Here is a 144,179-nt window from a genome sequence, read left to right on the forward strand (position 1 = left end):
TATCCTACGTACACGAACCAACTGACTCCACGGCAGCGAATCCATCATCCTCCTTGGGTGGTAACTGTCATAATATAGAAGACTATTCTTGTCAGTAACTTTCGTAAATAAATCAGTACACAAAATGTCGCCTTGTTTGTACACCATCGTATCCAAGAACTGTAAACGATCCACCGAATGTGTCATGGTGAATCTCAGTTCTGGATGTACACCATTGAGTTCCACCAAGAACATCGAGAGCTCATCTTGAGACCCCTCCCACACACAAAAGATGTCGTCGATGTAGCGCCACCAAGCCCGGACATGACCCCAGAAGCTGGAACTGTACACGAATTGGTCCTCGAGCACCGCCATGTAGATGTTAGCATAGGTGGGGGCCACGTTGGACCCCATGGCGGTGCCCCGTAGCTGCTGGTAGTAGTCATCCCCAAAAAGGAAAAAATTCCTCGTGAGGATGAACTCCAGCAGCGTAAGGACCAACCGTGCACAATCAGGGGCCACCTCCGAGCCCGATAGCGCCACACCGACAGCATCCAAACCCCTTTCGTGTTCAATGGATGTATATAAAGATACAACGTCAAAGGACACTAGGATAGTAGAGGCACCGACTCGAACGTTGTTGATTTTTTCTAAGAAGTCACCTGTATCCCTGATATATGAGCGAGCGGAGGTAGCGAAACATCGGAGAACCTTATCCAAGAAGATCGCCACCTTATTGCACATAGACCCTCTCCCCGATACAATCGGACGTCCGGGGGGACAAAACAAATCTTTGTGAATCTTAGGGAGGGTATACAGAACTGGGGTAATAGGGGCATCTACAAACAAAAATTCCGAAAGTTTCTGATCGATAAGTCCACTGGTCAAGGAATCCTCGATCAGAAGCTTAAGTTCCCTTTGGAAACGAGTAGTGGGGTCACAATGTAGCTTCAAATATACCGCAGTATCGGCCAACTGTCCCATGATTTCTGCTCTATATTTGACTGTATCCATAACTACAACCGCACCGCCTTTATCGGCCGGCTTGATTGTAATTTCGGTCTTGTTTGATAAACTGGCAAGAGCACGTCTTTCCATATTGGATAGGTTATTATATCCAGAATTCCGGAAGCTAGATTTCAAACGTTTAACATCCCTCTCCACTAATTCAACATATGATTCAACAAAATGATTTTTAATCGGGGGTAGAAAGGAGCTCCGATTAAACAAACCCGCCCCTTTAAGGGTAAAGCCACCCACATCAACCCCTGTCGTCCCATCAGAATCATATTCAGACCCCGAAAAATAAGTGGTCAAACGTAATCTCCTGAAAAAAGCAAATAAATCATATTCAATCTGAAACCAGTCCGGTAGATTCTTAGGACAAAACGAGAGCCCCTTAGATAACACATCATACTCAGTCTCCGAAAGTTGTACAGATGATATATTTACCACCAGTTCTCTATGATTCAGTGTATTTTCCGCCGCTCGTCCATATTCCGTGTTCTCATCGGGGATCTGTGAAACTTCCTCCGTTCTTGCTCTGTAGCGTTGCCTCCTGTGCTTCCTCCCGCCTCTGTGATTCCTCCTTTTGCTGGTAATTTGTCCGTTTTCTTGGCACCTAAAAAAACGGAAGAAGAAGAAGAGGCTCCAACAATGGAGTCATCGGTAGAATCAGATTCTGCTGTAGTAAAACCAAATTTGTGTGGGTCTTTCGCTCGTGGTCTCCTCCTATTTCTTTGTTGGAAGACTCTAGGTCTCCTGTTATTCAACACAGCTTGTGTACCAGATTGCCATGAAAAAACACGGCCCGACTTATAGTCTTCCACATCCCGAAACCATTTAACTCTCTTAGTCTTTTCATTTTCCTCACGAAACTTAACCAGGTTCGCCTCCAGTTGAGATTTGTACGCCTCCAAGTCTTGTGCAGTCATAAGATCAGTCAGTTGTAACTCTAACTCCGCCACAATAGATTTTACAAGCTCCATTTCTTTCTGGAGGAATTCAATATTAAGGAGCATTATGTCAAAGGCAAACTTATTTGTGATAGACTCAAATTTGTTACAAAACTGCACATTCTCGGCAAGCAAGGTCGGGCGCAGATGTGGACGTAGGCCCCGTGGTATTCTACGGGCTTTATAATACTCAATCAGAGTTGTCATATGCAGTTCAAGAGAAATCAGTCTCCTTTTTTCACTCTCATGTTTCTTGCGGAGCATATCCGCAGTAGGTCTACTCAAAAAGGCATTATCAACAGAGGTACCGGATAAGATCCGTAGAGCGTCCTCCTCTGTATACGAAAAAGTTGCGGCAGTCTCCAGTTCACCCACCTCTGGAACAATAGAAGGCTCCATAGCCTATCTCCGATGCACGCTGGTTCAGATTCAGTCAGCATACAAAAAATGGATATGGCTGGTCCTTTCTTTCCCCGTTACACGGGTCCAGCGCGGCCGGGTGATTGGTGGGGGGTGTGGCTGGATGCGCTCTGCTCCAGCGCCTCCCTGCCTCACACGTGCCTGCGCTAGTGATCATGTGTTTCGGGTGGGAGTGCCCGGCCGTCTGCTTCCGTGCGCTTGCGCGGAGGTTCACTCACATTGCGGTCATATGACCAGTGACGTGGGGGGTCCCTGTGCGCGTGCGCCGGCGTCCTGCAGCTCTTGGACTCCGGGAATGGACTTTGTGAGGTTAGTTTGGCGCGCTTACTAGCGATAATTATGATTGGAGAGCCTCTATGTATACTAAAGGGTGATTACCATGACAACTATATAGCGAGGAGGTGATTGGCTGATACCCTTTTGTGGGATGTCTTTCTATGGTTGTATTTTTATGTCTTTCATGTGGTTTGCTGTGTTTTTATATGATACATTGATTTATGGTATGCTGAACTGCCGTAATGACATGGATTTTTATTGTATGTACATATTATGTGTTATTTTGATATATGTATTAAAGGCTGCCCTTGATGGTGATTGGCCCAAATGTGGGTTCCACACTATTTAAGATGGCCACTGATGGTCTAATGCAGAGGTCCCCAACCTTTTTTGCACCAGGGACCGGCTTTAAGCAAGACCAGTTTTCCATGGCCCGGTGGGGGTGGGGCAGGGGCGGGGCTTTGGTCATATGGGGGTGGGGTTATGGAGGGATGGAGCTTAGTGCATACTTATCATATAATTATGACATTTATAATGAGAATGTGATTCAACTTACCATAGGTTCAGAATGAGTGGGAGCACCATGCTTGTTTCCCTGGTGCTCTGCACCATTATTGCCCCATAGCTGTGCCATATAGTGCTCTGCACCATTATTGCCCCATAGCTGTGCCATACAGTGCTCTGCACTGTTTATTATTGCCCCATAGCTGTGCCATACAGTGCTCTGCACCGTTTATTATTGCCCCATAGCTGTGCCATACAGTGCTCTGCACTGTTCATAATTGCCCCATAGATGTGCCATATAGTGCTCTGCACCGTTTATTATTGCCCCATAGCTGTGCCATACAGTGCTCTGCACTGTTCATAATTGCCCCATAGCTGTGCCATATAGTGCTCTGCACCATTATTGCCCCATAGCTGTGCCATATAGTGCTCTGCACCGTTCATTATTGCCCCATAGCTGTGCCATATAGTGCTCTGCACCATTATTGCCCCATAGCTGTACCATATAGTGCTCTGCACCGTTTATTATTGCCCCATAGCTGTGCCATATAGTGCTCTGCACTGTTCATAATTGCCCCATAGCTGTGCCATATAGTGCTCTGCACCATTATTGCCCCATAGCTGTGCCATATAGTGCTCTGCACCATTATTGCCCCATAGCTGTGCCATATAGTGCTCTGCACCGTTCATTATTGCCCCATAGCTGTGCCATATAGTGCTCTGCACCATTATTGCCCCATAGCTGTACCATATAGTGCTCTGCACCATTATTGCCCCATAGCTGTGCCATACAGTGCTCTGCACCATTATTGCCCCATAGCTGTGCCATATAGTGCTCTGCACCATTATTGCCCCATAGCTGTGCCATACAGTGCTCTGCACCATTATTGCCCCATAGCTGTGCCATATAGTGCTCTGCACCATTGCCCCATAGCTGTGCCATACAGTGCTCTGCACCATTATTGCCCCATAGCTGTGCCATACAGTGCTCTGCACCGTCCATTATTGCCCCATAGCTGTGCCATATAGTGCTCTGCACCGTCCATTATTGCCCCATAGCTGTGCCATACAGTGCTCTGCACCGTCCATTATTGCCCCATAGCTGTGCTGCTGCTGCTGCAATAAAAATAATAAAACACATACTCACCTCTCTTGCAGCTCCTCGGCGCCATCTTCCCGGCGTCTCTCCGCACTGACTGATCAGGCAGAGGGCGGCGCGCACACTATATGCGTCATCGCGCCCTCTGACCTGCACAGTCAGTGAGGAGAGAGAGACGCCGGGAAGATGGAGACAGCGCTCGGCGTGTGGGAACGAGGATAGGTGAATATATCATACTTACCTGCTCCCGGCGTCCCGCTCCTTCCCCCTGCCTGGTCTTCGGTGCCGCAGCCTCTTTCTCTATCAGCGGTCACCGGCACCGCTTCATTAGAGAAATGAATAGGCGGCTCCGCCCCTATGGGAGGTGGAGCAGCCTATTCATTTCTCTAATGAGCGGTCCCACGTGACCGCTGAACAGGGGCGCCGCGGACCGGCTGAAAAACCCCAACGGCCCGGTCCCGGTCCGCGGACCGGCGGTTGGGGACCTCTGGTCTAATGTATGCTTGATAAAGGCTGGTCACCAGCCGAAACGTTGCATGTTTGTAATGGCAGAATAAAGATTCTTGAAATTTTCACCTGGACATGGATGCTGCTCCTTTCTTCAATGGTTCTGTGAGTATTGGTCCAGTTGGATTCATGGACTGTGGAGCGTGCACCGTGGATATCTGAGTGCTGTTGGTTAAACTATTTTTTGTATGCTGACTGAATCTGAACCAGCGTGCATCGGAGATAGGCTATGGAGCCTTCTATTGTTCCAGAGGTGGGTGAACTGGAGACTGCCGCAACTTTTTCGTATACAGAGGAGGACGCTCTACGGATCTTATCCGGTACCTCTGTTGATAATGCCTTTTTGAGTAGACCTACTGCGGATATGCTCCGCAAGAAACATGAGAGTGAAAAAAGGAGACTGATTTCTCTTGAACTGCATATGACAACTCTGATTGAGTATTATAAAGCCCGTAGAATACCACGGGGCCTACGTCCACATCTGCGCCCGACCTTGCTTGCCGAGAATGTGCAGTTTTGTAACAAATTTGAGTCTATCACAAATAAGTTTGCCTTTGACATAATGCTCCTTAATATTGAATTCCTCCAGAAAGAAATGGAGCTTGTAAAATCTATTGTGACGGAGTTAGAGTTACAACTGACTGATCTTATGACTGCACAAGACTTGGAGGCGTACAAATCTCGACTGGAGGCGAACTTGGTTAAGTTTCGTGAGGAAAATGAAAAGACTAAGAGAGTTAAATGGTTTCGGGATGTGGAAGACTATAAGTCGGGCCGTGTTTTTTCATGGCAATCTGGTACACAAGCTGTGTTGAATAACAGGAGACCTAGAGTCTTCCAACAAAGAAATAGGAGGAGACCACGAGCGAAAGACCCACACAAATTTGGTTTTACTACAGCAGAATCTGATTCTACCGATGACTCCATTGTTGGAGCCTCTTCTTCTTCTTCCGTTTTTTTAGGTGCCAAGAAAACGGACAAATTACCAGCAAAAGGAGGAATCACAGAGGCGGGAGGAAGCACAGGAGGCAACGCTACAGAGCAAGAACGGAGGAAGTTTCACAGATCCCCGATGAGAACACGGAATATGGACGAGCGGCGGAAAATACACTGAATCATAGAGAACTGGTGGTAAATATATCATCTGTACAACTTTCGGAGACTGAGTATGATGTGTTATCTAAGGGGCTCTCGTTTTGTCCTAAGAATCTACCGGACTGGTTTCAGATTGAATGTGATTTATTTGCTTTTTTCAGGAGATTACGTTTGACCACTTATTTTTCGGGGTCTGAATATGATTCTGATGGGACGACAGGGGTTGATGTGGGTGGCTTTACCCTTAAAGGGGCGGGTTTGTTTAATCGGAGCTCCTTTCTACCCCCGATTAAAAATCATTTTGTTGAATCATATGTTGAATTAGTGGAGAGGGATGTTAAACGTTTGAAATCTAGCTTCCGGAATTCTGGATATAATAACCTATCCAATATGGAAAGACGTGCTCTTGCCAGTTTATCAAACAAGACCGAAATTACAATCAAGCCAGCCGATAAAGGCGGTGCGGTTGTAGTTATGGATACAGTCAAATATAGAGCAGAAATCATGGGACAGTTGGCCGATACTGCGGTATATTTGAAGCTACATTGTGACCCCACTACTCGTTTCCAAAGGGAACTTAAGCTTCTGATCGAGGATTCCTTGACCAGTGGACTTATCGATCAGAAACTTTCGGAATTTTTGTTTGTAGATGCCCCTATTACCCCAGTTCTGTATACCCTCCCTAAGATTCACAAAGATTTGTTTTGTCCCCCCGGACGTCCGATTGTATCGGGGAGAGGGTCTATGTGCAATAAGGTGGCGATCTTCTTGGATAAGGTTCTCCGATGTTTCGCTACCTCCGCTCGCTCATATATCAGGGATACAGGTGACTTCTTAGAAAAAATCAACAACGTTCGAGTCGGTGCCTCTACTATCCTAGTGTCCTTTGACGTTGTATCTTTATATACATCCATTGAACACGAAAGGGGTTTGGATGCTGTCGGTGTGGCGCTATCGGGCTCGGAGGTGGCCCCTGATTGTGCACGGTTGGTCCTTACGCTGCTGGAGTTCATCCTCACGAGGAATTTTTTCCTTTTTGGGGATGACTACTACCAGCAGCTACGGGGTGTCGAGGACCAATTCGTGTACAGTTCCAGCTTCTGGGGTCATGTCCGGGCTTGGTGGCGCTACATCGACGACATCTTTTGTGTGTGGGAGGGGTCTCAAGATGAGCTCTCGATGTTCTTGGTGGAACTCAATGGTGTACATCCAGAACTGAGATTCACCATGACACATTCGGTGGATCGTTTACAGTTCTTGGATACGATGGTGTACAAACAAGGCGACATTTTGTGTACTGATTTATTTACGAAAGTTACTGACAAGAATAGTCTTCTATATTATGACAGTTACCACCCAAGGAGGATGATGGATTCGCTGCCGTGGAGTCAGTTGGTTCGTGTACGTAGGATAGTCTCTGATAGTGACACACGGGATTTGAGGTTGGAGGAGATGTGTGAAAAATTTATCCGTAGGGGCTATCCTAATAGGAAGGTGATTCACCAAAAAGAGAAGATAAGTGAGTTATCGGATGGTGATTTGACAGTACATAGAGCCAAGGTGAAACAAAAACGTATACCATTCGTCTCCACGTATTGTCCAGCTAGCAATGGGATTGCCAATATCCTTAACAAACACTGGGGAATACTGAATAAAGGTCTGCCTCTTGTGCAGGACTTCAGTTTGCGTCCCATTCTTTCATATAGAAGGGGCCGCAATCTAAAGGACCGATTGGTTAATTCTGATGTCGGGACAGGCAAGGTTGCCCTCCAAAGGACGTTATGTCCACCACGGATGGGCAACTTTCCCTGTTTAAATTGTTCATGTTGCAGTAATATGTTGAAAGGGGATAGCTTTAGTCATCCCCAGACTGGAAAGAGGTTTTTGATTAAAGAACGGTACACGTTCTCTTCTAAATTTGTGATTTATTTAATAACATGCCCATGTGGTCTCATGTATGTCGGTGAGACCACAATGGAAATAAGATCACGTGTGAGCAAACATAAGAGCACCATCAGGACGCAAATGCTCGATTTGCCAATTCCCAAACATTTTCACGATTGTAGGCACTCTATCAATCAATTAAGGTTCAGGGTTATCGATGGGGTCCTTGTGTTGAGGAGGGGGGGAGATAGGGTGAAAAAATTGAAACAGAAAGAACTAAGGTGGATCTCCACATTGGAGACTTTGCAACCTAAGGGGTTGAATATAGAATATAATCTTCAAGTGTGTTTGCCCTGAACCCCCTTCCCTCTTCCAGACTTGGAGTTCCTCTTCTGTTTTGTACAACTTATGAATTTTATTAAATATATTCTTTATTGATGTTTTCTTTTTGTTTCTTTGGTTTTAGCCTACTACGGGATTTGACATCCAGGGACATCAGGAGGATACAAGGAATCTGCATATTTGGATTATGTCCATTGTCTGACCATGATGTCTGTTATGCCGTATTCCTTTCTTCTCCTTATCTGCCAGATTTCCTCATGTCTGGTGTTATGCCTTTATGTATACATCACTGTCCATTCTGTGGTGCGATAGCCATGGATATGGCTGGTCCTTTCTTTCCCCGTTACACGGGTCCAGCGCGGCCGGGTGATTGGCGGGGGGTGTGGCTGGATGCGCTCTGCTCCAGCGCCTCCCTGCCTCACACGTGCCTGCGCTAGTGATCATGTGTTTCGGGTGGGAGTGCCCGGCTGTCTGCTGCCGTGCGCTTGCGCGGAGGTTCACTCACGTTGCGGTCATATGACCAGTGACGTGGGGGGTCCCTGTGCGCGTGCGCCGGCGTCCTGCAGCTCTTGGACTCCGGGAATGGACTTTGTGAGGTTAGTTTGGCGCGCTTACTAGCGATAATTATGATTGGAGAACTTCTATGTATACTAAAGGGTGATTACCATGACAACTATATAGCGAGGAGGTGATTGGCTGATACCCTTTTGTGGGATGTCTTTCTATGGTTGTATTTTTATGTCTTTCATGTGGTTTGCTGTGTTTTTATATGATACATTGATTTATGGTATGCTGAACTGCCGTAATGACATGGATTTTTATTGTATGTACATATTATGTGTTATTTTGATATATGTATTAAAGGCCGCCCTTGATGGTGATTGGCCCAAATGTGGGTTCCACACTATTTAAGATGGCCACTGATGGTCTAATGTATGCTTGATAAAGGCTGGTCACCAGCCGAAACGTTGCATGTTTGTAATGGCAGAATAAAGATTCTTGAAATTTTCACCTGGACATGGATGCTGCTCCTTTCTTCAATGGTTCTGATTTTTTCACTGTCTTCCATTTCCGTCGATGCCTATGTGGATTCAGGCGCTGCCCTGAGTCTTATGGATTGGTCATTTGCTAAACGCTGCGGTTTTAGTCTAGAGCCTCTGGAAGTTCCTGTTCCTCTGAAGGGAATTGATTCTACACCATTGGCTATGAATAAACCGCAGTATTGGACACAAGTGACCATACGCATGACTCCCGTTCATCAGGAGGTGATTCGCTTCCTTGTACTGTATAATTTACATGATGTACTAGTGCTTGGTCTGCCATGGTTACAAACTCATAATCCTGTCCTGGACTGGAAAACAATGTCTGTGCTAAGCTGGGGATGTCAGGGGGTTCATGATGATGCACCTCCGATTTCTATCGCTTCATCGACTCCTTCGGAGATCCCTGCGTTTTTGTCAGATTATAAGGATGTTTTTGAGGAGCCTAAGCTCAATTCGCTCCCTCCTCATAGAGAGTGTGACTGTGCTATAGAATTGATTCCTGGCAGTAAGTTCCCTAAGGGTCGTTTATTTAATCTGTCACTGCCAGAGCATACTGCTATGCGGAATTATATTAAGGAGTCCTTGGAAAAGGGACATATTCGTCCATCTTCGTCCCCTCTGGGAGCAGGTTTTTTTTTCGTGGCAAAAAAAGATGGTTCCCTGAGGCCTTGTATAGATTATCGCCTTCTGAATAAGATTACAGTCAAATACCAGTATCCATTGCCATTATTTACTGATTTGTTTGCTCGCATTAAGGGGGCTAGGTGGTTCACTAAAATAGATCTTCGTGGTGCGTATAATCTGGTGCGGATAAAACAGGGTGATGAGTGGAAAACCGCATTTAATACGCCTGAGGGCCATTTTGAGTATTTGGTAATGCCTTTTGGACTCTCCAATGCTCCGTCAGTCTTTCAGTCCTTTATGCACAATATTTTCCGTGAATATCTGGATAAGTTTATGATTGTGTATTTGGATGATATTTTGGTGTTTTCTGATGACTGGGAGTCTCATGTTCTACAGGTCAGGAAGGTGTTTCAGGTTTTGCGGGCCAATTCTCTGTTTGTGAAGGGCTCAAAGTGTCTCTTCGGAGTCCAGAAGATTTCTTTTTTGGGGTACATTTTTTCTCCTTCTACTATTGAGATGGATCCCGTTAAGGTTCAGGCTATTTGTGACTGGACACAACCTACATCTGTTAAGAGCCTTCAGAAGTTCTTGGGGTTTGCTAATTTTTATCGTCGGTTCATTGCTAATTTTTCCAGTATTGTTAAACCTTTGACTGATTTGACTAAAAAGGGTGCTGATGTTGCCGATTGGTCTCCTGCGGCCGTGGAGGCCTTTCGGGAACTTAAGCGCCGGTTTTCTTCTGCTCCTGTGTTGTGTCAACCAGATGTTTCACTTCCTTTTCAGGTGGAGGTTGATGCTTCCGAGATTGGAGCGGGGGCGGTTTTGTCACAGAGAAGTTCTAATGGCTCGGTGACGAAGCCATGTGCTTTCTTCTCTAGAAAATTCTCGCCCGCCGAGCGCAATTATGATGTGGGTAATCGGGAGCTTTTGGCCATGAAGTGGGCATTTGAGGAGTGGCGTCATTGGCTTGAGGGTGCTAAACATCGCGTGGTGGTCTTGACTGATCACAAGAATCTCATTTACCTTGAGTCTGCCAGGCGTTTGAATCCTAGACAGGCTCGTTGGTCATTATTTTTTTCTCGTTTCAATTTCGTGGTTTCATACCTGCCAGGTTCAAAGAATGTGAAGGCAGATGCTCTTTCCAGGAGTTTTGTGCCTGATTCTCCTGGAGACACTGGGCCTGCTGGTATCCTTAGGGATGGGGTAATATTGTCCGCCGTATCCCCAGACTTGCGACGCGCATTGCAGGAGTTTCAGGTGGATAAACCGGATCGATGTCCACCAGAAAGACTGTTTGTTCCGGATGATTGGACCAGTAGAGTCATCTCCGAGGTCCATTCTTCTGTGTTGGCTGGTCATCCTGGAATATTTGGTACAAGAGATTTGGTGGCCAGGTCTTTTTGGTGGCCTTCCTTGTCTAGGGATGTGCGTACCTTTGTGCAGTCTTGTGAAGTGTGTGCTCGAGCTAAGCCTTGCTGTTCACGGGCTAGTGGGTTGTTGTTATCTTTGCCCATCCCGAAGAGGCCTTGGACGCACATTTCCATGGATTTTATTTCTGATCTCCCGGTTTCACAGAAAATGTCCGTTATCTGGGTTGTGTGTGACCGCTTTTCTAAGATGGTTCATTTGGTGCCCTTGCCTAAGTTACCCTCCTCCTCTGAGTTGGTTCCTTTGTTTTTTCAGAACATGGTTCGTTTGCATGGGATTCCGGAGAATATTGTTTCTGACAGGGGATCCCAGTTTGTGTCTAGATTTTGGCGGACGTTTTGTGCCAAGATGGGCATTGATTTGTCTTTCTCGTCTGCATTCCATCCTCAGACGAATGGCCAGACGGAGCGAACTAATCAGACCTTGGAAACTTATTTGAGGTGTTTTGTTTCTGCTGATCAGGATGACTGGGTTGCTTTTTTGCCACTGGCCGAATTTGCTCTTAATAATCGGGCTAGTTCTGCCACGTTGGTCTCTCCTTTTTTTTGTAATTCGGGGTTTCATCCTCGTTTTTCCTCTGGTCAGGGGGAATCTTCGGATTGTCCTGGAGTGGACGTGGTGGTGGACAGGCTACATCAGATTTGGAATCAGGTGGTGGACAATTTGAAGTTATCTCAGGAGAAGACTCAGCAGTTTGCTAATCGCCGTCGCCGCGTGGGTCCCCGACTTCTTGTTGGGGACTTGGTGTGGTTGTCTTCTCGTTTTGTCCCTATGAAGGTCTCTTCTCCTAAGTTCAAGCCTCGGTTCATCGGTCCTTATAGGATCTCGGAGATTCTTAACCCTGTATCTTTTCGTTTGGATCTCCCAGCATCGTTTGCTATTCATAATGTGTTCCATCGGTCGTTGTTGCGGAGGTATGAGGTGCCCGTTGTTCCTTCGGTCGAGCCTCCTGCTCCGGTGCTGGTGGAGGGAGAATTGGAGTATGTTGTTGAAAAGATCTTGGATTCTCATGTTTCCAGACGCAAACTCCAGTATTTGGTTAAGTGGAAGGGTTATGGTCAGGAGGATAATTCCTGGGTGGTCGCCTCCGATGTTCACGCGACTGATTTGGTCCGCGCCTTCCATAGAGCTCACCCTGATCGCCCTGGGGGTTCTCGTGAGGGTTCGGTGACCCCTCCTCAAGGGGGGGGTACTGTTGTGGATTCTGTTGGTGGGCTCCCTCTGGTGGTTACTGCTGGTACTGGGTGACTTTGGTGGGTTGCGGCCTTTGGTTTCCACCTGTCCATCAGAGGCTGGGTGTTTCCTATTTTACCTGGCCTTTCTGTCATTTCCCTTGCCGGCTATCAATGTGTTCAGATGTGCTCTGTTTGGTTCCTGCCTACCTGCTCCCAGATCTTTCAGGATAAGCTAAGTGCTGATTTTCAGTTGTTTGGTTTTTGGTCCAGCTTGCTTAGAATGTCTCTATGCTAGCTGGTTGCTCTAGTGGACTGAGGTTCTCCCCATGTGCCATGAGTTGGCACATGGGTTCTTGTAATCTCAGGATGGTTTTTTTGATTAGGGTTTTTTGCTGACCGCTCAGTCCCCTTTTGTATCATTCTGCTTTCTAGTTTTCAGCGGGCCTCTATTTGCTAAAGCTATATACATCATCTCTATGTGTGTGCCTTCCTCTCATTTCACCGTCAATACATGTGGGGGGCAACTATACCTTTGGGGTTAATTCCTCTGGAGGCAAGTGAGGTCTTGTTTTCTCTGCAGTACTAGTTAGCTCTTAGGCTGGTGCGTGGCGTCTAGAACCAACATAGGAACGCTCCCTGGCTATCTCTAGTTGCGTTTGTCAGGCGTAGGGCAGCGGTCAGCCCAGGTTCCATCACCCTAGAGCTCGTCCGATATTTGTATACTTTGCTTGTCCTGTGCTATCTCTAGCCATTGGGGATTCATGACAGGTAGGCACTTCTATCTTCCCTAGTCCATTCCTTTTTCTTTTCGCCGATATCATATGTCCTAGACCAAGGATCCCTACAGGATCCCTACTATTGGTATCTATTCTTTATAAATATGGTTGTTTTGTTTTAATTAACTATATTAAAGCATATTTTTTAGGTCTGTTAGTTTATTTTGGTTTTTTTGACAACGGACAGATCCTCTATATACTACACCACACAGGAGAGCTGACAGATCCTCTATAAACTACACCACACAGGGGAGCTGACAGATCCTCTATATACTACACCACACAGGAGAGCAGACAGATCCTCTATATACTACACCACACAGGAGAGCTGACAGATCCTCTATATACTACACCACACAGGAGAGCTGACAGCTCCTCTATATACTACACCACACAGAAGAGCTGACAGATCCTCTATATACCACACCACACAGTAGAGCTGACAGATCCTCTATATACCACACCGCACTGGAGACCTGACAGATCCTCTATATACTACACCACACAGGAGAACTGACAGATCCTCTATATACTACACCACACAGGAGAGCTGATAGATCCTCTATATACTACACCACACAGGAGAGCTGACAGATCCTCTATATACTACACCACACAGGAGAGCTGACAGATCTTCTACATACTACACCACAAAGAAAAGCTGACAGATCCTCTATTTACTACACCACACAGGAGAGCTGACAGCTCCTTTATATGCTACACCACACAGGAGAGCTGACAGATCCTCTATATACCACACCACACAGGAGAGCTGACAGATCCTCTATATACTACATCACACAGGAGAGCTGAAAGATCCTCTATATACTACACCACACAGGAGAGCTGACAGATCCTCTATATACTACACCACACAGGAGAGCTGACAGATCGTCTATATACTACACCACACAGGAGAGCTGACAGATCCTCTATTTACTACACCTCACAGGAGAGCTGACAGATCCTCTATATACTACACCACACAGGAAAGCTGACAGATCCTCTATTTACTACACCACACAGGAGAGCTGACAGATCCTCTATATAAAACAACACACAGGAGAGCTGACAGATCCTCTATATACTACACCAGACAGGAGAGCTGACAGATCCTCTATATACTACACCACACAGGAGAGCTGACAGATCCTCTATACACTACACCACACAGTAGAGCTGACAGATCCTCTATATACTACACCACACAGGAGAGCTGACAGATCCTCTATATACTACACCACACAGGAGAGCTGACAGATCCTCTATATACTACATCACACAGGAGAGCTGACAGATCCTCAGCTCTCCTGTGTGGTGTAGTTTATAGAGGATCTGTCAGCTCTCATGTGTAGTATATAGGGTCAGTCAGCTGATAGATCCTATCGATACTACACAGGACAGTTGACAGATCCTCTATATACTACACCACACAGGAGAGCTGACAGATCCTCTCTAAACTACACCACACAGGAGATTTGAAAGATCCTCTATACAGGACAGATACTTTATATACTACACCACACGGGAGAGATGACAGATCCTCTATATACTACACCACACAGCAGAGTTGACAGGTCCTCTATATACTATACCACACAGGAGAGCTGAGATATCCTCTATATACAGTGTCTTGCGAAAGTATTCGGTTCCCTGGAACATTTCAACCTTTTCCCACATATCATGCTTCAAACATAAAGATACCACATGTAAATTTTTGGTGAATGATTAATACAAGTGGAACACATTTGTTAAGTTGAACAAAATTCATTGTCTGCAGCAGCACAGGAGACGTTCAGCCTGGTGACCAATGGTGGAGAATGAAGAGACATTGCTTAAGGCCTCATTGAAAAGTAGGCTCAATTTAAATGAGCTGGTCTCCTAGACTTGTAATGCCCATATGCTAAGTGTATGGGCTGACAATCATTTCCCCATGGGGGATACATTTTTTTAAAAAGATACTACTACTATGGGCATCATAGACACCCTTGCTCCCAAAAATTGTGACTTAGGCATCATGGAATCCGTTCACCCTGGTGCTCTACTGGTTGTGGATGATGAGGATAAGGAGGAGGATAACAGCAAACAGACCAAATCTGGAAGCGTATACCCACGTGTGGTTGTCGCGGTCACGTGAGCGGTCACGTGAGCGGTTACGTGACCAATCACAAGACCGCGACGTCATCGCAGGTCCTTCACTCGCTCATTCTTAGGAACGGAGGCTGCTGGTTGCAGCGGTTACAACCAGGGCGCGTCCGAGGGTGAGTATATCCCTATTTTTTATTTTTATTCTTTATTTTACACATGAATATGCATCCCAATCCCGATATCGCAAAAATATCGGAATGCATCAGCTTTAGTCCATGGATCACTTGATAGTTGTTGCAAATGACTGTCTTACTAAACTTAAATAGAATACTGCACTATTTCAAAAGCTTAACAAAATGTATTTATTTGGAGCTAAATTATATCAGATCAGAATGTCTGCAAAGCTACGATTTTTCAAACACAAACACCAAGCTTCAGCCTGCCATAACAGACTGTATTAACTTTTTTTATGGTTTTGTAGAATTAAAAAAAAAAAAAAGAACAAGGCTAACAGACAGACCTATGAAACTTAGGCCTGTCAAGCTACGATTTTTCCAACACAGATACAACAAGCCTCAGTCTGACATAACAGACTGTATGAAATGTTTTTAGGGTTTTGTAGAATTTTGAAAAAAAAAAAAAAAGAGTGGAACAAGGCTAGCAGACAGACCTATGAAACTTATGCCTGTCAAGCTATGATTTTTCTAACACAGATACAACAGGACTCAGCATGACATAACAGACAATATTAATGGTTTTTTTAGGGTTTTGTAGAATTTTTAAAATAAAAAAAATGAGTGGAACAAGGCTAGCAGACAGACCTATGAAACTTATGCCTGTCAAGCGACGATTTTTCCAACACAGATACAACAGACCTCAGCCTGACATAACAGACTGTATTAATTTTTATTTTAGGGTTTTGTAGAATTTTGAAAATAAAAAAAGAGTGGAACTAGGCTAGCAGAAAGAACTATGCTATGTATGCCTGCGGAAATACGATTTTTCAAAAACAGAAACACCAGCTCTCAGCCTTACATAACAGACTGTATTAAAAAAATTTTTTGCTTTTGGCTGAATTAAAAAAAAAAAAGAGTAGAAGAAGGTTAGCACACACAAGTATGCTGTATATGCCTGCAAAACTATGATTTTTAAACAGATACACCAGGCTGACATAACATACTGTATATATTTGGGGTTTGGGTGGATGCTGAGCCCTGCCTACCTAGCTCTGCAATCTCAGGACCCACGAATTAGCCCTAAAAAGGTCTTTTGGTTTCTCAGGAGTTGTGGATGTGAGAGTTGCAGACCTACACTAACTCTAAAACCACGATTCTGACACTATCTCGGCAGCAGCTCTATATGCTCTTGTTGAAACAGGAGCAGAATGCGGAGAGCAGGGCAGCGCCAGGTGTCTTATACTCGGGATGATGCTGTGCAGCCCAGCCAATCACTGCACGACCGCAACAAAGATGGCTGTGGCATTTCATGGCCTGGCAGACAATCCCTGCACCGTGATTGGGTCTCTAAAGTCTGCCAAAAACTCTGGGTGAAGATTTCACTTCCCGCCGAGTAATCCCGGAAATGCTCGATGCTCGCCAGGTACACCGAGCATAGTGATACTCGGGCGAGTAACGAATAGTGGCGAGCACGTTCGCTCATCACTAGTTATGACGTATAATAAATCGGAATAGACTATTTATGAGGAGAAACCATGCCTGAATGCTTTAATCCCATGCCAAGCGAGTGTCCCCCAACACACTCAGGTAGCGCTATCACCACACCCTTTACATCTCCACACTTAGAAAGACGGCTGTTCAGTATTGGCTGATTAAATCTTGCCTACTGTTCAAATCGTTTGGTACATGGCTTTCCAGTGTGAAGATGACATACTATGTCATCTCCTGAGGAAGAAGTCTTTGGACTTCGAAACGCGTTGAGAATCTGAATAAATCATCAAGTTTTATCTTCTACCTGCCTGGCTGTTTAATTCCACAGTAGCGCGGAGAATATCCACAAAATTTTCCTCGATTTAAAATTAATTAAACTATTAATATAATATTCATTACCGTTTTTTACTGAAACTATTTTATCCGGGTTTTTTTGGTAAACCTTCAACATTTACGTTTCTTAGCTCCACATTTATAAAAACCTTTCAGCTCTAACCAAGTGTGAGATTTTTGTTGTTCAGCAGCGTTGTACACACTAGGTGACAAAATTGATTGACTAGATCGCGCTTTTTAGCAACAAATCTAATTTTGTTTTCTTTTAGAATTTTTTCAAGATCCTTATCTTGATTTAGGAAAGGTACTTTTTTATGATTTTAATTATATCTGTGTATTGTGGTGTATATTCGGCACTAAACTTAATATTTTGGTTATTATTACCATTAGACAATTTAGTTTTGTCTCTTTTATTTTGCAATAATTCTTTTCTATCTACAATATTAATGGCTGCTCTATCTAGATTCCATTTTCGATAATGTCTAGCCTGTAGTCTTTGACATATTTTGTTTTTTTTTTGTTCTCATAGGTTTGTTTTTTCAAGCGGTTTCTGCGGATTCTAATTAGCTCTCCCACAGCTATGCTTTTGATAGTGTGGGCTGGATGGCATGAATCAGCATCCAATATTGTATTGGATGCAGTCAGCTTCCTAAACGGAGCAGTGTCCACCTTCCTGGTCTCAGAATTTCCTGAAAGAATGATATCCAAAAAAATCTGTCTTATAGCTATCATGGGCAGAAGTAAATTTCAAATTGAAGTCATTGATGTTAATATATTTTTGGAAGTCTTCTATTGATTCTTTTTGACCTTCCCAAACAAATAAAAGGTCATCGACAGAGCATCCCATCCAGATGATGCGATTTTTATATTCTATTACAACATTGAAGACATCAGTACACAATATAACGAATTAGTAATTTTATTGGTTTGATAAAAATCTATTGGAATTTTTTAGAATGAGTTATTTACACATTGTAGATGCAATAATAGTAGTGAAGAGACAAATATGATATAAGTGCATTAGGGGAATTTGTTTCAACTTTTGTTTAACAAATATCTATTTTTATCGAACATCATAGGCAAATGATAGTCAAATTTTCTGTCTTTCTGTTTTTGAATAATAAGATGAATATCAGACCTAATAGATTTTGATATATATGATGTTATATGTGAAAAACAAAGGGCACTATGCAGCAATATGCGTCTCAAACTTTAAGACATTCCGCATATAACAAAGTTTTAACCCTGTCATATAAAGTTACACACCTTATTTTAATTACGTAAATTACCAGATTCCTAATTGGACTGAGTTTCTAGGAGCAGGGTATATTACTTCCTTGGGCACTGCTCACACTTGAGACCTAGAAGAAGACCTAAGAAGGTCGAAACGCGTAGTCTGCACGCATAAAGCAGCAGTGTGCCCTTTTTTATCCCCATGTGTATATTAAGGACTTCTGCAATGTGGATTATTTTAAAGATGAAAGAATAAAATGTTTTTTAAATTGCCAAGTAGGAAAGATTCGCTGGAATTTTCTGTTGTAAACGGTAGAAAAAAATGTAGATAAATGTTAAAATGAGCCTTTTAGGTCTTTTATGATCTTATCAGGAACATATTGCCCCAAATAATTCAGAAATAAAGCAGGAAAAGAAAAGAAATAAAACATTGAAAATCATCGCTTGTCCCAATCTCTGTTTGCAGCCCACATTCTTAAAAATAACATACCTGATGTGCAAAAATAATTGTGATAAAAAAGGAAAGTTACTTAAAATGTGTTTAACTAGTGCTCATTTCTAAAAAAAATTCAGAAAAACATACACATATTCGCTTGTATTTCTTGACTTTTTCCTCGTATATCAGAACATAAAAAAATTACACTACCTAAAGCGTAGTCCACCCATGTAAAAAAGGAGACACGTATGTGAATATCTTAACAAGAAAAAAATGTTGAGCTCTTATGAAAGAAACCCAAAAATATTATTGATAGAAGAAAAAAACAATAAATTGGTCTTGAACTTGTTAGTTATGTGCCCAATAGTAAAAAAAAAAAAAACATACAAGACCCAAACCCTTCGGTGTTGTATTGATTTATTCTTCTTTACAGTTTGTTAACTTTTGTTAAGGAAATCTTGGATTATAACTTATTAGATCAGTTCAAGCTAAATTTGTAAAAGGGGGAGAAGATTTAACTTAGAAAAGTTTGGAAATTTCGAATTCAAAGAGTAAAGAAATATAGACAAGAGACAAAGAGTAAAAGAACAGAGGCAAAAAAGTGACATACTTTGATTTTTGTATATTTTCCAGCCAAGCTACGTTCCAGAATATTAAATATTATTATATACTACTAATATTATATTATATATTATATACTACTCTCTAAATTGCTTTGGCCTCATTCTTCCAAGAATCCCTAAAAAAAAAAACAATTAGAAAAACAATTTCAGAAGTAGAAAACACACAACGGCCGGATTCAGGATGAGTTTGTGAACACTTTTGCTGCCACTGTGCAGACGGTTTCAACGTTCAATAATCCACTGTCCAAGGTTACATACTGGATGACGAGATCACAGATGGGTTTTGTTGCACATCCCCGAATGGCTGTTGAAGACGAGGTGCTTCCTACACAAACCAATGCGATAAAAGGTTTTACACACATAGCATCGTGAATGGCTATTTTTAATATTTGCCTGATTTACAATTTTTCAAATTTAGTTTATGTAATGTATATTTTGCAATTTATATTTTTTATATTTTATCCGACACTCCGACTTAAATTTTACAGTCTCAAAGTAGAATATAATTTTTTCCAGTGGTCTCACTACTGAGAGAACTCAACGTCAATAAGCAGAATGAAAATGACACGTCAATGCCTCTTACAGGTATTGCAATAGTTAAGGGAGAAAGAAGAGCATACCCTAGTAAAGAGGTGGTCCACTAAATTAACATTGATGACCTAGCCTTAGGATAGGTCATCAATGTCTGATCGGCGGAAGTGCGACACCGGGCTTCATGCCCATCAGCTGTTCTCGGTGCAAGTGTTGGCTGGAAGTGATCAGTTACGGAACAGCTCCATCTACTGATAGTGACCACGGCTGGGTACTGCACATCCAATCCCCTTTGAATTTGAAGACAGGGCTCCTGGTCACTTTCAGTAGATGGTGCAGTTCCATAACTGACCACTTCCGGCCGCACCTAGAACAACTGATCAATGGGGGAACTTGGTGTCGCACCCCCACCGATCAGACATTGATGACCTATCCTAAGGATAGGCCATCAATGTAGAAGGAGTGGACAACCTCGTTACCTCTGTATATGAAAGGGCGCATAACACAGATTGTATATACAGTATCATCACAACAAAAACAAATTAAAAATAAATGCTACAAATGTAATTATTGAGTTTTTTCTAAATGGGGACAGAAAATCACTTTCCTGGTCTATAGTGGGCAAATTGGAGAATTATTTTGCCCTCACTAGTTTAGTGATGATAAAATATGATAGGACCCCCCACTCCTTTTCTTTGGTTTCCTATAAAGTGAATTTAAAAAAAATAAGTTTTAGTACCTGATATCGTTGTTGATTGGATAAGACACATATTCTCATCTCCGGTGCATTGTACTGTGTAACACCAGGTGGAGTCAGCGGATGTGCAGAATCGGCAAACCAGTCCATTGGGGTTGGTGCTTTTTGTTGGCACTAAAGAGATAAAAGGGAAAAGTTAAATAGAAGACTTATTTTTCCATTAAATCTATACCATCATGTTTTTCATGTATATACTCATGAAGAATTTTTGACCTCCTTCCAAAAGTTGTCCTTTTACTATACATAGCTATATCCTTTCTTGTCTTTACTTCTGGCTCAACATGTGTGGCACAAGATGACCAGCTTAATAAAAAGCATGATTTTGTGATACTCTGCCATGAGATGTCCATGCTATGTGTGTCTATATACGGCCAATCAATGGACGCTACGTGGATTGCAGCATGTCAAGAGTTTTGCTAACATGTTGCAGAATTGCATTGATTTTGTTTTGTTTTTTAAAGAAATAGAATCCTTAACTTAACTGAAGAAAAGGTAAGAGTGAACACATCTGTGGGAACATTACAAGTCGGGCATGCCCAATGAACGTCGAGCTTCCATGAAATGCACAGATTGGTCAGATGTCATAGTGACATCTACTCATTACAACAGAGCGATGCCTTGGTATGACCTATTCATATCTTATCAGAGAACGTAAAATTGTATTGTTCAAGGTAAGATCCCATTTGCAACCAAACTATATTTAGAACAATAAGATCATGGGGAAAAGATCAGTTTTTTGGGAGGCAGTCTGAATCATGTATTGTGCGTGTGCACCTTTCACATCTACCTCTCTGGCCCAGATGTCACCTCTCTGCTGTCCAGAATCCCGGAGTGTCTATCAGCCATATCCTCCTTCTTCAACTTTCGCTTCCTAAAACTCAATGTAGACAAAACCAAACTCATCATCTTTCCCCATCTCGCGTATCCCCACTACCTGATCTATCTATTATGGTAAACGGCACACACTCTCTCCCACACCTGAAATCCGCTGCCTCGGGGTAACTCTCTACTCTGCCCTGTCCTTCAAACCGCACGTCCAAACTCTTGCCACCTCCTGTCGCCTCCAACTCAAAAATATTGCCAGAATCCATCCCTTCCTCAGCCCACAATCTACTAAAACTCTTGTGCATGCCCTCATCATCTCCTGCCTCGATTACTGCAGCACCCTCCTCTGTGGCCTCCCCGCTAATTCCCTTGCACCACTCCAGTCTGTCCTCAACTCTGCTGCTCGGCTAATCCACCTCTCTCCTCGCTACTCCCCTGCTTCTCCCCTCTGCAAATCCCTCCACTGGCTCCCAATTCCCCAATGAATCCTGTTCAAACTACTAACACTGATCTACAAAGCCATCCACAACCTGTCCCCTCCCTATATCTCTAGACTAATCTCCCGCTATCTTCCCTCACGTAATCTTTGATCCTCCTACTCTCCTCCACACTTATTCATTCCTCACACAACCGCCTCTAAGATTTCTCCTGAATATCCCCCATCCTCTGGAATTCCACGCCTCAACACGTCCGATTATCCACCACTCTTGGATCCTTCAGACGGAACCTGAAAACCCATCTCTTCAGGAAAGCCTACCGCCTGCAATAACCATTCTGCCGCCTCACCACCACCCAAGCTGCCGCCTTATCAACCACCCGAGCTGCCGCTGCGTCACCAACCACCCGAGCTGCCGCGTCACCAACCACCCTAGCTGCCGCCTCACCACCGCCAGAGCTGCCGCACCCCCGAACTTCTGTCACTTCCCAATTATCCCATAGAATGTAAGGCCGCAAAGACAGGGTCCACTCCCCTCTGTACCAGTCTGTCATTGTACATTTGTTTACTGTAAACGATATCTATAACCCTGTATGTAACCCCTTTTCACATGTACAGCACCATGGAATTAATGGTGCTATATAAATAAATAACAAAGTCAAATACTCAAGGGCATAAATCGACCAGTATAAATCATAAACCTACCCTATAAAGCCAATTTTTATTATTTATTAATAAAACCAATAGATAGGTCACAAAAAGAACCAAAGAAACACCGTGAAAAAAATCAAACAAAGCTCTGGGAAAATAGGGAGACCCCTAGTCCTGAATCTCTGCTGTCACCTTCCTAACAGCGGGGGTTGGCACCCTATGGGAGACGGATTGGCGCCCCCGCTCAACGGTGGCTGTCCCTCCTGGCCCTGAAGTCTGTCATGAGCCAAAACCCTCCCCAGATAGGGAATAAAGGGCACCTCTAGGTCTATACAATGATCACTCCTACACCGCTAAGGATAACCCTAATCCCCAAAAGTGCGTGCAATTAAAACCAAATGATGAACACAATCGGCGAATGGTGGAGACATTCTGCATATAAATTCTGCTTGATTAATATAACAGAGGTAACCGTATAAACTCAATAATCAATAGATCTGGTTAACCCTTAAAAATGACGAGTACCAAAACGTTATGTCTATTTCAGGTAGCAAAAGTTTGTTATGGTCCAAGTCAAGTCCTATTTAACCTTTAGGAACCTGAGCACAGATTAGGACATGACAAAAGATAAATATATAAATTGGTACTCATCAATGCATATCCACCCGCCACTTCCGCCTCAACGCGTTTCGCCCCTCTGGCTCATCAGGAGGCCCGATGTACTGAAAGTGCTCCGATTCAATTATGATGCTTTATAATTTATGAGGGTGGGGTGACGAGTGTCCCTGCGGTATCTACCAGCTGTATCAGGTGATGTGGATGCGGTGTCTCATAGAAATGTGATTCTGTGGCACTTTGATTTTTGTTAATTGGTACCGCAGAGCTCTCCTGTTTGTATTATCATGTTAGGGTCACTCTGTTTCTTGGGCTCAGCATGATGTCGGTGACATTTATTGTCATCTTTTTGGCCCTCCTATGCATTGATGTTCCGGTATTTTTAAAATTGTTTGTATCAATAAAGTTTGTTTTATATTTGGACGTATGACTGCTTGAGGTCCTTTTTTCCTGTTCTTATGGTTTTATTAATAAATAATAAAAATTGGCTTTTATAGGGTAGGTTTATGATTTATACTGCTATATAAATAAATAATAACAATATCCTTTCTCATCCACTGGTTAAACATGATGGACATTTGTCTACTTTTCAACCGTATTAACTATGCAACTATTTTTTTGCTTCTATCCCTTCTTCTCTCTACATTGGGTCTTCTAGAGAATGCCAGCACCAACCTAACCCCACAATGATGTGCATCGCACTCCGTTTGACTCTGTGTTGCTTAGTCGGGGGTTTTGCCTGAGAAAAACCCAGAGGTAAAAGAAGAAGAAGAGCTTTTCGAAGATCCTGGCCGGAAACAGCCATAGTGAGACAGGTGTGGCCCAAAACGAGACATATTCTATTTGGACCATATGTATCGAATCGAATGAATTTTACAAATCTGCCCAAACTGAAATTCGAGAGATCCACTCAACTCTACATTTTTTTCATTATAGCAAAAATAAAAAAAATAAAAAAATTAAAATTGTTTTCTTTCTCTAGTATAAATACATTTCTAGATCAACGACGATCAATCTCAATGATCTAGTAAATATAACTTAACAAGTGTTATAGCACATATTGATGACAACTATTGGGTCTTCCATCCATTTCAAAAGCTCTGACGAGACGATGTCAGTGGAGAGATGGGCAGAATGATCATATCCTCTGGATACGCCATAAATATATGAGATAGGAATACTCCATTAAAGGGTTATTCCCATAAAATCAAGTCCTCTCCTTTCTATAGGATAGGGCAGGGGTGGGGACCTCAGGCCCCAGGGTCATTTATGGCCCTTGATGACCTTTTATCAGGCCCTCGGGCAGATTCTCAGGGACCGCATTCTTAGGCAGGAAGATGTATTTTGATTTCCACCAGCTCATTAATTTCTTCTTGCTCTGTTAGCACACACACACAGTGTTCACTACTGAACACTGAAGGGCATGCAATCAAAGATTACGTCCTGAAACCAGTGCCAGAGTCAGGATGAACTTTATGGGTGGAGTTTGTACGGCCCCCAAATGATGGTATAAATATCCAAATGGCCCTTGGCAGAAAAACGATTCCTCACCCCTGGGATAGGGGATAATTTCCTGATCGCTGGAGGTCCAACCATTGGGATCTCTACCAATCCTCAGATTAGTACACTGCATGCTGTCAGGATTCTCTCGTTCCTTGTTAATTGACCTCAATAATGCGATTTGCATACTTCTAGCCACATTCCAACAAGACTTGACTGACCTCAAGCAATACAAGAAAGTGTAATGTATGAGGTCACTCATGTCTAGTCGGTACATTATCGTATGTATGCAAGTCGCATACTTGTGATCACTTGACTGTGCAGTGCATGCCTCGGGATTCTGATCCACCAATCCTGTGCTCTGTTGTCGGCATCTCTGTCCTCTGAGCCACAACAGGTTCTGTCGCTCTTCAGGTGCTGATTACCTTTTGCCTTTGTCCATTCCTTTTGCACAGTAGGTGTTTTTTATTTGTTATGTAGTCTATCCTATCTCATTGCAGGTGCTACAATTTAAATCTTCCCCTTGCTGGTCTTCTCTGCTGGTGATAGTCTTTAGGGGAGTACTAGAGTCAGTGGATGATTTCCTTTTGGGCAGGGATGATTTCCTTTTGGGCAGCACGGTGGCGCAGTGGATAGCACAGCAGCCTTGCAGCGCTGGAGTCCTGGGTTCAAGCCCCACTAAGGACAACATCTGCAAAGAGTTTGTATGTTCTCTCCGTGTTTGCGTGGGTTTCCTCCGGGTACTCCGGTTTCCTCCCACATTCCAAAGACATACTGATAGGGAATTTAGATTGTGAGCCCCAACGGGGACAGTGACGATAATGTGTGTGCAACCTGTAAAGCGCTGCGGAATATGTTAGCGCTATATAAACATAAAGATTATTTTGCAAATTAGGGCTTCAAATAGAAAAAATCAGAACTTGCTGACTTACATGCTGGAAGATAAGGAGTACAGTTATCAGTGCCGCAACATGAAACGGCCATCCTTAATTGTTGCTGTGATGTGCTTATACTGCCCCCAATGCCACATTGAGTATCTGGTGAGCAAAATCTTAGCAACATTTCGGTTCTCACTCCACCTATAGGAAAACATAGCAAAGATTATTGTTTTTTAAAATTTTAAAAAATAATATAAACCATACAGGTGAATTGATCTATTGTTCAGAATGGTGTCTTTGAATAGTAATTGTATATTTTCAGAATAAGCTGTCCAGTGCATGTACACACAATTTTCATCCATTATAGGACTTGTTTCCGGTGTTTTCACCTGTTTCCCCATCCATGCTCCATCTCTTAATTTGCAATTGACTCTGAGACTGGCTACTATGGTGTCTCCCATACACAGTACAGTGGTACACAGTACACAAACCTACTCTTCATTATATAGTTAGTACACAGGCTGAAGCATCAGCATGGAAGACTTTATACAGCAGTACTAAGCAGTGCAGCTGTACATCCAGCACTAGAGTGAATTAAAAGACTTATTAGAAAGCTCAGGACAATCTTTCTGCTACTCCTTCTCATCACCATAGAGTATAATACACAGAGGTTTACAAAGAAATGATAAAGACCCATTGTTCTAACTTGCCTCTCCCCACCTCCATTCCCACACCTCAAGAAAAACAAACAAAAAAATGGTGGAATAAGAGGAGTTACAGCACATATGTGTGGTGACAGAAAGTTTAAATGGTATACCTGCCAACTTTTAAAGTCAGGGAGAAGGACATGTTTTGCAGAACATTCACAGAACGATACCCCTTAAATTTTTAACATAGAATAGGATGCCCCCAAAATTACCCCTATAAACGGTATGAAATCCTCACAGTGAATTCCCATGCATAGTTTTTTTCTATAGTATCCCCCAACTTCACAGTGTCCCCCCAACACAATATTACTCCCCAGCAGTAACACTCCCACACAGTATGGTGTCCCAAATCACCCTCTACAGTAGGATTCCACCACAGTTGCCCCTACCACTATGATGTCCCCAGTCATTCACAACAGTATGATGTACCCACATCACCCACAAATCTTCCCCACAATATGAAGCTACAACCTTTCCCCCACACTGCAAAAATAGCCCCATAGTGTGATGCCCCTACACAATATCATGCCACAACAGTATGAACCCTCAATATCACACAGAGAATGATTCCACTACAGCTCCTCCAACAATACCCCCGCACAGTATTATGCACACACAGTTCCCCTACACAGTATGATGCCCCAACAACTCCCACACAGTGCTATGAACCCACAACCCCCCAATAATATGATGCTCTCCACACCTGACTTTCCAGGTCAGTTCAAAAATGCTAATTCCAATCTGATATGTTTTTAGTTATTATTCTTTTGGCTGCTTAACATAGAACGCAACTCTATTTTTTTAACATAAGGGGAGCAAAGCCGAGCTGACAGCGCTGTGAGAGGAGAGCTGCAATGGGTCTTTATAATGGCACATGCTTTGCTCTGCTAATCTGCACTGTACTCACCAGAAGCTAGAACTGTTTGACCTGGTTAGACATGGGTCTTATCATATGACACAGGGAAAGTTGAATCTGACCATCCCTAGGAGTGTTTATTTTTTTCCTGCAGGACACTTCCTGCAGGGGTACTGAAAAAAGGTCCAGATTCCAGATCCAATTAGAGATAAAATTGTTAATTCATTGTTAATCCATTAAAAAGATATACACGTTTGAAAAATAAAAAAATAAGGTGGAAACCTTTGTGAAACCTACGCTTCTTAAACGCCAAACATTACTAATCCTGGTATGTTCATATGACATTTTGATTGTCATTTATTACATGTTTTGGATGAGTTGTGTTGACCAAAATTGCAATTCTGGTGTTTCAAACTATTTTTGTTATAGTGTTTGCTATATGTTTTATATTTTTTTTAATCATTTTTTGAAAGTTTGGATTTTTACTTTTACAGTTGATTTGAATGATTATTTTTCATTCTTTTGAAACTTTTGTTTTTTAGCTTTATTCTTTATATTCCAATCCCCTTAGGGAATAGGCTCTGACCTCTGCTGTTAGAGATGCATGTATAACTCAGCTGGAATCTGCCCAGTTTTGACCCTCACATAGTGGAGGAATTTTTTTTTTTACCTTATACTTTTTTTTTTTGTTCCCTTTATTTATTATTTTTAGTGATGAGAGGACTTAAGATTCTGATTTGTGGCATGCTTGCCAATACGGTGTTTGTTAACCACTTCTCGCCATTGCACAACCCGTTCACGTCTTTATAGACGTTTGACTGGAGATGATGATCCTCAGGTGAAACCTGCTTAGCAACATCCCCGCTAATGGAGCTGTAGCAGGGGGATTTGAGTGCTTGCAAAGCTTATTTAACTCTTTACTTGCCATAAACGAAGTGATCACAGCAAGTCTAGATTTAGACAGAAGGAGATCTTTTATAGCAAAAAAGATGTATCAAGTCTAGACACTTCCAAACAATCTCTAGTAATCAATAAGTATAAATAGCCAAGAGAGTCCTTTACAAAATGAATTAAAACATAACTTTTACTACTACTATGATAAAAACATATTATGGACAATATACACGGTAAAGTGCAAAACAGTGCAAACAGTGCATGACAGTGCTAAATAAAAAAATGGTTTTGTCTCACCAAATAGTTGTTGGTTACTGGCAGGAGTCCATCAATACTTGAGGGGGAGGGGAAGAGAGAGTAATCGCTGTACTACCCCAGTCGTGCCCCTGTATTGCTCCTGCCCTGACAAGGGCGGTACCCAAGTCAGGCTAAATAGTTGTACCCACCACACAAAGGAATTAAACTTCCCTACGCGTTTCTTCTCACTTCAGTGAGATTCATCAGGGGAACATATATAATTGTGGGATATTCTATTCAAAAGAAATGTCCCTCCATCCGGAGGTGACTATTATGTGTCCGATGCATACGGTTCTCGGCATGGACTAATGGTAGGGTGAGAAACCGGACGGACAAGTACCCCCTTAAATAGTTTCCTCCTATAAAGATAGTTATATAACATCCTACCTCCATTTCAATAGAGCCAGCGTGGCATTCAATGGCGTGGTGTCGCCATTACTATGTATGTGTGTTTCCGGTCCCCGAGGTGTTATGTCAATCATACCTACGTTCTCCGGCGCAGTGTGTGCACTCAGAAAATCAATCCGCTGTCACTTCCGGTTTGCGTTCCCCCGGACCTCTGCTTAATGCGCACGCGCCATTCAAAATAAAGAAAGGAGTTATATCCATCATACCTACGTTCTGCGGCGCAGTATGTGCACTCGGGAAATCAATCCGCTATCACTTCCGGTTTACCCGGACCTTTACTCAATGCGCACGCGCCGTTCAAATAAAGAAAGGAGAAAGATTTCCCGTATGATGGAGTCCCGGTCACCTTGGTAACACGTATATACTAGCGGTTAGGGCTATTACGCCCGCATTTATTAGTAAACTGATTATCAATCATGTCTAGAAGCATATCGTATGGACCTCTAAGCGTGTCCCTATTATTAGAGGTCGTTCTTTTCTTTTTGGTATGAGATATCTACGTGCCTTATCCGTCTATAAAGAGGAGGGAATAAGCTTCTGATGTTATTGAACTGCACACATAGGTTACATGGAAAAAATACCTAGTATAAATATGAGGACCCATATATTGTTATATCAGTATTTATTATTACCATATCCAGATAGCATGTTCTTATTATTTATGATAAAATGATATAATCGATAGTACTAAAGCTCCACTATTCCTAACAAAAAATTGTATACCAGAATTCATATAAAAGCCATTTAGGCTAAAAATGAAATGTTGCAGATAATCAGGATTAAAGGCATGATATTACTCTACTATATGGGATCAGAATTTGTAAAAAATCTCTATTAAAGGGATGTAGAATAGACGGATAAGGCACGCAGATATCTCATACCAAAAAGAAAAGAACGACCTCTAATAATAGGGACACGCTTAGAGGTCCATACGATATGCTTCTAGACATGATTGATAATCAGTTTACTAATAAATGCGGGCGTAATAGCCCTAACCGCTAGTATATACGTGTTACCAAGGTGACCGGGACTCCATCATACGGGAAATCTTTCTCCTTTCTTTATTTGAACGGCGCGTGCGCATTGAGTAAAGGTCCGGGTAAACCGGAAGTGATAGCGGATTGATTTCCCGAGTGCACATACTGCGCTGCAGAACGTAGGTATGATGGATATAACTCCTTTCTTTATTTTGAATGGCGCGTGCGCATTAAGCAGAGGTCCGGGGGAACGCAAACCGGAAGTGACAGCGGATTGATTTTCTGAGTGCACACACTGCGCCGGAGAACGTAGGTATGATTGACATAACACCTCGGGGACCGGAAACACACATACATAGTAATGGCGACACCACGCCATTGAATGCCACGCTGGCTCTATTGAAATGGAGGTAGGATGTTATATAACTATCTTTATAGGAGGAAACTATTTAAGGGGGTACTTGTCCGTCCGGTTTCTCACCCTACCATTAGTCCATGCCGAGAACCGTATGCATCGGACACATAATAGTCACCTCCGGATGGAGGGACATTTCTTTTGAATAGAATATCCCACAATTATATATGTTCCCCTGATGAATCTCACTGAAGTGAGAAGAAACGTGTAGGGAAGTTTAATTCCTTTGTGTGGTGGGTACAACTATTTAGCCTGACTTGGGTACCGCCCTTGTCAGGGCAGGAGCAATACAGGGGCACGACTGGGGTAGTACAGCGATTACTCTCTCTTCCCCTCCCCCTCAAGTATTAATGGACTCCTGCCAGTAACCAACAACTATTTGGTGAGACAAAACCATTTTTTTATTTAGCACTGTCATGCACTGTTTGCACTGTTTTGCACTTTACCGTGTATATTGTCCATAATATGTTTTTATCATAGTAGTAGTAAAAGTTATGTTTTAATTCATTTTGTAAAGGACTCTCTTGGCTATTTATACTTATTGATTACTAGAGATTGTTTGGAAGTGTCTAGACTTGATACATCTTTTTTGCTATAATTGTTTACATTCCTCTGTTATGGCCGGGTTCTTATCGGCAGGACCTGACACTAACCTTTGGCTTACTGAGGCCAAAGAGATTTTCTCTGAAAAAGCCTTTTCTCAGAAGAAATATACTCCCACATATGCAGCAGCTTTTAAAGATTTTAATAAACTATATAAGGAACACACGAGCTCGTGGTGGGAAATCCAGAGCTTAGATACATATATCAAAAACAACATAGTACCCAGGGGACTACGCATTACCCTATTGCCAGCACCTCGGTGTCGAAACCCAAAGCTATTGAGCCGTTGGGAGAAAGAGGCGACTAATAGCTCTTTGAGGTTTATGAATCTCTTAGTTACGGAAGAGAAAAATAACTTTGAAAAATTAAATATTAGACTGAAGGAACAGATTGAGATAGTAACTAAATTTAAAGGAGAAAGTGACTTCAGTATTAAGGAAACTCAATTACAAAATTCAATTGAAAAATTTCAATACAAATTGAAAGAAAGGAAACACAAACAGTATTTGAGGGATCTCCAGGACTTTAAGGAAAATAAAATCTATCAGGTCCTGGGAGATCGTTTGGAAAGGGTGGAAAGAGAAACAGACCTTTCCTCTACAGACACCGATTTTTCAGATACAGAAACAAGGCAGAGGCAAATACGTGGTCGCCAAAGGGGTTGAAATAGAGGCTACTCCAGGGGAGGGACTTTCCATTCCTACACTAGGCCTGGTTTTTTAGACAACACATACTCCCTGAGGAGCAGAAATCCGTTCAACAAGGATTAGAACTACAAGTAGTTAATCTCTCTGATAAAATAATTAGTGAGCCAGAGATGACTGTATTGAGTAAGGGGCTATCGTTCATCCCCACCACCGACTTTTCCTCCTTTGACTGCATCAAGGATATCAATTTATTCGTCAGGAAATTAAGATGGCACAAGCACTTTAAACAACAGAATAGGAAGACTGTTATGGTTCCCAATGGCAGGGGAACATCAGAAACATAGAAAAACGGACAAGCTCTCGGGTGATGGAAACTAGAGCTGACCGCGATGCTAAACCTATACACACAACTAATAGTAGCCAGGGAACGTGCCTACGTTTTCGCTAGACGTCTCGCACCAGCCGGAGGACTAACTACCCCTAATAGATGAAACACAGTCCTGGCTTGCCTCCAGAGGAAAATTCCCCACAGGAGATAGTAGCCCCTCACATATAATAACGGTGAGTTAAGGTGAAAAGACAAACGTAGTATGAAAACAGATTTAGCACAGCGAGGCCCACTAACTAGATAGCAGAAGGATACAATAGTGGACTTCGCAGTCAGCTACAAAACCCTATCAAAAACCATCCTGAAATTACCTTAAACTCATGTGCCAACTCATGGCACCGGAGTGGCAATTTCAGCCCACAAGAGCTTCCAGCTGCAGAGAATCACATAACTGCAAACTGGACAAAACATACAAAAATAGACTAAGGACAGAAATGTCCAACTTAGCTGGTCAGCAGACTGGGAGCAGGTACATGCAACAGAAAGACTCTGGTTACATTGATGGCCGGCATTGGAATGACTGAGGAACAAGGCTAAATAGGAAACTCCCACATCCTGATAGAAACAGATGAAAAGCTCACAAGACACCAGTACCACAAGCGACCACTGGGGGAGCCAAATAACCGAATCACAACAGAAGACATGTGCGGGCCTTGATATTCCAGTTGATATGTTCCATGAAGTACAGCTTTTGGCCGATTTGGATCAATCTCCATCGTCTGTAACTGGTCAGGGTCCGTTTACATCACTGAAAAGAACCAGTACTAAGATGCCACCACCGAGTGGTGATATCTCCGCGATAGATGTGTTCCTTAATCTGACTACTAACGAGATTAAACAAAAAGAGGAGGTGCATACCAGATATAACCTGACAAAGGAACAAATGGAAGCACTCCATACTTTAGAAAGGGACACATCTATAGTGGTGAAGCCCTCCGATAAGGGGGGGTAACATTGTTATAATGAATACTGACAAGTACAAGGATATGTGCTTATCACTGTTAAGTGATTTAACAACATATGCCAGAGTTCCAAATAATCCAATTGAGAGAACTAGGAACGAGTTGAAAAATATCCTTGATGAGGCCAGGTTTAACCAACTGATTAGCCAGGCAGAATTTGATTTCCTTTTTCCCAAACATCCTGTGGCGGCCACTTTTTATGCACTCCCAAAGTTGCATAAAGGGGTTTCCCCCCTTAAAGGTAGACCTATTGTGTCCGGTATAGGGAGTATAAGCCATAATGTAGGCACATACCTTGACGAGATACTTAGACCTTTTGTGAGTTCTCTACCATCATACGTGAGAGATACGGCTGACCTATTGTGTAAACTTGATAACATTAATGTGGAACCGGGCGTATTCCTGGCCAGTATTGACATTGAGGCACTGTATTCCTCGATTCCACACAGTTTTGGTATAAAGGGTGTTGAATATTTTCTGGCCACAAGAGGTCTTCAGTGCGTCCCTCACAATAGACTGGTCACTTCCCTTCTTGATTTTGTTTTGCATCAGAATTACTTTTGCTTTGATGGTAAAGTCCTCCACCAGCTCAGGGGAACCGCCATGGGTAATCCATGTGCGCCAAGTTATGCTAATCTGTTCCTGGGCTGGTGGGAGGACACCATCGTTTTCTCCGAGAAGTCTATGAACCTGACTAGTAAAGTGGATCTTTGGGTCAGGTTCATAGATGATGTCTTCATCTTATGGCGGGGTACCGTGATTGAATTTGAAGAACTTATTGACCTTTTGAACCATAATGAGATGGGCCTGAGGTTTACGTACGAAATTGACTCAAAAAGACTGGCCTTTCTAGATGTCCTGATCATGAAATCAGAAAGTGGGGATACCCTAGAGACCACTATCTTTCGTAAACCGACCTCCACAAACTCTTTATTAAAGTGGGACAGTCACCACCCTCATTCTTTGAAAAAAGGTATACCCAAGGGCCAGTACCTTAGGCTGAAAAGAAATTGCTCAAATGAAAAAATTTTTAAAATCAAGGCGGATGATTTACGCCAAAGGTTTCGTATCAAAGGTTACCCCGACCACGTACTCAGAGAAGCGTTTAGGCATGCCAATAATCAAGATAGGAGAGGACTCCTGGTCCCCAGAAAAAGAACTGAGAACCCGTTAGGGAAGGCTCGACTCATCTGTACCTTTGATAACGGTGCTCATATGGTCAGAGAGGTAATCCAGAAATACTGGGGTATCCTCCAGATGGATGAGGACATAAAAGATGTCGTAGGCGAAAGACCAGAGATCACCTATAAAAAGAGCCGGACGATAGGAAATCGATTGGTACATAGCCATTTCGTCACACCTATAGCTAGAGGAACTTGGTTGCCAGTGAGAACCAAGGGATGTTATCGTTGTGGGGAATGCATTGCCTGTGAACATATTTTGGTAGGTAAGAACTTTGAAAACGCCGGTGAGTCTTTTGAGATCAGAGACTTCATCAATTGTAAAACTAAGTGCGTAATTTATCGCATTATTTGCAGATGTGGCAAGACCTATGTGGGTAAGACCATAAGAGAGTTCAGGAGGAGGATAGGTGAACATCTGGGCGACATCCGCAATAAAAGGGAAACAACTGTGGCAAGACACGTCAATGGTTCACATACTGGGGATGTAAAGGCCATACAGTTTATGGGCATTGAGAAAGTGACGCCACCAAGAAGGGGTGGAGATTATGATAGGATGTTGCTCCAAAGAGAATCAAGGTGGATTTTTCGTCTCAATACGTGTCATCCATATGGTTTAAATGAGCAACTGAGTTTTAGCTGCTTTCTTTGAACTTAACAGCATACCTGATGAGCTCTGATGAAATTTTGGCTGTACTGCTGCATATCTATAGGTTGGTGTTTAGGAACTAGTGCTTTAGGAATATTGAGCTTATGAAACGGATTTTATATCGTCTACTAGGACGGAATCAGTAGGATATTAGCCATTGCTATATTTTACATATCCATGTCTCTGACCCTAACATATGTGGCATAAACTGAGACTTGTGTGTTGTTTATGGACATTCGTTTTCAGGACTGTTTCCCTTCTTTCCATCCATATAGTTTTCCTCTAGTATATTGAATATCTATTCTGCATCCCTTTAATAGAGATTTTTTACAAATTCTGATCCCATATAGTAGAGTAATATCATGCCTTTAATCCTGATTATCTGCAACATTTCATTTTTAGCCTAAATGGCTTTTATATGAATTCTGGTATACAATTTTTTGTTAGGAATAGTGGAGCTTTAGTACTATCGATTATATCATTTTATCATAAATAATAAGAACATGCTATCTGGATATGGTAATAATAAATACTGATATAACAATATATGGGTCCTCATATTTATACTAGGTATTTTTTCCATGTAACCTATGTGTGCAGTTCAATAACATCAGAAGCTTATTCCCTCCTCTTTATAGACGGATAAGGCACGCAGATATCTCATACCAAAAAGAAAAGAACGACCTCTAAGGGACACGCTTTGAGGTCCATACGATATGCTTCTAGACATGATTGATAATCAGTTTACTTATAAATGCGGGCGTAATAGCCCTAACCGCAAGTATATACGTGTTACCAAGGTGACCGGGACTCCATCATACGGGAAATCTTTCTCCTTTCTTTATTTGAACGGCGCGTGCGCATTGAATAAAGGTCCGGGTAAACCGGAAGTGATAGCGGATTGATTTCCCGAGTGCACATACTGCGCCGCAGAACGTAGGTATGATGGATATAACTCCTTTCTTTATTTTGAATGGCGCGTGCGCATTAAGCAGAGGTCCGGGGGAACGCAAACCGGAAGTGACAGCGGATTGATTTTCTGAGTGCACACACTGCGCCGGAGAACGTAGGTATGATTGACATAACACCTCGGGGACCGGAAACACACATACATAGTAATGGCGACACCACGCCATTGAATGCCACGCTGGCTCTATTGAAATGGAGGTAGGATGTTATATAACTATCTTTATAGGAGGAAACTATTTAAGGGGGTACTTGTCCGTCCGGTTTCTCACCCTACCATTAGTCCATGCCGAGAACCGTATGCATCGGACACATAATAGTCACCTCCGGATGGAGGGACATTTCTTTTGAATAGAATATCCCACAATTATATATGTTCCCCTGATGAATCTCACTGAAGTGAGAAGAAACGCGTAGGGAAGTTTAATTCCTTTGTGTGGTGGGTACAACTATTTAGCCTGACTTGGGTACCGCCCTTGTCAGGGCAGGAGCAATACAGGGGCACGACTGGGGTAGTACAGCGATTACTCTCTCTTCCCCTCCCCCTCAAGTATTAATGAGACAAAACCATTTTTTTATTTAGCACTGTCATGCACTGTTTGCACTGTTTTGCACTTTACCGTGTATATTGTCCATAATATGTTTTTTATCATAGTAGTAGTAAAAGTTATGTTTTAATTCATTTTGTAAAGGACTCTCTTGGCTATTTATACTTAGAAGGAGATCTTTCCCTCTTAAGGTACCTTCACACTAAACGATATCGCTAGCGATCCGTGACGTTGCAGCGTCCTGGATAGTGATATCGTTTAGTTTGACACGCAGCAGCGATCAGGATCCTGCTGTGATATCGCTGGTCGTTGAATAAAGTTCAGAACTTTATTTGGTCGTCAGACCGGCGTTTATCGTCAGGTTTGACACCAAAAGCAACGATACCAGCGATGTTTTACGCTGGTAACCAGGGTAAATATCGGGTTACTAAGCGCAGGGCCGCGCTTAGTAACCCGATGTTTACCCTGGTTACCAGCGTAAAAGTAAAAAAAACAAACAGTACATACTCACCTGCGCGTCCCCTGCCGTCCGCTTCCTGCTCTGACTGAGCGCCGGCCCTAAAGTGAAAGTAAAAGAACAGCGGTGACGTCACCGCTCTGCTGTTAGGGCCGGCGCTCACACAGTGCAGGGAAGCGGATGCCGGGGGACGCACAGGTGAGTATGTACTGTTTGTTTTTTTTACTTTTACGATGGTAACCAGGGTAAACATCGGGTTACTAAGCGCGGCCCTGCGCTTAGCAACCCGATGTTTACCCTGGTTACCCGGGGACCTCGGCATCGTTGGTCGCTGGAGAGCGGTCTGTGTGACAGCTCTCCAGCGACTAAACAGCGACGCTGCAGCGATCGGCATCGTTGTCGCTATCGCTGCAGCGTCGCTTAATGTGAAGGTACCTTTAGAACACCATCAGCTCCCCGCAGGGGTCCGATGATAGCTAGAGCTACTGGAGAACTGGAAAACCTTCGAGTCTGCAGTAGCTCAAAATCTAATGGACCTTGGCTAGTGCGTATGTTCTCCATCTGAGAAAATCATTCCAAATAGGCTAATCACACTCTGATCAGAATTTGATCAGAGTGTAATCTGAGATTTTCTATGATGTGGAGAACAAAAAAAAAAATATATCCCTCTTCTCCATTCAGTGTTTCAATGAAAATCGAACAGCATTTGGACGTTAGTCGACTACAGTTCAATTTTTTCCACGGACCCATCGATATGAATGGGTGAGTGCCATCCAATTATCGAAGGCAATTCATGCATGGCTTGATTTTTTGTCTTCGGACTGACTCTGTTCGAAGAAGAAATATTGGACGCGTGCGCTGCCTCATAGAATCATGTGAGTGCAATCCGTCAAAACGATGGCTAGCACTTATCCGATTTTTATGGTTGTGTGCACTAACCCTTATGCTGATAGGTTGGAAAATTCTCTATATTGCATATTTAGCACAGAGAATTAAAGAGGATGAACAGGTATCCAGCTCAGCGAACTGTGAACAATCTTTATTTCGAGCAACCGCACACCTTTTGTCATGATTAAGGATACGAGGTCACTCGAAACGAGTTGATGCCGCCTGTCATGTGAAGAAGCCTGGCTTTCTCCTCCAGCTTCTATCCATCTGAATAAAGATTGCTCACAGTTTGTTGGATCCCTGTTCTTTCTCATTGATTACTTCCAAGCTTTGACACAGCGTTCTCCAGCCTCTGAACAAGAGGGATATGTCGTATGGTGAGCTGGATTCATTTTATTTAGGACAGAATATTACCAAAGCAACTAATGCAATTAGGAGATCTTGAGTTCAAGTTCTTAAGGTACCGTCACACTCAGCGACGCTGCAGCGATATAGACAACGAGCCGATCACTGCAGCGTCGCTGTTTAGGTCGCTGTAGAGATGTCAAACACAGCAGCTCCAGAACGACGCAGGAGAGATCCTGTGACGTAACGGTGACGCACTTATCGTTCTCACAGGTCGTTAGCTCCATGTTTAACATTGCTGGCATCGTTGCTTTTGCTGTCAAACACGACGATACACGCCGATCTGACGACCAAATAAAGTTCTGGACTTCTAGCTCTGACCAGCGATATCACAGCGGGATCCAGATCGCTGCTGCGTGTCAAACACAACGAGATCGCTATCCAGGACGCTGCAACGTCACGGATCGTTGTCGTTCTCGTTGCAAAGTTGTTCAATGTGAAGGTACCTTAAGTGTTGAAAAAAAAAAGTTAAAAAAATTGAAAAATACACTTTTTCAGAAAAAGAAGTTATTTATTTTAACTAAAAAACACCTAAAAAAATTTTAAATCTTGTATCACTGTATCAGTAACGATCAGTGCAATAAAAAAAATTCTTATTTTACCTTGCAAAGAGAAAATTAAAAAAAATGAAAAATTTAAACATTTTCAATTTCACTGAAAATGAAATAAAAAATTATCGTAAAGTCATATGAACCACAAAATGGTACTAATAATAACTACAGGTTATTATGCAAAAAAACGAACGAAATCTGCTCTTGGAAAAATGAAAAAAAAATATTGCAGTCCTGTGTACAAGAATGTGCGCATTCACTTATTAAAAATGGTGAGAACTTGAGTAAGGGAAATTGACTTTATACATTATCATGTTCGAAACGCCAATAAGGATGGAGCCTCGTGTGGTAATGTGTGGGGATGGAGCCTCGTGTGGTAATGTGGGGGGACGGAGCATTGTGTGGTAATGTGTGAAGATGGAGCCTCATGTGGTAATGTATGGGGATGAAGCCTCGTGTGGTAATGTGTGGGGACGGAGCCTCGTGTGGTAATGTGTGGGGACAGAGCCTCGTGTGGTAATTTGGGGGGACGGAGCATCGTGTGGTAATGTGTGGGGAAAGAGCCTCATGTTGTAATGTGTGGGGATGCAGCCTCGTGTGGTAATGTGTGAGGACGGAGCCTCGTGTGGTAATGCAGGGGGACGGAACATCATGTGGTAATGCGTGAGGATGGAGCCTCATGTGGTAATGAGTGGGGACGAAGGCTTGTGTGGTAATGTGGAGGGACAGAGCCTCATGTGGTAATGTGTGAGGATGGAGCCTCATGTGGTAATGTGTGGGGATGGAGCCTCGTATGGTAATGTGTGAAGATAGAGCCTCGTGTGGTAATGTTTGGGGACGAAGCCTCGTGTAGTAATGTGGAGGGACGGAGCCTCGTGTGGTAATGTGTGAGGACGGACCCTTGTGTGGTAATGTGTGAGGACAGAGCCTCGTGTGGTAATGTGTGAGGACAGAGTATCATGTGGTGATGTGTGGGGACGCAGCCTCGTGTGGTAATGTGTGGGGACGGAGCCTCGTGTGATAATGTGGAGGGACGGAGCCTCATGTGGTAATGTGTGGGGACGGAGCCTCGTGTGGTAATGTGTGGGGACGGAGCCTCGTGTGGAAATGTGTGGGGACGGAGCCTCGTGTGGTAATGTGTGGAGACGGAGCTTTGTGTGGTAATGTGGGGGGACGGAGCCTCGTGTGGTAATGTGTGGGGATGGAGTCTTGTGTGGTAAAGTGGGGGAACGGAGCCTCGTGTGGTAATGCATGAGGATGGAGCCTCATGTGGTAATGTGTGTGGACGGAGCCTCGTGTGGTAATGTGGAGGGACGGAGCCTCGTGTGGTAATGTGTGGGGATGGAGCTTCATGTGGTAATGTGTAAGGACGGAGCCTCGTGTGGTAATGTGGGGGGCGGCATTATGTGTGGTAATGTGGTGGGGGGCGGGATTATGTGTGGTAATGTGGTGGGGAGGCGGGATTATCTGTGGTAATGTGGTGGGGGGCAGGATTATGTGTGGAGATGTGGTGGGGGGTGGTATTATGTGTGGTAATGTGGTGGGGTGGCAGGATTATCTGTGGTAATGTGGTGGGGGCGGGATTATGTGTGGTAATGTCATGGGCAGGTGGGATTATGTGTGGTGATGCGGTGGGGGGCAGGATTATGTGTGGTAATGTGGTGGGGGGCGGTATTATCTGTGGTAATGTGGTGGGGGCGGGATTATGTGTGGTGGGGGCAGGATTATGTGGTAATGTGGTGGGGGCAGGATTATGTGGTAATGTGGTGGGGGGCGGGATTATGTGTGGTGATGTGGTGGGGGCGGGATTATGTGTGGTGATGTGGTGGGAGGGCGGGATTATGTGTGGTGATGTGGTGGGGGGGCGGGATTATGTGTGGTGATGTGGTGGGGGGTGGGATTATGTGTGGTGATGTAGTGGGGGGCGGGATTATCTGTGGTAATGTCGTGGGGGTGGGATTATGTGTGGTGGGGGGCAGGACTATGTGTGGTGATGTGGTGGGAGGGCAGGATTATGTGTGGTGATGTGGTGGGGGGCGGGATTATGTGCGGTAATGTGGTGGGGGGCGGGATTATCTGTGGTAATGTGGTGTGGGGCGGGATTATGTGGTAATGTGGTGGGGGGCGGGATTATGTGTGGTAATGTGGTGGGGGGTGGGATTATCTGTGCTAATGTGCTGGGGGGCGGGATTATGTGTGGTGATGTGGTGGGGGCGGGATTATGTGTGGTGATGTGGTGGGGGGGCGGGATTATGTGTCGTGATGTGGTGGGGGGGCGGGATTATGTGCGGTAATGTGGTGGGGGGCGGGATTATCTGTGGTAATGTGGTGTGGGGCGGGATTATGTGGTAATGTGGTGGGGGGCGGGATTATGTGTGGTAATGTGGTGGGGGGCGGGATTATCTGTGGTAATGTGCTGGGGGCGGGATTATGTGTGGTGATGTGGTGGGGGCGGGATTATGTGTGGTGATGTGGTGGGGGATGGGATTATGTGTGGTGATGTGGTGGGGGGTAGGATTATGTGTGGTAATGTGGTGGGGGGCGGGATTATCTGTGGTAATGTGGTGGGGCCAAGATTATGTGTGGTAATGTTGTGGGGGGGCGGGATTATCTGTGGTGATGTGGTGGGGGGCAGGATTATGTGTGGTGATGTGGTGGGGGGCGGGATTATGTATGGTGATGTGGGGGGGATTATGTGTGGTAATGGGGTGGGGGCAGGATTATGTGTGGCAATGGGGTGGGGGGCGGTATTATGTGTGGTGATGTGGTGGGGGGTGGGATTATGTGTGGTAATGTGGTGGGGGGCGGGATTATCTGTGGTGATGTGGTGGGGCCAAGATTATGTGTGGTAATGTGGTGGGGGGCGGGATTATCTGTGGTGATGTGGTGGGGGGGCAGGATTATGTGTGGTGATGTGGTGGGGGGCAGGATTATGTTTGGTGATGTGGGGGGCGGGATTATGTATGGTGATGTGGGGGGATTATGTGTGGTAATGGGGTGGGGGGCAGGATTATGTGTGGTAATGGGGTGGGGGGCGGTATTATGTGTGGTGATGTGGTGGGGGGGTGGTATTATGTGTGGTAATGTGGTGGGGGGTGGGATTATCTGTGGTAATGTGGTGGGGGCAAGATTATGTGTGGTAATGTGGTGGGGGGTGGGATTATCTGTGGTGATGTGGTGGGGGGCAGGATTATGTGTAGTGATGTGGTGGGGGGGCAGGATTATGTGTGGTGATGTGGTGGGGGGTAGTATTATGTGTGGTAATGTGGTGGGGTGGCAGGATTATCTGTGGTAATGTGGTGGGGGCGGGATTATGTGTGGTAATGTCGTGGGCAGGTGGGATTATGTGTGGTGATGTGGTGGGGGGCAGGATTATGTGTGGTAATGTGGTGGGGGCAGGATTATGTGGTAATGTGGTGGGGGCAGGATTATGTGGTAATGTGGTGGGGGGCGGGATTATGTGTGGTGATGTGGTGGGGGACGGGATTATGTGTGGTGATGTGGTGGGGGCAGGATTATGTGGTAATGTGGTGGGGGCAGGATTATGTGGTAATGTTGTGGGGGGCGGGATTATGTGTGGTGATGTGGTGGGGGACGGGATTATGTGTGGTGATGTGGTGGGAGGGCGGGATTATGTGTGGTGATGTGTTGGGGGGGCGGGATTATGTGTGGTGATGTGGTGGGGGGTGGGATTATGTGTGGTGATGTAGTGGGGGGCGGGATTATCTGTGGTAATGTCGTGGGGGCGGGATTATGTGTGGTGGGGGGCAGGACTATGTGTGGTGATGTGGTGGGAGGGCAGGATTATGTGTGGTGATGTGGTGGGCAGGCGGGATTATGTGTGGTGATGTGGTGGGGGGGCAGGATTATGTGTGGTGATGTGGTGGGGGGCGGGATTATGTGCGGTAATGTGGTGGGGGGCGGGAGTATCTGTGGTAATGTGGTGTGGGGGGCGGGATTATGTGGTAATGTGGTGGGAGGCGGGATTATGTGTGGTAATGTGGTGGGGGGCGGGATTATCTGTGGTAATGTCGTGGGGCGGGATTATGTGTGGTGATGTGATGGGGGCGGGATTATGTGTGGTAATGTGGTGGGGGAGTTGGATTATCTGTGGTAATGTGGGGGCGGGATTATGTGTGGTAATGTGCTGGGGGGCGGGATTATGTGTGGTGATGTGGTGGGGGGCGGGATTATGTGTGGTGATGTGGTGGGGGCGGGATTATGTGTGGTGATGTGGTGGGGGATGGGATTATGTGTGGTAATGTGGTGGGGGGTGGGATTATCTGTGGTAATGTGGTGGGGGCAAGATTATGTGTGGTAATGTGGTGGGGGGTGGGATTATCTGTGGTGATGTGGTGGGGGGAAGGATTATGTGTGGTGATGTGGTGGGGGGCAGGATTATGTGTGGTGATGTGGTGGGGGGCGGGATTATGTATTGTGATGTGGGAGGGATTATGTGTGGTAATGGGGTGGGGGCAGGATTATGTGTGGTAATGGGGTGGGGGGCGGTATTATGTGTGGTGATGTGGTGGGGGTGGGATTATGTGTGGTAATGTGGTGGGGGGCGGGATTATCTGTGGTAATATGGTGGGGCCAAGATTATGTGTGGTAATGTGGTGGGGGCAAGATTATGTGTGGTAATGTGGTGGGGGGTGGGATTATCTGTGGTGATGTGGTGGGGGGCAGGATTATGTGTGGTGATGTGGTGGGGGGCAGGATTATGTGTGGTGATGTGGTGGGGGGCGGGATTATGTATGGTGATGTGGGGGGGATTATGTGTGGTAATGGGGTGGGGGGCAGGATTATGTGTGGTAATGGGGTGGGGGGCGGTATTATGTGTGGTGATGTGGTGGGGGCGGGATTATCTGTGGTAATGTGGTGGGGCCAAGATTATGTGTGGTAATGTGGTGGGGGGCGGGATTATCTGTGGTGATGTGGTGGGGGGGCAGGATTATGTGTTGTGATGTGGTGGGGGGCAGGATTATGTATGGTGATGTGGGGGGGATTATGTGTGGTAATGGGGTGGGGGGCAGGATTATGTGTGGTAATGGGGTGGTGGGGGGCAGTATTATGTGTGGTGATGTGGTGGGGGGGTGGGATTATGTGTGGTAATGTGGTGGGGGGTGGGATTATCTGTGGTAATGTGGTGGGGGCAAGATTATGTGTGGTAATGTGGTGGGGGGTGGGATTTTCTGTGGTGATGTGGTGGGGGGGCAGGATTATGTGTGGTGATGTGGGGGGCAGGATTATGTGTGGTGATGTGGTGGGGGCGGGATTATGTGTGGTGATGTGGTGGGCGGGCGGGATTATGTGTGATGATGTGAGGGGGGGGCGGGATTATGTATGGTGATGTGGGGGGGCGGGATTATGTGTGGTAATGTGGTGGGGGGCGGGAATATGTGTGATAATGGGGTGGGGGGCAGGATTATGTGTGGTGATGTGTTGGGGCGGGATTATGTGTGGTGATGTGGTGGGGGGGCGTGATTATGTGTGGTGATTTGGTGGGCGGGCGGGATTATGTGGTGATGTGGTGGGAGGTGGGATTATGTGTGGTAATGGGGTGGGGGTCGTTATTATGTGTGGTGATGTGGTGGGGGGTGGGATTATGTGTGGTAATGGGGTGGGGGTCGTTATTATGTGTGGTGATGTGGTGGGGGGTGGGATTGTGTGGTGATGTGGTGGGGGGCGGGATTGTGTGGTGATTTGGTGGGGGGCCAGATTATGTGTGGTGATTTGGTGGGCGGGCGGGATTATGTGGTGATGTGGTGGGGGGCGAGATTATGTGTGGTAATGGGGTGGGGGGGTGGGATTATGTGTGGTAATGGGGTGGGGGGGCGGGATTATGTGTGGTAATGGGGTGGGGGGGCGGGATTATGTGTGGTGATGTGGTGGGGGGCGGGATTATCTGTGGTAATGTGGTGGGGGCCGGATTATGTGTGGTAAATTATGTGTGGTAATGTGGTGGGGGGGCGGGATTATCTGTGGTAATGTCGTGGGGGGCGGAATTATGTGTGGTGATGTGGTGGGGGGTGGGATCAGAGCCGGACTGGCCATCGGGCAGTTCTGGCAAATGCCAGAAGGGCCGATGGCAGTAGTGGGCCGCTCGAGTGTGCCGCTGTCGGCACACTCCCCCCGCTGTCGCGGCACACTCCCGGCCCCGCATTCAACTATACCGCCGGTACAGTTGAATGCAATGATGGAGGAGAGAGCGTCTGCTCGCCCCCTCTCCCATCATTCCCCGCTCTGCCTGCCGCTGACACTGCGGGTGCACGATGACGTCATATCATTGCGCACCTGCTGTGTGACCGGGCGGGCAGACTGCAGCTGCTGAGAGCCGGAGCCAGGAGCAGCGCGGGGCAGGAGGAAAGGTAAGTAGAGTGTTTTTTTTGTTTTTTTTTTATCAATGAGTGATGACTGGATTGTGGAGCTATTGAGGGGGGGGGCTGCCTGCCTGCATTACATTCTATGGGGGCTGCCTGCATTACATTCTATGGGGGCTGCCTGCATTACATTCTATGGGGGCTGCCTGCATTACATTCTATGGGGGCTGTGCTGCATTATATTGTATGGTGGCTGCCTGCATTACATTCTATGGTGGCTGTGCTGCATTATATTGTATGGTGGCTGCCTGCATTACATTCTATGGGGGCTGGCTGTATTCCATTCCATGGGCCTGTGCTGCATTATATTCTATGGGGCTGGCTGCATTCCATTCCATGGGCCTGTGCTGCATTATATTCTATGGGCCTGGCTGCATTCCATTCCATGGGCCTGTGCTGCATTATATTCTATGGGGCTGGCTGCATTCCATTCCATGGGCCTGTGCTGCATTATATTCTATGGGGCTGGCTGCATTCCATTCCATGGGCCTGTGCTGCATTATATTCTATGGGGCTGGCTGCATTTCATTCCATGGGCCTGTGCTGCATTATATTCTATGGGGCTGTGCTGCATCATATTCTATGGGCCTGTGCTGCATTACATTCTATGGGGCTGGCTGCATTCCATTCCATGGGCCTGTGCTGCATTATATTCTATGGGGCTGGCTGCATTCCATTCTATGGGCCTGTGCTGCATTACATTCTATGGGCCTGTGCTGCATTATATTCTATGGGCCTGGCTGCATTCCATTCCATGGGCCTGTGCTGTATTATATTCTATGGGGCTGGCTGCATTCCATTCCATGGGCCTGTGCTGCATTATATTCTATGGGGCTGGCTGCATTCCATTCCATGGGCCTGTGCTGCATTATATTCTATGGGGCTGTGCTGCATTATATTCTATGGGCCTGTGCTGCATTATATTCTATGGGCCTGTGCTGCATTATATTCTATGGGGCTGTGCTGCATTACAATCTATGGGGCTGTGCTGCATTACATTCTATGGGGGCTGTGCTGCATTACATTCTATGGGGGCTGTGCTGCATTACATTCTATGGGGGCTGTGCTGCATTACATTCTATGGGGGCTGTGCTGCATTACATTCTATGGGGGCTGTGCTGCATTACATTCTATGGGGGCTGTGCTGTATTACATTCTCTGGGGGCTGTGCTGTATTACATTCTATGGGGGCTGTGCTGTATTACATTCTATGGGGGCTGTGCTGTATTATAGTCTATGGGGGCTGTGCAGCATTACATTCTATGGGGCTGTGCTGTATTAGGCCATGTTCACACATAGCGGTTTTTACCGCGGATCCGCAGCGTTTCTGTAGCTGCGGGTCCGCAGCAGTTTCCATTGCGTTTACATTTACATGTAAACCCTATGGAAACCGCAAACCGCAGTGCACATGCTGCGGGAAAAAACGCGCAGAAACGCAGCGGTTTACAACCCGCAGCATGTCACTTCTTTGTGCAGAATCGCAGCGATTCTGCACCCATAGGAAGGCATTGATCCGCTTACTTCCCGCATGGGGCTGTGCCCACGTTGCGGGAAGTAAGCGGCTAATGTGCGGTTGCTACCCGGGGTGGAGGAGAGGAGACTCTCCTGCAGGCCCTGGGAACCATAAATAGTGTAAAAAAAAAAAGAATTAAAATAAAAAATAATGCTATACTCACCTCTCAGCGCTGCCCGCGGCGTCCCCGGTCTCAGTTGCTGTGCGAACAGGACCTGCGGTGACGTCACGGTCACATGACCGTGATGACGCCGCGGTCACATGACCGTGACTTCACGAAGGTCCTTCTCGGCACAGCATCTTTGGAACCAGACCGCCGAGTGCAGCGCCGAGGAGATCGCGACGTCAGAGGGTGAGTATAAGGCCAATTTTTATTATTTTTAACATTACTATTGATGCTGCATATTGCTGCATATGCAGCATCAATAGTATAGGCGGAAACCCGCAGCGGAAACCGCGGAACAAACCGCGATAAATCTGCAGGGATAACCGCAGCGGGTTTGCCCTGCAGATTTATCAAATCCGCTGCAGGAGAACCCGCAGAGGTCACACGCAAAGTGTGCACATAGCCTTATAGTCTATGGGGGCTGTGCTGTATTACATTCTATGGGGGCTGAGCTGTAATACTGGGCACAGCTGTAATTATATGTTATATAGTCGTGTTACACTCCCCTCACTTCTTGTAGCCTACAAGTGTACAAAGATATTATACAGTCACCATGTGACAAGTGGGCCTGTGTGACTTCAAATGCCAGGGCTGAATTTTAGTCCCAGTCCGGCCCTGGGTGGGATTATGTGTGGTAATGTGGTGGGGGGCGGGATTATGTGTGGTAATGTGGTGGGGGGGTGGGATTATCTGTGGTAATGTGGTGGGGGCGGGATTATGTGTGGTAATGTGGTGGGGGGCGGGATTATGTGTGGTGATGTGGTGGGGGGCGGGATTATGTGTGGTGATGTGGTGGGAGGGCGGGATTATGTGTGGTGATGTGGTGGGGGGCAGGATTATGTGTGGTAATGTGGTGGGGGGCGGTATTATCTGTGGTAATGTGGTGGGGCGGGATTATGTGTGGTGATGTGGTGGGGGGTGGGATTATGTGTGGTAATGTGGTGGGGGGCGGGATTATGTGTGGTAATGTGGTGGGGGGGTGGGATTATCTGTGGTAATGTGGTGGGGGCGGGATTATGTGTGGTGATGTGGTGGGGGCGGGATTATGTGGTAATGTGGTGGGGAGCGGGATTATGTGTGGTAATGTGGTGGGGGGTGGGATTATCTGTGGTAATGTGGTGGGGGCGGGATTATGTGTGGTAATGTGGTGGGGGGCGGGATTATGTGTGGTGATGTGGTGGGGTTGGGATAATGTGTGGTGATATGGTGGGGGGCGGGATTATGTGTGGTGATGTGGTGGGGGGGCAGGATTATGTGTGGTGATGTGGTGGGGGGGCAGGATTATGTGTGGTGATGTGGTGGGGGGCGGGATTATGTATGGTGATGTGGGGGGGATTATGTGTGGTAATGTGGTTGGGGCTGGATTATGTGTGGTAATGTGGTGGGGGGCGGGATTATGTGTGGTAATTTGGTGGGGGTGTGGGATTATGTGTGGTGATGTGGTGGGGGGGTGGGATTATGTGTGGTGATGTGGTGGAGGGGCGGGATTATGTGTGGTGATGTGCTTGGGGGGCGGGATTATGTGTGGTAATGTGGTGGTGGGGCGGGATTATGTGTGGTAATGGGGTGGGGGGTGGGATTATGTGTGGTGATGTGGGGGGCGGGATTGTGTGTGGTGATGTGGTGCGGCGGGATGGTGTGTGGTAATGGGGTGGGGGTGGGATTCTGTGGGGTGATGTGTTGGGGGCGGAGCTACTGTGCAGGGGGAGGGATTAGTGAGTGTGATGTGGTGGGGGGGCGGGATTTTGTGTGGTGGGGGTGGGATTATGTGTGGTAATGGGGTGGGGGGCGGGATTATGTGTGGTAATGGGGTGGGGGGCGGGATTATGTGTGGTAATGGGGTGGGGGGCGGGATTATGTGTGGTGATGGGGTGGGGAGCGGGATTATGTGTGGTGATGTGGTGGGCGGGCAGGACAATGTTGAAACACAGAACCAATTAAGGAACAAGGAGTGTAAGTATAAAATCATTAAAGTTTATTCAAACATATAAGATCTAAAATACAAAACAAGTATATTCTGGATGCCTCAAGCCAAACTAGAAGACCAGCTCAGGATGACACACTATATTATAATCCTAAAGTATTCAGCAGCCTTCATATGGAAAGGAAAACCAAAACAGACAGCCACATATATCATGGATTTACTCCTATTCTTAATATAGTGCTAGTCCTATGTTCCTAATTCCACCCATACTGGAAGTGCACCTAATTAGACTCCTTCATAAAGTGCATCGTGCTTATTACTAATGCCCATAAGTGCATACTTGCCTGAATACCTGGATAGCGTGTCAGCCCAGCTGTATCTCATCCCGACGCCGCGTTTCGCCTATCCTTCTTCCGGGGGGGTGTTTTTAGAGGAGAGGCTGGGATCATTATATATGCCTATTGCCCAATCAGAGCCCAGATATAAATTAGATGCTGAATGTCGCTCAATTACACCTATGCCCATATATGCAATACTTCTGCCCATAGTATAGCACTGCATCCGGCCAGATCCATTCAAATACTGTGCCCATCTAATCTTACTACTTAAATATAATAAAATCGCTAAATATGTAGCGATATAGCAATACATATTAACCCCAAGTGATGTCCGTATTAGCTGCACAAAAAAGAAGAACCAAGGATGTAACGGCGCATCCACTACTGGCGCCACCCCCATATGGACATCCCCCTTCCGGCCGACGGAACGCAAGCATTCCCCCCAGCATCATCTGGTTGGAAGTCGCGCACCACCGTCACATGTCAGAGGGATATCTAATATATAATTGCCTAGAATACTACTTCCTGCAATTTGTGCCAACTTCCCTGGCTTTGTCCGGAGCTAATGTCCGGAGATAATGTTCGGAGCTAATGTCCGGAGCTAATGTCCGGAGCTAATGTCCGGAGCTAATGTCCGGAGATTAATTGCCTAGAATACTACTTCCTGCAATTTGTGCCAACTTCCGTGGCTTTGTCCGGAGCTAATGTCCGGAGATAATGTCCGGAGCTAATGTCCGGAGCTAATGTCCGGAGCTAATATCCGGAGCTAATGTCCGGAGATAAGTGACGTCACCAGTGTCCTACACCCAGGCAGAGCACAGGGTCCCCAGGCAGCATATCGGGCCCCAGGCAGAGCACAGTGGCCCCAGGCAGAGCACAGGGGCCCCAGGCAGCTTATGGGGCCCCAGGCAGAGCACAGTGGCCCCAGGTAGAGCACAGGGGCCCCAGGCAGCCTATGGGGCCCCAGGCAGAGCACAGGGGCCCCAGGCAGCATATGGGGCCCCAGGCAGAGCACAGGGGCCCCAGGCAGCATATGGGGCCCCAGGCAGAGCACAGTGGCCCCAGGCAGAGCACAGGGGCGCTAGGCAGAACATGGGGCCCCAGGCAGAGCACAGGGGCCAGCACAGGGGCCCCAGGCAGCATATGGGGCCCCAGGCAGAGCACAGGGGCCCCAGGCAGCATATGGGGCCCCAGGCAGAGCACAGTGGCCCCAGGCAGAGCACAGGGGCCCCAGGCAGAGCACAGTGGTCCCAGGCAGAGCACAGGGGCCCCAGGCAGCCTATGGGGCCCCAGGCAGAGCACAGTGGCCCCAGGCAGAATATGGGGCCCCAGGCAGAGCACAGGGGCCCCAGGCAGAGCACAGGGGCCCCAGGCAGCATATGGGGCCCCAGGCAGAGCACAGTGGTCCCAGGTAAAGCACAGGGGCCCCAGGCAGCCTATGGGGCCCCAGGCAGAGCACAGGGGCCCCAGGCAGCATATGGGGCCCCAGGCAGAGCACAGGGGCCCCAGGCAGCATATGGGGCCCCAGGCAGAGCACAGTGGCCCCAGGCAGAGCACAGGGGCCCCAGGCAGAGCATGAGCTTGGACCACTGTGCGGTGTTTCAGACCCCCTGTGTGATGTCTGGGGCCCTGTTCTTAAGTATATTAAAGATTAAAGTAACGTATATTAAAGTATATTATAGATCAAATTTGACACGTTTATGAGCACTATTGAGTGATATACTCAAGAATGACATAATTTTTCAACATTTTATGGTTTCAAACTGTAAACACTCAGAGTTTTTTTTACTTCAACCAGAAAACCTTAACGGTTCATAAAAAACTTGACTGTTCAGGATATGATAAAAGTCATAGTATTCTGAATCTTTAACTTATAAAGATACCTTTACATGGGGTGATTATTGGTTCCAGAGAGGCTTTCGGCCGATAATCGTACACATGGCTGGTGACAGGACAATACAATATAAACGTTCAAAGGTAAACACTGATAACATTAAAATCTAATATATAATTGCCTAGAATACTACTTCCGGCAATTTGTGCCAACTTCCGTGGCTTTGTCCGGAGATAATGTCCGGAGATAAGTGACGTCACCAGCGTCCTACACCCGCTCAGGGTGGACAAAGATATATGCCTTCGTGGTGCGCGGCACTTTTCTGATTGGTTGCCGTCTGCCGCGAGCGACCAATCAGAAATGTGCCGTACTGTGACACACTCCGCCCGCCATTTTGGTGTGATTTTTGAATTTTTACCTCACAGCAAGTTTCTACTGCGTGGAGGCGGTCCCAGTGACGTCGCTCTTCAAGCTCCTGCCGAATTTCGTCAAAAAAATGATAATACCATTTACCAAAACTATATATATTTAGTTGTGGAGTGGTTCAGTGACATTTTCACACCAATTTTGAACTTTTGTTTGGTGTTTTCTCCATATACTGCCTATTATTCACTGACTGTTATACTGAGAGACTGCCGTTTATTAACCTCTTCTTTGCCACACTGGGTATATTGCTCTATTATTTGCCACATAAGGACATTGTCCATTATTGCCCAGCAATTTCTCTGCAATATAAACTGCCTATTTATTAATATCTGTATTCCTGCAAAGAACTATTGCCTTTTATTAACTGGCTATTTTCCTACTACCTGACACTGCCTCTTATTAACCTGTTGTTTGCCACCACCACGCTTAAAGCTGTTTAGCTTAGCCAACATGAGCTCTAATAGTAAGGATACTAATGACACAGAGCCCAAAGCTGCTGATGGCGCACGTAAGATTAGGTCTGATATAAAGTATACTAATAATGCAGAGCAAAAAGACGCCGATGCCACACGTAAGCGTAAACAGCGTGCTAACAAGAGTACAGAGGATAGATGCAAGCGCCTGGACACTGTTAAGTATAGTAATGACACAGAGTCCAAAGCTGCTGATGGCGCACGTAAGATCAGGTCTGATATAAAGTATGGTAATGATGCAGAGCGAAAAGCCGCCGATGCCGCACGTAAGCATAAACAGCGTGTTAACAAGAGTACAGAGGATAGATGCAAGTGCCTGGATACTGTTAAGTATACTAATGACACAGAGCCCAAAGCTGCTGATGGCGCACGTAAGATCAGGTCTGATATAAAGTATGGTAATGATGCAGAGCGAAAAGCCGCCGATGCCGCACGTAAGCGCAAACAGCGTGTTAACAAGAGTACAGAGGATAGATGCAAGCGCCTGGATACTGTTAAGTATACTAATGACACAGAGTGTAAAGCTGCTGATGGCGCACGTAAGATCAGGTCTGATATAAAGTATGGTAATGATGCAGAGCGAAAAGCCGCCGATGCTGCACGTAAGCGCAAACAGCGTGCTAACAAGAGTACAGAGGAGAGATGCAAGCGCCTGGACACTGTTAAGTATACTAATGACACAGAGCCCAAAGCTGCTGATGGCGCACGTAACATCAGGTCTGATAATAAGTATACCAATGACGCAGAGCGAAAAGCCGCCGCTGCTGCACGTAAGCGTAAACAGCGTGCTAACAAGAGTACAGAGGATAGATGCAAGCGCCTGGACACTGTTAACCCCTTCCCGACATTTGACGTACTATCCCGTCGAGGTGGGGTGGGCCCGTATGACCGCCGACGGGATAGTACGTCATAGCCGATCGGCCGCGCTCACGGGGGGAGCGCGGCCGATCGCGGCCGGGTGTCGGCTGCATATCGCAGCTGACATCCGGCACTATGTGCCAGGAGCGGTCACGGACCGCCCCCGGCACATTAACCCCCGGCACACCGCGATCAAACATGATCGCGATGTGCCGGCGGTGCAGGGAAGCATCGCGCAGGGAGGGGGCTCCCTGCGGGCTTCCCTGAGCCCCCCGCAGCAACGCGATGTGATCGCGTTGCTGCGAGGGTCTTACCTCCCTCCCTGCCTGCTCCAGACCCGGATCCAAGATGGCCGCGGATCCGGGTCCTGCAGGGAGGGAGGTGGCTTCACAGAAGCCTGCTCAGAGCAGGCACTGTGAAGCAGCCTGCACTTCTCTCAGATCGGTGATCTGTCAGAGTGCTATGCAAACTGACAGATCACCGATCTGTATTGTCCCCCCCTGGGGCAAAGTAAAAAAGTAAAAAAAAAAATTTCCAAATGTGTAAAAAAAAATAAAAAAAAATATTCCAAAATAATGAAAAAAAAAAAAAATATATTATTCCCATAAATACATTTCTTTATCTAAATTAAAAAAAAAAAACAATAAAAGTACACATATTTAGTATCGCCACGTCCGTAACGACCCAACCTATAAAACTGCCACACTAGTTAACCCCTTCAGTAAACACCGTAAGAAAAAAAAAAAAAAAACGAGGCAAAAAACAACGCTTTATTACCATACCGCCGAACAAAAAGTGGAATAACACGCGATCAAAAAGACTGATATAAATATCCATGGTACCGCTGAAAACGTCATCTTGTCCCGCAAAAAACAAGCCGCCATACAGCATCATCAGCAAAAAAATAAAAAAGTTATAGTCCTGAGAATAAAGCGATACCAAAATAATTATTTTTTCTATAAAATAGTTTTTATCGTATAAAAGCGCCAAAACATAAAAAAAATGATATAAATGAGATATCGCTGTAATCATACTGACCCGACGAATAAAACTGCTTTATCAATTTTACCAAACCCGGAACGGTATAAACGCCTCTCCCAAAAGAAATTCATGAATAGCAGGTTTTTGGTCATTCTGCCTCACAAAAATCGGAATAAAAAGCGATCAAAAACGGTCACGTGTCCGAAAATTTTACCAATAAAAACGTCAACTCGTCCCGCAAAAAACAAGACCTCACATGACTCTGTGGAGCAAATGTGGAAAAATTATAGGTCTCAAAATGTGGAGACGCAAAAACTTTTTTGCTATAAAAAGCGTCGCTGGTTTCACACTTGCGTTTTTGTCTGCAGCGTTTTTTGCACAAAAAAAAGCATGCGTTTTTTCCCTATATTTAACATTGAAAACGCATGCGGTTTTTTTGTACGCGTTTGGTCGCGTTTTCAAACGCATGCGGTTTTTTTCTGCATGCGTTCATTTTCAGAAATACAACCTGCAGTATTTTCTTGCGTTTTTAAGCACATGCGTTTGTTTGCGTTAAAAACGCATGCATTTTTATCGAAAAAAACAGAAAACACACTGAAAAGCCACCCACCACCATCAAGGTGATAAAGGGATCCAAACCCTAACCCTAACTCTACCCCTAACCTCACCCCTAACCGTTTAATGAACATTTTCTGACAGTCATAGTGCCATGTATTTCAGTGCCACGTATTTCAGTGCCACGTATTTCAGTGCCATGTATTTCAGTGCCACGTATCACGTATTTCAGTGCCACGTGTTTCAGTGCCACGTATTTCAGTGCCACGTATCACGTATTTCAGTGCCACATATTTTAGTACCACGTATTTCAGTTGCACGTATTTCAGTGCCACGTATTTCAGTGCCACGTATTTCAGTGCCACGTATCACGTATTTCAGTGCCACGTGTTTCAGTGCCACGTATTTAAGTGCCACGTATCACATATTTCAGTGCCACGTATTTCAGTGCCACGTATTTCAGTGCCACGTATTTCAGTGCCACGTATTTAAGTGCCACATATCACATATTTCAGTGCCACGTATTTCAGTGCCACGTATTTCAGTGCCACGTATTTCAGTGCCACGTATTTCAGTGCCACGTATTTCAGTGCCACGTATCACGTATTTCAGTGCCACGTATTTCAGTGCCACGTATTTCAGTGCCACGTATTTCAGTGCCACGTATTTCAGTGCCACGTATTTCAGTGCCACGTATTTAAGTGCCACATATCACATATTTCAGTGCCACTTATTTAAGTGCCACTTATTTAAGTGCCACGTATTTCAGTGCCACGTATTTCAGTGCCACGTATTTCAGTGCCACGTATTTCAGTGCCACGTATTTCAGTGCCACGTGTTTCAGTGCCACGTATTTAAGTGCCACGTATCACGTATTTCAGTGCCACGTATTTCAGTGCCACGTATTTCAGTCACGTTTAGGGTTAGGGGTAGGGTTAGGGTTAGGGCTAGGGTTGGAGGTAAAGTTAGGGTTGGGGCTAAAGTTAGGGTTGGGGCTAAAGTTAGGGTTAGGGTTTGGATTACATTTACGTTTGGATTAGGGTTGGGATTAGAATTATGGGTGTGTCAGGGCTAGGGGTGTGGTTAGGGTTACCGTTGGGATTAGGGTTAGGGGTGTGTTTGGGTTAGGGTTTCAGGTAGAATTGGGGGGTTTCCACTGTCCAGGCACATCAGGGGCTCTCCAAGCGCGACATGGCGTCCAATCTCAATTCCAGCCAATTCTGCGTTGAAAAAGTAAAACAGTGCTCCTTCCCTTCCGAGCTCTCCCGTGCGCCCAAAAAGGGGTTTACCCCAACATATGTGTTATCAGCGTACTCGGGACAAATTGAACAACAACTTCTGGGGTCCAAGTTCTCTTGTTATCCTTAGGAAAATAAAAATTTGGGGGGCTAAAAATCATTTTTGTGGGAAAAAAAAGATGTTTTATTTTCACGGCTCTGCATTATAAACTGTAGTGAAACACTTGGGGGTTCAAAGTTCTCACAACACATCTAGATAAGTTCCTTGGGAGGTCTAGTTTCCAATATGGGGTCACTTGTGGGGGGTTTGTACTGTTTGGGTACATCAGGGGCTCTGCAAATGCAACGTGACGCCTGCAGACCAATCCATTTAAGGCTGCATTCCAAATGGCGCTCCTTCCCTTCCGAGCTCTGTCATGCGCCCAAACAGTGGTTCCCCCCGACATATGGGGTATCAGCGTACTCAGGACAAATTGGACAACAACTTTTGGGGTCTAATTTATCCTGTTACCCTTGTGAAAATACAAAACTGGGGGCTAAAAAATCATTTTTGTGAAAAAAAAAAAGAATTTTTATTTTCACGGCTTTGCGCTATAAACTTTAGTGAAACACTTGGGGGTTCAAAGTTCTCAAAACACATCTAGATAAGTTCCTTGGGAGGTCTAGTTTCCAATATGGGGTCACTTGTGGGGGGTTTGTACTGTTTGGGTACATCAGGGGCTCTGCAAATGCAACGTGACGGCTGCTGACCAATCCATTTAAGTCTGCATTCCAAATGGCGCTCCTTCCCTTCCGAGCTCTGTCATGCGCCCAAACAGTGGTTCCCCCCCACATATGGGGTATCAGCGTACTCAGGACAAATTGGAAAACAAATTTTGGGGTCCAATTTATTCTGTTACCCTTGTAAAAATACAAAGCTGGGGGCTAAAAAATCATTTTTGAGAAAAAAAAAAAAAATTATTTTCACGGCTCTGCGTTATAATCTGTAGTGAAACACTTGGGGGTTCAAAGCTCTCAAAACACATCTAGATAAGTTCCTTAGGGGGTCTACTTTCCAAAATGGTGTCACTTGTAGGGAGTTTCAATGTTTAGGCACATCAGGGGCTCTCCAAACGCAACATGGCGTCCCATCTCAATTCCAGTCAATTTTGCATTGAAAAGTCAAATGGCGCTCCTTCCCTTCCAAGCTCTGCCATGCGCCCAAACAATGGTTTACACCCACATATGGGGTATCAGCGTACTCAGGACAAATTGCACAACATTTTTTGGGGTCCAATTTCTTCTCTTACCCTTGGGAAAATAAAAAATTGGGGGCAAAAAGATCATTTTTGTGAAAAAATATGATTTTTTATTTTTACGGCTCTGCATTATAAACTTCTGTGAAGCACTTGGTGGGTCAAAGTGCTCACCACACATCTAGATAAGTTCCTTAGGGGGTCTACTTTCCAAAATGGTGTCACTTGTAGGGAGTTTCAATGTTTAGGCACATCAGGGGCTCTCCAAACGCAACATGGCGTCCCATCTCAATTCCAGTCAATTTTGCATTGAAAAGTCAAATGGCGCTCCTTCCCTTCCAAGCTCTGCCATGCGCCCAAACAATGGTTTACACCCACATATGGGGTATCAGCGTACTCAGGACAAATTGCACAACATTTTTTGGGGTCCAATTTCTTCTCTTACCCTTGGGAAAATAAAAAATTGGGGGCGAAAAGATCATTTTTGTGAAAAAATATGATTTTTTATTTTTACGGCTCTGCATTATAAACTTCTGTGAAGCACTTGGTGGGTCAAAGTGCTCACCACACATCTAGATAAGTTCCTTAGGGGGTCTACTTTCCAAAATGGTGTCACTTGTAGGGAGTTTCAATGTTTAGGCACATCAGGGGCTCTCCAAACGCAACATGGCGTCCCATCTCAATTCCAGTCAATTTTGCATTGAAAAGTCAAATGGCGCTCCTTCCCTTCCAAGCTCTGCCATGCGCCCAAACAATGGTTTACACCCACATATGGGGTATCAGCGTACTCAGGACAAATTGCACAACATTTTTTGGGGTCCAATTTCTTCTCTTACCCTTGGGAAAATAAAAAATTGGGGGCGAAAAGATCATTTTTGTGAAAAAATATGATTTTTTATTTTTACGGCTCTGCATTATAAACTTCTGTGAAGCACTTGGTGGGTCAAAGTGCTCACCACACATCTAGATAAGTTCCTTAGGGGGTCTACTTTCCAAAATGGTGTCACTTGTAGGGAGTTTCAATGTTTAGGCACATCAGGGGCTCTCCAAACGCAACATGGCGTCCCATCTCAATTCCAGTCAATTTTGCATTGAAAAGTCAAATGGCGCTCCTTCCCTTCCAAGCTCTGCCATGCGCCCAAACAATGGTTTACACCCACATATGGGGTATCAGCGTACTCAGGACAAATTGCACAACATTTTTTGGGGTCCAATTTCTTCTCTTACCCTTGGGAAAATAAAAAATTGGGGGCGAAAAGATCATTTTTGTGAAAAAATATGATTTTTTATTTTTACGGCTCTGCATTATAAACTTCTGTGAAGCACTTGGTGGGTCAAAGTGCTCACCACACATCTAGATAAGTTCCTTAGGGGGTCTACTTTCCAAAATGGTGTCACTTGTAGGGAGTTTCAATGTTTAGGCACATCAGGGGCTCTCCAAACGCAACATGGCGTCCCATCTCAATTCCAGTCAATTTTGCATTGAAAAGTCAAATGGCGCTCCTTCCCTTCCAAGCTCTGCCATGCGCCCAAACAATGGTTTACACCCACATATGGGGTATCAGCGTACTCAGGACAAATTGCACAACATTTTTTGGGGTCCAATTTCTTCTCTTACCCTTGGGAAAATAAAAAATTGGGGGCGAAAAGATCATTTTTGTGAAAAAATATGATTTTTTATTTTTACGGCTCTGCATTATAAACTTCTGTGAAGCACTTGGTGGGTCAAAGTGCTCACCACACATCTAGATAAGTTCCTTAGGGGGTCTACTTTCCAAAATGGTGTCACTTGTAGGGAGTTTCAATGTTTAGGCACATCAGGGGCTCTCCAAACGCAACATGGCGTCCCATCTCAATTCCAGTCAATTTTGCATTGAAAAGTCAAATGGCGCTCCTTCCCTTCCAAGCTCTGCCATGCGCCTAAACAATGGTTTACACCCACATATGGGGTATCATCGTACTCAGGACAAATTGTACAACAACTTTGGGGGTCCATTTTCTCCTGTTACCCTTGGTAAAATAAAACAAATTGGAGCTGAAATAAATTTTGTGTGAAAAAAAGTTAAATGTTCATTTTTATTTAAACATTCCAAAAATTCCTGTGAAACACCTGAAGGGTTAATAAACTTCTTGAATGTGGTTTTGAGCACCTTGAGGGGTGCAGTTTTTAGAATGGTGTCACACTTGAGTATTTTCTATCATATAGACCCCTCAAAATGACTTCAAATGAGATGTGGTCCCTAAAAAAAAATGGTGTTGTAAAAATGAGAAATTGCTGGTCAACTTTTAACCCTTATAACTCCGTCACAAAAAAAAATTTTGGTTCCAAAATTGTACTGATGTAAAGTAGACATGTGGGAAATGTTACTTATTAAGTATTTTGCGTGACATATGTCTGTGATTTAAGGGCACAAAAATTCAAAGTTGGAAAATTGCAAAATTTTCAAAATTTTCGCCAAATTTCCATTTTTTTCACAAATAAACGCAAGTTATATCGAATAAATTTTACCTTTAACATGAAGTACAATATGTCACGAGAAAACAATGTCAGAATCGCCAAGATCCGTCAAAGCGTTCCAGAGTTATAGCCTCATAAAGGGACAGTGGTCAGAATTGTAAAAATTGGCCCGGTCATTAACGTGCAAACCACCCTTGGGGGTGAAGGGGTTAAGTATACTAATGACACAGAGCCCAAAGCTGCTGATGGCGCACGTAACATCAGGTCTGATAATAAGTATACCAATGACGCACAGCGAAAAGACACCGATGCTGCACGTAAGCGCAAACAGCGTGCTAACAAGAGTACAGAGGATAGATGCAAGCGCCTGGACACTGTTAAGTATACTAATGACACAGAGCCCAAAGCTGCTGATGGCGCATGTAACATCAGGTCTGATAATAAGTATACCAATGACGCAGAGCGAAAAGCCGCCGATGCCGCACGTAAGCGCAAACAGCATGCTAACGAGACTACAGAGGACAGACAGAAGCGCCTGGACACTGTTAATGCTGCTTGCAATAAACGCATTACTAATGAGTCTTTTGAGGACAAAACTAATCGATTAAGTAATAAAGCTGCTGCTGCACGCTCTCAACGTTGCAAACATAATATTTCCACGTCCTCAGTCATAGATTCTGCCCACAATACAGCTTCTTTGTCTCCATTCATAGAATGTGTGCAGCCTCAAGCTCCTTTAACCGTTGGTAAATCTGCATGTAAGCGCAAACACTGTCCTACTTACACTCCAAATGATAAACGCCGTCGCCTGTACACCGTTAAGTCTGCTTATAAGACATGCTTCACACCTGACTCTTCTAAGGCAACAAACAAACCATTACCAAATGCAGCTGGTGCACGCCGTGAACGGCGCAAAAAAACCGCTTGCACCTCCATATTAAACCCTGACCACGATACACCTTCCAACTCCTCAGTGATTGAATCTGTGGACAGTGAAGATCCTCTACCAGGTCCACGCTTTATATATGTTGGCTTAAAGAAACATTCCAATGCTTCATTACCACAACCTGTACCTCAACATCCTGCAGGTTTTACTAATGATGACAGTACCATAGTAGAACACTCCTCTGGTCCTATGAACTATTTATGTGAACATTGTCAAGCATTACATTTTAATGCTGAGATACCAGCAGATAAAAATTTTACTCTGTGTTGTCACAAGAGTAAAGTGCATATACTTATACCCCAATATCCCGAGGTCTTTAAACGATTGCTGACAGGGGAGAGTGAGTTCAGTAAGAATCTCATGGAAAATATTCGTAGTATTAACAGCTCATTTGCTTTCGCCTCCATAGGTGCCAATATATCCCCTCCACCTGGACATGGCCCTTACTGTTTCCGTATACATGGACAAATATATCATCGTACTGGAACCCTACATCCCAGTGATGATCAAGTTCCAGCTTATGCCCAACTGTATATTTTGGATACCGCTACCGCAAATGAACAACGTTTAAACTGTGAACAAAATCAAAAATGTCATCCCACTTTGATGAGTATAATTGCTCTTCAGTTAGACAATGTGAATCCCTTTGTTGCTGCCTACAAAATGTTACGAGATGTGGAACATGAAGAACATCTTAAAGCTGAAGCTAATGGCACTCTCATGCCAAATATCATCATGGCCCTTAAACAAGATCGGAATCAAGACCCTCGCCGATATAATAATCCAACTGTCAATGAAGTTGCTGTCGTATTTGAAAATGACAATGGAGAGCCACCATTTAATCGTGATATTTTAATACATTTACAACCGGACCCCAAAAATCCTTTGGCGCCAAGAACACAACAGGTCAGCATTCTACACAGTAATTTAGATGCTTTACTCTATCCTTTATTTTTCCCTTATGGAGACCAGGGCTGGCATGATGGCCTCAAGCAACAAGGGCAAAGTCCACGCAGAGTTACACAACTGCAATATTACTGCTATGTGCTGTCTGTCCGTAATCAGTTTAATCCACTCCTGAATGGTGGCAAACTCACTCAGCAGTACTTAGTGGATGCTTATGTGAAAATCGAGGCAAATCGCCTAAATTATATCCGTCAACACCAAAAGGATTTGAAAGTAGAGGATTATTGTGTACTCCAGGAACATCTCCAGAAAAAATCCATTGAGAAGGGCATCCCTATTGGAAAAACGGTCATTTTACCATCTTCGTTTGAAGGCAGTCCCAGGAATATGCAGCAGCGGTACCAGGATGCCATGGCTATTGTGACTAAATATGGTCGTCCTGATCTATTCATCACCATGACCTGTAATCCGAAATGGAATGAGATTACTGAGAATTTGGAACCTTGGCAGCGTGTGGAACATAGACCTGATTTGGTGGCACGTGTTTTCAAAATAAAACTGGAAGCACTCTTAAAAGACATTAACAACGGATTATTTGGGAAAGTTTGCGCTATGGTTCATGTAATTGAATTTCAAAAACGTGGCCTTCCACACGCTCACATTTTGATTATTTTGGACAGCAACTCCAAATTAAGGACTGAGGAGGACATAGACAATACAGTGTGGGCTGAAATTCCCAATCCTACCCACTACCGTCAGCTCCATAAAATTGTTCTCCAACATATGATTCATGGTCCGTGTGGAGAACACAACCCAAATTCTCCCTGTATGGATCTGGGGAAGTGTACAAAAGGTTTCCCTAAAGATTTGCAACCAAGAACCATCATAGCTAAGGACGCCTATCCTACTTATCGCAGACACTTTGGCCCATCTTTTCAACACCATTCTAACATGATTGACAATTCGTGGGTGGTTCCATATAATCCGTTCCTGCTATTAAAATACAAGTGCCATATAAATGTCGAAGTTTGTGGTTCCATTCAGGCTGTGAAATATTTATTTAAATACGTCTACAAAGGACATGATAAAGCCAATCTTGAAATCTGCCAGACTAACATCCAACATGATGAAACACACCAATTCATGGATTCAAGATATGTCAGTGCACCAGAGGCAGCTTGGCGAATATTCTCATATCCAATGCATAAACAATCTCATAGCATCATTCGCCTTGCTGTACATCTACCGCATTCTCAGCCACTCTATTTTCATGAGGATGACTCTATTGGAAACATCAAACAAAAGCTCCATCAAAATTCTACACTTATGGCCTACTTCAAGCTTAATCAGAACGACCATCATGCTCATATTTATTTATACCGTGAAATTCCCGAAAACTATGTTTGGAAAGAAGGTTCTTGGGAAGTTAGAAAGCGAGCAGGTGGTTCTGTGATTGGACGAATGTATACTGTCAGTGTGAAAGACCAAGAACGCTACTATTTAAGATTGTTATTGTTACATGTCAAAGGTGCAACCAGTTTTGACAGCATAAAAACTGTACACGGAGTCACACATGAAACCTTCAAAGATGCGGCATTAGCTCTTGGCTTACTATTTGATGATAGTCTGTGGAGAAATACATTACTTGATGCCAGTATTCTCAACATGCCAGCACAGCTACGTGACATGTTTGCCTACATTTGTATTTTTGGTCCTCCAGCTAAACCTTGGGACTTATGGGATGAATTTAAGGAACACTTTGTAGAAGACTACTGCTATGCATACCACTCCGACACTCTGGAGTGTGTCAATTGTGAAGGCTATGCTATGACAGATGTCCAACATGTTCTTAAAGCTCATGGCAAAACTTATACTGATTTTAATTTGCCACGTCCAGTCAAGAAACAACACCTCCTCCCACAGTATGATAAAGATTATGAGTTATCAGCAGCTGCTGAAATGAAAGCTACTCTAAATGAGGACCAACTTTTTGCTTTTGATGCTATCACTCAAGCTTTAGAAGACACTAATTCTACAGCAAAGTGTTTTTTCCTTGATGGTCCTGGTGGCAGCGGAAAAACGTACCTATATCATCTACTCCTACATCAGCTAAGAGGACAAGGAGACATTGTGTCACCTGCTGCCACTACTGGAATTGCCGCCAACTTGCTACAAGGTGGACGAACCATTCATTCTCTTTATGGGATTCCAATTCCTGTGAATGAAACATCTGTTTCCAGGATTAAGAATGATACCGATGCAGCAAAAGATTTGCACAGCACTAAACTTTTTATTATTGATGAGTGCACAATGCTATCCAAATATGCATTGCATGTCATTGATAGAGTTTTACGTGATGTCATGACAACAAATGTAGCTCACAAAGAAAAAACACCGTTTGGAGGTAAAGTGATTGTTTTTGGAGGCGACTTTAGACAATGTCTTCCTGTCATCCCTCATGGGACAAGAACTGATGTTGTAGAGAGCTGTATAAAATATTCACAACACTGGCAACATTTTACTCGCCTGCCACTTATTAACAACATGCGCTCCATTGATCCTCACTACAGCAGTTGGTTGCTTCAACTGGGAAATGGTGAACTATCTAATGAACATAACCTTGGAGATGATGTAATTGAAATTCCTCCAGACATGGTATGCACTGGCTCTTTAATAATTGAAATTTTTGGAGATAATCTTTGTATTGATGTGAATGACACCGAAAGCATAAATACAGCTGCATCTCATGCAATTTTATGTCCAAAAAATGAGGACGTTGAGAAAGTCAATTCCCAAGTCATGGATTTATTGATAGGTGACTATACTGAATATATCAGTGATGATTCCATCGATCCTGATGAAGCTGATGACCTCGATCAATACCCACTTGAGTTTTTGAATTCACTAACACCAACTGGAATGCCTTCACATCGACTGAAACTTAAAATTGGCACCATTGTCATGTTATTACGTAATCTGAACACGAACAAAGGTCTCTGCAATGGTACGCGGCTCATTGTCACTGCCTTACATGCCAATATTATACTGGCTAAAGTAATTAGTGGGTCAGCAGCAGGAAATGTGGTATTCATTCCACAAATTGATTTGTGTCCATCAGAGACTGGATTACCTTTTAAATTAAGACGGAGACAATTTCCCATCAAGCCCGCATTTGCAATGACCATAAATAAATCTCAAGGCCAGACCCTCCATCGAGTTGGCATTTATCTACCAGAACCTGCTTTTGCCCATGGTCAATTGTATGTTGCTTTTTCCAGGGTGAAGCAATGTTGCAATGTGAGGGTTAAAGTGGTTAATACACCACTTCAAGGACAATTATTGGCTGATAGTACTAAAGTGTTCACACGTAATATTATCTAAAAAAATATTTTAGTTTAAAGTTACTTTTCTTTTTTTTCATTATTCAGTTTTTCTAATAACATAGACAGGAATAGGCAAATTCTATGTATAGAGATAAGGAAAAAAAACAAAAACAAAAAAAAATTAGTGTAGCCATAGACATATAGATTTTAAGTACTTATGTAGGAAATACGTATATAACATACGTACTCATTAGCATATAGGGTTAATAACTCTATATCATATCTACATAAATTTAGAAATATGATATATCAATACATATTTTTATAGGTAAGTAGAACACACATTAAGTACAAGATGTAAGATGTGTATCATCCAAATGCCTGTATTTGGCGATAGGAACCTGTATTTGAAGCTCCAGCAGTATAGCTGCTGAGAGATTTCATTTTGTTTTTAAAAAGGGTGAGGTTTTTGTGAACAGGTAAGAGACGGGTGGGATGGCTGTTCACACACATCTCTATCTCCAGGTGTGTTCTGTACATAGAAATAGATATATAGATAGGTACATATTTAGATAGATAGGGAAAGAATAGAGATTTTGCTTTCACATCAACATTTTTCTGCTATTTGGAGAATTTATGGTGGAAAAAAGGCTATTTCTGCACTTCCTGCCTAAGGGCTGACCCACGCCACTCTTGCTGTAAGTTGCATGCAATGTATACGGAATTTGTACTTCACTTGCGGCAGGTGCGGCACATGTGGTTTCTGCAGTTTTCGCCACAAAATCTCCACTTACCAGTGTTTTTGTTGTGGCTGCATTTAATGCAATTGTCGAAGCCGCGTTTGCCACATTTACTGCAAGTTAACTCCAAGCTTCATCTACATTGCATGGCACTTGCTGAAAGTGTGTTGTAGGTCAGTTCTTTGGTGCCAAGTGTGGAAGTTGTATTTTTTTAACATTACTTCTGCAAATATCAGAAACATGCAGATGTGAAAGAGGTTTGAGTATTAAGAATTAGGAATCAGTTAGTTAGGACCCATCAGTTCAAAGGCTACCGTGACGTGGTTGATGGGCATGCTTATATTAGCCCATCGGTGTACTATGAACGTTGATTTCTTAAATTTTACATTTCTGTAAAAATAAACACAATAAATTTGGATACACAAAAAGGCTTTTATTTCTGTTGTACTTATTAGAATTATTTAAAATGAAGACTTAGCTAAGCCCAAGAGATGATTAAAAACGTTTCATACCAACCCATCAGATGTAAAATTACTGTGAAAATACCTGATGGGCACACAAGTATGCGCCAGTATGGGTACTAAGAGCTTTTCCACATAATAATGAAATATTTTAAAATGTCATAGAACATACCAATATACATAGTTATTGATACATATTATTTATTATTTACATTATTGTTCTTAAGCAAAGAACCGTTGTTGTGGCATTTGCCACAACACGCAAAGTTGTTGTCTGATGTCTTTCATCACTCCCCTCATAAGCATGTTCATGGATCCTGTGTAACTGTACCTTAAATAACAAGAATTGTCAAGAGCTGGTGAGTGCAGCCATTTTTTGTTCTTTCTTACTATTATTTATTAATTGTATTATTCTTACATTTGAATAAATAAAGTATATATGGATTCTAGACTCCCGATTCTTTAGAATCGGGCTGCCATCTAGTTAGAGTATAAATTAATAATGGATGATACTCACTTTTTTGTGGGTCTTGTGCGCTGATCAGGATGAAGGCTGCCCCTGAAATATAAGATTTTGGCTGATAACAGAGAGCAGAGGAATGGAGACGATGACACAAAATGTGTCAAAATCAATACAAATATTTATATTTAAATAAAAACTGAAGTTAGAAAAACTCTGTAAACAGGAAAAAGAGAAATAAGAGGCGAAATAACCGCTCACCCAGCAATGACAGCAGCAGCGCAGAGACGGGCGACATCTTCACCTCTGGAGTTTCTTTCTATAAAAAAGAAACAATGAAATTAGGATATTCAGCATTTTTCCAGACCTCTGCTTGCTGACAGTGAACGCTGATCTGCCCTGATCATGACACAGGTGTAGAGTTTTAGGGACACTGCGGCTTATGCCGCTGTCCCCTGACTGCTGCGCCTTCCCTGTTACCTGAATCAGAGATCTCCCCTTCAGTGAACCCAGTGGAATATGGGGTTAACTCCCCTGGCGGGGGGCGTGGCTTCCTCCCTGATCTTGGCGCCGGGAAGCTCCTGTGGCCACATCCGTCCCAGGACCCGGACCGTTTGGGCTGCCGGAACATGGATCCGCTATCATGTGCGGTGAGGGATAGGATCGGTAGGGAAGGCAGCGCCTGGTTAGCAGCTTTGCTGACCGGGGACAGCTCCTTCCCTACCGCGATGCAGGCAGCGCCGCCGGAGGGTCGGCGCTCTAACAGAGCTACCCGACCTCCGGCACGGCTGAGCCCGCCGTTAGTTTCAAAAAGGAGCGCGCGCAGCGCTCGTGCGCGCGAATCTGTTGCGGCGGGCGCCAGGAAGTCTGGGGAGAGTGCCGTAGGGAAGGTTGGGGAGACTCAGGGTACGGTGTGGAGTGAAACCAGTGTTGTACCTCCTTCTGCCCCGGGAATTCTGAGAGGGAGCTCAGGCCAGCAAGTGTCAGCAGGGCAGGCTGCAGCATCGCTATTATTTAGAAGCAATATGGGGGGGGTCCAAGGGACATCTGCCTCATCCCAGGACTCAGGCTCAGCAATAAGAGAGCCGGATGCCCCGCAGGGGGGCATTCCTTCACTCTCAGGGAGCACAGGGGAGGCTATGCATAACAAAGACAGGAGCATGGAAACGGCAGCTATAACCCAGCAGCACGTGGGCACACGCCATTTAGTGTTAGCGCAAGGACCTCATAGCACGCTCTCCCAGGCTAGTTTGGGGGGGGAATCCCAATACCCACCTTTCCCGCTAATTTTTAGCACACAGGGTCCACCCGGGCCGGGCGGGCATATCGCTCCCTCTCAAGCGTCGGTATTTGAACACCAGGACGCCTCAGCGTCGCATTCGCTGATGGCAACCGGTGCTCCTGCCCCAATTCAGGGTGCTGGTACGCCGGCTCTGGAGAATAGACAGAGTGCGGTTTCCCGCTCCGCGCGCAGATCACCCTCATCTTCTTCATCATCGTCCCCTAGAGAACATCGCAGAAGCGCACGCAGAAAGCGGGAGCGTCGGGTTAGCAAACGGCGTTCTCATAGATCTAGGTCCAGTAGGCGTAGTAGACGTTCCAGATCGTCGCGCTGGCGCTCGCCTTCGTCATCCGGGAGTTCGTCAGGCAGGTCACACAGGCAGGAGTCTTCTCGCCGTAGGTCTTTACATCACATGGAGCATCAAGACCCGGTACCTTCTGCGACACGGGAGGCCAGTTGTCCGAATGTCGGTGTATCAATTGGTGAGTACCCCTTTATTGGGGCATGGGGTGGGGAGAGAGCCAACGCCGTCCCGCCAGATTCCGTAGCCAATAATATCGCAGGTAGCAGGATTTATGTCAATCCAAAATTGCTGCAACCAACCGGGTTATCCAGCCAGCCACCTCCTCCTCGGCCGGATGTGTACAAGGATGGCTTATTCTGTGGTGTCCCTCCTTTAGGAGCCCATTTGGATATCGCCATCTAGGAGCAAATTTGGTCCAACGATTTCATTGACATTTGGTCTCTGGTTTCCACGGATCAGCATTCGGTTGACAGAGAGAGGCGGTTGGGCGATAAAACTTACGAACGCAAGCCAAAAGTTGCAAAAACCATTAACAACTGGTTGCAAGCTTTCGCGGTCATGGGCTGCGTCATGGGAGAAAGGCATCCTGAAAGGTGCTCTGAGCTATTTATATATTTAGATAGCATTTATAATTCCTATAAATCGCACGGCGGATCGGCTTGGTGGAAATATGATGAAGATTTCCGCCGTCGATTGGCCGTCAATCCTCAATTGGGATGGGGTACGAAAGCCACGGATTCATGGCTCCGTCTGATGATGGCTCAGAGAACGACCCAGTCCTTTCATGGGCCCGTTACCGGGTCCAACAGCAACGCCACAGCAACAGCCACTCGCAGGCCAGGTTCTTGCTGGTTATTCAACGAGGGGCACTGCAAGTTCTATGGGCTATGTAAATACAAACACGAGTGTTCATCATGCGGGGGCCCCCACCCATTGGCAAAATGCACACGCCCGCACCAGAAACCTAGCGCAGGAAAAACCCCCTCTACAGGCGAGGTTAACGACGCCGGTGAGCGTAAAAAGAATGGGGCCATGGCTGGACAAATACCCCAATGAGTCGGCCGCTGCACAGCTGCGTGTCGGTTTCTCCTTTGGTTTTTTCATTCCTTTTAATTGGTCACCTATACCACAATCGTCACCCAACCTACAGTCAGCCAGGGAGTTACCTAATATACTAGCAGAGAAGCTGGGGAAGGAAGTCAGTTTGGGTCGTTTTCGTGGCCCTTTCACTTCCCCCCCGTTCCCGAACTTACGGGTTTCGCCCCTGGGTATAGTTCCCAAAAAAGAAGCGGGTAAGTACCGATTAATTCATCACCTTTCATACCCCAAGGGTAGGTCTGTCAACGATGGTATAGCCAACGAGGATATTGCCGTTACTTATATTTCATTTGACAAAGCGATTGATCTAGTCAGAAGTGCCGGTCCGGGTGCCCTTATGGCAAAATCAGACATAGAATCGGCTTTCCGTCTTCTCCCCGTGCACCCGGATTGCCACCATTTACTTGGGGCAAAATTGGAGGAAGGATACTATTACGACACTTGCCTCCCCATGGGGTGTTCAATTTCCTGTTTTTATTTTGAATTATTCAGTACGTTTTTAGAATGGGTTGCTCGTAAGGTTACCCGGCTGAATTCCATCACACATTACCTGGACGATTTTTTGTTAGTCGGTCCCGCGGGTTCAGACGTATGTGCCAAAGCCCTTACCCAATTCGAAGACACCATGGCGTATTTTGGTGTTCCACTTTCCCCCGAAAAAACGGTTGGGCCGGTATCGGTGATTACATTCCTCGGCATTGAAATCGATTCTATCGCCATGGAGTTTAGGTTGCCAAAGGAAAAAATTGACAAGCTTCTGGACCTCATCAATGGTTGTATATCTGTTGGTAAGGTCACATTAACCCAATTGCAATCTCTGCTCGGCTCATTAAATTTCGCCTGCAGGGTCATGCCAATGGGCAGGATCTTCTCGCGCAGATTGATACTAGCCACGAAAGGGGTGAATCAGAAACATCATAGAATCAGGATCACGACACAGTTACGTTCTGATTTGTTCACTTGGAAGCTGTTTTTAAGCAACTACAATGGTAGGACTTGCTTTCAGGAGATTGAATGCTCCAACGTCGACTTGGGTTTGGCATTCACCTCATCCAGTAGCTCTGGTTTCAGCGTTCGCTTTGGTGACAAATTATGCTCCGCCAATTGGCCTGCTTCTTGGTTCCTCAGGAAGTGGAACGAGGATCCCACATTGATTGACCTCCTCCCCGTGGCGGCTGCCATAGAGGTCTGGGGTCCGCTATTGGCCAACAAGCAGATCCGTTTGCAACTTGGCACCATCAGCGGGGCTCATGCCATCAATTTCCTAGCATCTCCTTCACCGCTGGTCCTGGACCTGATTAGGTTCTTGGTGTTGAAATGCCTAATGTTTAATATTTGGTTAAAAGCGCAGGCGATATCCGTCAACAATGAGGAGGTTAGTGGTTCTTTAACCGGTTTTTCGTTGCAGGAGGTACAGGAACGACGTACTCAGGAACACTTGGTAGAGGTGGACTGCCCGCTGTCGATCTGGGATGTCCTGGGGATCTGATGCCATTGATACAATCATCGATAGCCCCTTCGACTTGGAAAGCCTATGGTAAGGCGTGGGAGGAGTGGTGTATTTTAGCGGTTGGCAAACCGGTGGGGTCTTCGGAGGAGGCTCGTATGCAGGTGACAATGGCATTTTTATCAAAAATGCATTCCATGGGGGTGTCGGGGTCAGTGGCACGTAACCGTGTGTCAGCACTGGCATTTCATTTCAAGCTACGGGGTTGGCCGGATTCCACGAAACACTTTCTGGTCATTCAGATACTTAAAGGATGGCAACGGGCAAGCAAACACAATGACAACAGGCGTCCTATAACTTTTGAATTACTAATTAGCATGGTAAAATTTGTGGGATCCGTTTGCGACTCTAGATACGAGGCTGCCTTAATATCGGCTGCTTTTGGAATAGCATTCTTCGGGGCCATGCGGGTCAGCGAGATTGTTCCCACCGCCCTGAAAAAACCTGGTGGCCTTAAGCGGGAGGATATCCTAATTTGCGAGGATGGTTTAAGGGTAAGAATATGCAAATCCAAAACTGACCAGGATGGTAGGGGTACCTGGTTCCCGATATTTGCCATTAACAATGCCATATGCCCATTGAAGTTAATCAGGCGCTACGCACAATTCAGGAAGGACGGTTCACAATTTTTCATTCACGAGAACGGGCTCCCCCTATTGTCGGGGCAGTTCTTAGCCGTCATGAGACGTATTTTGTCACTATTGGGATTCCCCTCGGATGAGTTTGGAACTCACTCATTCCGGATAGGTGCAGCAACAGAGGCTTCTAGAGCGGGGCTTTTTGAATCAGAAATTCAAAGGGTGGGCAGATGGAAATCCCGGTGTTTCACCAGGTACATTAGGCCTGATTTAGCATTATGAAGTTTCTTGGCCTTCCGTCAATATATTAGGGAGTCAGCTTTCAATTTTATTGGGGAACGTTTTGGTTGTTTGGTTTGTGGCTGTTGGCTAACTTTACATTTCATTCTCAGATGGTGGACGTCCAAGCGTCTGGATTGTGGGCCATTCTTACATTTACTGGGCTGCGCAACGTGCCGAAATGTGCCCAGGAGGGCGATCCCTGGGATTCAACGACGTCGATGTGATATGGCGTGGATTGAGAGGCATGATGTGGTCCCGAGTTCTGCCGGAGATTGTTCATATTTCACGAGTGACATCATCCCCCACCATTGTGGTCATTCATGTCGGAGGAAATGATCTGGCGTCGTTTTCTTTGGTCGAGCTACTTACACTGATGAGATCGGATATGGACAAGTTCTCGATGTTCTTCCCGTCAATGCGTTTAGTCTGGTCTGAGATAATCCCAAGGGTGGTCTGGCGAGGCGCCAGGGAACGTAATGCTATGGAGAGATCCAGACGCACGCTCAACCAAAGGATTTCACGTTTCGTGAGATTCAAGAACGGGGTAGTTGTACGGCACCACCGGCTGGAGGGGGATAATTCCGGTTTTCTACTTCCAGACGGTGTACATTTGAATGAGGCGGGTTTAGACATCTTTCTCAACGGCATTAGAGAAGGAGTTCTTCAGGCGATGCATTCTTTGGGGGGGTCGTAGCTCTCGTTATTCGCTCCTCCTTGGCGGAAGGGTGGAGTTTTTTTGATTGGTGGTGAAGTTACCTGCCCGGGAGTCCGGTCGGCAGTTATCTCCCTACACCCAGTTGTTGGCATACAGTGCCTGTTATGAGCTGCGACCAGAATATTTTTCCAAAAGTAAAAGATGGAAATGTTATGAGCAGATTTCCCAATAAAAGTTTTAAAGTTTATACAATTTGTTGCGTGTTCACTCAGGGGGAGCAAACGTTCGTGGGTCGTAGCAGTCTTAGGGACACTGCGGCTTATGCCGCTGTCCCCTGACTGCTGCGCCTTCCCTGTTACCTGAATCAGAGATCTCCCCTTCAGTGAACCCAGTGGAATATGGGGTTAACTCCCCTGGCGGGGGGCGTGGCTTCCTCCCTGATCTTGGCGCCGGGAAGCTCCTGTGGCCACATCCGTCCCAGGACCCGGACCGTTTCCCGCCCTCCCGTCCCTGTTTATTAGAATGATCCTTAAGTCGCAGCTGCGGAAGGGTGGAGTTTTTTTGATTGGTGGTGAAGTTACCTGCCCGGGAGTCCGGTCGGCAGTTATCTCCCTACACCCAGTTGTTGGCATACAGTGCCTGTTATGAGCTGCGACCAGAATATTTTTCCAAAAGTAAAAGATGGAAATGTTATGAGCAGATTTCCCAATAAAAGTTTTAAAGTTTATACAATTTGTTGCGTGTTCACTCAGGGGGAGCAAACGTTCGTGGGTCGTAGCAGTCTTTTACATTGTATCAGAACTCTCTATGGAATGGGAAAAGATGTGCAGCCATTATTGTGTCTGGATGATAGGAGAGGTAGTTGAGTGGAAGCTGGTACCTGTGTGACCTGTAGTACTGATGTGCCCCGCGGAGGGGCGGCTTATATAGCACCGGCAGGGTGGATCCTTATATCTAACCTACACTTCATTTCTGGTTCTATGTTGCCACTGAGGATATTATGTAACATTTGGGACAATGAGAACTAACATTGCTCCGGGTTATGCTCAGGGCAGATGTCCCAACAGCGGAAATTGCAGCTTTTGAGACTACTCAGGTCTATGCCTGATGAAGGGACCTGAGTAGTCTTAAAAGCTTGCAATTTGTTACCATCTTTTCAGTTAGCCATTAAAAGGTATCAACCACTGAAGACTCTCAATTCTAAATATTTTAGTAAAATCTACAAGCTTTCTGCTGTTTGCAATAAACCAATGAAACAAGAAGAATGTAAATGAATGTAAGGAGAGGTTTGTGTATAAAATGTCAATTTTACTGACTCCTGGAGGATTATTCACCTCTTCATGACCAGCGTCTTAGGTACTTAACAGAGACCCCCTGGCTATTATGACCTGCTGCAGACATAATACTAAGACATGTAAGGCTACGTTCACATTTGCGGTCCTCGCCGCAGCGTCGGGCGCCGTAGCGGCGCCGCATGCATCCTGCGCCCCTATATTTAACATGGGGGCGCATGCACATGCGGTGCACTTGCGTTTGGCGCCGCATGCGTCCCTGCAGCGCCCGCGTCGGGGCGCAGAGGACGCAGCAAGTTGCATTTTTGCTGCGTCCAAAATCAATGAAAAAAAGGACGCATGCGGCGCAAAACGCAGCGTTGTGCATGCGTTTTGCCGCGTTTTTGTTTGCGTTGTGCGCTGCGGCGCACAACGCAAATGTGAACGTAGCCTAAGACAGACATCAGCTTTTGACAACATTCTTAGGCCGGTTTCACAAGTTCTGATATTTCCAGTACCGGAAACACCAGTATCGGAGATATCAGTTTCCTTGAGTCCATGTGTGTAATACTTGCTGCACACGTGTTGCAACCATGTGCCACATCAATACCAAACGTACTGGCGCCAGGGAAGCAGCGATATAGTTAGCACTGTTCCCCGACGCCGGGTGCTGAAGATGGCTCTCATCATTCTCCCCTGCTCTGCCCGCGATCAGGGTAAAATGATGAGAGTGGTCTTCAGCACCCGGTGCCAGGTAACAGCGCTAACTGTACCGCTGCTTCTCAGGTGCCGGTACGTATCACACGGATTACATCCATGTGTGTCACCAGTGTGCGGGACGTTTTGCGGTTCATGCTGCTTGTAAAAAATGGACATGTGAAGTGGAAACATACGGACATGTGCACAGACCCATAAATGTGTCTACGTGTGTCAGTGTCTCCGGTACGTGTGAAAACTGACACCACACGTACGGGACTCACTGACGTCTGAAAGAGCCTTTCAGGAATATTCCATTTCTGTTCTTTGCTTGTTAAAAAAAAAAAAAGATCATTACCTTGCTAACTAACAAGGGACTGGATCATTTTGACTGCAAATGCTCCTGCACTTCTGCTGGCTATGCTACATGCATAAATATATATACGCAGTGAAGCTATTATATTTATATATACTCATTATATCATATATTTGCACAGTATCAGTCAATATTATAAAATCACTAGGTTCATTCTAGTTAATATAGTAGTTTTCCAGGCAAAAAAGAATAAATAAATAAATGATCTGTCGGTCCGATAAAGCGCCACCACTCTTCAGATCATGCAGCCATCCATGGGGTTAGCTATTGTTCCTGACAGCTCTCCCTCTGTGCCTATAAACTATGTATCCCATGAAACAGAGCTACATCTGTCCCGCAGCTCATATACTCCCAAACTCAGTGCCCACCCACTCCTCCTACAAAGCACCATCCTGAGACTCTTGTATAGTCTCAGGATTCCTAATAATTCTTCCACTTTACCTGTGCTATTAATATGTTCTTCAGCAGTCAGATATAATCAAGAAGCTATTATTTGTGCACCAATGCTCATCCTAGAGGGTACGCACAGTATGATGGATTATTATGCACTGCACTGTCAGACACTATAGCTGATATTTTACATATACAATTTTTACATGTATTCATTGCATTGAGTAATATCTATGCCAGCACTAGTATATACTGTGTATTGTAGGTGAGACAAGTGTACAAGTGGAATATTAATGACACAATTGGCTCACATCCTAAATATAAATATACATCATGTACAGTTTCCTAATATTTCAGGTCCTTCCAGCCGGGTGCCAGAGTCCTGGCAGTGACTACACGTTACATTGTCGTCACTCTTCTTCCTCGTTACCTCATGTCCTCACATATTAATTACTTTATTGTCTTAAATTTTCCTTATGTATATGTATTAAACTGCTTAGGAAATCATGAGAGAACACAAGTTCCATCACCCGAAGATCAGCTGACGTAAACACTCGCCAAGTGTCAGGGATTAACAAGCTCGGAACTAATATGGACAAAGGTATCTGAGAACCCCACCGATCCTATTGACAGGATCCTGCTCATCATCCTTGGTAGCATCCAGACCTTACTCCAGGTAGATGTGGGAGTTACCTTGGATAGGAACATCTCCTTGAGGCTACAAGTAGTAGAGCATGTCTACCATAATCCATCAAATGCCTAAAACCAGAATAGACTCCCTTCCCTGCCACCTGACCTATCCGCCATTGATGGTCTTTTCTAGTCCTGAAGCTGTGGGATGCCCCCATATTGTGGAAGTTTAGGTACCAACACGTCTATTGCTTTTATTCTATATCTCCTAGAGCAGAGATCCCCAACGTCTCGCTCAGGAGCCACACGTGGCTTGTGGGACCATGATACGTCGCTTGCTACTGCCGAGCAACTTGCTGCATTAGCACCAGATCTAGAAAACAGCTAGAAAGGGCAGGTCGTCAGATGATGTCTTTTAGGCTGGAGTCACACGAGCATTTGAATCGGACGAGTGCCATCCAATAAAAAATTGTATTGCACTCACACCAATATTCTTCAATAATGCAGGTGAGATCTGCTAAGATTTTAGTCTCCGATGACAGAGCTACATCTCAGGCTACCTGATCCCACGAACTAGGGATGCCCTAGTCTATCTGTCATGACTCTGTTGTCAGATGTCCAGGGACCAGGGGCTCCTTCCTTGTCCCTAACACTAGGGTCGCCCTACTCACCCTGTTCCCTGAATTACTTCTAATGGTGAAGTCGCTGGGGCCACGTACCTTGCCTTAACTCCTGAATATGCCCTTTGTTGGTACCCTTCCCACACCCAGAGAAGAGGGGAGTAGTATTATACCGTAATACACCAACCAGACTAATAAGGTAATACAAACCGGGGTAACGGAAGATACCAAACATACAAATATACTCACACATGTAACAGAGGAATACATCGGAAGGATGGGGTTAAACAAAAGTAGGAGAAGAAAGGGAATTTTCACACACTCAGAAAATAGCAACAGTCACAGATAATTCCATCAAATGCCTTCTCCAATAACCACAAGCAACAACCTCCTGCCATGCAGCATAAGCTAGCTCTGACAAGGAGTGCTAGCCAGGGTCCAAATTATATAGGAGATAGGATTGTGAGATCTATTACCTATCATTTATCTATCTATTATCTATAGTATCTGTTATCTATCTATTATCTATGCATCTATCATCTATGTATCATTAATCTATCTATTATCTATCATTTATATATCTATTATCTATCTATTATCTATAGTATCTATTATCTTTCTATCTATTATCTATCTTATATCTATCATTTATATATCTATTTATCTATTATCTATGTATAATCTATCATCTATTATCTGTTATTTATCTATTTATCTATTATCTTTCTATCATTTATATATCTATTATCTATTATCTATCTATCTATCATTTATATATCTATTATCTATAGTATCTATTACCTATCTATCTATTATCTATCTACTATCTATCATCTATCATCTATTTATCTATTATCTATGTATTATCTATCATCTATCTATCTTTTAACTATCTATCTATCTATCATCTATCTATTATCTATCCATTATCTATCTATTATCCATCTATCTATAGCAAAAAGTGAGAGCAGCACAGAAAAAACAAATTTTGGGTGCAAAGCCCCTCAGGCATGTATCAAACCTTATAATGAGAGTCCAAAAAGTCAGAGGCAGCACACCATTGCAAATGAGTTCAAAAAGTGTTCAAGTTTAATAGCCCATCATGGCGACGTTTCAGCTCATGGAGAGCCTTTCTCAAGCCTTGAGAAAGGCTCTCCATGATATGAAACGTCGCCATGATGGGCTATTAAACTTGAACACTTTTTGAACTCATTTGCAATGGTGTGCTGCTAAAGCGATGGCCGGGGGTCCACCACGGTGCAGGTAGACTACTGTACACAGGATAATGTGCAAACAACAAAGGGTAGATTTATTGGAAGGCAAGGAATGAAGGGAATGAGGAAGATGCAAACAGGGGTATACAATGGCAAAAGACACTTTACAAGAGTTATAAACGTTATCTTTCATATAAAATAGCATGGTGCGCCAACTATTGCAGACTCAATATATGTCTAACAAACAAATGTAAGCAATAAACAGGTGATGATGCTACTCTACATATAACCTCCCTGGCCTTTACTAAGCAGGCCACACGGCTCCCGTGTACTGACTACTGAAGCCTACAATAGGCCCTGACAGGTGCACCAAGCAGGAACAGACTCACAGTGATGTTGGAGAATCAGGTCCAGTCCCAGGGGGCCCCCAGCAGTCTAATATGGTGGTGCGCACGGCTTTCTGTCAGCTCTGTGAAGCGTGGTCTTCTCCTTGCTTCTGGGTCCTAGGGATGCTCCTGGAAACTGTAATTCCCTTTCTCTGTATCTTCGTGGCTTCACAAACTAGCACAGAACAGCCACCTTTGCTGTTCCCGGAAAAGTCTTGCAAATTTCACAAGTACACTCTGTCCCAGGCTGTGGGACCTTTCTTGTAGCAAACGGCACAAAGTTCTCTCTGTAGCAGCTTCAGGTCACACACGCAGTTCAGGCTCAACTCCTCCCCTTATTCTAGGGCAGTTTATCTTCACAGTCTATACCAGGGGGAAACAGAACATTCCACCACACCAGACAAGGGGGTGCTGTCTCTTAAAGTGGCAGCGTGTTACTGTCCATAACAGCACCACCCTCTTACACTGCCACTGACTTTTTGGACTCTATCTATCTATCTATCTATCTATCTATCTATCTATCTATCTATCTATCTATCCATTATCTATCTATTATCTTTCTATTTATCTATTTATTATCTATCTATCTATTATCTATCTATCTATCTATCTATCTATCTATTATCTATCTATTATCTATCTATCTATCTATTGTGGTGATACGCTACCTGAGTGTGTTTGGGGACACTCACTTGGCATATGATTCAAGCACTCAGGCACGGTAACTCACACAAATCTGGTCAAATCTGGTTTAATAAACTTCATAAACCACATGACATACAGTCTATTTCATTATGTCCATGAACTTATCACGACCACCAGTCTGTTCATGCAGCAGATAAACTTCTCTGCCATATATTACAATCCCCTTGTCCAGGGTTACCTTTCAGGAGTTCCACTCCTCACGCTGACTTCACGTCAGTCCCAGGTCCTCAACACAGACCGTCCAGGTCTACGGTCACTAGGTGCTTCCAGGACGACTCCACTCCCAGGAGCCTCCAACACTGACCGTCCAGGTCTACGGTCTCTAGGTGCTTCCAGGACGATTCCACTCACAGGAGCCTCCAACACTGACCATCCAGTACCTACAGCACACAGGCCACTCTGCAGTGTCCAGCCAGGACACATGGAAGTGTGTCCACCCTGACAGACTCCCAAAACACTCACACCATGTTACCTGTCACATTGTCAGTCAGGATAGCATGACATCACCACAGGTCCTTAACCCCTTCACCCCCAAGGGTGGTTTGCACGTTAATGACCGGGCCAATTTTTACAATTCTGACCACTGTCCCTTTATGAGGCTATAACTCTGGAACGCTTTGACGGATCTTGGCGATTCTGACATTGTTTTCTCATGACATATTGTACTTCATGTTAGTGGTAAAATTTATTTGATATAACTTGTGTTTATTTGTGAAAAAAATGGAAATTTGGCGAAAATTTTGCAAATTTTGCAATTTTCCAACTTTGAATTTTTATGCCCTTAAATCACAGACATATGTCACACAAAATACTTAATAAGTAACATTTCCCACATGTCTACTTTACATCAGTACAATTTTGGAACCAAAATTTTTTTTTGTGACGGAGTTATAAGGGTTAAAATTTGACCAGCAATTTCTCATTTTTACAACACCATTTTTTTTTAGGGACCACATCTCATTTGAAGTCATTTTGAGGGGTCTATATGATAGAAAATACTCAAGTGTGACACCATTCTAAAAACTGCACCCCTCAAGGTGCTCAAAACCACATTCAAGAAGTTTATTAACCCTTCAGGTGTTTCACAGGAATTTTTGGAATGTTTAAATAAAAATGAACATTTAACTTTTTTTCACAAAAAATTTATTTCAGCTCCAATTTGTTTTATTTTACCAAGGGTAACAGGAGAAAATGGACACCCAAAGTTGTTGTACAATTTGTCCTGAGTACGCTGATACCCCATATGTGGGGATAAACCACTGTTTGGGCGTATGGCAGAGCTCGGAAGGAAAGGAGCGCCATTTGACTTTTCAATGCAAAATTGACTGGAATTGAGATGGGACGCCATGTTGCGTTTGGAGAGCCCCTGATGTGCCTAAACACTGAAACCCCCTACAAGTGACACCATTTTGGAAAGTAGACCCCCTAAGGAACTTATCTTGATGTGTGGTGAGCACTTTGACCCACCAAGTGCTTCACAGAAGTTTATAATGCAGAGCCGTAAAAATAAAAAATCATATTTTTTCACAAAAATGATCTTTTTGCCCCCAATTTTTTATTTTCCCAAGGGTAAGAGAAGAAATTGGACCCCAAAAAATGTTGTGCAATTTGTCCTGAGTACGATGATACCCCATATGTGGGTGTAAACCATTGTTTGGGCGCATGGCAGAGCTTGGAAGGGAAGGAGCGCCATTTGACTTTTCAATGCAAAATTGACTGGATGTGGATGTGCCTAAACATTGAAACTCCCTACAAGTGACACCATTTTGGAAAGTAGACCCCCTAAGGAACTTATCTAGATGTGTTTTGAGAGCTTTGAACCCCCAAGTGTTTCACTACAGATTATAACGCAGAGCCGTGAAAATAATTTTTATTTTTTTTCTCAAAAATGATTTTTTAGCACCCAGCTTTGTATTTTTACAAGGGTAACAGAATAAATTGGACCCCAAAATTTGTTTTCCAATTTGTCCTGAGTACGCTGATACCCCATATGTGGGGGGGAACCACTGTTTGGGCGCATGACAGAGCTCGGAAGGGAAGGAGCACCATTTGGAATGCAGACTTAAATGGATTGGTCAGCAGCCGTCACATTGCATTTGCAGAGCCCCTGATGTACCCAAACAGTACAAACCCCCCACAAGTGACCCCATATTGGAAACTAGACCTCCCAAGGAACTTATCTAGATGTGTTTTGAGAACTTTGAACCCCCAAGTGTTTCACTAAAGTTTATAGCGCAAAGCCGTGAAAATAAAAATTCTTTTTTTTTTTCACAAAAATGATTTTTTAGCCCCCAGTTTTGTATTTTCACAAGGGTAACAGGATAAATTAGACCCCAAAAGTTGTTGTCCAATTTGTCCTGAGTACGCTGATACCCCATATGTGGGGGGGAACCACTGTTTGGGTGCATGACAGAGCTCGGAAGGGAAGGAGCGCCATTTGGAATGCAGCCTTAAATGGATTGGTCTGCAGGCGTCACGTTGCATTTGCAGAGCCACTGATGTACCCAAACAGTACAAACCCCCCACAAGTGACCCCATATTGGAAACTAGACCTCCCAAGGAACTTATCTAGATGTGTTGTGAGAACTTTGAACCCCCAAGTGTTTCACTACAGTTTATAACGCAGAGCCGTGAAAATAAAACATCTTTTTTTTCCCACAAAAATGATTTTTAGCCCCCCAAATTTTTATTTTCCTAAGGATAACAAGAGAACTTGGACCCCAGAAGTTGTTGTTCAATTTGTCCCGAGTACGCTGATAACACATATGTTGGGGTAAACCCCTTTTTGGGCGCACGGGAGAGCTCGGAAGGGAAGGAGCACTGTTTTACTTTTTCAACGCAGAATTGGCTGGAATTGAGATTGGACGCCATGTCGCGCTTGGAGAGCCCCTGATGTGCCTGGACAGTGGAAACTCCCCAATTCTACCTGAAACCCTAACCCAAACACACCCCTAACCCTAATCCCAATGGTAACCCTAACCACACCCCTAACCCTGACACACCCATAATTCTAATCCCAACCCTAATCCAAACGTAAATGTAATCCAAACCCTAACCCTAACTTTAGCCCCAACCCTAACTTTAGCCCCAACCCTAACTTTACCTCCAACCCTAGCCCTAACCCTAACCCTAACCCTACCCCTAACCCTAACCCTAAACGTGACTGAAATACGTGGCACTGAAATACGTGGCACTGAAATACGTGGCACTGAAATACGTGGCACTGAAATACGTGGCACTGAAATACGTGATACGTGGCACTTAAATACGTGGCACTGAAACACGTGGCACTGAAATACGTGATACGTGGCACTGAAATACGTGGCACTGAAATACGTGGCACTGAAATACGTGGCACTGAAATACGTGGCACTTAAATACTTGGCACTTAAATACGTGGCACTGAAATATGTGATACGTGGCACTTAAATACGTGGCACTGAAATACGTGGCACTGAAATATGTGGCACTGAAATACGTGGCACTGAAATACGTGGCACTTAAATACGTGGCACTGAAATATGTGATACGTGGCACTTAAATACGTGGCACTGAAACACGTGGCACTGAAATACGTGATACGTGGCACTGAAATACGTGGCACTGAAATACATGGCACTGAAATACGTGGCACTGAAATACGTGGCACTGAAATACGTGGCACTAAAATATGTGGCACTGAAATATGTGATACGTGGCACTGAAATACGTGATACGTGGCACTGAAATACGTGGCACTGAAACACGTGGCACTGAAATACGTGATACGTGGCACTGAAATACATGGCACTGAAATACGTGGCACTGAAATACGTGGCACTGAAATACGTGGCACTGAAATACGTGGCACTATGACTGTCAGAAAATTTTCATTAAACGGTTAGGGGTGAGGTTAGGGGTAGAGTTAGGGTTAGGGTTTGGATCCCTTTATCACCTTGATGGTGGTGGGTGGCTTTTCAGTGTGTTTTCTGTTTTTTTTCGATAAAAATGCATGCGTTTTTAACGCAAACAAACGCATGTGCTTAAAAACGCAAGAAAATACTGCAGGTTGTATTTCTGAAAATGAACGCATGCAGAAAAAAACCGCATGCGTTTGAAAACGCGACCAAACGCGTACAAAAAAACCGCATGCGTTTTCAATGTTAAATATAGGGAAAAAACGCATGCGTTTTTTTGTGCAAAAAACGCTGCAGACAAAAACGCAAGTGTGAAACCAGCGACGCTTTTTATAGCAAAAAAGTTTTTGCGTCTCCACATTTTGAGACCTATAATTTTTCCACATTTTGCTCCACAGAGTCATGTGAGGTCTTGTTTTTTGCGGGACGAGTTGACGTTTTTATTGGTAACATTTTCGGACACGTGACCGTTTTTGATCGCTTTTTATTCCGATTTTTGTGAGGCAGAATGACCAAAAACCTGCTATTCATGAATTTCTTTTGGGAGAGGCGTTTATACCGTTCCGCGTTTGGTAAAATTGATAAAGCAGTTTTATTCGTCGGGTCAGTACGATTACAGCGATATCTCATTTATATCATTTTTTTATGTTTTGGCGCTTTTATACGATAAAAACTATTTTATAGAAAAAATAATTATTTTGGTATCACTTTATTCTCAGGACTATAACTTTTTTATTTTTTTGCTGATGATGCTGTATGGCAGCTTGTTTTTTGCGGGACAAGATGACGTTTTCAGCGGTACCATGGATATTTATATCAGTCTTTTTGATCGCGTGTTATTCCACTTTATGTTCAGCGGTATGGTAATAAAGCGTTGTTTTTTGCCTCGTTTTTTTTTTTTTTTCTTACGGTGTTTACTGAAGGGGTTAACTAGTGGGGCAGTTTTATAGGTTGGGTCGTTACGGACGCGGCGATACTAAATATGTGTACTTTTATTGTTTTGTTTTTTTTATTTAGATAAAGAAATGTATTTATGGGAATAATATATCTTTTTTTTATTATTTATTTAGGAATTTTTTTATTTTTTTTTTTACACATGTGGAAAAATTTTTTTTTTACTTTTTTACTTTGTCCCAGGGGGGGACATCACAGATCATTGATCTGGCAGTGTGCACAGCACTCTGCCAGATCGACGATCTGCTGTGCAGGGCTGCAGGCTTACCAAGTGTCTGCTCTGAGCAGACACTCGGTAAGCCACCTCCTTCCCTGCAGGACCCGGATGCCGTGGCCATCTTGGATCCGGGACCTGCAGCCAGGAAGGAGGAAGGAGACCCTCGCAGCAACGCGATCACATCGCGTTGCTCCGGGGGTCTCAGGGAAGCCCGCAGGGAGCCCCCTCCCTGCGCGATGCTTCCCTATACCGCCGGTACACTGCGATCATGTTTGATCGCGGTGTGCCGGGGGTTAATGTGCCGGGGGCGGTCCATGACCGCTCCTGGCACATAGTGCCGGATGTCAGCTGCGATATGCAGCTGACACCCGGCCGCGATCGGCCGCGCTCCCCCCGTGAGCGCGGCCGATCGCATATGACGTACTATTCCGTCGGTGGTCATACGGGCCCACCCCACCTCGACGGGATAGTACGTCTGATGTCAGGAAGGGGTTAAACACAAAACCGTCTTAGGTGTTCAGACACCTCTTTGGGTGGGTTTGTAGGTGACTGGACCCACCCATCTCTCCAATCACCTGGAAGCCTTCCCAATGTAAACAAATCCCTCAGCAGTAGATCTGCTTGAGCAAAACATACCCAGGCTTCCATCACAGGGCCACCCACCTCTGCGATACATATTGGCCATTCACAACGCTGCCAGTCACTGTTTCACCACAACTATGCCTCCAAGTGCATCTTGAAGTGCACACACAGCACCCCCTGGCTGTAACATTGGTCACTGCACCACACTATCCATTATCTATCTATTATCTATCTATCTATAATCGCATCCACTTGCAGCATACTCTGATTTTTTTTCTCAGTTGGATAAGAGCTTAGGAAAAAATTCACAGATCAGCACTGACTCACTGAATAAGGCCGGTTTCACACATCAGTGGCTCCAGTACGTGTGGTGACAGTTTTCTCAGCTACTGGAGACACTGACACACGTAGACATATTGAAATGAATGGGTCTATGTACATGTCAGCGTGTTTTTACGGACCCTGTGTCCGTGTGCTCAAAACATGCTGACATGTCCGTTTTTGAGCGACAGCACGGATCACACAGACCCATACAAGTCAATGGGTCAGTGTAAACACATACTGCACACAGATGGCGTCCATGTGCTATCCGTGTGTGTTTTCAAAGTCATAGGGTTAAAATTGAAACAAATTGTTTCAATACATGAACACGGATACATGGACAAGACAGGGATGTGACAGACGGACACAGGAAGGGGTGAACCTAGCCTCTGCTGCAAAACGGCACCCCCCCAACATAGTAAAATCCGTACAAATAAATCTGGTTTACTCTTTACTCGCCTAACCTGACGCACATGTAAAATATATTCCTATTTAAAAGTGTATGTATTTGAAACATCGATCTTTACACTTGTTAAATTTCTGTTTAAGTAGTAGAAAATAAAGGATTTTAAGAATACTACTCACTGCATGGTTTCAGCTTCAGAAATCAACAGCTGGGCCTTAACAATGAAAATAGTTCAACAATCCCTGTATTATACCGTATGGAGGACTCTGGGGAGTGCATTATACTGTATGGAGGTCTATGGGGTTCATTATAATATATGGAGGACTATGGGGTGCATTATACTATATGGAGGACTATGGGGTGCATTATACTGTATGGAGGTCTATGGGGTTCATTATAATATATGGAGGACTATGGGGTGCATTATACTATATGGAGGACTATGGGGTGCATTATACTGTATGGAGGTCTATGGGGTTCATTATACTATATGGAGGACTATGTGGGTGCATTATACTATATGGAGGACTATGGAGTGCATTATACCATATGGAGGACTATGGATTACATTATACCATATGTAGGACTATGGGGTTCATTATACTATATGGAGGTCTATGGGCTATGCAATATACTGTATGGAGGACTATTATGGTGCATTATACTATATGGAGGCCTATGAGGGTGCAATATACTGTATGAAGGACTATGGGGAGTGTATTATACTGTAAGGAGGACTGTGGGGGTGCATTATGCTATAGAGAGGACTATGGGGAGTGCATTATGCATCTTATGTGGAGCCCCATGACTGCTATGTACTCCCTTGATTAGCATAATGGTTTATTTTTTCTATGCATTAAAGAACATTGGCGGAACGGTGGACATATATCAGGATGGGGATATATAACAGGATGGGGCCAGGATGAGGGACATATACACCAGGATGAGGAACAAATATACATATAATTCAGGATGGGGGTGGGCTCTGTCCCAATCTTGCACTGGGGCCCATCGGACTCTAGTTACGCCACTGGTATTTGGCCACCTTAAAAAACAGTAAAGATTTGATCTGCACTATGGGGTTATTGCAGGTGACAGCATCAGCTATGCTGCATTTTACACCTTCAGCTCTGCAGCCTACAATCCTCATATCTTACATTTCACATCCTCAGCTCTTGCAGATTTAACAACCTTTTTTTGTACTTGATACCATTCTGCTATATCTGACCCCCTCTGTCACATCTATGGCCCTCAGCTCTACTACACTCAACAAACTCATTACAGCTTCTTCTGAAATAGTAACCTTACCCGCATTTGATTCTCAGTTTGGGATATCTGACAAATTGAGTTTTTATTACATCTGACAACCTCAACTTTATTTATTCTGGCAACAAGCTAAAAACAGCTTCCTGACAACCTCAGGTTTGCTCTATCTTACAGGCAAAATCCTTATGTCTGTGAAACCCCCGCTCATCGGTATATGATAACCACAGCTCTGCTACATCTGACCTCACCTTTGCTCGATCTAATAAACTCCAGCCTGCTGGATCTGACAACCTCACTGTCTTAGGCTTCCTTCACACTTCCGTTTTTTACAATCAGTCACAATCCGTCAAAATGTTGAAAAGGCGGATCCTGTGCAGATTGTAAAAAACGGGTGCACTGGGGCCATTTTTTTGACGGTTCCAGTGCATCCTAGAAGGCTATGTGCACACGTTGTGTATGCGTCTTCGCCGCGATTTTTCACTGTGAAAACACATACACATCATTCACAACCCATGATAAAAAAAAAAATCATGATATTCTTACCTTCCGGTGTCCCGCGCGGCCCCTGCACCCTTCCCGCGGCCCCTCCGATGCTCGCGATGCTCCGTTTCCCAGTGAAGCATAGCGAGACAATGACCTGTGATGACGTAGCAGTCTCACAAGACTGCTACGTCAACGGGTCATTTCACTATGCATCACTGGGACTGGGAACAGGAGCTGCCGGCAGCATCGCGATCATTGGGGGACCGCGGGAAGGCTGCAGGGGCCGCCGGAAGGTAAGAATATCATGATTTTTAATTTTTTTATTCTTTAGGGATGCTCCGCCGCCTGAGGCAAAGTACTCAACTTGCCTCATGATAGCAGCTCCCCTGGACACACGGACAGGGATATCTCCAGTACCGCAAATATCAGGACGTGTGAAACTGGACTAACATTGGTACGAGTGCAAAGACATTTTTTCTCACAACATATTAATTTGACTGATAAGCTTGTACATGTTGTTTTATATCTCCTGGTTTATTTTTAGGATTCCATCATATTTAATTTGATGTGTGTTGCAACAATGTATCTCATGTGCGTGTCTATAGCCACACCTAAATAGGAATAAACTTTTATAAGATCAAAACTGAAAAAATGATGGCATTGGGAATATTTAAATTTTTCTGTTTTAAGATAATGGGAGACATAAACATAGGATATCCTGTACTGATCCTGAGTTACATTCTGTATTATACCCCAGAGCTACACTCACTATTCTGCTGGTGCACTCACTGTGTGCATACATTACATTACTGATCCTGAGTTACATCCTGTATTATACTCCAGAGCTGCACTCACTGTGTACATACAGTACATTACTGATCCTGAGTTACATTCTGTATTATACCCCAGAGCTGCACTCACTATTCTGCTGGTGCAGTCACTGTGTGCATACATTACATTACTGATCCTGAGTTACATTCTGTATTATACCCCAGAGCTGCACTCACTATTCTGCTGGTGCAGTCACTGTGTACATACATTACATTACTGATCCTGAGTTACATCCTGTATTATACTCCAGAGCTGCGCTCACTATTCTGCTGGTGCAGTCACTGTGTGCATACATTACATTACTGATCCTGAGTTACATCCTGTATTATACTCCAGAGCTGCACTCACTATTCTGCTGGTGCAGTCACTGTGAACATACATTACTGATCCTGAGTTACATCCTGTGTTATACCCCAGAGCTGCACTCACTATTCTGCTGGTGCAATCACTGTGTACATACATTACATTACATTACTGATCCTGTATTATACCCCAGAGCTGCACTCACTATTCTGCTGGTGCAGTCACTGTGAACATACATTACTGATCCTGAGTTACTCCCTGTATTATTTCCTACGCAATCTCTCCTGGGTATTAGCAGGGGTGCACTCGGCTTTTCAATATTAGAATATACCAGGAAACATTTTGTGTTTAATAATAATGATCAAACCAAATTTACGAAATCTGACATGTGTCACTTTATAAACATAAAGATCCATGGAGCAACTATTAAGATGCATATCGGATCAAGAAGTGTTAAACTTTTTTTTATGATAAAACGTTATAACTTTATTAATGTCTCAACTACATACAATAAAAACAACACATAATAAAACAATGCCTCATCAACTTCAAATTTTGATTATTATGGCAGAAATAAGCGAAAAAAATTATGCGAAAAAAATTAATGATAAATACAAAATACAAAGGCTAGCAGGAGCAAAAGCAGTAATAAAGAGGTTTCTACAGTTGAATTAACCTGTACTGAATGCATACAATATAGTGAAACTACATGCTTGGATGCATACACATAGAATTTATCATGCCCTTTAGTTATACTTGGTGTAATAATTATATATTGCAGCACCTTGTTGCCAGTACTAAAATAACAGGGCTTTACAATATTCTGGGATTTAGAAAAGAGTTTCACACAGCAAATGCGGTTGCCCACTTTATAACATACAATATGGGCTAAACACGGTGGTTATGCTCAGCAACAAGATATAAAGTCAGAATAATCAATATCGATCTCAACAATAGATCTCTAAGAAACAAAAAAGCAGGAAAAAACGGCCTTTACGCCACACAATACACTGTCCATGTGCACCTGCCTAGCAGAAGCTAAATACCTCCAGTATACAGCATAATCTGAACAGACGCCATTGGATTCAATGCGTTCACCTTGCTGAAGTGTAATGAATCTTGCAATGACCGGCCCCGCTGCTTGCCGGTACATGACATGTATAAATGAAAGAAATGGACAGAAACTTCAAAAATACATATTACCCCAAGAGGAAGCTGTCGTGAAACGCGCGTCGGGGTTTGGCAGAAATTGGCGTGCCTTACGTGGTTGGCAGCGGGAAGCATTATAGTTGCAGGTAATATGTATTTTTGAAGTTTCTGTCCATTTCTTTCATTTATACATGTCATGTACCGGCAAGCAGCGGGGCCGGTCATTGCAAGATTCATTACACTTCAGCAAGGTGAACGCATTGAATCCAATGGCGTCTGTTCAGATTATGCTGTATACTGGAGGTATTTAGCTTCTGCTAGGCAGGTGCACATGGACAGTGTATTGTGTGGCGTAAAGGCCGTTTTTTCCTGCTTTTTTGTTTCTTAGAGATCTATTGTTGAGATCGATATTGATTATTCTGACTTTATATCTTGTTGCTGAGCATAACCACCGTGTTTAGCCCACATTGTATGTTATAAAGTGGGCAACCGCATTTGCTGTGTGAAACTCTTTTCTAAATCCCAGAATATTGTAAAGCCCTGTTATTTCCGTACTGGCAACAAGGTGCTGCAATATATAATTATTACACCAAGTATAACTAAAGGGCATGATAAATTCTATGTGTATGCATCCAAGCATGTAGTTTCACTATATTGTATGCATTCAGTACAGGTTAATTCAACTGTAGAAACCTCTTTATTACTGCTTTTGCTCCTGCTAGCCTTTGTATTTTGTATTTATCATTAATTTTTTTCGCATAATTTTTTTCGCTTATTTCTGCCATAATAATCAAAATTTGAAGTTGATGAGGCATTGTTTTATTATGTGTTGTTTTTATTGTATGTAGTTGAGACATTAATAAAGTTATAACGTTTTATCATAAAAAAAAGTTTAACACTTCTTGATCCGATATGCATCTTAATAGTTGCTCCATGGATCTTTATGTTTAACAGTTGATTGGAGTGTAGCCCATCCCTTGGCTTGGTGAGATGGGTCTGGGTTATATGTTTATATAATGTGTCACTTTATGTAGTAATAACTCCAACATATCCCATTGATTTTGAGATTGTTTTTTCGTGACACGTTATACTTTATGATAATGGTAAATTATGGTTAATGTGTTTAGTTTTTATTTTTAAAATGATCAGAAATGCAACAAAAAAAACAAAAACAAAATGCAATTTTCAAGCTTTGAATTATCAAACAAAATAATTAATAAATAGCATTTGTTTGCTTTACATGCGCCCCTTTTGTAAAATGTTGTTTTATTTTGTTAACATTTTAGAAGGTTTTAAAAATGTCACAATGAATTTAAATTCTTTTCAAGAAAATGTACAAAAAATTATTTTTTTAAGGACCAATTCAGGGATTTCATATATTGGAATCCCCCAAATGTGACACCATTGTAAAAACAGCGCCCCTCATTGTGTTCCAAATTGCTTTCTGGTAGTTTGTTAACCCTTCATGCAAAGTGAAATAAAGGGAACTTAAAAAATATATTTTTACCGTCTAAATGTTTTTAACTTCTGAACAGGCCGCTGTCATTTGCCCGTGAATTGCCATCGCAAACATCAGGACCCCACGATCAAAATCTCAGGGTGCCCATGGGGTTAAAGAGGAAGCCCCGGAACTCTGTTAACCATCTAGATGATGTAGTCACTATCGACAGCAGTATTTAAGGGGTTAAATGTCAATGGTCGGTGATCGTAAATGATGCAGCTATAGAATACTGCTGGCCGGTGCTGGGTTGTCGCCCGTCGGGGGATGCTAGGGTCAATTTGAAGTCGTATTGGTGGTCACTAAGGGGTTAAAGTTGCATAATCTTCTGATCTTGCAATTCTTGATGTTGCTTTTCCGGTTGCTGTTGGCACAATCACTAGTTGCATGTTGTCAGGCGATGATGACATTGTACATAGGTCACAGATCACACCCTCGCCGCTCCTAACCTTACGGTATATAAGATGCTGCACTTGTAGGATCCGACATCACCAGCAGCCGTGTGCCGTGCATCCTCCAGGTAGGTACTGAAACTTCTGCTCTTACTGTATTAAAAGGTTTATCCCGTCCTATAAAATGTAGAAACAGTCGGAAGCTGGAGATCTTTGTAAAGATCTCCTCTTCCTTGGTGCTCCCCATTTAGTTAAAAACCTGGCATGTAATACCACATTTCTCCTCCAGTGGCCGCTGTAGGGAATTGAGAAGCTGCACCTCCATCAATCAGTTGATTATAGGGACGGATTCATTATGAGAAGGCTTTTGGCAAAATAGACTAATCTTTTAAGTGTTATCAAATATTTATTAGCAAGATAAAAAAACTCAAAATCTGATATTTTCTCATTCTAATCCATTCAAGTGATAATTTACAGAAAAACAGTGGAACATCATCGCTAAACATGGGGCGAACATCTGCAGTGCTGCTGGCATCCCTGAGTGAGTTACATGCGTTATATATCTGTACATTGTATTATACTATAGATATATTCATATATATTAGAAGGGAGTATAATGTTTATCTAGTTGGACTGCAAACATCATGACATCCCATTTTCCTTGGCTCTTTTTATTGTATATTTTGCAGTAGAAATATTATTATTATTTATCGTATTAATATTTGTATTTATTTAATTATATATGTTATTATTGTTATTTATCATAGTATTATTCGTATATATTTAATTATTTGTATTTTTCTTATTTATCGTATTATTGTTTATTTATTTTATTATTTATATTATTATTATTTCTTTTTATTTATTATTATTTTGCAGCTCTGCTCTTCATAGCAATCATTATTCCATCAGCAGCCAGTAAGTATTTGATATTCTCTATGTTATATATGATGTCCTACTTGTATCATGATGATTATTATTGTAAGGATTTGATTTTAGCTAATTTTCCCGGGATCTTCCCGTGGGCCACAGTGATAGCTCGTGCTTAGAGCTGTTGTCACATCCCTTCCCCCACTTGTACTCTTCTTTTGTAGGAAGGATTTACATAAATCTCTTATCTAAAAGTGGAATCTGGAAATGGAACACTGAAGAGAAAACTGATACATTGTGTCACATCCATTATACAGGCTTTCTTTGTTTTCTGTGCCAGGCCATTAGGTGGCATAACACATTGTATCAGTTTTGTCCACATTTGGAGACAGTATATACTATATTTTTTTACATGAAAATAATTTTTGCAATCGGGTTTTATTAAATTTTTTGAGACGTTTTGCTTTTACAGGCTCTCTGATTCATGCACACTCAATTTTTGATTTGGTCTGTGATCATAGATCAGCTGAGAGAAGCTAATAAAAGACATAAAAGAGATACAAACTCCCGGTCAGAATGTCACCCTGAGCTCACTGATGAATTCTCAGTTAACTCTTTTCCTTCTGCAGACCTGATCCAGAGCACGTCTTCTTTATTCACAGACCCCCAAATATTTATGTGACAATGTTTATTATTGACAAAGAAAAGACAAAACAGAGATGAAGGCTGCTCCTCACACATATTAGGCTATGTGCACACGTAGGAAATGTGGTGCAGAATTTTCTGCATGACCTGGCAGAATCCGCAGGTGCGTTTTTTATGCGTTTTTTAGGGTATGTGTCCACGTTCAGGATTGCTTCAGGATTTGGTCAGGCTTTTATGCAGGTAAAATCCTGACCAAATCTGCACCTAAGGTCACTGGCAGGTCACCTGCGCTGTCCTTGCGTATTTTATGCAATGCAAGGACATGCTGCGTTCTAAAAAAACACGCCGCATGTGCGTTTTCGCGGCAATGCCGCATGCGTTTTTTCCTGCATAGAGGAGACGGGATTTAATGAAATCCCCTCCACTATGCTGTAACATCTGGACGCTGCGTTTTTGATGCTGTGCGTTTGATCATTAGATATGACACCCATCATCTTCGCATCGGCCTCCTGATGAGCCTTAATGGGTGAAACGCGTCGAGGCAGTTATTAGGAATGGCGTATGGGGAACTACCGCAGATATATCTCGAGATGAGTATGACTGTATCCCGCACATGTTGACTTGTATGCAAGGTATCTGTGTATTAGCACCTGATTGATATGCAGAGGATCAAAATAATGATGCATATATTTAGCCAAATGTAAGAGTTATCCTCACTGCATATATCTATGTGGAATGTACAGGCTATATGGTGATCCTTGCTCTATTATAAGAGTGATACCCAAATCACTCAGGTTGGAACAGCAGTCTTCTCCTATACTGCGGGATCATCTGCTATCTATATGCGCCTTGTGTTCATACATTGCTTTTAATTGTTTTGATATGGGGACCTAGCTTTTCCCTAGCAAAGGCAGCCCTCTGTTTAGTGGTAGAGGACCCTTTAGTTTGTGGGTAGAGGCTCTCACTAGTGGCGATAGGGTGCATCAGGGCCTTCAGGGTCAGCCACCGTGGAGCGGGGGCGCCACAACGTTCCCCCCTGGGGCGTCTACCTCCGCAGCTAGGTAGGGGACAATATAGACGCTGTTGCTAGGGGTGTCTAGGGTTCCCCTTTAGTTTTTGGGTATTATTTTTGGTTTGAGCACGAGTTTTGGGGTGTGTTTTTTGTTACTTTAGTTTGTCTTGGTTTTAATAATAAAACTAAACACCTGGAAACATCAACAAAAATTAGTTTAATATGGTGTAGGTCCACCTTTTGCGGCGATTACAGCCTCAATTCTCCGAGGTATGGATTGATACAAGGTGTGAATTGTTTCTAAAGGAATTTTGCCTATTCTGCAGTTAAAACACCCTCCAGTTCTTTGAGCGACGATGGCAGTGGAAATCAACGTCTAACTTGAATCTCTAAAATCGACCATAAATGCTCAATAATGTTGAGGTCTGGGGATTGTGGGGCCAGATGAGATGCTCAACTTCATTAGAATGTTCCTCGTGCTATGCTTTAACGATTTTAGCTGTATGAATTGGTGCATTATCATCCTGAAAGATGGCGTTCACCTCCGGGAACAGTGCTTGAACCATTGGATGCACTTGGTCGCCCAAAATGCCTAAATAATCTCGGCTGTTAATTCTTCCATGAAGGGAAATCATTGGCCCGGCGGATCTCCACAAAATAGCACCCCAGATCATCACAGAACCTCCACCATGTTTTATGGTTGGGAGAAGGCAGTCTGGATGGAATGCTTCTTTCGTCTGTCTCCAAACGTACACTCGGCCGGAGGTCGGAAATAGGGTAAACGATGATTCGTCTGAGAATATCACATGTTTCCACTGCTCGAGGGACCAATTCTGGAGGTTTCTACACCACTCTAAACGCTTGGAAACATTTGTCATTGAGAGCAGCGGTTTTCTAATTGCAGCTCTTCCGTGGAATCCAGATTTGTGCAGCTCCCGACAAACAGTTTTCGTGGAAACTGGGTTCTGTATGTGTTCATGGAGCTCAGCAATGATTTTTGGAGCCGTGATCTTGCGCACTCACAATTCGCTTTAGAGTCCGATGGTCTCTCTCAATCAACTCTGACTTTTGGCCGGACCTGTGCTTTGCTGCATACGTTTTTCCTTCTTTTAAACGCAGTCATTACTTTGGAGACAGTACCTCTTGACACGCCAAGCATTCGGGCACTTTCTGTTACACTAGCACCTGCCATACGAGCACCAACAATTTGGCCTCTTTGAAAATCCGAGAGGTCTGCCATTGGTATCAGGTTCTCATCAATGTTCTTACAATTATGCAAAACAAAGTTAATTTACATACACATATCACATAACACAAATAATCAACTACAAAACATTACCATATGTCACGGTTTGCATGTATATCACATGTTCGAAGATTATGATGCCAAAACGTTAGGTGTTTCCATTATTTTGTCCAACCCCTGTACTTTGTCTCATAGTGTAACATCTTTGTATGCCTTTTATAAACACTGCCTAATCTTTTATGGAGTAAAATATATAAAATACTAGCTTTGTTCTCCTGCTCTAAAACGTTAGTCTTCTGAAGTTAATTATGTCACTAATTTGGGTTGTCTCGAACCCCTCTCTGTGAGAAATCTGAGCTGGTGGCAGCGAAGTGTGTTCTGGGCTACAGGGCCGGCCTTTGCCCTGTGCGACCTGTGCGGCCGCACAGGGCGCCAAGGCTCGTTAGCATACAAGGGGCGCATTTATTGAGCTCAGCAGATTAATGTCACATTACATCAAAATCAGGGGTGGGATTCAGCCGGTACGACCCGGTACGGGGCAGCCGTTTTCTAAAATTTCCATCTGCCAGCGTTCCGGTTACCACGCCCCCGGTCATCGGGCCCCCCCTGGCAGTGGCGTAGGAAGGGGGCGGCACAATGCGGGGGGCGGCACAATGCGGGGGGGCGGGTCGCCGGCGGCGCAGAATTTACCTGGCTGTTCGCTTCTCGGCTTCAGAAAAATGGCCGCCGCGATCTCCATCTGCGCATGCGCGGCATCCCGCGGCCATTTTCCTGAAGCCCCGGGCAGCAGAGCACTCCACCTGCGCACGCGCGGCCTCAGGAAGATGGCCGCCCCCACCGATAAGCAGATAGAGCAGGATCGCGGTCAGGTAAGAAGAACTTGTTTTTTTTTTTTAATTATTATTGATAGCGGCGATCGGGAGGGGGGGGGCAGGGCAGAAAGCTGGACACAGGGAGGCAGAACGCTGGACACTGGGGCAGAAAGCTGGACACTGGGGCAGAAAGCTGGACACTGGGGCAGAAAGCTGGACACTGGGGCAGAAAGCTGGACACGGGGGCAGAACGCTGGACATTGGGGCAGAACGCTGGACACTGATGCAGAACGCTGGACACTGGGGCAGAACGCTGGACACGGGGGCAGAATGCTGGACACGGGGGCAGAAAGCTGGACACTGGGGCAGAAAGCTGGACACGGGGGCAGAAAGCTGGACACTGGGGCAGAAAGCTGGACACTGGGGCAGAAAGCTGGACACTGGGGCAGAAAGCTGGACACTGGGGCAGAAAGCTGGACACAGGGGCAGAACGCTGGACACAGGGGCAGAACGCTGGACATTGGGGCAGAACGCTGGACACTGATGCAGAACGCTGGACACTGGGGCAGAAAGCTGGACACTGGGGCAGAACGCTGGACACTGGGGCAGAAAGCTGGACACTGGGGCAGAAAGCTGGACACTGGGGCAGAAAGCTGGACACAGGGGGCAGAAAGCTGGACACAGGGGCAGAAAGCTGGACACTGGTGCAGAATGCTGGACACTGGTGCAGAATGCTGGACACTGGTGCAGAATGCTGGACACGGGCAGAATGCTTGACACAGGGGCAGAATGGAGACACGGGGCAGGATGACAGACATGGCGTCATGACTGGAGGCACTGGAGGCAGGATTGGAGACAGATGGGGCATGATGGATACGATGGAGACAGATGGGGCAGGATGGGAAGATCATATGGGGCAGGATAGATACTCATTAGGGCAGGATGGGAGAATATATGGCTGACGCCAGGAATGAGACACACGGGGGCCAGGATGGCGAATATTATTACCATAGGGGCTAATTAAGGGATATTATTACTGCAGTGATGTATTTATTTTATTTTTTGAGTATACTGTTTTAAATGGAGGGGCGGTCCTATTACTGTGTAGAGTGACACTATGTCGCCTTCTTCATGTGGTGTAATGTAGAAGTTGGGAAAATTAAGTAATGTGTTCTGCAAGTGGAACTCGAGATAACTGTGTTATTTCCTGCAGAGACGAGTCCTGGCTGGATGAAGTGATGGCGGTCTGTGCGGGATGAAAGATGAAGGACTTCACCTAGAGATGTCACTGGTGAGTCAGTGTGTTACCTATACACTGACACTATACACTGTATACTATATACTGAGGTCCTGTGTATGTCACCGGTGATCACTGTATTACCTATACACAGACGCTGCATACTAAGTACAGATCTCCTGTGTATAATGGCACTTATGGTGATAGTATTGTGGGTTTTTTTATTATTGATCAGTATTGTAGTATTCAGTCACTATGTGGTGGTAATATGTGGTCTGGTCATGATGTTGTGGTATTCGTTCCTTGTATTTGATATTATTCGATCACTGTGGTGGTAATATGTCATCTGGTCATGGTGTGGCGGTGTTTGGCCTTGCAGGCCGCCGCTCTGCACTCTGATTGGCTGTCAGCCCATATGGCTTTGGACCAAGCGTCATTTTTTCCTTTTGGTCCGCTTTAAAGCACTTTATAATTCCCGTTATTGCAATATTAGTGTTTCTTCAAGTGTTTTGCAGGGAAACACAAGTTTTCTAAGTAAACGTGTTGTTGTGAATATTAAAGAGTTATTGTTTTCTTTAAAAGTTTGGAGGGGGGGGGGGGGCGCCGTCCTGCAGTCTCGCACAGGGCGCCTTTTGGGCTAAGTCCGGCCCTGCTGGGCTAGGCAGGTGAGCTGGCAGTGACGGAATGGGGTTTTATAAGCTATTGTCTGTCTGCGGCCTGAGCATTTATAAATCCCTCGCTGCAGCATGCCTGCTAGCCAGTCCACAGTGAAGCAGCCCGTCCAGCGACTAATTCTCCCAGGTGAGTTCCCTGACGGACCGCAGGGTAAGGGGGGTGCCAGAGAGCTGCAAGTTCCAAACCGGAAATTGGAAAAGCGGGATATACATAAATCCCTGCAGTTTGTGATATTGTAGCAGCAGTGGGATAACTAAAATAAGCCCCTGTGGTAAATAGATAGGTCAATAGCCTTTGTGTTTTCATCACATTGTAGCAGTGGAGGGATAACTAAAGGTACCTTCACACGAAACGACTTTGTAACGATATCGCTAGCGATCCGTGACGTTGCAGCGTCCTCGCTAGCGATATCGTTTAGTTTGACACGCAGCAGCGATCAGGATCCTGCTGTGAGGTCGCTGGTCGCTGAATAAAGTCCAGAACTTTATTTGGTCGTCCGATCGCCGTGTATCGTTGTGTTTGACACCAAAAGCAACGATACCAGCGATATTTTATACTGGTAACCAGGGTAAACATCGGGTTACTAAGCGCAGGGCCGCGGTTAGTAACCCGATGTTTACCCTGGTTACCAGCGTAAAATGTAAAAAAAACAAACAGCACATACTTACATGCGTCCCCCGGCGTCCGCTTCCCACACTGACTGAGCGCCGCAAAGTGAAAGTGAAAGCACATCACAGCGGTGACGTCACCGCTGTGCCCTGCTACTGCCGGCGCTCACACAGTGCAGGAAGCGGACGCCGGGGGACGCATGTAAGTATGTACTGTTTGGTTTTTTTTACATTTGGTTTTTTTTACATTTTACGCTGGTAACCAGGGTAAACATCGGGTTACTAAGCGCGGCCCTGCGCTTAGCAACCCGATGTTTACCCTGGTTACCCGGGGACCTCGGCATCGTTGGTCGCTGGAGAGCGGTCTGTGTGACAGCTCTCCAGCGTCCAAACAGCGACGCTGCAGCGATCGGCATCGTTGTCGCTATCGCTGCAGCGTCGCTTCGTGTGAAGGTACCTTAAGATAAGCCCCCTGCACATGTGATAGCCGGGCGCTGGCCAAAGGTCACCCTGATCTGTGACATAGTGATGTTAGCAAGGTGTGAATCATGACACTCCATTGACGTGGGCGACTGCACTGCCATGTAACTCGTGGGAGCAGCAATGGCTTTGCTCTCTGCCTCTGATCTGTGTTCAGTCTCCACTATTAACGGTTCTATAGACCCATTAGGGAATTACAGAAGTATAACATACACCATAAAAAAGCAAACTTTATTAAATCTCATTAAAAACCGGGCATATAAATATCAACCCATGTGAGAAAAAATTTGTCACACCCCTATAGATACACGTCCGCTCAGACTGATGGGTCATGTTGATCTAAATAATTACCAGGTGAAATCCAAAGCTACTCACCCTATAAGCCTCCTAGCCTCGGACTGCGGAGGGTGGCACCCCCACTTCACGGCAGCTGTCCCTACAAGACCCTAGAAGTCCCTTATTAATGATAACATAAATCAAGTACAAGCTATAGAGTGTGACTATTTTGTTCTCACTTGGGTCGATATATATATGCCGGGTTTTTAATGAGATTTAATAAAGTTTTATATTTTAGGGTGTATGTGATACTTCTGTGTACAGTCTCACACAGACCTGGATTACACAGTTTTGCTGCTTGCAGAACAAAATACTGACACACCGAACCTTTACCTGAAAGTTTAAATAAGAATGGTGGACATAGGACACTCCCAAGACCCGGAGAGGAGGGAGAGATCTGCAGCACCCCAGAGTCCTGGTTGTTGCAGTACTGTGGCTCCGCCACTATGGGGAGCTATGGTACGTCTGATTGCACTAAGGAGTTTCTCTGATCAGGTACACTCACACCAGACTTCACACTCCGGCCACCAGGGGGGGTGGTCCTATCTAGTAGGCCACTCCTCACAACTCTGGTAAAACTGGGGGTTGGACAGGAAGACAGGGAGAAGTAGCTGGCAAGAGCTAGTGAGAGGACCTGTCAGGGATGGGATCCTGGCAGACTCCTCAGAGCAGAACTAACCAGTAAACAACGGGAATACAGAAAAGGAGAAATACCAGGAGGGGTCTTGCTGTTAGACCGAGGCAACATCCTTCTGAGGCGCAAACAGTCGGTGGCCGGAACGCCGAGCAAGTAAGAGACTTTAAGTACATTGCAAACCACGGCAGGACAGCTAACTACAGGTTGGCTGTCTCACTTAACACCTAAGCAGACAACGGAGGCAGCTGTGGGAGAGGGGCGACTCTAGAGTCCCGGAAGAACTCCAGGCCTACCCCGTCATACGGGGGCGTCCTACCATATCACCTGGAGGACGGAGAAAGAACAGTAGAGACAGAAAGAAACAGTTGTGAGGACTATCCCGGGAGCTCAGCAGGGAAGAGCTACAACACACAGCGCTAGAAGGTAGATACTGATTCCCACCTGTAAAGAGAGCTCCTGATGTGTCGTTGGACCGGCCGGTCTCTGAAAACCCAGTTAACAGCGCTCTGGACTGAGGTCTCCAACACCTTCAGTAAAGAGGTAAAGAGACTGCAACCTGGTGTCCTCGTTATTTACCGCGACCTGTACCCCACAACTGCACCGTTACAACATCACTTATTCTACCGGACGTCCCCCACTGACAGACAGGGCCACGGACCGGGTCTAGCCACCGTGACAACCCCAGGACTGTGACCCAGAGGCCCGGCTCCGGGTACCCCTAGGCCCTGCGGCGGTGTGGGGGCGCTCCAACTTGGCGTCACGAACAGGATTTACTTAAGCCTGAAGAATCAGGTCATGTGTGCCTTGGAACTGTGATTTATCGTGCTTGGACTGTACTTTATTGAGAGAACTGTGTGCTACTGCTTGCCGCGGAAAGTTACCGCCAAAATTCGCCATTGCCGCGCACGGAGGGAGGAGCCTTAGCTACGTGGGCGGGATCAGCCAAAAGAAGCGCGGAACGGAAAGCGCGGTGAGACGCCAATCCCGGAAGAGGAACTCCGACCTCCAGCAGGTTAGTGGAAGGAAGGGACGGCCATGTCCGAGTCGGGAGGAGAGGAGGTGGCGGTCGCAGCCGCGGACGCAGGGGCAGCTCCGGTCCCCGCAGCGGGCGAAGCCGCGGCCCTAATACCACCACTGGCTGCCGCAGAACCCGCTGCCCCCATCAGCCAGTCGGACACTGCCGCTAATGCGAAAGCCATAATGCCCTTCTCCATGCCCTACCTGCCCGGAGCGGCCTGGCTCCCACGATACTCTGGGGAGGCGCACACGTTCACTGACTTTAAAGAAGGGCTCTGCAGCCTGCTCGAGTTCTATCCCCTAACCGAGCCTCAGAAGGTCCATATGATAACCGGCCAACTCTTTGGGGCGGCTCTGAGAGAAGTGAAATCCTGGCCCGCTGAGGATAAAGGAACTGCACAACAGATTTTTGCCAAGCTTAAAGCCACCTTTGATACTCGCACTGCCACAGAGATTAAACTGACTTTCTATGGATGCAAACAGAGGTCGCAGGATAGCTTACGGGACTATGCCCTTAATCTCCAGGAAGCGATGCGGGCCATTAAGCAGAGTGACCCCGGCAGCATGCAGGATGAGGATAAAATCCTGAAGGAGCGGTTCATTGAGGGGCTCCTGTGCAGTCACCAGCGGGGCCAATTGCACTTCCTGGCCATGCAAAATCCAGACTTGACTTTTGCGCAGTTTAAAGATAAAGCTATCCAGGCATTGCAGGAGCGACAGCCCAGCCGCGCAGTACCACCCAGGCGCCCCGCTCTCACCTACCACCAGGAGGTGGCATCGGATACCCCAGTTGCCGCGGAGGCCGACGCCCAGAGCTTCGAGGACGACTCCCCTGCAGGACTCCGTCTCCAGATGCAAGAGCTAACCAAGAGCGTTGCTGCCCTGGCCCGGACGGTGCAGTCCCTACAGGAGGCCCCCAAAGAGAAGATCCAGTTGGCTTCCAGCCCGGAGGATGTCCCTTGGATGCGACGGAGGAGGACTCCGCCGACCAGGAGCCGGCCCGACGATCGCTTCCACCAGGATGGACGACCCATCTGCCGCCGCTGTCATCAGGTGGGCCATCTTGCAAGGTACTGTCCTTTAAACGAGCAACCCCTGGGGCAAAGGGCCAACCCCCAGGAGTAGGACGGTCAGGCCCGCAGCATTGGAGAACCAAGTATATTGGAGGACGACCAGTTCTCCCTGTAGTGATTGATGGAATCCCCTTGAATGCTTTGCTGGACACCGGTTCTCAGGTGACGACTATACCTTACGTGCTCTACAAACGGTATTGGGAGGACGCTGATATTACTCGTGGCCCTGACGATGATTTCACCATAATCGCCAGTAATGGTCAGCCGTTGCCACAAGTGGGGTATAAGGAGGTCACCATCAAAGTGGGGCGGGTGGAATTGAAAGCCCAAGGGATTGTGATTGTAGATATTGATCGTCGAGAATGTAATCCCATGATGACTCTTGGTACTAATGTTATAGAAAATTGTCTTGCAGAAGTGATTGTTTTGTTGCAACAGGTGGCAGAAACCGCTGGCCACAGTGAGCAACGTGCCCTGCAGAAGGAAATCAGAGCTCTGATGCAGAGACAGCAGGTAGAGCTGACTGGTGGTGAGATTGGTCGTGTCACTGTGAGTGATTCGAACCCCATCGCGATACCCCCCAAGAGTGAAATGTTAATATGGTGTCGAGCAGCCATAGGCCTCAGGGGTAAGGACTACCAGGCCTTGGTAGAACCCGTATATTCTGACAATAGGCCTACTGTTCTGACAGCCCGGGGGGTGGTCGACGTCCGACAGGGGAGAGTGCCCGTACGTGTCCTCAATTGTGGGGAGGAAGAGGTCCACCTAGCCAAGTATACCACGCTCGCCAAACTGTTCACTGTCAAAGGGATTAAACATCACATCCCCACGGGAGATCACCGACCCATAAAAGAGAGATATCGCCCTGTACCCCCAGCTCATTACCAGTGTGCCAAGGACATGTTACGGGAAATGAAGGAGGCTGGGGTGGTGAGAGACAGCTGTAGCCCCTGGGCAGCTCCGTTAGTCCTTGTTAAAAAGAAAGATGGTACAATGAGGATGTGTGTTGATTACAGGCAGTTGAATCGCATTACACATAAGGACGCATACCCACTGCCCAGGATAGAGGAGTCTCTGGCTGCCTTAAAATCTGCTAACTACTTCTCTACCTTAGATCTCACCAGTGGGTACTGGCAGGTTCCTGTAGCGGAGGCGGACAAAGAGAAGACGGCCTTCACGACGCCAATGGGCCTCTGTGAGTTCAACTACATGCCCTTCGGATTGTGCAATGCTCCCGGAACGTTCCAGAGGATGATGGAGAGCTGCCTGGGACACCTGAACTTTGAAACCGTGCTGCTATATCTGGATGACGTCATAGTCTTCTCTAAAACCTACGAAGACCATCTGAAGCACCTGGCCGAGGTGTTTGAAGCCTTGTCCAACTTCGGCCTGAAAGTGAAACCGTCCAAGTGTCATCTGCTGAAACCTAAAGTGCAGTACCTGGGCCATGTGGTGAGCGCTGAAGGAGTGGCCCCAGACCCCGACAAGGTCACAGTGATCAAGGACTGGCCAAAGCCCAGTGACCTCCATGAAGTCCGGCAGTTCCTCGGGCTGGTAGGCTATTACCGGAGGTTCATTAAAGACTTCACCAAAAAGGCCGCACCCTTGCAAAACCTGTTGGTGGGCCAACCAAAGAAGACCAGGGGAAAGAACACCCCCTTTGACTGGAACGGGGAGCTGGAGGAATCCTTCACCTGCTTGAAGTCGGCGCTGACGGGGGAAGAGGTACTGGCTTACCCCGAATACGACCAACCGTTTGTGCTGTACACAGATGCCAGTAATGTGGGATTAGGAGCCGTGCTGTCTCAAGTCCAGAAAGGCAAGGAAAGAGTGATCGCTTACGCCAGCAGGAAACTCCGTCCCACGGAAAGGAACCCTGACAACTACAGTTCCTTCAAACTGGAATTCCTTGCCCTTGTCTGGGCAGTGACAGAGAGGTTTAAGCACTACCTGGCCTCTGCGAAATTCACCGTTTTCACGGACAACAATCCGCTAACGCATCTGGATACTGCCAAACTCGGGGCTTTGGAACAGCGGTGGATGGCCTGGCTGTCCAACTATGATTTCACCATCAAATATCGGGCAGGGCACCAGAATGCCAATGCCGATGCTCTGTCCCGAATGCCCAATTTACCAGAAGTGGGAGAAGACCCGGAGGCACTTGAAGAGGTGGAGCTGCCTGCCTTCCATCGCCCCAAAGCCACTCAGAACTCTCACCATGTGAAGAACAGGCACAAGAACCAACCGGATGCCACGCTGAATCCCCTGCCCCACCACGGATGGGCAGAAACCCAGGATAGTGACCCCGCGGTCCGTCAGGTGAAGGAACTCTTGACGCAGGCTGGCTTGCACCCTGGCCCAGATGATCCACAAGAGACCCAACAGCTGTGGAAGGGGAGAAGCAAACTGTTTATCCATGATGGCAAGTTGTGCAGGAGGAGCATCGACCCACGTACTCATGAATTGGTGTGGCAGATAGTGGTGCCAAGGCGAGATGCGCCCATGGTTCTGGGAGCCTACCATGATGGAGCCGGACACTTCGGATGGAAGAAGCTGGAAAAGCTGCTCCGAGGGAGGTTCTATTGGATTGGCATGAAGAGAACCATTGAGAAGTGGTGTCGGGAGTGTGGTCCATGTAGTCTGCGCAGGAAGGACCGTGACAGTCAACGGGCCCCCCTGCGGCCTATCATCACCAAACGGCCGCTCGAACTGGTCGTGCTGGATCATGTGAAGCTGACACCTAGCCGGTCGGGCTATATCTACGCCCTTACCATCGTGGACCACTACTCCAGGTTTTTGGTGGTTGTGCCTGTCAAGGATCTAACAGCTAGGACTGCCGCCAGGGCCTTCCAGCAGCACTTTTGTAGGCCCCATGGCTACCCAGAGAAAGTACTGACCAATCAGGGGCCTGCATTCGAAGCGGAAGTGTTCCAAGAATTCTGCCAGTTGTACGGGTGTAAGAAGATCAGAACTACACCGTACCACCCTCAAACCAACGGGATGTGCGAGAAGATGAACCAGGTGGTAATTGATTTATTGAAGACCTTACCGGTGGAGGAACGGAACCTGTGGCCGACAAAGTTGCCTGACTTAGTGGATATGTACAATCACATCCCCGTAAGTTCCACCAACTGTACTCCAGCGTACCTGATGCGAGGAAGATCTAGTCGGTTACCCGTTGATTTGGACATGGGGGTCCTAGTACCCGAAGATACCTCGCCGGATGCAGATTGGGATGCAGAAAGGCAGCGAAGGTACCGCGAAATACAGGAGTGTGTAGAGAGAAGTCTCGCCCAGGCCAGGCAGAAACAAGAAAGGGACTACAATCAACACGCTCCTGCGACTCCCCTGTCACCTGGTGAGCAAGTGCTTAAACGGAAGAGGAGGTTACACAAGCTCGATGACCAATGGGAAGCGGAACCGTATACCATCTTGCCATCCGACTTCGACAACACTAAGGTCTGTCTCATCAGCAAGGACAGAGGGGAGACCTCGGCAGCGGTATCCAGGGATCACCTTAAGGTCTGCCCCGATAAGTTGAAAGAGAGGGGCACGGCCCCAGAAATCTCCCCGCCGGTAGAAAAGGAGAAGGTGTTCCATACCGTCCTTGGTGACTTTCCCCAGTCCTGGACTCAGATAAACCAAGCCCTCGTGGTACCTGTCCTAACGTTTCCACAGCCGGACCCGCCAGAAACGATGGAGGTACCAGATCATCCGGCCCCACTACCTCAACAAGCCTTACCTGATGAAGCCATGCCAACCGTTGAACCGGCAAATCCTCCCTCTGCTATCGGTGAATCTGCTGTACCCACTGTTGATAGCAGCAGCTCTGAGAGCCCTAACCTGCCAGTGCTACCCCGACTCACTAGAAGTGTAGCTAGAAGACAGTGCACTACACCAGCGGTAGCAAGCATAGCGGGCCCTGTTAGGCCGATAGCAACCCCTGCGCTGCGAAGGTCCACACGCAGCACTCAAAATCAAACTCCCCTCCGCTACAAACCTTGGAGGTATTAATAAGGGCTGCTATTTAATTGAAAATGTTTGTATATATATCTTTTTGTTACAGGTTTTTAAATGGACAATAGAGTAATGGACGGTGAATTGCTCAAAAACTTTCAAAAAGGGGGCCCCTTTGTTTACCCGGGGTCCCCGCTGTTTCAACCACTGAACTGAGAGTCATAAACTGTGCATGACCTAACTTTTGCAACGTTCAAGAATCCTCACCTCCTGTAAAGGGAAGCATTGTTATGTTCAATTGTTATGCTATTTCAAAAATTTGTGTGTTTTCTGTTAACATGTATTATTGTTCTTGTTTTCCCAGTCCCGGAGTACTGGATTTAACCGGGGGGGAGTGCAGCACCCCAGAGTCCTGGTTGTTGCAGTACTGCGGCTCCGCCACTATGGGGAGCTATGGTACGTCTGATTGCACTAAGGAGTTTCTCTGATCAGGTACACTCACACCAGACTTCACACTCCGGCCACCAGGGGGGGTGGTCCTATCTAGTAGGCCACTCCTCACAACTCTGGTAAAACTGGGGGTTGGACAGGAAGACAGGGAGAAGTAGCTGGGAAGAGCTAGTGAGAGGACCTGTCAGGGATGGGATCCTGGCAGACTCCTCAGAGCAGAACTAACCAGTAAACAACGGGAATACAGAAAAGGAGAAATACCAGGAGGGGTCTTGCTGTTAGACCGAGGCAACATCCTTCTGAGGCGCAAACAGTCGGTGGCCGGAACGCCGAGCAAGTAAGAGACTTTAAGTACATTGCAAACCACGGCAGGACAGCTAACTACAGGTTGGCTGTCTCACTTAACACCTAAGCAGACAACGGAGGCAGCTGTGGGAGAGGGGCGACTCTAGAGTCCCGGAAGAACTCCAGGCCTACCCCATCATACGGGGGCGTCCTACCATATCACCTGGAGGACGGAGAAAGAACAGTAGAGACAGAAAGAAACAGTTGTGAGGACTATCCCGGGAGCTCAGCAGGGAAGAACTACAACACACAGCGCTAGAAGGTAGATACTGATTCCCACCTGTAAAGAGAGCTCCTGATGTGTCGTTGGACCGGCCGGTCTCTGAAAACCCAGTTAACAGCGCTCTGGACTGAGGTCTCCAACACCTTCAGTAAAGAGGTAAAGAGACTGCAACCTGGTGTCCTCGTTATTTACCGCGACCTGCACCCCACAACTGCACCGTTACAACATCACTTATTCTACTGGACGTCCCCCACTGACAGACAGGGCCACGGACCGGGTCTAGCCACCGTGACAACCCCAGGACTGTGACCCAGAGGCCCGGCTCCGGGTACCCCTAGGCCCTGCGGCGGTGTGGGGGCGCTCCAGATCCATCCCACTACCATCCTACAGATCTCTCCAAAAATAAAAGCCCATGTCAAATGTGAGGATCTGACGTTGTGGGTGGTAATAATCACCTAGGCAGGTTAACGATGCAAGTATTTTTTATTCCTTACGTCCATGGTTTTACAGTAAATCCACGTAGATAGCCAAAATATTTTGTCTCCAGTCAGATCCAATTTTGTCTCCAGTTACTGATCCTGAGGTACATCCTGTATTATACCCCAGAGCTGCACTCACTATTCTCCTGGTGCAGTCACTGTGTACATACATTACATTACTGATCATGAGTAACATCCTGCATTATACACCAGAGCTGCACTCACTATTCTGCTGGTGCAGTCACCAGGGGCAGACTGGGCCGGGTTGCAGGAATACATTTGCCCCCTGGGCCGGTGCCTGAGCAGCTGCACAGGGCCGCTGGAAGACCGGCAGCGATTTTACTACATAGCGCACCATCCCTCCAGCCAGCTCTTTAAATGGTCCTGTATGCGCGTGGAGCGCCCCCAAACGCAGGGCCGCGGGGTGCTCGGTACCGGGCCTCTCTGTCTCGGTTCTGGGGTTGTCACGGTGGCTAGAAAGGTGTAGGTGGTGGTGCGTGGTGCAGGTCGCGATGAATAACGAGGACACAGGGTTGCAGTCTCTTTACCTCTTTACTGAAGGCTTCAGGATCCTCAATCCAGAGCACTGCTAACCGAGCTAGCTGAGTCCGGCCGGTCCAATGGCACATCCAGAGTTCCCTTTGCAGGTGGAAATCGGTGCCTACCAACTAGCGCTTGTGTGTTGTAGTACTTCCCTGCTGAGCACCACGGGATAGTCCTCACAACTGTTGTGTCTGTTTCTGATGTTCCCTCACAACTGATTCTGATGTTCTTCTCCGTCCCCCAGATGATTTGGCTAGGACGCACCCGTATGACGGGTAGGCCTGGAGTTCTTCCGGGATCCTTGAGTCGCCGCTCTCCCACAATTGCCCCCTATGTCTGCTTAGGTGATTTAGGTGAGACAGCCCGCCTATAACTGACTGTCCTGCCGCTGTTTGAAGTAATGCTTGGAGCCCAATACTTCCTCGGCGTTCCGTCCACCGGCTACGCGCCTCAGTAGGGTGTTGCCTCGGTCTTACAGCACGACTCCTACTGGCTTTATCTCCTTTTTGCTTTGATCTCGTTTCTCACTCTTCACAATAAACCTCGCTTCTTGTCCTTTCTTGAGATACCGCGCCGCAATGTCGTGCAGGCGCGGTTCCTTAACGTTCTCTCTGGTTCGCTAGGTCTCTGCCAGGATCCTACCCCTGACAAGGGCCCCCCTGAGTCTCTCCCCGCAACACCCTCTGCCACAGGATGTTGCCTGGTCAATCCCCAGTCAGCTTCTTCCTAACTTCCTATCCAACCCCCAGTTTTACCAGATTATGAGGAGTGGCCTAATGCATAGTGCCCTTTGCTCCCTCTGAAGGCCAGACTGTGAAGTGCATTGGTGTCTGTGATACCTGGTCAGGTGAACTCCTTAAGTGCCATCAAACGTACCAGCACTCCCCTTAGCGGCGGAGCGCCAGTACTGCAACGACCAGGACTCTGGGGCGCTGCACTCCCCCCCGGTTAAATCCAGTACTCCCGGACTGGGAAGAAAACAACAATACATGTCAGCAAAAAGACATACACATTTTGAAATGCAATAAACAAGTAGTAAGTAACAATAACAGTGCTTCCCTTTATGGGAGTTGAGAGCTCTTGAACGTTACAAGCAAAACATGGTTAAATATTTTAAATAACGTACTATAAATAACTTCTATCACCCAGCCGGGTATTCTACTAAGTGCAAACTCTGAACAATAATTTAACTTTTCCTTTAAGGACGTATAAGCTGGATCCACTAAAGGCGTACTATAAAACTAACTTTTTCTTTAAGGGCGTATAAGCTAAACCCTCTAAAGACTTACTCATAAAACACTACAATACTAATCAACTTTTTCTTCATTTTTCCAACTTTACATTCGCAGGACCACCTGTCTATCTGCCCCAGGCCTACTGCCTCTCGCTTTTTTGCAGGACCGCCAAGTTTCTCGTCTGGGCCTACTGCCTCTCTTCTGCTATACAAAGTATAGAACTTATCAACCTTCTCTGAGCACAAAATCACTGAGCCATCTCTGTTTGGCTCCTAGGAGGACTCACCACCCAACCCCCACGGGTTCACTTCCTGTCCTCAATCTCTAGCAACATTATCAAACATTTTCTATAACTATCTAGTTAACTACATATAACTTTCTATGTAAAACATTATTACGATTCACTTTCTTTTAAGGCAACATTATACATTAAGTGCAATACATGAACATTCCCTTAAAGAGGGACTCAAGCTTTTTTGAGGTAGTGCAACTTCTCAAACTGCGAGTCTGTTTACAGCAGGAACCCCTGGACTGTTTCCAGGAACAGTTTCTTCGCAAAGTGTCTTTTTCTTGTAAAACCAGTAGAGGGCACCTTTAAGAAGGTGCGAACTATTTACAATGAGTTTGTAATCATGCATTGTTCATGATCCAGCAGTTCTTTGTAAACTTGTGCGAAAATAGACAAAAGACAAAAAGCAAAAACAAAAAGCAATAGGAATCCCGGGTAAACTAAGGGATCCCTTTAAGAATAAACCTGGTCAGGTTTTAGCAGAAAAACAGGAAGACAAACAGTTAACTATATACAGTTTCATTGTTTCAAGGTTTATTCTCATAATAGATTGCAAGGCATCAGTGGGTAACGAACACTTCCTGGGTGCCCATCCGATGCGGTGTCCGTGTCTGTGGTTCGGCTCTCAGGTGCGGCCAGATCACCTGGATTCTGGAGTTGAATGTCAACTTTGGTAGCAAGCTCAGTAGCAGCAGTAATGCACACCGTGGTAGTGATAGTAGAATCTGTCAAATCAGGGATAGTCATCATCGGGGCAGCAGGCGACACTACTGCAGGCCCACTCTTTTGCACATTCCGGGCGCACCATCCTTGCGTGCTCCGATGGCGAGTGTAGGTCACCTGGTCCCCTTTACATAGTAGTGGCTCGTCACATCTGTGGCGGAACGGGGCCCTCACGTTGTAAAGAAGATGTCAGTTGGCAGTCCTAGTTCCTGTATAGAGCCCCAACCCCGTTTCGGGTGAAAGGCCAGTACAGTCCCTTGCTTCACGAAATTCCTATTACCGCGTACGGTCTTTGGTGTCTGTACTTTCGGTATGTCACATTGTTCAGTCCCTTGTTGATCTTTCCAGTGTGAAATTAAGCAGTGTTTATATCGTTCCCAAGTGAGCGTGGCAAGACTAAGGCCCTCCCACCGGGTCCCATCCGGCCCGATACTTGGGGTATCCCACTGGAAGATTATCCCCTCAGCACTCACGACTAGGGTTGAGCGACTTTTCATTTTTTGAGATCGAGTCGGGTTTCACGAAACCCGACTTTCTCAAAAGTCGGGTCGAGTGAAATCGGCCGATCTTATTGAAAAGTCGGGGTCGGGGATCGGCCAAAACAGGAAACCCAATGCATTTCAATGGGGAAGCATACTTTTTTAATATTTGCTTCAGCGCGATAATGTTGAAAAGCCGGTAATTCAATTGCCGGCTTTTCATTTCTCCTGCCTAAACCCGACATGATATGAGACATGGTTTACATACAGTAAACCATCTCATATCCCCCTTTTTTTTGCATATTCCAAGTTAGTAGTGTGTATGTGCAAAATTTCGGCGCTGTAGCTATTAAATTTAAGGGTTAAATCGCGGAAAAAATTGGCGTGGGCTCCCGCGCAATTTTCTCCGCCAGAGTGGTGAAGCCAGTGACTGACGGCAGATATTAATAGCCAGGAGAGGGTGCATGGTTATTGCCCCCCCCCCCCCCCCCCCCGTGGCTAAAAACATCTGCCCCCAGCCACCCCAGAAAAGGCACATCTGGAAGATGCGCCTATTCTGGCACTTGGCCACTCTCTTCCCACTCCCCTGTAGCGGTGGGATATGGGGTAATGAAGGGTTAATGTCACCTTGCTATTGTAAGGTGACATTAAGCCAGATTATTAATGGAGAGGCGTCAATTATGACACCTATCCATTATTAATCCAATTGTTTGAAAGGGTTAAAAAACACACACACACATGATTAAAAAGTATTTTAATGAAATAAACACACACAATAAATATTTTATTGCTCTCTCAATCCATTTAAAGACCCTCGCTTGGAAAAATAATAAACCCACAATATACATACCTTCAGATGAACTGAGTCTGTCACGTCCCACGAGGTAATCCATCTGAAGGGGTTAAAATATTTTACAAGCAGGAGTCCTGCTAATGCAGCTGTGCTCGTGCTTGTAAGCCCCGGCGAATGAAGGAAATGTAGGTCAATGACCTGTAGTTACCTTCAGTCGCGGTGATGCGCCCCCTGGTGGAATTTTGTCTCCAGTTACTGATCCTGAGGTACATCCTGTATTATACCCCAGAGCTGCACTCACTATTCTCCTGGTGCAGTCACTGTGTACATACATTACATTACTGATCATGAGTAACATCCTGCATTATACCCCAGAGCTGCACTCACTATTCTGCTGGTGCAGTCACCAGGGGCAGACTGGGCCGGGTTGCAGGAATGCATTTGCCCCCTGGGCCGGTGCCTGAGCAGCTGCACAGGGCCGCTGGAAGACCGGCAGCGATTTTACTACATAGCGCACCATCCCTCCAGCCAGCCCTTTAAATGGTCCTGTATGCGCGTGGAGCGCCCCCAAACGCAGGGCCGCGGGGTGCTCGGTACCGGGCCTGTCTCGGTTCTGGGGTTGTCACGGTGGCTAGACCCGGTCCGTGACCCTGCTAAGGGGCGTCTAATGAAAGGTGTAGGTGGTGGTGCGTGGTGCAGGTCGCGATGAATAACGAGGACACAGGGTTGCAGTCTCTTTACCTCTTTACTGAAGGCTTCAGGATCCTCAATCCAGAGCACTGCTAACCGGGCTGGCTGAGTCCGGCCGGTCCAATGGCACATCCAGAGTTCCCTTTGCAGGTGGAAATCGGGGCCTACCAACTAGCGCTTGTGTGTTGTAGTACTTCCCTGCTGAGCACCACGGGATAGTCCTGACAACTGTTGTGTCTGTTTCTGATGTTCCCTCTCAACTGATTCTGATGTTCTTCTCCGTCCCCCAGATGATTTGGCTAGGACGCACCCGTATGACGGGTAGGCCTGGAGTTCTTTCGGGACCCTAGAGTTGCCCCTCTCCCACAATTGCCCCCTATGTCTGCTTAGGTGATTTAGGTGAGACAGCCCACCTATAACTGACTGTCCTGCTGCTGTTTGAAGTAATGCTTGGAGCCCAATACTTCCTCGGCATTCCGGCCTCCGGCTACGCGCCTCAGTAGGGTGTTGCCTCGGTCTTACAGCACGACTCCTACTGGCTTTATCTCCTTTTTGCTTTGATCTCGTTTCTCACTCTTCACAATAAACCTCGCTTCTTGTCCCTTCTTGAGATACCGCCGCAATGTCGTGCAGGCGCGGTTCCTTAACGTTCTGTCCTGTTCGCTAGGCCACTGCCAGAACCCCACCCCTGACAGGGGCCCCCCTGAGTCTCTCCCCGCAACACCCTCTGCCACAGGATGTTGCCTGGTCAATCCCCAGTCAGCTTCTTCCTAACTTCCTATCCAACCCCCAGTTTTACCAGATTGTGAGGAGTGGCCTAATGCATAGTGCCCTTTGCTCCCCCTGGAGGCCAGACTGTGAAGTGTATTGGTGTCTGTGATACCTGGTCAGGTGAACTCCTTAAGTGCCATCAGACGTACCAGCACTCCCCTTAGCAGCGGAGCGCCAGTACTGCAACGATCAGGACTCTGGGGCGCTGCACGCGCGTTCAGTTGCCCGCACTGACAAGGGCCGCAGCAGCCGGCATCAGTGCGGGTCACGGGAGCAATGAGCACGGCCGCGGTCCTTGTTCCTGTGTGTGCTGAGTGTGATCGTCTGCTGCTGCTGCCCTTGCCAGCGCGGGCAAGCAGGAAACCCCACGTGCACACGGAGATATTTGAAAAGCTGGCGCGCAATGCGCATAGGGCGCCTCCACCTGTGTTGTGTCTGACGCTGGTGCAGGCCGGCAGACTGCTCTCACCAGTGCTGCCTGGGATCCTCTTCACCGCCAATGCTGGGACCCGACCCACCTCAGCCCTTCATCCTCCCGACCTCCCCCCCCATCTCAGGGACCTGGGTAAGTCCCAATATGATTTTTTTTAAATGTGTATACACAGCAGTTGCACCTATATAATGTGTAAAGACTGCTATACATGCATTATATAGGTGATGCTGCTGTATATAATCACTGTATCACCTATACAATGTATATATAGCAGTCTATATACATTCTATAGGGAATGCTGCTACTGATGTATATAGATTATATAGGTGACACTGCGGTGTGTGTGTGTGTGTGTGTATATATATTTATATACACACACCCGTACATATATACACAGCAGTATCACCTATATAACGTATATACGCATCAGTAGCAGTATTCACTATATAATGTATATAGACTGCTATATATACATTGTATAGGTGATACAGTGATTATATACAGCAGTATCACCTATAAAATGTGTATATATATAGCAGTCTATATACATTATATAGGAAATACTGCTACTGATGTGATATGATATATTTGTTATATAGGCGATACTAGTGCGTGTGTGTGTGTGTGTGTGTGTATATATATATATATATATATATATATATATACACACACACACACGTACACAGCAGTAGTAATATTGCCTATAGAATGTATATAGACTGCTGTATATACAATATATAAGTGATACTGGCTGCTTCTGTATATAATGATAGTTTCACCTATATAATGTATATACAGCAGTCTATATACATTCTATAGGCAATACTGCTACTGATGTGTATATTCGTTATAGGTAACACTGCGGTGTATGTGTATGTATATATATACATACACACACATATACCCAGCAGTATCACTTATATATAATGTATATACAGTAGCAGTATTTCCTATAGAATGTATATAGACTGCTGTATATACATTATATAGGTGATACTTTCATTATATACAGTAGTAGCAGTATCTCCTATATAACGTGTATCCAACATTTGCAGTGTCATCTGTGTAATGTATAGACTACTTCATATTCGTTATATAGGTGATACTGCTGTGTATAGTCGCGCTATCTATCTATCTATCTATTTATCTAATTGTCTAAGGGTCACTTCCGTCTGTTTGTCTGTCATGGAAATCCCGCGTCGCTGATTGGTCGCAGCCGGCCGCGACCAATCATCGACGGGCACAGTCCGGCCACGAATTCGCCCCTCCCTACTCTCCTCCGGTCAGTGCCTCCATTGCGGTTTAGCAGTCTGTTACCGCTGCTACTAACCCTGTGTGACCAACTTTTTACTAGATCTAATGTTAAAAATAATTTAAAAAAAATAAAAATCGTGCTATTCTCACCTTCCGGTGCCTTTCCAACTCCTCGCGAGACTGCTACATCATCACGTGTTATTGCCGCAATGCATTCTTGGGACCGGAGCGTCGCGATGAGCATCGGTAAAGGCCTGGGCTGGATCTGGGGGCCGCCGGAAGGTGAGTATATAACTATTTTTTATTTTAATTCTTTTTTTTTAACAGGAATATAGTGCCCACATTGCTATTTACTGCGTGGGCTGTGTTATATACTACGTGGACTGTGCTATATACTACGTCTCTGTGCTATATACTATGTCGGCTGTGCTATATACTACGAGGCTGTGCAATATACTACGTGGGCAGTGTTATATACTACGTGGGCTGTGCTATATACTGCATGGGCTGTGTTATATACTGCGTGGCCTGTGTTATATACTTCGTCTCTGTGCTATATACTTGAAGAAAAATTAGATCACTGCACTCATCCAATTAAAGTCAAATTTGTTGAAGTGAATATTTTTATTAAAGATGCAGAGATGAAGACGAAACAATAAGGCAAGTATATCAACGTTTCGGGCTTTCTGAGGGTCATATATATAGAAAGAGATACTACAGGGGGTAAAGATGGATTCACGTAACCTTAGTGGTTATTCGTATAGCGTCATGTGATAATAGGGTATATTATTATTACATCCAAAGAGTAGAAGAAGCCCTGTTTTTCCTCCTGTTCAAAGACAGTAGGGGAACAATATGAAATTTAGATATATATGTCATAATGATAATGTTAATAACCCAGGTGTTAGGGTTATCCAATAGAAATATATAGAAAACCCTTGTGGTCTGTGGGATTGGTGCACTAACTAATAGACAAGGTTTCAGACATATATGGAGGTATTTACCCAGATTGTAGATGCAGGGTCTTAATTCTCAATTGCAATAGTCCAGGACAGTATATACCTGGATTTAAGACACCTGTCCTATGTTAGACTGGCTGTAACACAAATATATATGTATTTATAGGATGTATATAACAACCTAATTGTTGGGTAGAGCAACATGTGGAAAGATATTTCTACCTTTTATAATTTCTTACATCATAAAATCCTGTGGGAGTTGGAAAAAAACAGGGGGGAGCTCAGTAGTGGAGGCAGGGAATTCCACGCCGTGTTAGTCCACCAGAGTAGGGTGGATATGCCTATTAGAATCTATGGATAAATATACATTACATATAGCAAATGGTCTATCCTCCTATTGGACTTACCTGTTCTGTGTCTGTGGCCTCACATCAATTGGTGGCGCAGTGTGGAGCGCAATCAGAAGTCATGGAGTCCGCATTGGTGGTCCAGTGGGGGCGCCAACACAAACTGTGTCCTGGCGGTGAGGGCGGCAGTGCCATGATTGCGAGGCGCCGCTCCATATAAAGCTCCGTATGGTCATAAGGCCGGAAATCATTAAGAACGCCGGCGCCTGCGCAGTGCGTGTGTGTCCGGCATATGCGCATTGAGGGGAAAAGCCGGCGCATGCGCAATGTCGAAATGGAGAGAGCAGGGGCCGGCGCCTGCGCAGTGCGTGTGTGTCCGGCATCTGCGCATTAAGGGGAAAAGCCGGCGCATGCGCGATGTCGAAATGGAGGGAACAGGAGCAGGCCAAGTGTAATGCAGTGGTGACAGTGTTTGCGCTTGCATGCTGGGGTTGCTACTGGCACTTGCGTGGTGCACAGTGAGAGGACAAGATCCGGTTAGAACCGTTTGTATGGGTGTAGGACCCTGACAGGATGTAGATATAGGAAAAAAGTATGTGGATGGTTGTACGTTTTGTAGTATACAGTGTTATAACGTGGTATGATATAAACATATAGGTGAAAAAATACAGATGAAACAAATTCCATATATGTATGTATGTACCGTAGTGTCTCTACTTCGAGGCTACCGGTTCCACTATCCTGTCTAAAATAAGGACCAAAATGGACTTTCTACACATCCCCAGCAAGGACATCAAGACAGGAGATTGGGAAAAGGAAAGAAAGAGACTTATTTCATTTGATTTACATTTCGCTACATTGGGTGAATACCACCGACAGGGTAAAATACCCCGCGGTTTACGCTGCAATCTGCGACCCACCCTTTTTGCTGACAACGAGAAATATTGTACCATGTTCCAAAAAATCCTGAATAAGTGTTCCTTCGACATTATCCTATTAACCATTGAATACCTCCAGGAGGCTATAAAGACTACCGAGGAAAAAATCATATCTATCGAGACCCAATTGACTACAACTCTAAGTAGTGCTGAATTCTCCACCATGAAGGCTAAAGTAGACTCCATACTATCTACCCATCAGAAAACTTTTGAAGAGAGAAAGAGAACGAAGTTCCAGAGGGATACTGAAGATTATCTCACGAATAAAGTATACAAATGGGAGGACCCATTTCCCCGTCAATCACGTCAACGGTATCGCCAGACACAAAGAGGGAATTACCGCTCAGGAGGCTCCTCACCAGCAGAGGGTTCCTCAGAAGGATCCGGCAGCGAGATTACATCACCAGGCCCTCGTTTTTTAGGACCAAACAGACGCCTACCAGGAGGTCAAGGAGGAAAAGCACCAGACCGTCACATGACCTTGAGGTCTCAGGTAGGAGTCCAAACTCGGTAGTCAATATATCTGATTATTCCTTGTCTCCCCTTGAGTTGAAAGTACTTAATATGGGTTTATATTTTTGTCCTACACCAAGATGGGACACTTTTCAGTTAGAGAAAGACCTTCAACGCTTCTATAGGAGCATTAGATTGAGGGTACATTTCGATGCCAACACCACAGACAGGGGCAACACCTTAGGCACAATACCTGATCAGACTACACCTAAAATTTCTATTGATTCCTTAGGACTCAGGAACCCGAGCACATTTATGCCGCCTAAATCCCACCATGCGGTGGAAACATTCATTAGTTTACTGGATAGGGATATCAAAAGCACCATTCATGATCAACGCCTTGGTCTTCTCCCTGTCCAACATAACCTTAACACCCCTGAGAAACAGGCTTTGGATTCACTGAGTAGGAACAAAAATATCATCATAAAGCCAGCAGACAAGGGTGGTGCTACGGTTGTTATGAACAGGAGCCAATATATTGCGGAGGTTAGATGTCAACTCTCTGATCCCAGTACTTACAGAAAACTACATACTGATCCCACCTACAACATACGCCAGAAAATTAACACAGTACTAGACAAATACATACAGCTCAAAACCATTGATACCAAGACCAGAACATACCTCACGAATCACCATCCGGTTACTCCAGTACTTTACATCTTGGCTAAAATCCACAAAGACCTCCATAACCCTCCCGGTCTCCCGATAGTGGCATCCACCAACTCCATTTTGAATCCGTTGTCCATCTTTCTTGAGAAAATCCTTACCCCTTATGCTCGTTCTACAAAATCCTATATTCTGGACACAGGAGATTTTTTAAACAAAATCCACAACATCAAAAACATTCCACCTGACAGTACTTTATGTACTCTGGATGTAAACAGTCTATATACTTCCATCAAACACGACAGGGGTATTGAAGCAGTAACATTAACCCTCCGTGAGGCCAATGTTGACACTGATTCACGAAACTTATGCATTGATCTGCTAAATCTTGTTCTAAGAGAAAACCTCTTCATGTTTGAAGATGATTTCTTTTTGCAAACCTGTGGTACGGCCATGGGGTCCAATGTGGCCCCAGCGTATGCCAACCTATACATGGACCACTTCGAATGCACACATGTATACTCGAACCCTATCTTCCAGCAGAATGCCTTAACCTGGTATAGGTATATAGATGACATCTTCTGCATCTGGAAAGGGGACCAAACCACTCTACAAGTGTTTTTCAACATCATCAATAGGGCCAGGCCAGAGTTATCATTTACAGTGGTACAACATCATGAAGAGATCGCATTCCTAGACACCAAAATTTTGAAAGACGGTTCCGGAAACTTAAGCACAGATATATATGTGAAACCAACTGATTGCAATAGCCTGTTGTTGTACAATAGCTGCCACCCTAAACCAACTCGAGATAGCCTCCCCAGATCACAATTCAAGAGGGTCTCCAGGATTGTTTCGAACTCCGAGACCAGGAATACTAGAGTACATGAAATGGCCGAAAAATTTAGGGCACGCAATTATCCTACAAGACTCCTCGAATTGGAATCCTCCAAAGCCCTCGATAACACTGATGATACAGTCATAACCACACACAGGAACCCCAGACTTCCTTTTGTCCATAACCACCATCCCACCAAGCATAGGATCCATAACCTCATCCGAGGACATTGGTCACTCTTGACAAAGGCCTATCCACATATTCCGATTTTCAAAGACCCTCCCCTAATGAGCATGAGACGACCCCGTAATGTAAGAGATAAGGTAGTGTGGGCCGATTTAGGTACATCTAGAACACCTCCACCCAGGACACTAACGGGTCAGAAAAGAACTGGTACATTCCCTTGCCTAAATTGCATGTGTTGCTCCAACATCATCAAGGGCAGTGAAATACTACATCCCCGCACTGGGAAGGCTTTCCCTATTAAAGATTATCATACATGTGAATCTAATTTTGTAGTGTATATCATCAAGTGTCCTTGTGGATTACTTTATGTGGGTGAAACTACCCAAGCAATTAGGAATAGGATCTCAAGCCACAAGTCCACTATAAGGTGTGGCAAGACCTGGCTGCCACTACCCCTACACTTCAAGGAAGCTCAACATACGGTTGCTCAACTACGCTTCCAGGTTATTGAAAAAGTCCCTCGCCCAAGGAGGGGGGGTAACCATATCCAGGTGCTTAAACAGAGGGAAACTTTTTGGATCTACACGCTAGATACACTTCACCCTAGAGGTCTAAATAGGGAACTTGATTGGCTAACTTAACCAGGCTTTTATTCTTCCGTAGGCGAACTAATCCACTGCAATTGTAGAATTCGTACCATACTTCCGCAGGATGGTAAGACGTATCCCCTTTAGGAGCTTCACAAGTTTCCTTTTTTTTCATTTTTTCAAGTTTCCTTTTTTCATTTTTTCATTTTTCTATTTTTTTTCCATTTTTTTTCCCATTTTTTTATTTATTTTTTTATTTTTTTATTTTATTTATTTTTTTCATTTTTTTCATTCATTTCATTCATCAATTTTTTTTTCATTTTTTTCATTTTATTTATTGATTTCATTCCTTATTGTTCATTTTTTTCAATTGTTTTTTATTTTGATTTATTTCATAAAAATTTTTTTTCTTTCCCTGGCATTTTAGTGTTACATTACATAATTAGTATTTATTAATTTTACCCATTCAACTCAAGGTTTTTTTGCGAATAATCAATTACAGTTTGGACTCCTACTGTTTCTTCCTTTTGCCCTGCTATAGATATTATTAATGTCATCCGTTTTTTTTGCGTTATGAAGTAGGGACACTACAGTACATACATACATATATGGAATTTGTTTCATCTGTATTTTTTCACCTATATGTTTATATCATACCATGTTATAACACTGTATACTACAAAACGTACAACCATCCACATACTTTTTTCCTATATCTATATCCTGTCAGGGTCCTACACCCATACAAACAGTTCTAACCGGATCTTGTCCTCTCACTGTGCACCACGCAAGTGCCAGTAGCAACCCCAGCACGCAAGCGCAAACACTGTCACCACTGCATTACACTTGGTCTTGTCGGGACCACACTCAGTCGGAGCAGCCTTTGGAAGTGGGGAATCACCAGAAATAATACACAAGACACATCTCGTATAATATATCACTGGGAAGTCTCTGAAGCACGCCTGCCTTCAAGGTGCTATCCCCTCTTTATATAGTTGTACAGGTAGTTTCAGTGGTTATACAAGTTTTGCTTGTTTAAACAAAGAGAGAAAAGAGAAGACAAAAAAACAGTTTCGGCTATGTGATAGTTTCACAACAAACAAAACAGTACAGTTTCGCCTAAGTGGCAGTTTCACAAACAAAAAATAGGATTTCACACTATAGCTAAAATGTCCTTGAATGGACAGGTCAATATTGATCACAAATTCTTTTTGGTTCATTGAGGTAACCATTTTTGTTCCGCTCTTCACAATCCCCCCTTTGACATATTCCATTCAAAACCTTGTCATATAGACGATTATTTTAGCCATTCTTTTTGTGATATTACAAAAAAAACAACTTTATATTCTCGCATCCATTACACAAAATTTAATGGTGCATACCGAGATACCCTTGAGTACAACCTTGAATAATACATATATAATTACAATAACTATAACTGTATGTATTAGGCTTTGCATAATCCCGGTAACCCACCCACCGATCCCCCTGAACCAATTGGCCGGGTTAAGAAAAGAAAAGGTATCTGACCACCAGCTATCCTTATTTTGGTCATTGTCTTTGTCATACTGATCCCTGAGTCGTTGTACGTCTTCTAATTTAAATCTCATACTCATAGTACTATTCGGGTCTATATAATGACAGCAGGTGGGTCCAATGATTTGACACATACCCCCTTGTGAGGCAGTTAGGTAATCCAATACCAGGGTATGTTGGTTAGTGACTATTATAAGCTGATTCTGTACAGCTATACTAGTATTTAATATGTCCAATATATCCCAAATCTGGTCATCTAGATAATCCGCGGATCTAACTAATTTATCCCACATCTGTGTTAACATAGGATAATAAAAATGGTACTAGCAATTTTGTTGGGAATTCCCATTTGTACTATATGTGGCCTCCCCGAGGGACGTGGTGAGTTATCTGCAGCTCTTTTATACAGTGTGTGCTTGGGCACGGCTTGCATATTCACTTGTTTGTTCGAAATTATGAAAGTAGCCGAGGTTAGGCGTCCTAATGTACAAGTACCCTTTATACCTACGGGAAGCCATTTATATGCTCCTTCTCCGCATATCCAAAATGTACCCTCAGGCAGATCCCACAAAGCTGAGTGCTGCAATACCAATCTGTGAGCCAAATCCACAAAACTAGATACATTCTGAAGCATACACCAAGAGGGTTTTTGTCCCAAGGGGCTACAGTACCCGGCTGCGGGATTCCCACATACATGCATTCCGTTGACATACTCATCGGATTCATTACAAACCAGGTTCCCCGGCTTACTTGTACAACTGTTTGCATCACCTTGGGGGAACAACTCTGAATGTTCCCATTTTCTATTATGTATGTACCTTTCCAATACTGTAGGTTTGAAAGCATCAGAGGAAGGGGTGGTTGTACTGAAACTGAGCTGTAGATTTTCAGTGGGGACCTGTCCTAAATCAGTTAATCCAGTCTTATTCCTAGGTACCCATGCTCCTCCTCTGAGTGCTAAATATTGTAAGTTGCCTATTTTTCCTGTAAGATTGCCCTGCCACCAAGGAAATTCTACCCATCCCACAACTGATATGGCGATTGTAGTGTTCCATAGTCTAGTATTGCCAGGTTGGTTGTTGGCCAGGTTGTCTGAACAATTAGGCCAAGCGAATATTTCTTCAGCTGACACGGGAACTGCTAGAAAAGGTATACTTGTGGCTGATACTGGTGAATGGGTACAGATCCAACAATCTGCCAGGGGTTGCGTATTATTTAACAAATCATGCACTAATTTTCTATGATGTTGTACGAATCTATTGTTCAAAGGGGCTAGAGAATTCAATCTTTCCCATGCCTCCGTTGAGGTTAATATTATTAACATCAATATCATGAGTCTTATACTGCTTTTTTGCAATGGCTTGCATGTATCCATGATGCCTTTCCTTCAAGCTTGACTGCTGTTGGAGTTGTTAACAGGACTTGGAAAGGTCCGTCAAATCTCGGTTCCAGAGTCTTTCTGGTGTGTCTTTTCACGTAGATTTGATCACCAGGTTCCAACTTGTGGCCTCCTTCGAGATTTTCTGGATCTGGAAGGGAAGCAAAAACTTGCGAATGCACTTTAGTTAAACGTTTTTGTAATTCTTGTACATAAGCAGTTAAAGTCTCAGTATTCAACATCAGTTGTTGTGGAAAATAACAACCCAAATTTGCTGCTCTACCAAAAAGAATCTCATGTGGTGACAGCTTAGCCTTCCCCCTTGGGGCGTTTCGGATGGAATACAGGGCAAGTGGTAGACACTCGGTCCAAGGCTTTCCTGTTTCTGCCATGGCCTTCTGGATTTTTAATTTTATTGTTCCATTTAATCTTTCCACTTTACCTGAACTCTGTGGGTGATACGGAGTGTGAAACTGGTTTTCTACTCCCAACATTTTCATAACATTCTGGAATATTTCTCCAGTAAAATGGGTACCCCTATCTGACTCGATCACCTCAGGCATGCCGTAACGGGGTATCAGTTCATGTGCTATTTTAATGGCAGTAGTTTTTGCTGAGGCTTTACGAACTGGATAAGCCTCTGGCCACCCTGAGAACATGTCCACACACACAAGCACATATTCGTATCCATTGTACCTAGGAAGCTGGATGTAGTCGATCTGGAGTCTTTGAAAGGGATACAGTGGTCTTACATGATGCTTGGTTGGGATTTTAATGGTCTGACCTGGATTGTGTGCCAGGCATATAGCGCATGCAGCACACATGTTCCGAGCGAAATTACCAAAGCCTGGAGCCAACCACCTTTCTTTTACCTTGAGCGTCATACCGTTTGCCGATACATGCGTAGGTAGGTGGAGGTCACTCGCCACTGCGGGGTACCAGGCTCTGGGTAAACACAACAAAGTTCCTTTTTTCCATAATCCTTGCTGATCTTCTGCCCCTTTTTTCTGCCACTGCCCTCGTTCTTCATCGTCTACCTGTTTCTGAGCTTCCTTCAATCTCTCCTCATCATCTTCAGAGCTATCTAGTGTGTGGGCATGATGTAAGGGTTTATGTGCTGCCTGTTTTGCTGCCTTGTCGGCTTTATCGTTACCCCTGGCTTCCTCGGTGTCGAGTCTCACATGTGCAACTACCTTTATCACCGCTATTTCTTTAGTTTCTTGTGCTGCCTCCAGAATCTGTCTAATGAGGGAGGCATGTTTAACAGGTTGGCCTAAAGCAGTCATATAACCTCTGGCTCTCCATATTACGCCAAAATCGAAAATAATGCCATGTGCATATCTAGAATCAGTGTATATGTTTGCTGTCTGATCTTTGGCTATTTTTAGAGCTTCAACTAATGCCGTAAGTTCTGCTTCTTGTGCAGACTGATTAGCAGGGAGAGGTTCTGCTTTCAGCACTTCATGCTGAGTTACTACCGCATAACCTGTATGAAATTGTCCATTCATATCTGCATATCTACTGCCATCTATGAAAAGTTCAAATGTAGCATTACAGAGTGGCTTGTCACGTACATTACGTAAGCCCTGAGTCTCTTGTTCCATTAATTGTACACAATCATGCATTGACTCTGATGGGTCAAAGGAGTTGGAGAGTGCAGTTTCCTCAGGTATGGTACCCCCCTCAGACTCTAAAGGGAGCAAAGACGCGAGATTAAGAGTCTGAACCCTGGCAAAGGAAATGTTGGGCGGCAGTAGTAGGGAACATTGGAGACGGAGGTGTCTGGCCATTGAAATATGTTTAGGTTGGACCTGGTTAAGGATGCCATGTACATCATGAGTGGTCTGAACTAGAAGTGGGTGATCAAGAACAATCTCAGAAGCTTTATCTAATAACAGTAAAATTGCGGCTACTACTCTTACACAAGAAGGTGCGGCTCTAGCTACAGGGTCCAGATGAGCTGATATGTATGCCACAGGTCTCTGTTTGTTTCCATGTTTTTGTGTGAGCACCCCTGTAGCATGTGAGGATATCTCAGCTGCCATCAATTGAAAAGGTTTAGTGTAGTCTGGGAGTCCCAAAGCCGGAGCTGATACCAGTGCTGTTTTCAAAGAGGAAAATGACTGTTTAGCCTCTTCACTGAGTGAATATGGCGTGTTGGCAATACAGTCATATAAAGACTGCATGAGTTGACTTGCATGTATGATCCACTGTCTACAGTGTGAAACAATACCCAGGAAAGCACGCAGCTGTTTGTGATTCCTGGGTTCAAGCATGTTACGTATGGCTTCCGTACGTTGAGGTGTGAGGTGTCTGATGCCCTGTGATATGCAGTGACCTAAGGGTACCGTCACACATTGAAATTTCCATCGCTACGACGTTACGATTCGTGACGTTCTAGCGATATCGTTACGATATCGCAGTGTCTGACACGCAGCAGCGATCAGGGATCCTGCTGAGAATCGTACGTCGTAGCAGATCGTATGGAACTTTCTTTCGTCGCTTGATCACCCGCTGACATCGCTGGATCGTTGTGTGTGACAGCGATCCAGCGATGTCTTCGCTTGTAACCAGGGTAAACATCGGGTAACTAAGCGCAGGGCCGCACTTAGTAACCCGATGTTTACCCTGGTTACAAGCGTAAACGTAAAAAAACAAACCGTACATGCTCACCCGTCGGTGTCCTTCAGGTCCCTTGCCGTCTGCTTCCTGCTCTGAGTGCCGGCCGGAGAGTGAGAGCAGATCACAGCGGTGCTGCGATCTGCTCTCACTGTACGGCTGCACTCAGAGCAGGAAGCAGACGGCAAGGGACCTGAAGGACACCGACGGGTGAGTATGTACTGTTTGTTTTTTTACGTTTACGCTGGTAACCAGGGTAAACATCGGGTTACTAAGCGCGGCCCTGCGCTTAGTTACCCGATGTTTACCCTGGTTACCCGGGGACTTCGGCATCGCTCCAGCGCCGTGATTGCAACGTGTGACCGCAGTCTACGACGCTGGAGCGATATTCATACGATCGCTGCGACGTCACGGATCGTGCCGTCGCAGCGATGAAAATTTCAATGTGTGACGGTACCCTAAGAACACGACTGTTTGTTGACAAGCCTGGAGTTTCTGTCTATTTACTTTACAGCCTTCTTGCGCTAGGAAAATTAAGAAATTAACAGTTGAGGTAACTGCCATCTGCTCATCAGGGCAACAAATAAGTAAGTCATCTACATACTGTAGAATGACTACTCCTGGTTCTGGGGTGAAATTTTTCAGCACGGTCTGCATTGCTTCAGAGTACAAAGTTGGTGAGTGTACCATACCTTGTGGCAATCTTGTCCATGCTAATTGTTTACCCTTGAATGTAAAGGCAAACAAATGCCAACAGTTCTTATGTAGTGGCACAGAAAAAAATGCGTTTGATAAGTCAATTACCGTAAAATATGCAGCAGTGCTGGGAATTTGAGACAGTAAGGTATGAGGATTCGGTACCACAGGGGTGACCGGTGCCAAAACCTTATTGATTTCCCGTAGGTCGTGCACCATGCGATATTTCACCATAGTTTCTTTGGAGGAAACTTTCTTTTTAACAGGATATAAGGGTGTATTGGCGGGTGACCTGATTTCTACCAAAACACCTTGTAACACATAATCCTGAATTTGTTGAGAAATCGCCAGTTCTTGCTGGGCGCTGATGGGGTATTGCCTAAGCTGAGGTAAAATGGTTCCCGGGGCAGTTTCTAACAGTATAGGAGCTACTGATAAGAATCCTACATCAGTGTCTCCTTTTGCCCATAGGCTGTCAGGAACCCGAGACAAGTCAATTTTTGCTTGTTGAGTGTAAATTTCGGGAAAATCCTCCATTGCCTGTATTCTAACATATTGTTCCAGAGTTTCTGCATCTTCAGGGATGGTCAGCATAACTGTGCCATTTTCTCTAAAATGGATGTTTGCGTGCATTTTACTTAAGACATCAGTACCCAGCAAGCAGGTAGGTGCACCTTTAGCAAATAAAAATTTGGATACAAAGGTTTTAGGGCCAAAGCTCACATTTAAAGGTTTTGTAAAGGGCAACGCCTGAATTTTACCATCATACCCTTCTGCATATGTTACCTTTGAGGATATATTGTCAGGATATGGTAAAAAGTCTTGATTTAAAATGGAGGATGTTGCTCCCGTATCTATCAGAAAAGGTACATTTTTACCCTCAACCTCAACTTGTATTATTGGTCTTCTAGAAGGAAGAGAGACCTGCATAACCTTCAGTCATTCTGAGCTGTCTGTTTGATCAGGCGCTGGGTTATTTATCCTATTTTTGGGTACAAAGGTTCCTGAATCTATATCTGCTTTTCTCTTCCTACATTCCCTTTGGAAATGTCCTGGCTTCTTACAGTAATGACAAGTAAACTTTTGATTAGCAGAGCCAGTATTAGCCTGTGCAATTCTTACTGGCTTAGAATTTTCTCTTAAGTCCATTTCTATCCCTACAGCTTTCTGTCTAGCCAGGTGTGGGTCTTCCAAGGTTCTCCAATCAGGGGTTGCGGCCTTAAGCTTTTCCTTCACTTTTGGAGACAATCCATCTATAAAGGTTTTTGTAACTAACCTCATCATTCCTGAAGCGGTTAGATCCATGCCTTCATCTCTGAAATTATTTTCTACACTTAGATAATATTCGTCTACTGATTGTCCAGATTTCTGAGCCACCACTCCCGTTGTTCCTCTCTGCCTCTGTTTTTCCCTCATGAAAACCATTAAGTGATCTACAAATTGCGTACCTGATTCTATCGTTTGTAAGGCACCATCTCCTGCCTGGGGCCTATGTACCTGTAGATTTGCTAATAGCTCCTGGAAGAGTCCAGGAGTCATTTTCATTCTACATAATTCTTCTCCATCTGCCCAAACTCCAGCGTGAGTCTGCATAATTTGCTGTATATATTGTGCAAATCTAACTGGACACTGGGTGGGATCTGGTGCGTTATGCAAGAGAGACATGCCTTCAGCGGGGGACCAAGGGAAATATTGTCGAGTTTGGTGATATCTAGTTCCCATTACTCCGTCAGCACCAGGTTCCCTAAAGGGTCTTGGTACTACCCTAACAGGGGCAAGTACAGCGCCATGTCTAGGTGTACCACAGGCTAGGCAATCATTTCTCCAGTCTGGATTTTGTTGTCCACAGTGCGGACATACCCATCCTCCTGGTCCGGCTAAACTTTGAGGTGGTGTTTGGAGAAAAGATGGGGCATGTGGGTTAAGGTATGGGGGTGGGGTGTTCTTATATTCCACATTTTGTTTTTCTCCGTAGCCTGCGGGTCTAATACACCACTTTTTATTCTGTTGATTATATGTCCATTCCTCTTTTTCTGCTACCCTAGAGACATCAATCAACGCTTGGATCTGATCTATCCATTTCTTGTCTCTGATTATGCCTTTTTTTTTTCCTGAATTTCTTCCCATTTTTTTCTACTAAAGGCTTCTGCCTTAGTAACTCCAAACTTACTAAAAATCTTTCTCAGCCCCTTAGTGGCATCTTCACCACTTCTCTCCTTTATGATAGTATAGATATCTAATTCTTCTGGTTCCGACTTTGTTTGCTTATTCCCCATTTTCTTATCCTGAGCTTTTTTCTTTTCTTGCCCTAGGTGGCGTTTGGGTATGAGAATACCTCGTTACCTTCTTCCTAAGGAGCTAGGATGTTTAACGGCTTCTGCGTACCGTGTTGATGTAAGAAAATCCTGATTCCTACACCTATAGCAAACAACACAAATGCAACCAGACAGAGGATCAAAATACAACGTATCTTGTCCCAGGCTAATTTATCTGTCCTGGGCTCATACTATCATACACTTATCCGTCACCAGGTTTTCGTCAAAGACAGGATCAGAGATTGAACATAGGCGCGGAGGTCTCCCCGAAAGGACGCAACCACGTTGCCCAGTGGGACAGTCACTTCTTCTGTTTCAACACCCTGGGCGGCTTATAGGGCTATTCCCAACTTCCACACACCTTCTATTCACATTCACTCTCATTCAATGCCGTACTCCGTGAGGTGGTCAATTCCTAAGTAGTTCAAGAACCCGAGCTATAGGTATCCTCCTCTACTAGAACTACCCGCTAAAGGACACGACACAGAAAATCTTACGGACAGTGCAGGGCAGATATAAGAGATCTAACAGTGTCTCTTACCTGGCCAGGTTTTTATTCATCTGCCATCCATTATCCCAGATTCTCTTTTCGTTCGTATTCTGCCGGTGTTCTTGAAGGAGTACACAGACCTCGGGTCCCTGTTCGGGCGCCAGGAAATGTCGGGACCACACTCAGTCGGAGAAGCCTTTGGAAGTGGGGAATCACCAGAAATAATACACAAGACACGTCTCGTATAGTATATCACTGGGAAGTCTCTGAAGCACGCCTGCCTTCAAGGTGCTATCCCCTCTTTATATAGTTGTACAGGTAGTTTCAGTGGTTATACAAGTTTTGCTTGTTTAAACAAAGAGAGAAAAGAGAAGACAAAAAAACAGTTTCGGCTATGTGATAGTTTCACAACAAACAAAACAGTACAGTTTCGCCTAAGTGGCAGTTTCACAAACAAAAAATAGGATTTCACACTATAGCTAAAATGTCCTTGAATGGACAGGTCAATATTGATCACAAATTCTTTTTGGTTCATTGAGGTAACCATTTTTGTTCCGCTCTTCACAGTCTGCTCCTGTTCCCTCCATTTTGACATCGCGCATGCGCCGGCTTTTCCCCTCAATGCGCAGATGCCGGACACACACGTGGAGCGCCCCCAGACACAGGGCCACAGAGTACTCAGTACCGGGTCTCTTCTTCTGTGGTTCTGGCGGTGTCACGGTGGTTAGACCCCGGTCCGTGACCCTGCTAAGGGGTGTCAAATGAAAGGTGTAGGTGATGGTGCGTGGTGCAGGTGGCGATGAATAACGAGGACACAGGGTTGCAGTCTCTTTACCTCTTTACTGAAGGCTTCGGGGTCCTCAATCCAGAGCACTGCTAACCGAGCTGGCTGAGACCGGCCAGTCCAATGGCACATCCAGAGTTCCCTTTGCAGGTGGAAATCGGTGCCTACCAACTAGCGCTGTGTGTTGTAGTCCTTCCCTGCTGAGCACCACGGGATAGTCCTCACAACTGTTGTGTATGTTTCTGATGTTCCCTCACAACTGATTCTGATGTTCTGCTCCATCCCCCAGATGATATGGCTAGGACGCACCCGTATGACGGGGTAGGCCTGGAGTTCTTCCGGGACCCTAGAGTCGCCCCTCTCCCACAGCTGCCTCCGTTGTCTGCTTAGGTGATTTAGTAGTATAGAAGAATAGGAGACAAAAAAGCGCAAATAGGGTCTTATCCTCAGGATTGCTCTTAAAGAATTATGAGAGAACTGCTCACCTGGTGGTGCAAAGTAAAGGCGTGTAATTTGTCAGCTGCTGCAGATCCACAGGTCGGCGCTGCAACCTCTTAGAGACGTTATAATAGATGAATGTGGATAAAATCTGCACTGCTGTAACAAATAATGAATCCAGATATAGTTGTAAGGTGTTCGGGTGGTTTATTCAACGCGTTTCGAAGCTCATGGCTTCTTCTTCAGGAAGTTTCCACACAAAGATATGGCACATCGTACTGTTGCTTCGCTTATATACATACAAAATTCAAAAAACGGCGCCAAACAATCTTCTGACATGTGACAGACAATGTCAAAGTTCAAAAAAGCCATATTACATTAGAATAAGCTGTTTTTAACATGTTTGTAAATCGTTGATATCATGATTACAATTGATGAACAATTTAATACAGTTTCAATCATTTTTCAGAGTCCAGGACGGAAGAAAAAATAAAAAATAAAATGTGTGCGAAATGACGGGACAAGAACTTGTTTGGGGGTATAAACAATCCCCATTCTGCTCCCTCCACTATACATCTCGCCACGAGAGAAGTAGTTCCTGATGAATGGAATCGGCCAACACCCTTCTATATAAAATTCATGTATATTTGCAATTATTTATTAAATAATGTTTTTTTTAAATGTAAATTTAATAAAATTAATAAAATATAACAATAAAATTCTCCTTTTGGGATTATTTTTTCTTTAATGGATTCTTCTAATAAGGTACTAGTTTTGATAATTGTGGTGAGATTTTTAAAACCAATGATAAAATAATCATTATATCCTCACTTGGAACGAACCATGGAGAATTCCTTCTGTCATTTTCTTGGGCCAAATTATGAATGAAGTACCCGTGAACGATCAAGAGAAAGACTAGGAAGCTACAAAAAAATGCTATCAACCTGTATAATCGCTATTTCATTGCCATCCTGCTTTTAGTCTAGTTCATCCTGTTTTAGTGATTTATTCTGAGTTCAGAGAGATTAGTGTGCCAGTAAATCATTAAGCCGCTAATACACCCGACAAACAGCCCATGCAAGGTATTTATCTGGTCATGAGCAAAAAAAGAAAAAATCATGTCTGTTTGTGAAAAGTTACGTGGGCTCTATCTGATCGTGCAGTGGAGCCGAACCTAAGTAAAGGGAAAAGGAGTGAAAGAACTTAAGGAGGAGCGCACAGAAAGGTTTGTTCCTGAGATCGCTCCATCAATTATTCCATAGGTGATCATGAATATAATATATAAACTGTTTTGTGTCCCTTAATACAATGTGACTATTTAACAGTGATACATTTATTGAAGTACAGACCAAAGTACGTATCGCATTACTAGAACTTTTATGGTTTGATCTACTTAATTGTTCTAATACTATGTGCCTATGGTGTCACAGTTACTATGAATTTAAATATTAGTGTTATAGTTTTTATTATTTATTTAGGTTCAATATTAATAAAAACTATAACACTAATATTTAAATTCATATTGTATAAATGTATCACTGTTAGTCACATTGTATTAAGGGACACGAAACAGTTTATATATTATATTCATGATCACCTATGGAATAATTGATGGAGCGATCTCAGGAACAAACCTTTCTGTGCGCTCCTCCTTAAGTTCTTTCACTCCTTTTCCCTTTACTTAGGTTCGGCTCCACTGCACGATCAGATAGAGCCCACGTAACTTTTCACAAACAGACATGATTTTTTCTTTTTTTGCTCATGACCAGATAAATACCTTGCATGGGCTGTTTGTCGGGTGTATTAGCGGCTTAATGATTTACTGGCACACTAATCTCTCTGAACTCAGAATAAATCACTAAAACAGGATGAACTAGACTAAAAGCAGGATGGCAATGAAATAGCGATTATACAGGTTGATAGCATTTTTTTGTAGCTTCCTAGTCTTTCTCTTGATCGTTCACGGGTACTTCATTCATAATTTGGCCCAAGAAAATGACAGAAGGAATTCTCCATGGTTCGTTCCAAGTGAGGATATAATGATTATTTTATCATTGGTTTTAAAAATCTCACCACAATTATCAAAACTAGTACCTTATTAGAAGAATCCATTAAAGAAAAAATAATCCCAAAAGGAGAATTTTATTGTTATATTTTATAAATTTTATTAAATTTACATTTTAAAAAAACATTATTTAATAAATAATTGCAAATATACATGAATTTTATATAGAAGGGTGTTGGCCGATTCCATTCATCAGGAACTACTTCTCTCGTGGCGAGATGTATAGTGGAGGGAGCAGAATGGGGATTGTTTATTCCCCCAAACAAGTTCTTGTCCCGTCATTTCGCACACATTTTATTTTTTATTTTTTCTTCCGTCCTGGACTCTGAAAAATGATTGAAACTGTATTAAATTGTTCATCAATTGTAATCATGATATCAACGATTTACAAACATGTTAAAAACAGCTTATTCTAATGTAATATGGCTTTTTTGAACTTTGACATTGTCTGTCACATGTCAGAAGATTGTTTGGCACCGTTTTTTGAATTTTGTATGTATATAAGCGAAGCAACAGTACGATGTGCCATATCTTTGTGTGGAAACTTCCTGAAGAAGAAGCCATGAGCTTCGAAACGCGTTGAGTAAACCACCCGAACACCTTACAACTATATCTGGATTCATTATTTGTCATAGGTGATTTAGGTGAGACAGCCCGCCTGTAACTGACTGTCCTGCCGTTGGTTTGAAGTAATACTTAAAGTCTCTTACTTTCTCGGCGTTCCGGCCACCGGCTACGCGCCTCAGTAGGATGTTGCCTCGATCTTAAAGCACGACTCCCACTGGCTTTATCTCCTTTGTACTGAATTCCCGTTCCTCACTCTTCCACAATAAACCTCGCTTCTTGTCCTTTCTTAGGAGTCTGCCGCTATATGACTCAAGCACGGCTCCGTAACGATCTGTCTGCTTTTCTAGGACTCTACCAGGATCCCATCCCTGGCAGATCCTCTCCCGAGCTCTTCCCGGCTACTTTTCTGCCTAACTTCCTGCCAACCCCCAGTTTTACCAAAGTGTGAGGAGTGGCCTATTAGATAGAACCACCCCCCCTGGTGGCCGGAGTGTGAAGTGTATTGGAGTCTGTGATACCTGGTCAGGTGAACTCCTTAGATGCCATCGGACGTACCAGCACTCCCCTTAGCGGCGGAGCGCCAATACTGCAACGACCAGGACTCTGAGGCGCTGCACACGCACTGCGTAGGCGCCGGCCCCTGCTCTCTCCATTTCGACATCGCGCATGCGCCGGCTTTTCCCATCAATGCGCATATGCCGGACACACACGCACTGCGCAGGTGCCGGCGTTCTTAATGATTTCCGGCCTTATGACCATACGGAGCTTTATATGGGGCGGCGCCTCGCAATCATGGCACTGCCGCCCTCTCCGCCAGGGCACAGTTTGTGTCTGTGCCCCCACTGGACCACCAATGCGGACTCCATGACTTCTGATTGCGCTCCACACTGCGCCACCAATTGATGTGAGGCCACAGACACAGAACAGATAAGTCCAATAGGAGGATAGACCATTTGCTATATGTAATGTATATTTATCCATAGATTCTAATAGGCATATCCACCCTACTCTGGTGGACTAACATGGCGTGGAATTCCCTGCCTCCACTACTGAGCTCCCCCCTGGTTTTTTCCAACTCCCACAGGATTTTATGATGTAAGAAATGATCAAAGGTAGAAATATCTTTCCACATGTTGCTCTACCCAACAATTAGGTTGTTATATACATCCTATAAATACATATATATTTGTGTTACAGCCAGTCTAACATAGGACAGGTGTCTTAAATCCAGGTATATACTGTCCTGGACTATTGCAATTGAGAATTAAGACCCTGCATCTACAATCTGGGTAAATACCTCCATATAAGTCTGAAACCTTGTCTATTAGGTAGTGCACCAATCCCACAGACCACAAGGGTTTTCTATATATTTCTATTGGATAACCCTAACACCTGGGTTATTAACATTATCATTATGACATATATATCTAAATTTCATATTGTTCCCCTACTGTCTTTGAACAGGAGGAAAAACAGGGCTTCTTCTACTCTTTGGATGTAATAATAATATACCCTATTATCACATGACGCTATACGAATAACCACTAAGGGTACGTGAATCCATCTTTACCCCCTGTAGTATCTCTTTCTATATTTATGACCCTCAGAAAGCCCATATCTTGTTTCGATTTCCTTGTGTCCCGCATAGGTCACAGGACTGTGACAACCTTTACCTGCTTACTTATTTTCTCTCATGGATAACTGACATTTGTTCCATAATTCTTTCTTTGACTGTGCAGTTAGCCCTGCATATATTTTGTATATATTGTACATTTGTGCACTGTATATATTATATGTTCATACACGTTGTTTTCTGTCTTTGTTACAGCACCATTTTGTGATCAAGGCCACCGTGTGGCCGAAACGTTAAAATAGTTGCCTTATTGTTTCGTCTTCATCTCTGCATCTTTAATAAAAATATTCACTTCAGCAAATTTGACTTTAATTGGATGAGTGCAGTGATCTAATTTTTCTTCAAGTACCTGTGGGTCTCCAGACTCCGTTCACTTGCACCATCGAACCCCACCTACAGTCGAGTGCTAGCTCTTTGTTCATTCTTCTGTGCTATATACTACGTGGGCTATGCTATATACTACGTGGGCTGTGCTATATACTACGTGGCTGGGCTATATACTACGTGGCTGGGCTATATACTACGTGGCCTGTGTTATATACTACGTGGGCTGTGTTATGTACTGCGTGGGCTGTGCTATATACTACTATACATATTCTAGAATACCCGATGTGTTAGAATCGGGCCACCATCTAGCGTGTGTGTATATATATATATATATATATATATATATATATATATATATATATATATATATTTTATAGTCTAAAGATGTTTATATAGTATGGTGCTATGTATATAGTGTAGAATTCACACTATATATACACTGCCACATCTCTACACTATATAATATATACACCGCTCTATATTCCTTACCACGGTATATAATATGCAGCTGTGTATATAATAGATTGTAGTATACTGTATATACTCATGTATAAGCCGAGTTTAACAGCATATTTTTTTTTGTTTTGAAAACGCCCCCCTCGGCTTATACACGAGTCATTGTCTCAGAAAGATGGAGAGGGAGCAGAGGGTCACAGAGGCAGGAGCCAGCGGCTGTGGCTAAAGCCTGTGCCGCTGCTAAAGAGAAATGAATATTCACTGCGCTGGCAGTGAATATTCATTTCTCTTATAGCGTGCGCACAGCCGCCGGCTTCCAGCACATATCCTATTTACCTTCCTTGCGCGCCCTCACTGCATTTCGTTCCTGCGCCAGCAGCTCTTCAGGCTGAGCGATCACGTGTCCTCCGCTCATTAAGGTAATGAGTATTCACCCCTCTCCATTCCCATAGGCGTGGAGTAAATATTCATTACCTTAAAGAGCGGGGGACACGTGATCACCCAGCCACAGGAGCTGCTGGCACCGGAACGAGATGCTGCGAGGGTATGCAGGGAAGGTAAGTAGGATTTTTTTTTGTTTTTTTTTATAGGAAACATGCATACAAGAACAGGGATAAGGAGCCATGCATACAAGGACGGGGATAAAGAGCCATGTAGACAAGGACGGGGATAAGGAGCCTTTCAGACAAGGATGGGAATAAGAAACCATGCATACAAGGATGGGGATAAGGAACCATGCAGACATGGACGGGGATAAGGAACCATGCAGACAAGGATGGGGATAAGGAGCCATGCATACAAGGATGGGGATAAGGAGCCATGCAGACATGGACGGGGATAAGGAACCATGCAGACAAGGATGGGGATAAGGAGCCATGCAGGCAAGGATGGGGATAAGGAGCCATGCATACAAGGATGGGAATAAGGAGCCATGCAGACATGGACGGGAATAAGGAACCATGCAGACAAGGATGGCAATAAGGAGCCATGCATACAAGGATGGGGATAAGGAGCCATGCAGACATGGACGGGGATAAGGAACCATGCAGACAAGGATGGGAATATGGAGCCATGCATACAAGGATGGGGATATGGAGCCATGCAGACAAGGATGGGGATAAGGAGCCATGCATATAAAGATGGGGATAAGGAGCCATGGATTCAGGGACGATGATTAATTGTTAGAAAAGTAGCGTACTCTTTATTAGCCCGAGTGGCAATGTTTGGGATCCATGACTGAACATTTCTCTGATATGGAAGTGAAATGTTGCCACATGGGCTAATAAAGAGTATAACAAAAATTGGTGCCATTTTCTTCCACAAAAGTGGTACAATTTTCTTCCCACTTCCTGTCCGTGTGCAGTCGTTTTTTTTCTCAGCAGATGTTGCAGTCTGATACACGGCGAGTCAGACCATTGAGGAGATGGAGCAATGAATTTCTCCGTCTCCTCCACATCTGTGCTGCGAGAACATTGGAGCACTGACACTTGGCTCACGCTCGCAGCAGAGCAAGAGCCGGGTATCGTTAGATCACATCCGATTCCATATGCTACTGTGATTCCACCCTATTAGTAATGAGTACCTGTATTAAGCCCACGTTCACACGGTCAGTATTTGTTCAGTATTTTAATCAGTATTTGTAAGCCAAAACCAGGAGTGGGACAATCCAGAGGAAAAGTATTATAGAAACATATGCACCACTTCTGCATTTATCACCCACTCCTGGTTTTGCCTTACAAATACTGAGGTAAAATACTGACCAAATACTGAAAGTGTGAACATGGCCTTTTCTGTATATATACACACTGCACAGTACCACTCCTCCTGTCCTGTATATATACATTGCACAGTACCACTCCTCCTGTCCTGTATGTATACACTGCACAGTACCGCTCCTCCTGTCCTGTATATATACACTGCACAGTACCTCTCCTCCTGTCCTGTATATACTCTGCACAGTACCACTCCTCCTGTCCTGTATATATACACTGCACAGTACCACTCCTCCTGTCCTGTATGTATACACTGCACAGTACCGCTCCTCCTGTCCTGTATATATACACTACACAGTACCACTCCTCCTGTCCTGTATATATACACTGCACAGTACCACTCCTCCTGTATATATACACTGCACAGTACCACTCCTCCTGTCCTGTATATATACACTGCACAGTACCGCTCCTCCTGTCCTGTATATATACACTGCACAGTACCACTCCTCCTGTATATACACTGCACAGTACCGCTCCTCCTGTCCTGTATATATACACTGCACAGTACCGCTCCTCCTGTCCTGTATGTATACACTGCACAGTACCGCTCCTCCTGTCCTGTATATATACACTGCACAGTACCTCTCCTCCTGTCCTGTATATACTCTGCACAGTACCACTCCTCCTGTCCTGTATATATACACTGCACAGTACCACTCCTCCTGTCCTGTATGTATACACTGCACAGTACCGCTCCTCCTGTCCTGTATATATACACTACACAGTACCACTCCTCCTGTCCTGTATATATACACTGCACAGTACCACTCCTCCTGTATATATACACTGCACAGTACCACTCCTCCTGTCCTGTATATATACACTGCACAGTACCGCTCCTCCTGTCCTGTATATATACACTGCACAGTACCACTCCTCCTGTCCTGTATGTATACACTGCACAGTACCACTCCTCCTGTCCTGTATATATACACTGCACAGTACCACTCCTCCTGTCCTGTATGTATACACTGCACAGTACCGCTCCTCCTGTCCTGTATATATACACTACACAGTACCACTCCTCCTGTCCTGTATATATACACTGCACAGTACCACTCCTCCTGTATATATACACTGCACAGTACCACTCCTCCTGTCCTGTATATATACACTGCACAGTACCACTCCTCCTGTCCTGTATATATACACTGCACAGTACCACTCCTCCTGTCCTGTATGTATACACTGCACAGTACCACTCCTCCTGTCCTGTATATATACACTGCACAGTACCTCTCCTCCTGTCCTGTATATACTCTGCACAGTACCACTCCTCCTGTCCTGTATATATACACTGCACAGTACCACTCCTCCTATATATACACTGCACAGTACCACTCCTCCTGTCCTGTATATACTCTGCACAACATCACTCCTCCTGTCCTGTATATATACACTGCACAACATCACTCCTCCTGTCCTGTATATATACACTGCACAGTACCGCTCCTCCTGTATATATACACTGCACAGTACCACTCCTCCTGTCCTGTATATACTCTGCACAGTACCACTCCTCCTGTCCTGTATATATACACTGCACAGTACCACTCCTCCTATATATACACTGCACAGTACCACTCCTCCTGTCCTGTATATACTCTGCACAGTACCACTCCTCCTGTCCTGTATATATACACTGCACAACATCACTCCTCCTGTCCTGTATATATACACTGCACAGTACCGCTCCTCCTGTATATATACACTGCACAGTACCACTCCTCCTATATATACAAATATATATATATATATATATATATATAAAAATAGAAAAAAAACAAAACACATAATCAGGTTCCTCGCATCGTGTTCTCATACACTTTATGCAGTTAATAGCCCTCTGTGTCTGTACTGCTACATACTTAGGCAGTTAACTGGTTCATGCAGCTTTACATGAACACCCGAGCCTTACACTATGGCTGGTCCAAATAACTAAAGCAATTGTTACCATCCACCTCTCGTGTCTCCCCTTTTCCTCATAGTTTGTAAGCTTGCGAGCAGGGCCCTCACTCCTCCTGGTATCTGTTTTGAACTGTGATTTCTGTTATGCTGTAATGTCTATTGTCTGTACAAGTCCCCTCTATAAGTTGTAAAGCGCTGCGGAATATGTTGGCGCTATATAAATAAAAATTATTATTATTATTATTATATATACACTGCACAGCACCACTCCTCCTGTCCTGTATATATACACTGCACAGTACCACTCCTCCTGTCCTGTATATATACACTGCGCAGTACCACTCCTCCTGTCCTGTATATACTCTGCACAGTACCACTCCTCCTGTCCTGTATATATACACTGCACAACACCACTCCTCCTGTCCTGTATATATACACTGCGCAGCACCGCTCCTCCTGTATATATACACTGCACAGTACCACTCCTCCTATATATACACTGCACAGTACCACTCCTCCTGTCCTGTATATATACACTGCACAGTACCACTCCTCCTGTTCTGTATATATACACTGCGCAGTACCACTCCTCCTGTCCTGTATATACACTTCACAGTACCCTCCTCCTGTCCTGTATATATACACACTGCACAGTACCACTCCTCCTGTCCTGTATATATACACTGCACAGTACCACTCCTCCTTTCCTGTATATAAACACTGCACAGTACCACTCCTCCTGTCCTGTATATATACACTGCACAGTACCACTTCTCCTGTCCTGTATATATACACTGCACAGTACCACTCCTCCTGTCCTGTATATATACACTGCACAGTACCACTCCTCCTGTCCTGTATATATACACTGCACAGTACCACTCCTCCTGTCCTGTATATATACACTGCACAGTACCAATCCTCCTGTCCTGTATATACACTGCACAGTACCACTCCTCCTGTCCTGTATATACACTGCACAGTACCGCTCCTCCTGTATATATACACTGAACAGTACCACTCCTCCTGTCCTGTATATACACACTGCACAGTACCACTCCTCCTGTCCTGTATATACACACTGCACAGTACCACTCCTCCTTTCCTGTATATATACACTGCACAGTACCACTTCTCCTGTCCTGTATATATACACTGCACAGTACCACTCCTCCTGTCCTGTATATATACACTGCACAGTACCACTCCTCCTGTCCTGTATATATACACTGCACAGTACCAATCCTCCTGTCCTGTATATACACTGCACAGTACCACTCCTCCTGTCCTGTATATACACTGCACAGTACCGCTCCTCCTGTATATATACACTGAACAGTACCACTCCTCCTGTCCTGTATATACACACTGCACAGTACCACTCCTCCTGTCCTGTATATATACACTGCATAGTACCACTCCTCCTGTTCTGTATATATATATACACTGCGCAGTACCACTCCTCCTGTCCTGTATATACACTGCACAGTACCACTCCTCCTGTCCTGTATATATACACTGCACAGTACCACTCCTCCTGTCCTGTATATATACACTGCACAGTACCACTCCTCCTGTCCTGTATATATACACTGCACAGTACCAATCCTCCTGTCCTGTATATACACTGCACAGTACCACTCCTCCTGTCCTGTATATACACTGCACAGTACCCTCCTCCTGTCCTGTATATATACACTGCACAGTACCACTCCTCCTGTCCTGTATATATACACTGCACAGTACCACTCCTCCTGTCCTGTATATATACACTGCACAGTACCACTCCTCCTGTATATATACACTGCACAGTACCGCTCCTCCTGTCCTGTATATATACACTGCACAGTACCATTCCTCTTGTCCTGTATATATACACTGCACAGTACCGCTCCTCCTGTCCTGTATATATACACTGCACAGTACCATTCCTCTTGTCCTGTATATATACACTGCACAGTACCACTCCTCCTGTCCTGTATATATACACTGCACAGTACCACTCCTCCTGTCCTGTATATATACACTGCACAGTACCACTCCTCCTGTATATATACACTGCACAGTACCGCTCCTCCTGTCCTGTATATATACACTGCACAGTACCACTCCTCCTGTCCTGTATATATACACTGCACAGTACCACTCCTCCTGTCCTGTATATATACACTGCACAGTACCACTCCTCCTGTCCTGTATATACACTGCACAGTACCCTCCTCCTGTCCTGTATATATACACTGCACAGTACCACTCCTCCTGTCCTGTATATATACACTGCACAGTACCACTCCTCCTGTCCTGTATATATACACTGCACAGTACCACTCCTCCTGTATATATACACTGCACAGTACCGCTCCTCCTGTCCTGTATATATACACTGCACAGTACCATTCCTCTTGTCCTGTATATATACACTGCACAGTACCGCTCCTCCTGTCCTGTATATATACACTGCACAGTACCATTCCTCTTGTCCTGTATATATACACTGCACAGTACCACTCCTCCTGTCCTGTATATATACACTGCACAGTACCACTCCTCCTGTCCTGTATATACACACTGCACAGTACCGCTCCTCCTGTATATATACACTGCACAGTACCGCTCCTCCTGTCCTGTATATATACACTGCACAGTACCACTCCTCCTGTCCTGTATATATACACTGCACAGTACCACTCCTCCTGTCCTGTATATATACACTGCACAGTACCACTCCTCCTGTATATATACACTGCACAGTACCGCTCCTCCTGTCCTGTATATATACACTGCACAGTACCACTCCTCCTGTTCTATTGTCAGAGAGATGACATTGGACTTTGGGAAGGTCAATACTGGTTTATTATTTTCAGGGTTTTTTATGGGAAAATTAAAAAAAAAATATTGGAAAACCCATTTAAATGGATATGGGTTTGTTTGGCAGGCAGGGCTGCTTCTTTGTCCCAGTCCGGCCCTGCGTGTGTCTCTTTATACAGTGGAACTGTGCGTGTGTGGTGTGTGTTAATATATATATATATATATATATATATATATATATATATATATATATAATTTATTTATGTTCGCAAGCTTGCAGTAACAAGACCACCTTTTCCCGGCACCAGAAAGTCCTCACAGTGCTCATGATATGAGGATTCACACATAGTGCCCCCTGAGGAAGGACATCGCCGAAACGCGCGTTGGGGTGGGTCTGGAGTGGATGCGCTCTCCCCAGGACAGCAGCTGGTAGGACTCCTTTAGTTTACATTGTATACTTATATCATGTGATACGTACTGGCTGGTTCACAAATTTTTTTTTTTTTTTTTTTTTTTTTTTTTTGTGTTCCATTTATGGCATACTTATTGAGTCCTAAAAATGTAGCAGTAAGCAAATTATGTTATGCTCTGCCTGTCTGCTGACTTGTGGTGAGGTGCCATTTATCTCCAGACATACGGTACATGTTACCTGCATCTTTTATCCACCATTTCTGCATTCCTTGTTGTTATATCTTTTATATTTATTTAATAAAGATTTTTGTACATTTTGGACATTTTCTTGCACCATTTTTTTGGTAGTTTGTTACACATAGTGTCTGTAGACATGTAGCTTAAGATCCGAAAACCCCTTTAAGGATGGGTCGCTACTCATGGGCCACTGCTGTGTGCTTGCCCCCCAGGCTAAAATTTGCCAGTCAGCCCCTGGCAGTCACTGTACATACATTACATTACTGATCCTGAGTTACATCCTGTATTATACCCCAGAGCTGCACTCACTATTCTGCTGGTGCAGTCACTGTGTACATACATTACTGATCCTGAGTTACATCCTGTATTATACTCCAGAGCTGCACTCACTATTCTGCTGGTGCAGTCACTGTGTACATACGTTACATTACTGATCCTGAGTTACATCCTGTATTATACCCCAGAGATGCACTCACTATTCTGCTGGTGCAGTCACTGCGTACATACATTACTGATCCTGAGTTACATCCTGTATTATACTCCAGAGCTGCACTCACTATTCTGCTGGTGCAGTCACTGTGTACATACGTTACATTACTGATCCTGAGTTACATCCTGTATTATACCCCAGAGCTGCACTCACTATTCTGCTGGTGCAGTCACTGTGTACATACATTACATTACTGATCCTGAGTTACATCCTGTATTATACTCCAGAGCTGCTGTCACGATCCCTTAGCTGCGGCCAGCAGTTTGTCACAAAATCCACAGGGATTCCTGACCACTGCCACCACTAGGTCACGGATTGGGGTGACTTTAGACCAACAGACGGCTATCACATGTGCAGAGGGGCTTATCTTGGTTATCCCTCCACTGCCACGTGATGAAAAAATACACACAAGGCTATTGACCTCTTAGTTTACAGCAGGGGCTTATTTTAGGTATCCCACTGCTCTTCAATATACCATGAACTGCAGGGATTTGGGTATATCCCGCTTACAGTTCCACTTAACACTTGCAGCTCTCTGGCGCCCCCCTTTCTGTCAGGTCAGATTAGGTACTGCACCTAGGGTAATTAGTCGCCAGAAAGGCTGCCTGCTATGTACTGGCTATTGGGCACGCTGCAGCGATGCGATAAACTACTCCCGCTCAGGCAGGAACAATAATTATCAAGCCGCAGTCGCTACAGTGACACCCAAAGGCCTGCACAGTACGGTATCACTGCCACCAGCCTCGATTGAACGGGTCCGAAGCTAACCCAAAACAGTAGCGTAAATTCTCTTCAAGAGACAGGGTACGTTTTTAGAGCATGGAGAAAGAACTGGCATGAAATAATATACCCCACAAAATGTAGGCAGTGCTTTATCAAAATATTTTACAAAGATGTTACAAATGAGACAATTGCAAATATGTACAAGGTAATTATGAAAATAAAAGGATTAAATGAAGAAAAGATAACACTCACATATTCTCAGTTCATTGCATTGCAAGCAAAAATCATGCTGGTGGGCGGAGCTCCCAAAAATCCCAATGCATGAGGTACAGCTCTTCAGATCAGACTCACATGTTCTTCCAGCAACAAACTGACTGCTGGAGTCCGGCCAAAACAGTTATAGCTCAGCTTGGTGACATCTCCAAAAAGGGCTGGCTATCCCAGACCCTCCTACCTTTTCCATCTAAGTGTGCATTAAATATATCTGATGCCCGTAACTTCGCTACAGAGCATGTAATAATCATACCACACCCAGCATTCATCTTGTATCATCGTGGGCATTCCAATGAGATCAAATATGTCCTATTACTTACAGAAATCCCTGCTTCTTTACCTGGTGGAGTTAAAAACTCATGTTTGGAGTGCTGGATAGATGCTCCGATGGAGAATAAGAAAATATATTTACCATTTTCCTATCTTACATCGTCTGCCTAATATCTTACAAAAATGGAACAAAGGACTTCCATGATTCCGGAATCTTCTCTAACAGTTCCAGCTAGAGCAGTTGAAAGGGGGCGAGTAACTTTCTTCAGAGCCTGGAATTTATGGCACGGACATAAAACCCCCTTCTGCCTTAGATTCAGAAACTCACAGGGAAGCAAAGAGAACCAGAGAGAGGGGGGGGGTTAGCCCCCGCATGCTAGCAAGAAAACTAACTTATGATATTTCATACCATATCGTGACAGCTGCACTCACTATTCTGCTGGTGCAGTCACTGTGTACATACGTTACATTACTGATCCTGAGTTACATCCTGTATTATACCCCAGAGCTGCACTCACTATTCTGCTGGTGGAGTCACTGTGTACATACATTACATTACTGATCCTGAGTTACATCCTGTATTATACCCCAGAGATGCACTCACTATTCTGCTGGTGCAGTCACTGTGAAAATACATTACTGATCCTGAGTTACATCCTGTATTATATCCCAGAGCTGCACTCACTACTCTGCTGGTGCAGTCGCTGTGTACATACATTACATTACTGATCCTGAGTTACATCCTGTATTATACCCCAGAGCTGCACTCACTATTCTGCTGGTGGAGTCACTGTGTACATACATTACATTACTGATCCTGAGTTACGTCCTGTATTATACCCCAGAGCTGCACTCACTATTCTGCTGGTGCAGTCACTGTGTACATACATTACATTACTGATCCTGAGTTACGTCCTGTATTATACCCCAGAGCTGCACTCACTAGTCTGCTGGTACAGTCACTGTGTACATACATTACATTACTGATCCTGAGTTACCTCCTGTATTATACCCCAGAGCTGCACTCACTACTCTGCTGGTGCAGTCGCTGTGTACATACATTACATTACTGATCCTGAGTTACATCCTGTATTATACCCCAGAGCTGCACTCACTATTCTGCTGGTGGAGTCACTGTGTACATATATTACATTACTGATCCTGAGTTACGTCCTGTATTATACCCCAGAGCTGCACTCACTATTCTGCTGGTGCAGTCACTGTGTACATACATTACATTACTGATCCTGAGTTACATCCTGTATTATACCCCAGAGCTGCACTCACTACTCTGCTGGTGCAGTCACTGTGTACATACATTACATTACTGATCCTGAGTTACATCCTGTATTATACCCCAGAGCTGCACTCACTATTCTGCTGGTGCAGTCACTGTGTACATACATTACATTACTAATCCTGAGTTACTGTAATAATTATAGGGGATAACTCAGGAGACTCTTTGCGTGGAACAAGACAACAGGACACAGTCTTATTAGTGGTAAAGTCTATACACATTATACTTTATGATAATGGTAAAGAATGGTTAATTTGTTTTTTTTAATTATCAGAAATGCAACAAGAAAAATAAAAAAAAATGCAATTTTCAAGCTTTGAATGATTATCGCTTTAATCCAGATGGTCACACAAACAAAATAATTAATAACATTTCCCTCTTGTTTGCTTTACATGCGCCCCTTTTGTA

The 144,179-nt window shown here is 44.8% G+C and overlaps 2 protein-coding genes across 2 annotated transcripts; one reads left to right on the plus strand and one right to left on the minus strand.

Annotated features, from left to right (window-relative positions):
- Window positions 1-18,224: 18,224 nt before the first annotated feature.
- LOC143770500 (uncharacterized) lies at window positions 18,225-114,833 on the minus strand. The gene is made up of 6 exons (XM_077260172.1): window positions 114,688-114,833; window positions 65,956-66,013; window positions 65,752-65,793; window positions 25,735-25,881; window positions 20,758-20,889; window positions 18,225-19,812 (listed from the first exon to the last, which is right to left on the minus strand). The coding sequence occupies exons 2-6, from the start codon at window positions 65,990-65,992 to the stop codon at window positions 19,664-19,666; spliced, it is 507 nt and encodes a 168-aa protein (XP_077116287.1). The 5' UTR covers window positions 65,993-66,013; window positions 114,688-114,833; the 3' UTR covers window positions 18,225-19,663.
- LOC143768737 (uncharacterized) lies at window positions 67,052-72,164 on the plus strand. The gene is made up of 3 exons (XM_077257388.1): window positions 67,052-67,458; window positions 69,787-69,915; window positions 70,856-72,164. Exons 1-3 carry the CDS (start codon window positions 67,080-67,082, stop codon window positions 71,437-71,439), a joined length of 1,092 nt encoding a protein of 363 aa, XP_077113503.1. The 5' UTR covers window positions 67,052-67,079; the 3' UTR covers window positions 71,440-72,164.
- Window positions 114,834-144,179: the final 29,346 nt, after the last annotated feature.

Source organism: Ranitomeya variabilis, chromosome 4 (assembly GCF_051348905.1).
Source record: "Ranitomeya variabilis isolate aRanVar5 chromosome 4, aRanVar5.hap1, whole genome shotgun sequence".
NCBI classification, from domain to species: Eukaryota; Metazoa; Chordata; class Amphibia; order Anura; family Dendrobatidae; genus Ranitomeya; species Ranitomeya variabilis.

What these genes read in the sequence shown, in the direction of transcription:
- LOC143770500 (XM_077260172.1), bottom strand. Translation starts at nt 65,992, where the DNA reads ATGTCGCCCGTCTCTGCGCTGCTGCTGTCATTGCTGG. An exon ending in CGCACAAGACCCACAAAAAA is followed by an intron (nt 25,882 to 65,751) that starts GTGAGTATCATC and finishes GTTTTCCTATAG; the next exon opens with GTGGAGTGAGAACCGAAATG. An exon ending in TACTCCTTATCTTCCAGCAT is followed by an intron (nt 20,890 to 25,734) that starts GTAAGTCAGCAA and finishes TTATCTCTTTAG; the next exon opens with TGCCAACAAAAAGCACCAAC.
- LOC143768737 (XM_077257388.1), top strand. Translation starts at nt 67,080, where the DNA reads ATGGCAACCGGTGCTCCTGCCCCAATTCAGGGTGCTGGTACGCCGGCT. An exon ending in GAATGTCGGTGTATCAATTG is followed by an intron (nt 67,459 to 69,786) that starts GTGAGTACCCCT and finishes TTTTCGTTGCAG; the next exon opens with GAGGTACAGGAACGACGTAC. An exon ending in TTCGACTTGGAAAGCCTATG is followed by an intron (nt 69,916 to 70,855) that starts GTAAGGCGTGGG and finishes TTTCATTCTCAG; the next exon opens with ATGGTGGACGTCCAAGCGTC.